Genomic DNA, 144,179 nt, shown 5'->3' with positions numbered 1-144,179 from the left:
CGGACATCGCCGGTGGACGCAGGTTCAGGGTCGCTTAAGAAGTGCATTTATCTTCAGAAGTGCATTTTAATCTTCGCCCGCACGAGAAAGGCCAGAGCGGGTCGACGTGACATCATCTGCTACGTGCCCCAAACTGTCGACGTCGGGGCTCCCGTGACGAAGCCGACGCGCTGGCTGTGGTTGGCGCGCGCTGCTCGGGCGTGTGTACACGTCATGGTTTTGGGACTGACGTCATGCTGCCCGGGCCTGTGGGGACGGCGAAGACCTCGGCCGGTCTGGGCGAGCGTGCGCTCGCTCGCGCGCGCTTCCAGAGAGGCAGCGATACGGCAAGAATGGTGACGCCATGTGATACATGCTGTCATGGCGGCCGCTCGGCGTTTTTTTGTCGAAACCGAAACTGGCACGAATAAACAACGCCGTAAATGAATGTTTACGCTGCGCTCGACCGCCTAATCTGTCATTCTATGACTAGTGGGCTGGTAGGCACGCATAGCAGCGAAAAAAACGTAACATAAAAATTTCGTGTCAGTACTCCTTTAAAATTCAAGAATGTATGTGATTTTGTCTCTTCCGCGGGGAAGACCCCATACTACCAAAAGAAAAAAAAAAAGACTTCAAACTCCGATCAATTGAATAATGCCTGTCAACTAATCGGATTAATTTTTCAAATCGATTCCCAGCCCATGGTAGGGCCGATGCTAGCCATGCTAGGGCCGATTAGCCTAGCCACAACCAGCGCATATCGAATTTTGACACGAATCGTCAGATCATATGCTCGTCGATAGGCTGATGTAAATGCCCAATTAAAATGCCTCTCGCTCTGCGTCCGTATTTATTCATCGCGATCGGATGGGCGGCGAGGACGCTCTCGCTGACGACGGTGCGTTTCGACTTGCGGCGTGCGACAACACCGCGCCCTCCCGCTTGAATTTGGCGCGGCGGCGGCAACGGGGCGCATGCGCAGAGAGCAGTGGGGGTGAGATCAAGTGCGAAAAACCGTTCCCTTTCAACGCAAGCAGTGCGAGTGGCATGGATGATTCTTCTGTGTTCTCAATCCCCCATGTGACGACGAAGGGCGGTGAGATAAGAGACACAATACGGCTTGTCAATGCGAAGGTAAAGAAGTGGTGCAAGCGTACCCAGAAAGGGTACGTCATTGACCTGAGCAGGGGTTGGCTGGAAACAATGTTGGAAAAGGATGGCCTATACAGCCCAGAGGGAGCAACCTTTGTTGCCTCGAAGATTGCTCAAGCAACATACCGTTTTTTAATTCAACGGCCACAGAGCGGCCGCCAGCGGAAGCCGGCGGAACCGAGGTTCGAGACGACGCGGATCCAACAGGCACCGAACAACGGGGCCACGAGGCTAATGAACATGTGCGCCACCACTCCGCTCCCAGTGCCAGTTCAGTCACCAGCACAGGGGACGCCGCCGCTGCAACTACTTCAGACATCCCCCACCGCAGGAAGGACTACCACGGGGACCAAACGCTGGAGCGCTGACGGCGCAACCATAAAACATCTTGTGGATGTCCATTCAATGTAACTTCCCTGATATCCAATGTGCAGAGGATATTCGTGAACGCCCACGTCATGTCCACAGGATATTCAGGCGATGTCCCTATTGCCTCGGAATAGACATCCACAAATACTTTCGTCTGGATATCCACAGGATGTCCTTAAAATTCATGGAAACTTTCTGTGGACATTTCACAGATATCCGGACGACATCATATAATGTCCATTTGATACCATGTTGAGGTATTCTCAGGACCTTATGTATTATATAACTATTTACATATTATTATTAGTGACATGAAACCATCCCCAATTTTTATTGCAAAGAGAAATGGTATTTATTTCAAAATCTTTTCAATATCCACCAGAGGAACCTTGCTGGAAGTCCAAGACCTAGAAAACATTAAAAAATAAAAACAGCACCAGTTAAACACTTGTTAAATAGCTATTATTGAAACAGCTGCTTACACCATCTGCCCATTGAAAGAGTGACAGGTTAAAAGAAAATTGCAATCAACCGGGCGGGTCAAATACTTTACATACAAATTCACCATCAACAGGCGTGCATATATGAATCGTTTCTTAACTGTGCAGCTAAAATTATACAACAGAAAAAACACAGCAAAGATTTCGGCTTTTGAATAAAAACAGTGCCAAAATGTGATTCAACTTGAAGCCGTGAAAACTTAAGCAAAGAATAAATTTTAAATGTAATAAACCCACAGAAGATTTTAAATAAAAATCATCATGAAGTTAAACAGAACACCAGAGAAAATAGGAGCTGCCGAATACCTAAGAAACAGCCCGGAAAAGCAAAGGCAAATTTAGTCTACTATACTGCATGCTAAAATATTACGCGAAAGAAGGCACGTGCTTGGATTCGTGTTCACGTGTTCTGTAAATTTGCTTCTGAGAAGTTGGGCCACCAGTTGAAATCGTGTGTTTGATCCAGAAAGCTTGTTTCTTCAGCAGAAAGAACGGCAGCAAACTTCGCAGCAGCGGCGGCAGAATATACATTTGAAGAAAGGGAAAGGAACGAAATGCTAGGTACCCTTCTTGGAATGGCAGAATCTGGAGAAAACGCTAGTTGTCCTGCAAGAAAATGTCGTATAAAACTTGGTTAGCTTCAGCTTATTGCTGACATTATGATAGTTTCTTACCTGCTACTTGAGACGTTGATCAAGGGGCTGGGATGAAGTTTTTGTGATGTATTCACTGGCAGTCTCAGAAGGAAAACTGGAAGAAAATACCAAGCAGTAATTTGGAGTCGCGAGTAGCATCACAATCGCAAAGAAGAAATACCTTGAACAGAGATTGAAGTATACGGCCGGGTCCTTGAAGTGAAGCCGATCGGTGATATGAGAACCGTGTAGTGCAGCCGAACACCAACCGTCGATTTCCCGTCTCTTGAGACGCGAAGCAAAGAGCGAGTGAGCGACCGAAAAGCGCGGGAACCACGGGAACCCAGCGCTCCCCATCGGAGAGGGCGTGGATGGTTTCCTCCGTTCCTCCTCCTCCGCCGCAGCTTTTGTCAGACGATACGCCAAGCAAGTACGGAGAAGTGGCGCTCGGGGAGGGCGAATGCACGGCACTTGCTTCGCGCCCTCTCCGAGGACCCCGGAATACAAACACCCCCTCCTCGCCCACTCCATAGCAAGTGGAAAAAACGCGGCCGTGCTTTCTCGCGCAAACCCTGCCGCAGCCCAAAACGAAGAATCTGACGCCCCGCGCGCGCCGGCTGCTGCGCGCCGGCCCCCCGAGCACGGCTTTTGAAGCTCCTTTCATGGCGGCCGAGCTCGTGTGGGCCATTCAAAATGCAAAAAGGAAAAGTGCGCTCGGGGCTGACGGCATCACATACCAGGCTATCAGAAACGTAGCGGAGAGGCAGCGCTCGCGCCATCTTGACTTTGCAACTTCCACTGGTCTTCCGGCACTCTCCCTGCTCAATTTGGCTTCCAACTTTTCTCTCCCATCCTAAAAAAGAACAAATCTCCCAAACTTTTCTCCTCTTTTCGTTCTATTTCACTCACGAGCGCTGCCTCCAAAATTATCGAATCCATGGCGCTCGCACGCCTCGAATTACCAGTATGCGCGAATCTGCAACTTGAACCCTGAGCAGCAGACGGGTTTTTGCCGCCAGCGCAGTGCCATGGATTCAATTGCTGACCTTGTCTCTGCACTAGAAAACGCGAAGGCTACCAAAAACCGTGGCCTTTGTCGTCCTTTTGGACATTCGCAAAGCCTTCGACTGCTTACCCCACGAGGCTATTCACGATGCAGGAAAACGCTGCAAAATTACGCGGCCGTAACCCTCATCTCCCCCGACGTTACAAGACTGGACGAGGCCCGCCACTCCATCGCGCAAGAACTAAACAAACAACACCCAGACGCGTGGGTTGCATCATGCAATGCACCTGCTCGCATCCAAAGCATCAAATTTGGGTGACAAGAGTCCTGCCTACTGAGCGGGCTCCATACTGGTTCCGTACTGCAGGCTGCGTACCAGTGCTCGGAGAAAATGAGAAATGAGAAAATCAACAGTCCCGCTTGTTCTTCATCCACATAAATCAAGCAGCCTAAAATATAGAATTTAATTCTCAAATCAAACAAAAAAGGCAACCAGATTTCGCTCGAATTCGAAATCAAATAACTACCCGCTCTTCATTTAAAATATCAGTTAGAAACAGGCCAGAAAATATTTCAAAGCTTAAAGAAAGACGAAATGAGGGGTGATTTGAACTAAGACACTTTGTGTGGCTGGGGCCCCATATGTACACCGCGTTATGAATGCGAATTCTCAGTGTAAGGAAAAATGTAAATTTGTGGACATCCTAGCAATATCGCGTAATTATGTTATACTAACACACCTGCAGTGATATCACAGGGATGTCCGCAAGCAGATGATCTTGGGTGAAACATTGTACGGACATCACATGAATGTCTTGAAATGACATTGGATATTGTGACCATTTATGGATATCATATGGACTTTCGTGGTTTGCTGGGGCTCTTCGCGCACTGCCTCCGCCTCAGTTGATGCCACCGTAGGTCCATATGCCAAAGTCTTTCTGGAGCCCTACAGCCCCAGTGGTAAGCAATGGGGTGGAAGAAATGAAGCAGCCAAGCCCCGAGGCCACAGCCACAGCCACAGCCACAGCCACAGCCACAGCCACAGGCCACAGCCGAGGCCACAGCTTCCATCCAGAGGGAGCCGTGGGAGTCGGCACTGTGCTGCTGATGCTACCGAATTCACTGCCACTACCACACACCACCCAATCGCACCAGCCATTCTCTCATCATCCGATGAGACATCCGATGTCATCTCCAGTGTCAGCTGGACATTACCAAGTAACGCAACTGCAGGTCCCATCCACCGCCCAAAAGGTGCGCGTGTACCCCCGACATCCGCACGGGCCGCACCCGGCACCTGAAGTGGCAGCGCGGGGACTAATCCCTCCGCCGATATGGAACCCGCAGCCTGATACCCCAGCGATGTACATCGGCACCCCGATAATACGACTTTCAAGGGACGGCGAGAAAGCGTCGTATGATCGGGGTGTCGTACGACCTGGGTGCGGGTAAAAGCCAGCCTGGTAGATGGTCTCCGCGATAGGTGGGCTAAGAAGTTATTTAAACTACTATAATTAACGTGTTCACTCGTGATTTGCGAACCCTTAGCCGAAATTACAAGTTAAAAAAGGAACGCTTATGCTGTTCCCCCCACCCCTCCATGACATCCATCTAGCCCGCCGAAGCTTGTACGCAGTGCTGGCAGTGAGGTCACAGACCTGACGTCTGCCCGAAGCCAACGACCAGGTGCCACAAATGCGGTATTGCCAATCCCAGTGAGGGACATCCGCGCAAGCCGAAGTGCATCGTGTGCGGAGGAGCCCACCTCACGGGATCCACAGCATGCCCGTACCGCTTCAAGCCACGTCGCCCCCTACGGCCGCCGCCAGAAACAACGTGGGGTGGAGAGGAGAAAGGAGGAACTCCGCCGAGCACTCAAAACCACCAAGAGTGGCCCGCCCTGCCAGCACGCTGCTCTCCCACAACCCAGACCCCGGCAAGAAGAAGAACCCCTTCGAGGTCGCAATCGAAGCACAAGTCGAGATCCTCATCGGCCAGACGCGCCAAAGCCAACGCCAGCCAGAAACGATAGGGCACGTTTTTCTGCATTGTTGGGCTGCAGTATTTTTGTGGTATGTCCTCCAGAGGACCCTTCATAAAGATTTCCCGCTGAGCCCCCATGGCATACACTTTCTAGCGGTAGAAGACGAGGAGGGGGCACCCTTGGACCTCGCTATGTTGGTGGCCTTGCATAGCATATGGCGCTCGCGCATGGCCTGGCTCCACGGTGATGTGGACGCCCGCCCTACGCGGCAATGTTTTCGTGAGTCCATATCCCAGTACGTAGAAGTGCAGAAGTGCAAGGCATGCGCTCCTGAGTGGCTCGCAAGGATAGAACCCTTGACTACACTTAAGGAATTTTAGGGAGACATCAGCCTTCATAAATTGGTGGCTTGTCGCTCGAGTTGCTCATGTAAGTAAGTTTGTTTTGTGTTTCTGTGTTGTGTCGAAAACCGGCATTAAAGAAAAAAAAAAGCCAACGCCCCGAGGTGGGGGCCGACCACGTCACAGAAAACCACCGATAACGGAAAATCGGTAAGCTTCAATGGCGGGGTCTCCCACTCCTGCGCCTCGTACCCACCCCCTCAAACCCCTGTCAAAGAACTACTAACTGAGCTAGCTAACATTATAGCGGAAATGGCTGCCCTTAGAAGAGAAAACAATGATCTAAAGCAAGAACTTCTTAAACTCCGCACTCAAAACGCAGCAAGCTCGCAGACAAATTCCACAGACCAAGAATCTACCTCCCCCGCACCCAAAAATCGAGCGATTTCGGTAGCCTCCGTACGAAGCCCAAACCCAGTAGAAGAATCCCCTCAACAGCAAGAACTACAGGATTTCCTGCTCAATATAATCCAAACGTCAGTGAATATAATCCCAGCACCAGTGAATATAATCCAGGCGCCAACCAATATAATCCAGGCGCCAACCAATATAATCCACGACCCACGCAGTGTACAACACATGACAGCGCTTTGTAATTTAGTTGGCAACGACTACAAATCCGGGCGCAGTGTATTTTCATCCATGTTAGATGAACTAGGTTACATGATCAGCTTAAGCAGACGACATAAGAACTCCGCAATAAAACAGTCACGTGACTATCCAGCATTCTCGCCTAATTACTACACTGAATCCGAGGATGGTGTCACGGGTATGAATGATCGCATTTAAATTGCTCACTTATTCGAAATTTTAGGGGAAACTGCCATAATGCCTAAATCTCGAAAACCAATACGGGCCCGAACGTGGGACAGACAGGTGGCGCTGCTGGCGCCATTCAACAGCGCCACCCGCGGAAGAAAATCGCAAAAATGGTCGGGACATGCCATGCCCTGGCGTGTACGCGTGGAGAACGCATGTTTCCGTGCTGTTTACAGGGGCACGGCCGCTCGATGGAAACTAGGTCCGGCCTGCTCATTCACGCGCCGGCAATGGGCGGCGGCGTGAGAGCGGAGTTGTCAGTTGCCGCCGCTACTTTCGGCGGGGGCGCCACGCATCGGTGACAGCTCCCGCGGCGGTCGCTTCGGGGCGCCTACGGAATACCGACGGTCATCGTTCCTTCAAACGTTGTTCACTCGCGTTGTAACATGCGTATCTGGAAAATAATAACACCACAATTTACGGCAAAGACATGCCTTCAACATCTAAGAATTTCATCTGTTTGACGGCGGTAAGTAATTCTTGCTCGCGGTTTAAAAGGACGAAAGCGATGCGACCGCTCCCGCGACCCAGTTCCCGCGATGTTCGGGAATATGACTGTAGATGTTACAATGCCAATTCGGTTTGAACACTGCAGCCCGTTTGTGCTGGAAAATAAAATTCTGTTAAGCTGCCATTCACCATATGCTAATTGAAGGACAATGGTAAAACGGCCGTGTTTTAACATGGCCAAGCACAGGCTCAGCAGCACCAGGGCTGTCTCATGTTTGAATAAAGGCACGGTAATTTTGCCCCGAACTACGTGTCCCCAAATGCGGAGAAATAGTTGGCCACATCACTTAGTAAACCAGTTATTTAGTCATTAAACAGGGACGTAAAATGCTGAGATGCGCTGCGAACCTGGTTGTTTTGCTAGAGAAACACCTGCGTGCTATCGGTAATGTGTTTGTGGTTTGCTTTCTTCTTTCCGTATTTCGTTTGAATCGTGGTTTGATTTCGCATGTGCGATCGAGTGTCCCGTATGTGTGAAATTTGTTGTGTGAAGTCTGAAATGCCGCTTGGGTGTGTATTCAAAGATGTAATAAAAACTGCGTGCGAGTGAGAACTTGTGTATTTCTGCGCGATTCTATGTCGTCTAGCATTTGCACTGCTTGTCGTGTTTCACGTTGAACAGCAACGAATTAGCTCAGCTTCCAGTTTTAGTAATCCGTACCTGTTAACTTCAGGAGAACAGCAACGAATTAGCTCAGCTTCCAGTGTTAGTAATCCGTACATGTTAACTTCAGGAGAGTGGAACCGGAATAACCCGGGCAAGCAACACGGTTGGAACACGGCCCCTCGATGGGATCCATCGAGTAGCCGTGGTCGGAAGGATTAATGCGGCTTGCACCATCGCGCGTGGGCGACGGGCGAGGTCATGAAAGCGAAGCTTACGGTTGCCGCTTGTACTCGCAGTGGGGCGCCACGTATGAGCGCAGACTACGGTTTGGGCGCGAAAAGCAGCAGTGGCGGGAGTGTTGAAGCTCGCGTGAGCGCTTTGAGCTTTTCGTTTCGCATACTTCCGCGCATTGCGCGCTTAATATAACGTACTAGTGTGCTTCAGGCTATGAAATGCCTTAGTACTGCTGCATGCCGCGCTGCAAGTCGAATTCCTCGAAAACCTCGGACGTCTGCTACCACGAGTTTCCGGCCAAAGAGCAACTCCGTGACGCCTGGCTGCACAACATCTCCCGTCAAGGTATCGACAAGGGCAGCCAATGGAAACCAAGCTCCCGATCAGTCGTTTGCTCGCCGAACTTGAAAGAGGATGACTACAAGGTAGGATTGAAGCGAAAGTTCTTGCTACCAACAGCTGTGCCGACAAGATTCCCGTCGTACCCAACGTACATGCAGCCGGGAAGCCCGAAAAGAAGGAGGGCGCTTGTTCGGCCGCCGCTCGAGGCGTGTGCGCCGTCATCTCAAGCAAGCAATGAAGAGCAAGTGAGCACAATGGTTGCATAAAATTAAACGATTGAACGTTCAATTCTGGACCTAACTGGGAATGAAGAAAGAGATCAACCGCAGTCACCGGCAGACGAAGACACAATCCTGTACGCTCTCACGGACATGCTATCATGCGGCCAACGTAATTTTGAGACTCGAGAATGCCAGACTTGGTTCGATCTGGCAGGCTTTTTCGATAACACCAAGAGAAATGCCCGCCGCCTTAAAATGAAAGAAAACAGACTAAACGAAAAACTACAAAAACTGAAAAAACGCTGCGACGAATTTCGCGAACAAGTGAAGAAGTTCGGGGAGGACCGCGCTGTACAGGCAGTTCGACACAGCAGACAAATTTGTAAGCTCCTTTCAGACACCGTATTCCCACACCTCGCAGACTGTCCGCTGATGTGGTGCGCCATCAACAGGGACCCGTACCACTGTCATGAGCTGTGCGAAATGGTCTTGAAAAAGCTATTGAGGCTGCTTCTTGCCACCTGGGCTGGCGAGGTTAATAGCTCTGTGGAGAATTCACTGAAGCTTTCGCGAAAACATTTCTCGCCAAAGGTTTTCCGCTTGTAAAGCTGATGGCCGGTGAGCCATAGGCGAAGAGGACTTACATATTTTCTGACAAACCCAATAAATCCCCCTTTAAATGGTGTATTAAATTTATCCTTGATGTCCCAGCGATTTAATTTCAATTACCTTTCAACTGTATATTACTTTTTGCAACTAGTGTAAATCAAAGAACGACTGCCACAGTTTTACCCCATTCCAACTGCATCCTTTCCGAGTTTTGGTTCCCATGTAAATAGTGCTCTTGTTGCAATAATTCAGTTCATAGTTGCGTTCACCGTGTCCACTTTATTCGTGTGTCCTCCATAATTTTGTGTACCCTGTAACATAACGCGCAGTCTAACAATATTTCCAAAAGAAATGGGCCAAGGGACCCTGAAAGGTATTAAGATTATTCCAGTTCCCTTTGAAAACGCAGTTAAATCAAGGTGTGAAAATATCCAGTCACATTTGTCAAACGCGCATTGAGAAATGGGCGTGTACGGCGCAGCATAAAACGTTTACGTAATTTTTACGTACGCGCAAGTTATAACGTCTTTTGTTATAAATAAATGCGGTTACTCAGACTAGCTTGCCACGCCAAATATTATTCCTGAAAGCCTTGGGAAAGTCTTTAGAAAGAAATCCGCCTATTGCGCTCGACTTTGTCAATGCGCCACATGATAATGTCGCATGCGGCGCGCTAAAAGGACAACAAATTTAGCGCTGTGCCTACTTCTGAAATAATAGTTAGTACGTGACGCCTATATTGTGAGTTTCCCCTCACGTATCACCGCATATTATTATAAATTATATAGATGCTGACTTCTGCCGTCGGTGCAGTCATGAACAACTTACACCGCATTGAAACCGTGACCGCGGCCGGCAGCCGCCGCTCTTCTTTCACCGATGATTAGCGCCACGACTGACGCTGCGGCGGAAAGGGAAACTAACGCCGTCACCGGCGGAGAGGCGCGTTCGGCAGGCCGGACCTAGTTTCCATCGAGCGGCCGTGACAGGGGCGACCTGACGTTACCGCGATGATAATAGTCCTACGAAACTCACATTTTTTTGTCAGAAATTAGGCCCGGGCGACACGCGTTTGGTTTAATTAATTACCTAATATAGGTACTTGATTCATTATTCGTTAATCATTGATTTGGTTAAAAGTCAAATTGAAGTACCCAGGGCTTGCGAGGTGCCAAATTAATGGTCTCGATAAGGGGAATCATGTGGGAAAAACTAAAAATTGTTTCCTGCTTATAGTCATGAGATAGTCACGTGAGTGATAGATTGGGTTAAATGTCAGAGTAATGCCACAAGGGCTTGTGAGGTATCAAATTAAAGGTCTCCATAAGCGGTATCACGTGGGACAAATAAAAAATAGCTTCCCGGTTGCAGTCATGAGAGAGTCGCGTGAGCACTAGATTGGGTTAAAAGTCAAAGTGATGGCATTAGGGCTTGTGAGATATCAAATTAAAGGTGTCGATGAGATTAATACTGCGCGAGAATTAAAAATTGCTACCTGGTTAAAGCCATGAGATAGTCACGTGAGTCATAGATTGGCTTAAGTCAAAGATATGTCACTATGGCTTGTGAGGTATCAAATTAAAGTGCTCGCTGAGCGGAATCACGGTGCAGAAATTAAAAATTGCTTCCTGGTTATAGGCATGAGATAGTCACGTAATTCACAAATTGGGTTAAAATTTAATATGACGTCACGAGGGCTTCTGAGGTATCAAATTAAAGGTCTCGATGAGGGGAATCACGTGGGACAATTTAAAAATTTTTTCCTAGTTATAGTCATGATAATAGTCACGTGATTCACAAAATTGGTTAAAACTCAAAGTGACGCCACTAGGGCTTGTGAGGAATCAAATTAAAGGTCGCGATGTGGTGAAAGACGTAGTACAAATTAATGTCGCGTCCTGGTTATAGTCATGAGATAGTCACGTGAGTCATAGGTTACATTAAAAGTCAATGTGATGCCACTAGGGCTTGTTTGGTATCAAATTAAAGGTCTCGATGAGGGGAGTCACGTGGGACAAATTAAAAACTGCTTCCCGGTTATAGTCATGAGATAGTCACGTAAGTCATAGATTGGGTTTAAAGTGATCTTGATGCCGCTAGGGCTTGTGAGGTATCAAAGTAAAGGCCTCGGTGAGGAGAATCGCGTGGGACAATTTAAAAATTGCTTCCTGGTTATAGTTGATTGATTGATTGTGGGGTTTAACGCGCCGACGCAACGCAGGCGATGAGGCGCGCCGTAGTGGAGGGCTCCGGATTAATTTTGACCACCTGGGGATCTTTATCGTGCGCCGAAATCTCGTACACACGGGCGTTTTTGCTTTTCGCCTCCATCAGAAAAGCGGCCGCCGCGGCCGGGAATCGAACCCGCGACCTCGTGCTCAGCAGCGCAACGCCTTAGCCACTGAGCTACCGCGGCGGGTTTCCTGGTTATAGTCATGAGACGGTCCCGTGAGTCATAGATTACAATTAAGGTCAATATGAGGCCACTAGGGCTTGTTGGGTATGAAAATAAATGTCTTGATGAGGGGAATCATGTGGAACAAATTAAAAATTGCTTGCTGGTTATAGTCATGGGATAGTTACGTGAGTCATATATTGGGTTAAATGTCAATGTGACGCCGCTAGGCCTTGTCAGGTATAAAATTAAAGGTCTCGATGAGGGGAGCCACGTGTGACAAATTAAAAATTGCTTCCTGGTTATCGTCGTGAGATAGTTACGTGAGTCATAAATGGGGTTAAATGTCATTTTGACGCCGCTAGGGCTTGTCAGGTATAAAATTAAAGGTCTCGATGAGGGGAGTCATGTGGGACAAAAAAATTTCTTCGTGGTTACAGTCATGAGATAGTCATGTAAGTCATAGATTGGGTTAAAAGTAAATGTGAGGCCACTAGGGCTTGTGGGGTATCGAAATAAAGGTATCGATGAGGGGAAACACGTGGCAAAAATTAGAAATTGATTTTTGGGATAGTTACGCGAGTCATAGATTGAAGTCATGAGATAGTTACGTGAAGTCATGAAGTCATGAGATAGTTACGTGAGTCATATATTGGGTTAAAAGTCAAAGTTATGTCACTATGGCTTGTGAGGTATCAAATTAAAGGTCTCAATGAGGGGAGTCACGTAAGACAAATAAAAATAGCTTCCTGGTTAGTCCTGAGATAGTCACGTGAGTCATAGATTACGTTACAAGTCAATGTGATGCCACTAGTGGTTGTGAGGTATCAAATAAAGGTCGCAATGAGGTGAGTCACGTGTGACAAATAAAAAATTGCTTCCTGGTTGTCGTCGTGAGATAGTTACGTGAGTCGTAAATTGGGTTAAATGTCAAAGTGATGCCGCTAAGGCTTGTGAGGTATGAAATAAATGTCTCGATGAGAGAATGACGTGGGACAAATTAAATATTGCTTCCTGGTTATCGTCGTGAAATAGTTACGTGAGTCATAAATTGGGTTGAATGTCAAAGTGACGCCGCTAAGGCTTGTGAGGTATCAAACAAATGTCTCGATGAGAGAATCACGTGGGACAAATTAAATATTCTTTCCTGTTTATAGGCATGAGATAGCCTCGTGAGTCATACATTGGGTTAAAAGTCAAAGTGATGCCTTGGAGCTTGTTGTCGCCCTCCCGAATGTAAAAAGAAAGTTACAGATGCGAAAAAGAGGCCGATAGGGTGTTGAAAAATTGTTAATTGGATTTCTTATGATGTCCCGTGACTCCTACGGATGATTAATCGCTCACGTGACTTACCATGACGGTTATTTTTCACGATTAAAAGCATCGTAGGTATCAAATGATCGCCGTTCATTTGCTTATTTGTGGTAAGTGCAAAAAAATTCTCTTTGAAAACATTATTCCCAGAGATGTCGCATGATTTCTATGCGTCATGATTTAGTCACGCGGCCCACCATGAGGTTAATTGCATCACGAGTATTGGCATCATGGGTGTGAAACGAACACTGTTGAATTGCTTTTTTACGTGATGCGCTAAAACTTCTTGTCATACTGAACATGTCTCCTTTTGATGGCGCATGACTCCTATAGATCATAAATTGGTGACGTAACTTACTGTGAGGTTTATTACAAGATGATTATTGGCATCGTGGGTGTCTTATAAACGCTGTTTAATTCCTTGTATTCGAGATGTGTACGAGAATCTTGTCATGGTGAATATGATTCCTTATGATGACGCATGACTCCAATGGATCACGAATTAGTCACGTGACTTACTATGTGGCGTATTACATCGCGAGTACTGGCATAATGGGTGTCAAATAAACGCGGTTGAATGTCATTTGAACCAAATGTCATTTGACTCAAATGGGTTGCTTCAAATGCCATTCAGAAGCCGCCGTGCTACACTACATATTTCGATGGCATTTGAAAGCTTTCACAACTGTTCGCTGTGCTGTAGTGGCGCTGTTGTTGCCCCGTTCCGTTTTCGTACACTAATACAACAATCAAACTTAGGAGCAGTCCGAGGCAGTAAAATGATATCAAATTAGAAGAGACACCAGTTTTGACTCTAAATATGGCTGTCTTGCGTTGTTCTCAATTGTTTGTTCTTTGCAACTGACCCACTGGTTTTGAGAGTATGAAAATTAAATATGTTGATTTCGTATTTTAAGTAAATAAACAGTGAACAAAGTTTCACAAACAACAATATTTTGTTTGTTTTACGTACGGAAGTATTATATTTTTTATTGCCGATCGAAGACGCTGCGTCCGAGAGTGCTGGAAATGGCATTTGAAATCTTAAATGTCTCTCTCGGTGCTCATTTGGCTGAAATGTCATTTGAGCCAAATGGCATTTAAAAACCTAGTGTAGCAGCACAACTTGGCATTTGAGCCAAATGACATTTGGTTCAAATCACATTTAGACCCCAGTGTAGCAGGGGTATAACATCCTTTATAGAACCTGCAGTGCCAACAAACGTTCACGCAGTGTGGTTGGCTGGTGACGCCATTCGGTTGCAGGTAATTCATCGATGCATGTCATCGGTGGCCTCCCTGATGCCGCAAAACACTGTGTGACTGGCGTTATAAACTGCTTCGCCTTTGACAAAGCACCTTCGTAGTCTCATCGGCACGGGAAAAGATGGTCTGAAGAGACACTAATGGGCCCGGATCGGCTTTTTCCTCCAGACGCGCGCGCTTACGCGACGTCCCGATCATCGTCCTGTGCTCCATTTTGGATAGCGTTTTGGATACCCCGTCGCGCCACCTATAATCGCTGGAAAGTGCGAATAACGGCGACGGAGCCGCTGAAATGGCCACATTAGGCCCGTCCTTTTCTCCGAATTCGCTCAAGTGAGCTCGAGTCATATGAATAGGTCGTTTAACAGGTGAGCTCAAGTCATTCAACATTATCCAGTTTCACTGTCTGAAGCCAGACAAACCCCATAATTACGCCACTTTGTTGCATAAATGTTATTACTTGGTAAAATTCCCTGCGAGGTTATATAAAGCTTAATGGGGATTTCAAAGTGCCTGTTCTTTCTTGACAGCGCTGAGCCAGTGTACTTGCTGACAGTTCTTCTGGAGGAGCCGATAATACCCACTCAATTTTCCAGCATGGTGGCTGATAGCCTAACAGGTCACATAGCTGGTTGTAGCAGCTAATGGCAGCTAATCGACAACTCATAGTGTCGCTAGGGCTGGGTCAGTGGGTGTCAATTGAAAACTTTATTTCGATTAGTCGGCTTCCTTTTATTGATGAGTTACCCATTAATCGGGTGTGTTCATTTCGAGGCATAGGGCCTGAAAAGATTAACGGTTAAGTTTTTCTTTGATTTTTGTTTTCATTGTCATGCTGTCGATGCTTCTGAATACAGATCATTTTAGACTATCAATAATAATTCATCCAGTTGCGGAGGCCAACAAGCTTGTTGACATTTTCCGGCCGCAAAGAGGTTTTTTGCTTGTTATAGCTACCCTTGGAAGTACTTTCACTTCTGAGTCAGCGCTGTATTTGTGTCCTTCTTACTCTCAGCGTGTTTGCGTCTTTTCGCGCTGTTTTCACGCACAACTTCGCCCAAGCTTCCGACCATCGACAGACAATTCATTAGGTGCAAAAACACGCGACACGGAAAGCTCCAAAGAAGCTCACAGTGACGCCTAAACATATGTGCGTCCCCACTGTCCAGCGCTGTTATCGGAAAGCGTATCTCAACTTTTCGGTTGGAGACGAGGTTCGACGCAGGCGGTCTCTTTTGAGGACATATCAGAGCACCCGTCCGAGAACGGGATGGAGGAGCTCCAAGAGTCTTTTGAGAAACATCTTGGGGGCGAGGGTTCGGTCAGCACACAATGGGGCCGAACAATCTGCTTACGGACCTTGAGAATGCGCAAACAGCCGCCGGCGCCGACCGCTTTTTCATGTGGGCTGTGCAATGCGGGAGCATGTGGTTTCTCTATGGAGGACGAACCGCCGAAAAGCATTTCCTGCTCGGAGCTTCATGGCGTGCACAGCGCGGAGTCCCCCTTCGGCGGCCAAACACGATCTGGACAAAAGCAACGCGGCAGTCGAGGGTGACGGCCGCTAATATGAGGGGAAGAGTGGTACGTGAAACGTAAAACAGCAGATAACAAAAAAAAAAAAACGCCGCTTCACACGCACCGTTGAAGGCGGCAGGCCTATCTCTCTTGGCTCACTAGACTTCAATAAATTGCCTGATTAAAAAGTACTCGCGAGTCCGCGACTAAAGCATTAATTTATTACTCGGGAGCTTAATCGACCAATAGCCCACCCCTAGTTTTGGCATATAATTATACACAGAGAATAACAGTTTTTTTTTTTCATCCGCATGAAGCTTCTGGCAGTACTTGTATGACAATGTGATACATTTGACCATGATCAAAACTAAAAGAAATTTTGTCTCCATTTATAATGGTAGAATCTGGTCAATATTCCGTCAGAGCCGAATTTTATCCCTTAAAACAACGTGATCAACAGAAGTTAAGTTCTGGCGTGCATTTATTCTACATACATGTATTTACATTAACCTGCCTTACTGTTTGTTTCACAAAAATTCCCACACAGGCTCCACCTAGTCTGTTTCATCACACACGACTGGTGATGCCGCAAGAAAATTGAATAAGGCAATTATATTCGTTTTTATTGCTTTGGCGTTTTCTTTTTTAATAAGAGAACGTAAAAAGAATGGCATATTTCTATTCAGTCTACTGTGTTCTGTGATCTACCGGAACATGCCCACTTGCGTTCGCACTTTGTTGACTCGTTGACGTACTATAATATCACGTACATTGGTGATAAAAAACTGCATGATGTTCAATCTATTTATTTTTCGATAAAAATATTTTGGAGGTGTCTTAGGCTAAACGTTATTATAAACCAGTTTGATTAAACCCCGTGACCCCATCGCAAAACAGTGTCTTCAGGAACGAAAACCCAAATCACACAGTACCTGGCATTGGTACAAGCGTCGACATATCTAATTTTGACGATAATTTTATATACAGCTCCTTGTGCACAGGGGTAAACATATCTGAAGTTATTTTGTGGAAAAAAATTTATCTTCCTAAAAAAAAATCGTCAAAGTCGGCAGAGAGGCTCGCGGAAAATTTGTAACTTCTGCCACAGCAAAACAAAAACGACTGCAGCTCTATAGCCCTAGTTACTTTTACATGAAGACTTTGCACACTCCCAAATGATTTAACTTATTCGTGTTTGGCGTCCAGAACGAGTTTCTAAAAAAATCCTAAATTAAGTTTTTTTAATTTGCCAAATGTAGGGCCTTTTCCCCCTGCATCTAAACAAGCTAGGTAGTTGAAATTTTTTGGTGTTATTCTTCTGCTCTTGTTCAATTTCAGAAAAAGCATTCCACTGCAGCTAGGCAACGCATTTTGGTTTCTTTTGAAATCCAATTAAACAAAAGGCCAGCTTCGATTTCTTTTTGAAACTTTTAGAAATTAAAGCCAAGGTTGCTCTTTATCATCCACATCAAGAAACAGGATGCAATAATTTCGTTTTTGGTTTTTGCAGAAAGCGTCAAATATGGCCTTATTAGCAGTATTGGGGTAACATACTCAAGTGGTTGCAAGAAGCTTATGACCGCAATGTCGGGAGAGAAATGACCGTTACACAGAGAAAATAATAAAAAAAATACATTGCGGTGAGCATGCTTTGTTAAAATTGGGCGTGTATCAAGTACATTGCACCTAAATCTCATGTGAAGCTCCGGCTTCCGAGCCCATGCTTGGTATATATATTCCTCGACTGATTGCGGCTGAAGCACGCAATTGGAGACGTGGCCTATTTAAGGCCGCTGTGCTTTAAATGATTGCTGTAATATTTAGGGTGAACTTAACGGAGCCACAGAGTGATACAAAAATGTATCTAATGAACCAAGACTGCAAATTATGCTTTTGTTCGAACTATATGCGTTACAGTTTCGGAAACAGCACCCGTAGGCTGTTCACTGAAAATCTGAATCCACACGAAATGGTTCTCGAGGATCTCTGTGGCACCATGTGCCACTTCTGAGCACTTAGCACCGAGGAGGCCGTCCGTCATTACTGTCATTTACTTGAGCATGAAGCAGGAGTGGCTAATGGAAGGTTAGCGGCAACCAAAGAGTTTTAGATGCAAACACTCCCAGGTTGGCAACTGTTTAGTGACCTTAAATACGGGCCAAGATGTACATGCTGTTCAGTCGGCTGAACGGGATCTTTTGTTCCCGTGTCCAGATCTTTCACGCTACGGAAGCTCCTTCTTGACGCAATTTTTTTCTTATGCTCTCTTCAATAATCAGCACAAAGCACGTGCTCCTCACTACTGTTGGGCTATTGGAACTTCTGGGGCTCGTCGATGTGCGTGAATCGCCGAAGGCGATGATCACGCAGAAACCGTTCCGATCTGGGGCGTTTTTAGATGCGACTGCATCTCATTCACTCGCCTTGTCCATGCAGCGTCGTCGGCGTTGTTGTCGTCCGCCCCTCCCCCATTCTCCTCGCCGCGCGAGCTGCGCGAGCTGCCGCTCACCCCCTCTCCTCTCCGATGCCCCTCTCTCGCGAGGGGCATTGGATTGGATTCGAATGGCTTGGCTTGGCTTGGCTTGGATTGGATTGGATTGGATTTGGATTGGATTGGATTGAAGTGGATTGTGTTGCGTCATAGCCGCGGCAGACGCACTGGCGCCGGCGCATGTGCAGTACTCTCTCTTCCGCGGTCTCCTCTCCTTCGGGCGCGCTGCGCATTTAACCGGTGTGCCGCTCTCCGGCGGCCTTTCGGTCGACGGTTTCTCTCCGCTTGCGCTTGAACCCCCCTCAGCGTCGCATCACACCAGGGTTCCCGCGAGGGGAGGTGGGCGTAATTTTTGCTCTGCTTTTTTCAAGCTGCCTCCTTTTATCGCTCACGGCGGCTAAGTTCATGGTTATATGTTCTGTTTGATACTTTTTATGTTGCTGGGAATCATGAGATCATATTGTACTAAAACTAGACAGGAAGTTCAACCGCCGTCCGTCAGTACTTATTTATTTCCGCCGGAACACTTCCGCCGATGCTACAAGTTAGCCTCAGCTCGGGCATAGTCTATGCTCCCCGGTGGCTCCCGAGAGGCCCGGTGTACATGCGAGTGGGCCTACACAACGCGCACAGAAAAACAGTGAGCAGTGCATGAAGAGACGCATCCAGAAGAGCGAGTGCGCTAGCTTGAACGATCCACTTCGGGTGCCTTTCTACAACCTGTTAAAATGCAGCGTACTTTAGTCACGCTTAATTTCAACAATGCCGCTCACTGCAATGTTTGCTTAAAGATTTTCTTATTGTAACGACCAGTTAATGACCTACATTGCGTTCATAAGCTTCTTACAAACCACTTGATTACGTCACAGCAATACTGCTAACAAGGCCATATTTGGCGCTTTGTTGCTGTAGAAAACAATTGCAACATGTTTTTGATGAAGATGATGGAGAGCGTCCTTAGCTTTATTTTGTGAAAATTTGAAAAAAATCGAAGATAGTTTTTTTTAATTGGCTTCAAAAAATAAACCAAAACGCGTTACCTAGCTGCAGTAGAGTGCTTTTTTAAAATTGAAGTCTTGACCACATAAACTAAAATTGGCGCGAAGATTGAACAAGAACAGAGGAATAACTCTAAAAAATTTGAACTACCTAGTTTTTTAGATGCAGAGGGAAAAGAAAAAAACCCACATTTGGCCATTTTTCAAAAAAAAATTCTAATTCAAAAATTTTTATTAAAAAAATATTCGCTCCACACGCCAAACACGAACATACGTTATATCATTTGAGAGTGTGCAAAGTCTTCATATAGAAATAACTATAGGGCGCGAGCTGGGGTAGTTTTTGTTTTGCAGTGGTAGAAGTTTCAAATTTTCCGCTAGCCGCTCAATGCGCCAGTTACCCGAGCTGACATTTTTTTAGGAAAGGAAAGTTTTTCGCACAAAAAAACTTCAGATATGTTTACCCCTGTGCACAAGGAGCTATATATAATTTTTTTTGTCTAAATTAAAGCTGTCGGCCAGACACGCCTGTACCATCTCTTGTGAAAAAAAAAAAAAAACTGTCGAAGTTGTTTGCCTCCCATAATGTAAAAAATGACATGTGTGCGCCCACCCATGCACGCACAAGAACAAGCAGAACTGAAACCACATGTGAGCGCCGAAATGCAAGTGCGGAAGAAAAGCTGGATGCCTTCAAGCAAGAACAAAGGCGGAGAAGAAAAATCGGTACCAGATGAGCGCGTCAACTTGCAGAGCGTGCGTGCAACGCCGAACGTACGAGGGCGTGCGTGAAAAAAAAAAGGCAGAAAAATGTAACGGAACCCGCAGCAAAAAAAGAAAAAAAAAAACACGCGATATCACACGTGACGTACGTTTAGTGTCCACGTGATGTCTTTCGCTCTTGCACTTCTTCGCCGTAGTGCAGAGATGCATTTATAAGTGCGGCGTGGCCTCCTTGTGCTCGAGCTGTGCCTTCCTCATACGAGCATCGACTACTACAACAGTAGCTGCCTCGAAGAGGCATTATGAGCAGGAACTCTTCCAGCCACCCCTCAGTGTCCCGCAAGTGACAAGCGCAGTTTTTCCTAAAGTGTCCAAGGTAAGCGCTCCACTTTGCCATCAATCCCAGTGGTGTTGTTTGGGCGTAAGGTCTTGCTCGTGAATGAAAATCTAGGTGCATGTTTGATCTTCTTTTCCACATCTAAGTCAATGTACGTACGCTCGATTGCCACATTGCTTTTGTTGTATTTAGACTTGAGTGGACAAAACATTCTGGTTCTTAATCTAGAGACGAAGCAAAGAATAATTCAAGCGTTTCGTGCTTTAGCGCTCAGCGAATTGTCACACGCAAACCTTAGGGCCCACTCGTGCACTGTGAGAAGACAGACGGTCAGCGTGTATGTACACCAATTTTGCGGAACGGGGAGCATAGAATATTTGTTCATGAACTGGGCAAAGAAATAACCCACTTCAGAGTTTTTATGCTTCCACGGAAGAATGAAATTTGCGAATTGCTCCGTATGAACATTTTCTTAGATAGACGAACGTTGCTAAAGTTGGCCGAGGCGCATGGGCAGGTAGCATGGGAGGGGGGTCCACCTTGTCGCGTTGTAAGCATTTTTACAGTTCGACAACAAATTTGCAGGGAAAATATTGGTGAATCTGGACATTACAATCATCAGGTAATGATATAAAAAGTTTAAGCAAATTTCAAGCCACCGTTTGTCCACCTGATCAGAACTCACCCCGTATAAACCCCGATTAATCGACACCCTTGCAATTACGGCGAGTGTCGCTGTTCCTAATTGTAGAAATAGTGCGAGGGACAAACGCTATGATGAGCGTACCACCCTCATCAGCGCCATAACAATGGCGCTCACCTAATAGGGACTGTCGGTGCGACCGGGTCGAAAAGCGTATCGATGTTATTTTTCATTATTTCTATGATTATTAGTAAAATATTTTTATCTTTTCTTTTTTAACCAACTCATTTGAATAAACAATCAATGAACTTAGTAAGGTGTGCCGAATAATCGGTTTAAAATTTTTTAACCGACGCCCAGCCCTATCTGTTCGATTCCATAAGAAAAGGTTTATAGACTTTCTCACGACCGCAGTCAATATGTTGGGAGCCTTGCACGCTTTATAGAGACTCAATACGGGGTCCAATAAATTGAGTACTGTGTTTTCGCAATGAAGAGTTTATTGAGTTCATGACAACCACAGTCGATAAACCTTGAGCTTTAACTGACATTTTATTAACAATATGGAAACACAACAGGGAGTTTATAAAAACTCAACCTTCATTTTCGAGAGCGATGGTAGTCTTTTGTTAAAGGAACCGGAAATATCGGGATTATTTGTTAGTGTTAAATCTTTAATGTTGGCGATGCTCGATGCGTGACGCGTGGATTAGCAACAAGTTGAGATAGTGAAAAATAAAGAAATAATTATAGAAGAAACGCATGGGTTCACTTTATACTAGAGAAACCAGTTTATACTAGAGAAATAATGTCTCCAGATATGATCAGAATATAGATAGAGAAACGTGTACGTATTTCATACGGATCTCGATTAAATTCGAAAGAAAATAAACTATTCATATTGGGAAGACAGTAGATGACACCAATGAATACATCGATTGATAAGTATATTATAGAAATTCATACACATTCGAGGGAGGAACTAATCGTTACTGGCATTGTTACCAAATCAACTTTTATAAACAAGAGTGAACGATCTCCTGTAAGGTTTGCTCTATAGCATCAAAGATTGAAACCCGTTTCGCTGACAAAAATAGTGTTATGTGAAATAATATCAGAGCCGTGTTTTTATTTCTGCTGCTAATGAGGCCGAGCACATTCACTGATATAGCCTTATGAGACATATTATTACTCTTAACAGGATGATCAGCCAGCACTGACTGCAACCGGACCATCACCGTGCACAGCACGCACACCCGAAGACGGTTCACCTGACAGAGAAGATGAAAGCGCAACGCCAACATATCCACGAGGCACGAGCACATGTTATAATTCTGATTTGGAGCCCCAACAGAAGTCATCAGACTACAAGCTCTCCGGACGCGGTAAGGAAGACCCAACAAAATGCTCTTCTTACAGTAAATTTCCCTGGATTGAGTGGACTACAGAGGTGTACAAGTGCAAGGAATGTAGCGTGGCATTCAAGAAAGGCCCATTGATGACCGAGCTGATTTCGCTGGCGTCTTCAAAAAAGCTAGGCGACAAGGCCTCCAAACATGCAAACAGTAACCAACACAAAACGGCTCTTGAAGCATCGCAGTGCCTATCCGGAGACACTATAGAATCAATGCTAATAACCCAGTCACAAAAACAAGCCGAGCAGAATACTGGCTGCACGAAGAACCACATGAAGCTCGCCTACTATCTCTTCAAATCGGAAATTCCACACACGACTTCTAACTGGCCTGACGACTAGGTCAGCGGCATCTGTGGATGGATCTGGTGATTTCTTGAGAACATTGGCTACAAAGCCCCAGAACGCCCATTTACTGTCATCATCTTCAATTACAGGATTTCTGGATGCCTTCGGAGAAGCCGTATCAGCACACATAGCAAGCAAACTTAGCGAAGATCAGCCGTACTCTAGCTGTATGTGCGGATGAAGGCACGGACGTGAACGGGCGTGCGGTTCTCAGCACTTTCATTCGACACATAAGTGCTTGTCACGAAAGTTTCCAAGTGGAAGAGACATTTATTTCAGCCGTATCCCTTGAGACGACTAAAGCTGAAGACATAACAAATACGCTCATTGGCGAGTTAAGAAAAGTCGGCTTGAAGCCAGAAAACATCTCCGCTGTCTCTTTTGATGGGGGTGCAAATTTCAGCGGAAACGTGAGCGGCGTGCGAGCGCGACTCAAAGAATATGCACCTGATTTGCTTTTCGTGCACTGCCGAAGCCACCTCCTCCAGCTTGCTCTCGTGCATAGTCGCAGGCAGACGCCCTCTATAAAAACAGTACTGAGTGCGCTGAATAAATTGTACAGTATACCTTTAGGGGAAGCCACAAGCGACTGACGATTTTGAAGAACGCTCAACTAGCGATGGAAGGGTTGTCCCATAAGCTTGTTCAGCCTGGAGAAACACGATGGCTTTCTTATGAGGGCAGTGTGAAAGTAGTGGTTGAGCACTACTCTTCTATTTATAGCGCATTAGAGCACGTATACATGGACGCCGGAGACTATTCTTCTGACGCCGGGGGACTCCTTCTCTTGTTCCGAAACAAGTCCACCGTTTTCATATTGGTCTTATTGTCTCGACTTCTAGGGCCTCTTGCTCGTCTGAGCAAGTGCTTGCAATCATCGAAGGGTAACCTAAGTGAGGCCATGAAATTGGTGCGTGCAGTAATGTCATCCCTTGAAGGAATCCGTGTAGAAGATGTAAGGATGGAGGCTCAGAATCTTGTCGAAGAAATTCAAGAAAACCAACTCAGAATGGATGATGACGAAACCATCAGCGACGCGGATCTTCTAAAAATTGGATCAAGTTACCAGACTAAAATCCTGGAGAACATGCGTGCAAGGTTTTGCGACCAGTTTCAAGAGTTGGCATTATTCCACGACATCTTTCATGCAAAGCAGGAAACTCCTGATTTTAGGCGTGTCTCTCAATTGTGCGGAACATCAAGCAGGGCATGGTAACCGAATTTACAGACGATATCCCGGAGAACTGGCCTCGCAGCAAGCTCTATTAAGGCTTGCGTGCGAGGTCGAGAGGAAGACAATGTTCCCTGCTTTGGCATCAGCTGCAACGAGAATACTGCTTCTTCCCGTGGGAACGGCTGCCGTCGAACGAAGCTTTTGACCATGAACAGAATCCTACCATCAGATAGATGTCGCGTGACACCGGCCCATGTTGACGCGCTGATGAAGATTTCTATTAAAGGTCCAAGTATCCCCAGTATTAGGAACGCAACAGACGAAGAAAGGGGGGGATACTTGGACTTTCTAGACAGTGCGTACATTATGCGGGCCAAGAAACCGCGTAAGTCACTGTAAACGTGCGAGGTGACGCGGTGTAACTGTACAGTTTGTGTGCTCCAATTTAATCTCTTTAACATTAATATTTTGTGAATGTGACAACTACTGTTGGCCTATTAGTCACAGTGTACATACAATTTGTGTTCATTGTTACATTTTGCCTGTGTTGCTTAGATATATTGGCTCCATTTCTGTTGTACTTATTTTTTTCTTGTGCCATATGATATTGCACTAAGTTTGAAAACGTGTGAACTTTGTTCCATCAAGACCTGTAGATAAAAAACTTGCCTCACCTTGTTCTGTATATAAAGAAGGAATAAACAAGAATAAATTTTGTGCAACGAAATGAAAATTATACTGTTCCTTACGTTCTTGAAATTTTCAAACGTGGTGACAGCATGCTATGGGTTTTTAAATGTAGTATTGCATGATTCATCCTCCAAAACGAGGCCCACATTTTGACCCTCTATGCAGCCTTCCTTCGTGCCTTCCTGTCGCAAACTTCACCGTACACAACCAAATAAACCAACATATCGAGGCCAACCCAAAGATAGGGGTTTACGTAGTAATTATGACTTAAAGGATACAGAAATTGATGCTTACAATAGAAAAAAAAAAACAGCACAGAAACGAGCTTTCAAACTAACAGACGAAGATTCTGGTTTGTACGCTGGCAAGCGTCGTAATGCAAACGCCAACTCAAGTTCGTACTTTGTCTGCAATATCCAATCAGATTGTTTCAACACAGGGCAGTTATAGATTTTTTTGAAGAGTACTGGACTAGACGCCAGATCTTAGGCCAACCATAGTGCTGCACGATTATTGTGTATACGCGTCACTTCCGTATTTCCATCATCATGTACAGCTCATCACTTCGCCCCATTTTCCCCCCCGTATAAGCTGCGAGCCAGAGCACACCATACCGACCTCTTTCTCTCATCCAATAAATTATCTTTACCTATATCTACAATATGCTTGCTTAACAGTTATTTAGTTTACTTCTCGTAATTAGTAGCTTTTCTGTCACCATTACTCTACAAAAAAAACGTTAAGCCTTAATCAAATAAAACAACCGGTAAGCGCAAACCCCGTATACACACACGCATTCGCATACTGTATATAACACAGAAATAAGGGTTGGCAGTCGAGAAAACCTCGGAAAGCAAAGGGGAGGATGTGGTAGATCATTGAAACAGATTAAGAATTTGGCGCTGGCTACCACCCCCAAGCACAGGAAACAAACATACCTAACATAAATACCCCAGAAAGTGAATGGGAAAATCGCCCCGCCGGTAGCGTAGTGGTTATCGCACCAGACCGGTATTCTGGAGGTCGTGGGTTCGGATCCCACCTGGCGGGCATTTTTTCTTCACTTTCTTTCTTTCTTTCCAAATTCTTAATCTGTTTCAATGATCTACCACATCCTCCCCTTTGCTTTCCGAGGTTTTCTCGACTGCCAACCCTTATTTCTGTGTTATTTTCAACGAGCCCCTCATTTCCTATTCTGATTCGCTACATGCATAGCGAGGGCCTCTGTTCTGGCAGTCTTGTTGCCAAAGGGAGCTTAAGAGGGTTCAAAGCTGGTCGACCATTCTGGACATGTCGTAGACACTCGAGTCACGACCCGGGGGTTAAAAAGAAGGTCCCCTTCACCCCGATTAGTCCGAATGGCGCTGGCTACCACCCCCAAGCACAGGAAACAAACATACCTAACATAAATACCCCAGAAAGTGAATGGAAAATCGCCCCGCCGGTAGCGTAGTGGTTATCGCACCAGACCGGTATTCTGGAGGTCGTGGGTTCGGATCCCACCTGGCGGGCATTTTTTCTTCACTTTCTTTCTTTCTTTCCAAATTCTTAATCTGTTTCAATGATCTACCACATCCTCCCCTTTGCTTTCCGAGGTTTTCTCGACTGCCAACCCTTATTTCTGTGTTATTTTCAACGAGCCCCTCATTTCCTATTCTGATTCGCTACATGCATAGCGAGGACCTCTGTTCTGGCAGTCTTGTTGCCAAAGGGAGCTTAAGAGGGTTCAAAGCTGGTCGACCACTCTGGACATGTCGTAGACACTCGAGTCACGACCCGGGGGTTAAAAAGAAGGTCCCCTTCACCCCGATTAGTCCGAATGGCGCTGGCTACCACCCCCAAGCACAGGAAACAAACATACCTAACATAAATACCCCAGAAAGTGAATGGGAAAATCGCCCCGCCGGTAGCGTAGTGGTTATCGCACCAGACCGGTATTCTGGAGGTCGTGGGTTCGGATCCCACCTGGCGGGCATTTTTTCTTCACTTTCTTTCTTTCTTTCCAAATTCTTAATCTGTTTCAATGATCTACCACATCCTCCCCTTTGCTTTCCGAGGTTTTCTCGACTGCCAACCCTTATTTCTGTGTTATTTTCAACGAGCCCCTCATTTCCTATTCTGATTCGCTATATATATATATATATATATATATATATATATATATATATATACAGAAAGAAACGCCGGCAGTCTACAACACCAAAGAGGGCATAGGGGAAAGGTTAGAATATTTTTTACCGTTAGTGACGTTAAATTATTATTTTTATTAATTACGTGAGAAAGAAAGAAAGAAAGAAAAACACGCGCCCAGAGTGGGGACCGAACCCACGCCTTTCGATTAGATCTCGAATGCCTTACCAATTCGGCTATCTGGGCGACTGTGTTCTGCTTCACTTTCTGGGGTATTTATATTCACTACAACTGTATCTGACGCTTGAGGGTGGTAGCCAGCGCCACTCAGACTACACGGGGAGAAGGGGCCCTTCTTTTCTACCCCCGGGGCGTGACGAGAACGTCTACAGCCTGTCATAAGCGGGTAACTGGCGGGAAGCCCTCTTATGCTACCTTGGCAAAGACCTATATATATATATATATATATATATATATATATATATATATATATATATATATATATATATATATATATATATATATATATATATATATATATATATATATATATATATATATATATATATATATATATATATATATATATATATATATATATAACCACACGGTCCGCACCCCTCCGCGTTTTGGTAACACCCCCCCAAAATCGAAATTCTGGACAAATCCCTGAGTTCAGGGCGCTCCGGCAAATCACCAGTAAACATGGCGACGAACGCGGAAGAACGCAGTGCATTAAGGACATAAACGCTCGGACACAACCATTAATTGCAGACATAAAAGCAGCCACGAAAGACCTAGACCCTAAATCTCTTCTGATATGGTAGACTCCCGCCTCAACCACCTTTGGGAGGCATACCGAGGGATCTAAAAATGATGACGTAGAAACAAGAGCAACAGGTAACTGCGGCTGAAACTGGCCAGACTGGAAACGGAGACTGGAACGCACGCGATCACTCTCGCGCGCAACCAGTGGAGCCAGATTTGCGACGAGATGAAAGGAAACCTTGGAATGAAGAAGACATGGCAGCTGCTCAGACACCTCCTCGATCCAGATCAGAACAAGACAGAACAGAAACACCGCATATCTAAAGTCCTCCACTCATACTCAGGATCCCACGACAAACTCACGGCAAAAATCCGAGGAAAGCGGGCTTGACCTGCTCCCCGGTCAAGTCTGAGCTACTATGCATTCCCCCGAGCCACAAAAAACAACTCAGATCTAACATCAAAGTTCACATCGAAGGGAGAGAGATTCCAGAAGTCACTTCCCTCAAAGTCCTTGGGCTTCAGATACAATAATCAAGACCTAATAACAACTTCCTCAAGACGATAGAACGGCATGTAAACCAAACTACTAGTCTCCTAAAGAGGGTCACCAGTAAGCACTCAGGTCTCACCAAGTGGGACAGGGTCCGCCTCCTCCAAGTGTTCATCGTGAGCCGAATAGTTTATTCCATTCCATACCTTAAGCTGACAACGGCAGAAATGGACACAATAGACGCCCTCATTAAACGCGCCTACAAGGCGGCGCTACGCCTCCCCCCCGGCACGTCAACTGCTAGACTGGAAGGGTTGGGCTTTCAGAGTAATGCCAGCGAACTTGTCGAAGCGCACTTGATGGGACAATACGAACAACTCGCTCGCAGCCCCAGAGGAAGGCACATCCTCTAAAACCTAAGGATAGGACACTACACCCTGCATCAGGATGCAACAACTATTCCCCATAATATCCACGCTAACATCATAACCAAACCACTCCCCCGCATCATGAATCCCACCTACGACGCTGATCGGAGGGAACAACGAGCCCGCGACCTGCACAAGAGTAAAAAGGGCCCATCTCCCCGCGAGTGGGACTCGAGTAAATGCGTCGCATAGGGGGTGGGTGTATTGCGTTAACGTTTAGTGTTTGGGGAGTTGGTGGTAGTGAATGCGTTATATCAGCAGCTTCTTGACGTAGTTTGAATGAGTCAAGGATATAAGGCGCGTTCGTAGCCTTTCATTCTGTGTCGGTTTTGTGGCGCAGTGGGAAGAGCACCATGTACCTCGCGTTCCGCCCACAGGGTCGCGGGATCGAAAACAGGCGCCGGTAAGTATTATTTTTTTATATAGTGTAGGTGGAGGGGTGCGGACCTGTTGTTGAGAGCGAGGAGGGCAGCGTGATGCGGGAGAGGAGGAGTAGGGGAGAGGGCGCACCTGGAACGGCTGTTGCGGACGCCGAGGCAGCCGACAACGCCGGGTGACATCGTGAGTTAAAGAAATGTTCTGCATTTAAAAATTACACCATCTTCCCGTGGGGAACCCTGATGAGGATGCGAAGCATCGTGGCGGTTCCGTGTGGTTCCATTGTGTTGCCGTTATGTTGAGTGATCTGGTTTCTACTAGCGCCAGAGGGAATTCCGCGTCCGGGTCCACACCAGTGGCAAAGGCACGCAAGTGCTGTACACACTAAACTTTTTTACACCCTTTTGGGCCGAAAAGGGTGTAAAAGTCTTGTCCCATGGCTAACACCCTTAAAAGGTGTTTTGGCAAAAAAAGGTGTATGGATGAAAAAAGGGTGATGAGCTCAACACCTTTAAAAAAGGGTGTTGAGGATTCTCAACACCCTAAAAAAAGGGTGTGGAGTCTCACACCCTTTTTTTGAGGTGATGGCATGCGCAGAGGCAATGTCAAACGGCGGAGCGCGCAGCATTCAACACAAACAGCCAATACGTACAAGTTACAGTTGGAACACGGGATGCAAGCGGTACAGGGAGTGCATACTTACTTAGCATTACATGTGCTGTTCTTGCTTTTATACCCAGCAGAGGAAAGCCCCCAGATGGAGTCGGTGGGCTTGTCGCAAAAAACTGATATTTTAGCGCTAATTTTGTAAGTATGGATTTTACTACGAGAATATACAAATCAACACGTGGATTTGCAAAAACTTTTTAATTACGCGGTAGTTTTTCTGATCCGTAACTTAAAGAATTTTATTAAATATCATACAAATCTTCCCTGCCACCTCAACACCCTTCAAAAAGGGTGTTCATTATTTCAACACCATTTTTCCCAGAAGGGTGTAAAGCTACAAATTAGGGTGTTCGAAACTAAAAAACAGGGCGTAAAGAAAAAAAGGGTGTGAGAAAAGACCGCCAACGAAGAAAAAATGTGGAGAGACCTCCAATTTTGGAGGCATTTTGTACATGTTTACACGGGTGGACTGAACATTCTCTACAAGCGGGCGGGGGGGGGGGGGGTGTGCCTCACGATGTTTACAGCAATATGAATTGGCATAATTTATTACCAGTGAAGCTCTTTAAGCTTCAGGAGGTAGTTTCGGCAACATTAGCAAAAACATACAAAGAAAAAACTGGGGCGCCTGTAAAGGGTGCACCACCGCAGATAGGGTATTATGACAGTGAAGTCGGCTTTCGAGCTTGTTAGAGTGTGAGCACACGGGGCGTGTGCGTATCCGCACCTCTTACTGTACCATTTCAAAGGTACTAGTCTTTTTTGGATTCTAAAAGGTAAAAAAATTCGGGCAGCTTGCAATAGTGGTGCAAGACTGGAGAAACAGCAACGCTGGGGGCCGACCTACCTTGTTTCGCTCTTGGATCTCCTGGAAATGGGGAGGGGGGAGGGGGAGGCGGGCACACTGGAACAGCCTTGTAAAATCTGGTTAAATTTGGCCTCATCCCTGAGCGGTCATCCTGGCTTAGCAAGAACATTGTAAACCTTAGCAAACATAACAAAACCTAGCAACACCGGAAGAAACTAGGTCGACCCCCAGCTCCGCTGTTCTTTTTTTGCAACTGAACACCTATTTCACACCGTTTCAACAACCTACAGAAAGCCAAGCGTGTTGCAGTTCGTAAACATCCTTTTCGCCACACGACTACAGTCTTCTTAATTTTGAAGGTTCAAATTGGTGTTTCACGTGCCAAAGCTAAACTTGGGGCATGAGGTGCACCCAATAAGGAAACGAGCGATCATTGCATAAGAGCAATTATTTTTTTTGTTGCGTTTGGAAATTTCTTGCGAGTAGAGGAGTATATGAGGGGATGTATTCTTCTTTACAGTGCTATTATGCATCCGAACATAGCCTTATTCAATGAACAGCTGAACACCTTTTCCACACCCTTTCAACACCCTAAGAAAAACCAAGGGTGTTGAAGTTGATCAACACCCTTATTTTCAAACAAAAAGGGCGTAGAGCTTGAAAAAGGGTGTTGAGACTCAAGAAAAAGGGCGTAAAGGCCTCCCAACACCCTTTTTCCACCTATGCTACGCCCTTTTTGGCTAAAAGGGTGTAAAAAAGTTTAGTGTGAGTGTTACGGTGAGTAGGCGGTGGTTCTCGAGGCGCCGAAACTCGTCCATCATGTTCTTGTCAATGTTGTCTCTGTGGTAGAATCGGTAGTCTCCGTCAGCTTTGGTGAGGTAAAGGTTGTTGACATTGGTGCACCGGCTGAGAGCAATGTGCACGCCCTCCTCTTCGCAGCTTTGTTGTTGTTGTTGTTGCGCCTTTAGGTATGGCACATACCCAATCAGGGGATCGGCCAATCAACAGAGGATGGTTAAAATGAATGGAATTCTTATCTAATCACGAGACGTTTAGGAAATATAATTTAGACCGGTTGGAAAAATGTTTGAGAAAAAAAGAAAAATAGAAATCCTGAAAAATCAAAGCGAGGGTGACCAATCGCAATGATAAAGAGAATCGTTTTGAATTTTCAATGTAGCGCAGGAGGGCAGAGCATACATCCCGGCGGCAGAACCCCGTTTCGGATGCCCCGAACGATAGAATAGCCGGCACTGTTAGGGATATCCCCAAACTGTAAAGCGGCACCTCCAGGGACTGACGTCTCAGTCGGGAAAAACGTCGGCATGTCAAAAGGTAGTGATCGACAGACTCGTCTTCGTTGCAATAGCTGCACAGAGCTGTTGGCGCCAGATGAGACCTGTGCAAATACGTATTTAACTTGGGTACTCGACAACGTAAGGCTGTAATAACCACCTCTAAGTTGCGTGAAGGGCACCATTCAGGTTTCCATGAGAATTTAAGATGATTAAAATCCCTTAATGATAATAAAACCGATTCTTGCTGTACTTGGAGTTTCAGCATCCTACGGTACCTAGCTGCTGTTATTAAAGGTGTCGGCTCTACGACGTCTACTACAGGCCCAGAAAGTGCTACCCTTGCTAGAGAGTCGGCAGGAACCCAAAGAAGGTGAATTTCAGTGAAGTGAGGTGGCAGGAGTGACCAAAACGTCCGGAAAAGGGGAGTGTCTTTAGGGGAAGAAAGGGCTAGGCATACAGAAAAAGAATCGGAAATTATCATTGGAGATGTAATTGACACATCCAGCTTTCGTAGCGCCAGGACAATTGCCAGGAATTCCGCAAAGAATATGGGGATAAAATCACGCAGATGAACCGAAAAGGTCCAGTTAAGGGAAAGGGAAAATATTCCGATGCCGGATTTTTCTTTTCGTTGAGAGGCATCTGTATAAATTATAGCACCTGGCTGCATAGAGGCCAAATAATCTTATAGAAGACGATTGAGCATCCGGGCTGGTAAAAGTTTAGCATTTTTGGGGAAAATGTTCCGGAAATTGATAGAAAGAGGTGAACTCCTGACAGTATATGGAATAATCTCATTTATTGCTACACCCAGTGGAGAAAGGAAGCTCTGTATCAAAGTGCTTTGTGGACATAAGGACCTGGGCCATTGGTGCACCATAAACGCACTTGGTTCTGCAATAAAGATATACTGCTCCCTGTTCACCTCACAGCTATAAGCTCTCAGAAAAGTTTCAACAGTCAGAATCCGGAACCTATTAAGCAGAGGAGGAACGCGCGCTTCCAAGTAAACTACTGCATTTTCTGCATTCTTAGGCAACCCTAAACAGCAGCGAAGAGCCTGGCGCTCCAGAATAACCAGACGATGAAGCTTATACGCGGCGCACCCAGAGAATAACACGTACCCAAACTCTAAAATGGGGCGAACGTACATTCTGTAATCATAAGAAGAGTCTCTCTGCGCATGCCCTTCTTTCTATGACTGAGACTTCTCAACATCCCAACAGCACGTGCACCTTTGGCCTCAATGAGGGCTATATGTGGGGTCCAGTCAAGTTCACTGGTGTAAATAATCCCGAGGTACTTTAAAGAAGGAACCTGAGGAATTATGCACTGTCGGTAACTGAGAGTAATGTTAACAGGACCTGAGATTGGAAAAACTAATAAGGAACATTTGTTCACATTCATAGACAAATACTGTCCAGCCAGGAGGCAATAATGTTCAGATAAGACTGCAATAATTTGTAAAGAGATTGAATGTCAGGTGCTGATGCAAAAAACGCAATATCGTCAGCATAAACATATGTAGAAACACCAGAAACCACCGGAATAGCGCTTACAAGGATGTTAAAAAGAACAGGGGAAAGGACCGCCCCTTGCGGTACGCCCCTAGACTGGCCGCTGTAAGGAGGTAACATTAAATTTTACACAACTGAACTGCCTGTCTCTCAGAAATTCACAAATCCAAGCTATGATATACCTTTGGAAGTTTAAGACTTGTAACCGGGACAACAACACAGGGTATTCGACGCTATCAAAAGCTTTTGCTACATCTAGGGTTACTAGGGCCGAAAACTGGCTAGTGCGACGGGCTAGTTTAATCCGGCTTTCAAGGTCCATATGCACACTCCAAATCGAACACCCAGGGCGGAAACCAATTTGACTTGGGCTAAAGATTCTAGAACTGGACACCAATTGCATTATGCGCTGCTGCAAAATCCGCTCGATTAATTTAACCACATTAGATGTCAACGCAATAGGCCTGACGTTTTCAATCAAGAGGCCCTGACCAGCATTCTTAAGTACCGGAAGTATTTTGGCGAGATGCCAGACATCGGGGATCCGTGCATGTCGAATAGAATAATTGATCATGTTAAGTAAATGATTGGGAGCCTCGTCAAATAATAACTTCAGCATTTCAGTTGTAATGCCATCTGGGCCAGGAGCTGCAGCAGTCAATTTAGTCATGAGGTCAGCGAGCTCTGATAGCGTTACCTCTATGAAGTCGTCTACCATGTCTGGCGGAGTAAATGACATCGCTAAGGAAGACGAAAAATGAGCTTGAAGCCCATCAGCTATCGACTCTAGGGACTCTGAGAGTTCACCTGAAGATAGCACCACAGAGTCTGTATTATCTGGAGAGGGTACTGCTTTCCGCGATCGAAGAAAGCGAAAAAGCGCACGCTCATTGTTAGGCTTGGAGAGATACAGAGATCGATCTGTGTCATAAGTCTGTTTAGCATTAGAAACAGCGCGTTTGAATACCGCTGAAAAATATTTGTAGTTGCACCAGTTAAGCGGGGATTGGTTATGGCAAAGTTTCTTCCAGGCCGACTTTCTACGTCTAAAGCTGCGCGAACATTCTTCGTCCCACCAGGGACTCGGCAAACCTGACTTCTTCGACTTCACTTCAAATAATGACGACTGAGCTGAAGAGGAAAGGGCGGAACAAAGGCCTGTCGCACATTCAGCTTCAGTTTGTGGGACCAGAGAGGACAGGGACTCCTTCAGAGAGGTTTGAAACCTTTTATAGTTAACAAAAGAACGGCTCTGGCGGTTAACGAAACGGATGGGACACCCAATGTCAAAAACTATTGGGATGTGGTCACTACTCGACCCGCCATCAACGGTCGACCAAGAAGGCACTGAAACACCTCGAGAAGATATAGTTAAATCCAAAACAGATTGCGTTTGTCCCTTATGGTAGATTGGAGAATTCGAATTTATGCATGTTAAGTTGTTATCTGTAATCCAATCCAACAAGCGATTACCGCAAGAATCCGTCCGGAAGCCCCAAGTAACGTGGTGGGAATTAAAGTCTCCTGCAAAGATAATGGGAGGTACAGCTGAAGCAATAGCCAAATCAAGTGGTTCGGAATCAACGACGCCACTAGGAAAGTACACGTTGGCCAATGAGAAGGGGAGGCAACCAGGTAGCTTTAATTCCAGCACTAAAATTTCACAGTCGGGGCGTTGAAGTTGGAAAGACACCTTCGCGGTGTGGGCAAACTTTGTAGATATCAAACTTAACAGACCGCCACCTCGGGTTGGCCTGTCTAGTCGAAAAGTGCGGTAATTATAAAGTCCAAATTTTTGGTTGCTACTAAGCCAGGTTTCATGTAGCAAAATTACGTCTGGGGAAAATTGGGAGCACAAACAAAGTAAATCCGCAAAGCCTGCCGAAACGGAGCGACAATTCCACTGAATAACTTTTAGAACCCCTATGATTCGGAGAGACCGGCTGCAGCAACTGCAGCTTGTAATATCTGATTCTTGGGCTTTGAAACAGATTTACCTTTCTTGGATTTAGCTTTTGGCTGCACTTCCAGGGTTTCGGTACTAGGTGATCCGGAACGTTTACTAGACTGAAGAACAGTCTCCATAGGCCAAGCCTGAAGCTCCATGTCCGAGTCTGAAGAGGGCGAAAGGGGAGGCAAATACTCGTTGTCGGCCGTAGGACCACGAACAGACGAAGTACCAGCCTCAGCGTAAGTAGGATGTTCCGATCCACGCACCGAAGTAGCGAGAGTGGACGAGACTTTAACAGAATCCGGGGCAAGATTAGCTGCTGAGAGCAGCGGACCTTCAGGGGCGGTGGAAACTTGCTGGACCACTTGGGGAGAGGAGGTACACAAAAGGGGAGCGGGCTGCAAATGTGGCGCCAGCACTCGATTATGGTGGAAGTTAACTGGGTGATTACTGAAGAGACACCCTTCTCAACAGCCGCTGCTACAACGGAAGGAAAAGCTGAGTCAGCGAAAGAAGACTGTTGGAGCTTGGCAACGGCTTGTTCAACCACTGCAACAATGGTATTCACTACGGCTGCATCAGCAAGTGATGGAGAGTGTTTGGCCGTAACTCCAGCATAACCATGTGTCCTTTCTTTGACAATTGTAACAGCATCCCCGCGCGAGCAGCGACGCTTACCCATGACCTCGACAACTTGGACTTCTTGAGCTCTCGCAGGGCAATTAGAATAGTCAGCATTTGGCTTCTTGGGCAGTACATAGCTCGACAGAATGGCTCTCACCGCATGCGCGACACCGGGGAGACGATTTGCATGCCTTGGATGTGTAACCAAAACGCCAACAGTTGTGGCACTGAAGAGGCCGGGGAGAGAGAGGTTCCACACGGTAAATGAGTGGCCATACTTTAATCTCCGATGGACATTGCGTCCCAACAAATGTAGCAATGACAGATTCTGTTGGCACCCTGTTTTTCTCTACAACACGGCTGCAACGGTAAACTGAGGTGACTCCCGCTACCGAAAACTGCTCTAGTACCTCCTGAGGTGTCATTTGAACATAAACACCACGAACGATGCCCTTCACGCAAGCAAGGTGAGGGGGGATAAATGCACTCACCTGAACAGAGGTAAACATTGTACATTTCAAGAGGTCAGTGACACAGGTCTCGTCTGACGATCGGCACAAGACGCCACCTTTGCCAAACGGGCGAACCTCCGTAATGTGCTCGAACTTCTCAGTAGCCGCTCGAAGTGCCGCCTGTAGAGCCCGCGGGTTTTTCAGCCGGATGAATCCGCCACTTACTGGCACCAAGGCCACAGGGATGCTGCCCACCCCACTGCGCTTTAGGGCTTCCAATTGCATGTCCTGCGGACGAATCGAGGCCGCCCAGGGGGAACTCCCCCGGCCAGGAGACTCAAAAGACATCCAGGCGCGGAAACCAGCAACCTGGAAGAAAAGAAAAGACCAAAAGAATGGCGAGAAACAACCGCTAATCCACCTGAAGGTTGGCCGATCACCTGAACCAGGAAAGCGAAAAACCAAGAAGCTTAGAAGCAAGCGACCACGCAGACAGACACGTCCGCTTTGTTGTTGTTGTTGTTGTTGTTCCTTTGAATATTGGCGCATACCCAATCAGGGGATCGGCCAAACATCAGTCGTTAATTCGAATGAGATTCAAAGGAAATTAGAAAATTAGAATGATTCAAAGAAAAATATAAAAATTTGGAAGCTTTTCTTGTGTTGGAGGAATTGAGTTTGGAATTTGGTTAATATTGAAACAAAAAAAAGGAAATAAGTAAATAAATAATTAAATAAAGAAAAATAAGAAGAGGAGGAAGAAGAAGGAGGGAGAGGAGGAGAATAAAAAAAAAAAAAATTAGAAATGGATGCTTGTGGAGGGCTCAGGTGAGGATCCAGAACAAGATACGAATTAGGTTGTAAATCTTTTGGAATTTTCAATGAAGCGCAGAAGAGCAGAACAAACATCCCGGCGGCAATATCCCGTTTCTGAAGCCCCAAATGATAAAAGAGCCGGCACTGATAATACAAACCCCAGGCGATGAAGCGGCACTTCAAGGAGCTGACGTCTGAGGCTTGAAAATCGCCGACATGACAAAAGGAAATGGTCGACAGACTCTTCTTCATTACAGTAACTGCACATGGCAGTCTGCGCCAGACGAGACCTGTGGAGGTATCTGTTCAACTGGGGCACACGACATCGAAGGCTCGTTACAATCGCCTCCAGGTCGCGTGAGGGGCACCAATTCGGATTCCAGGAGAATTTTAGATGAGAAAAATCTCGCATTGACAATAAGACTGATTCGTGCTGCCCTTGAAGCTTCAACAATCTACGGAATCTTACGGCGGCTAATAAAGGCGTTGTCTCAATGACATCGACAACAGGCCCGGAGAGTGCTATCCTTGCCAGTGAATCTGCGGTTTCATTAAAGGTGATTCCCGCATGCCCAGGGACCCAAAGAAGGTCAATTTCAGTAATATGAAGTGGTAGAAGGGATCGAAACGTCCGTAGAAGAGGTGAGTCTTTCGGAGAAGAAAGGGCTAAACCTACGGATAGGGAATCTGTAATTATAAGTGGAGACGACACCGATATGTCAAGCTTTCGTATTGCCAAGACAATTGCCAAGAATTCCGCATAGAATATAGGGACAAAATCCACCAGACGAACCGAAAAGTACCAATTTAAGGAAGGGGAAACTATACCTATTCCGGATTTTTCATCTCGTTGAGAAGCATCTGTATATATGATAGTACCTTGCTGAATTGAGGCCAAATGATCTTGTAGGATACTATTGAGCAGTCTGGCAGGTAGCATTTTAGCATTTTGGGGAAAGATGTTCCGGAAGTTGACCATTATCGTATGACCCCTATCAAGAGATGGAAGTACGTTATTGAGCGCAACCCCTAATGGAGACACCAAGCTTTGTGCTAGAGTAACTTGTGGTCGATAGGACCTGGGCCACTGGGCCGCCAAAAACACAGCTGGTTCATCTACAAAGATAAATTGTGTCCTGTTAACCCCCGCGCCATAGGCTCTCAGGAAAGTATCCACAGTAAGTATTCTAAATCGGTGTATCAGAGGAGGAACTCGGGCTTCCAAATAAAGTAACGCATTAGATGCATTTTTAGGTAGCCCTAAACAGGAGCGAAGAGCCTGGCGTTCCAGGAGAACTAGGCGATGGAGCTTATACGTAGCAGCACCCGAGAATAGAACACACCCGAACTCTAAAATAGGCCGCACGTACATACGGTATATCATCAGAAGAGATTCACGGCGCATTCCCCTTTTTCTATGGCTGAGGCGCCTCAACATGCCAACAGCACGTGCTCCTTTAGTAGCTATACGCTCTATATGTGGACTCCAGTCAAGTTGGCTGGTGTATACTACCCCAAGGTATTTTAAAGAATCAACCTGGGGTATGATGTGCTGACGGTAACAGAGAGTGATATTAAAGGAAAAAGTGGACTGAAAAGCTAGCACAGAGCATTTGCTGGCATTTATTGTGAGAGAGATGCTATCTAACCAGGAACCTAAAGAATTCAGATATGACTGCATTAATACATACAGTTCGTGTATGTCAGAAGCTGACGCGAAAAACGCGATATCGTCGGCATAAACATAAGTCTGGACACCCGAAACCACAGGGACCGAGCTTAACAGGATATTAAAAAGAACCGGCGAAAGGACAGCTCCCTGTGGTACACCTCTTTTCTGTGAGTGCCGAGAGGAACAAATGTTACCCCTCACACACCAGAACTGCCTGTCCTTTAGGAATTCACGCAGCCATGCTATAATGTATCTAGGGAAATTTAATTTCTGCAAGCGAGACATTAACACAGGGTACTCCACGCTGTCGTATGCTTTTGCTATATCCAAGGTCACTAGAGCCGCAACCTGTTTATATCGACGGGCAAGTTTTATACGACTTTCAAGGTCGATGTGGGCACTCCAAATAGAACAACCTGGGCGAAATCCAATTTGACTTGGGCTGAGGATATTATACTCAGACAAAAATTCCATAATTCGGTGAAGTAAAATCCGCTCAATTAGTTTTACTACGTTCGAAGTCAGAGAGATAGGCCTGATATTATCAATAGCGAGGCCCTGACCAACAGTCTTCGGTATAGGAAGTATTTTAGCTATCCGCCACACATCGGGAATCCATGCATTCCTGAGAGAATAATTAATCATACTCAGCATGTCATCCGGTGCATGATCGTATAGTAGTTTTAACATTTCAGTAGTAATGTGATCCGGACCAGGGGCCGCTGCTGGCATTTTTGACATAGCATCAAAAAGCTCTGCATGCGTAATTTCTGTGAAGTCCTCTACCACTATAGGTGGAGGAGGCGAGGTAGCTAGAGCAGACGAAAAACGAATTTGCAGACCCCTAGCAATCAACTCTAGAGACTCGGAGATTTCATTGGAAGATAACACTATAGAAGAGTCTAAATTATCAGATTGGGGAACCGCTTTCCTAGACCGAAGAAATCGAAAAAGGGCCCGCTTATTAGTGGGTTCAGAAAGAATTGAGCAGCGGTGACAGTCATAGGCCTGTTTGGCATTAGAAACTGCTCGTTTGAACATCGCGGAATGATACTTATAATTGCTCCAGTTCAGCGGGCAATGGTTATAGCAAAGCTTCTTCCAGGCTGCCTTCCTGCGTCTAAAGTTGCGTGTACATTCTTCATTCCACCAGGGGCTAGGTGACACAGCTCGCTGAGACCGTACTTCAAATAACGAGGACTGCGCCGAAGTGGTTAGGGCAGCACAAAGACCCGTCGCCCGTTCAGTTGTGTCTTCTGCAGGCAGAGAAGATACGGCCTCCTTCAGAGAGATTTGGAATTTCTTATAATCTACAAAAGTGCAACTTCGCCGGACGAGAGAGCGAACAGGGCACTGAATCTCAAACAATATTGGAATGTGGTCACTGCTAATCCCGCTGTCAACAGTAGACCATGAAGAAACTTTAACACCCCTAGAACAAATAGTTAAATCTAAAACAGATCGAGTTATTCCCTGTATGTAAGTAGGAGAACCTGAATTTATACATGCCAAATTGTTGTCCGTAATCCAATCTAACAAGCGAAGACCGCAGGAATCCGTTCGGTAGCCCCAAGAAATATGATGGGAATTAAAGTCTCCCGCAACAACGACGGGAGGTACAGCCGCAGCAAGAGCGAGATCTAGGGGTTCCGAATCAATAACCCCAAGTGGAAAGTAAACGTTCGCCAAAGAGAAAGGAAGACAGCCAGGGAGTCTGATTTCCAATACCAAAATTTCACAATCTGATCTTCGAAGCTGGAAGGATACTTTGGCCTTATGAGCGAATTTTGATGAAACTAGAATCAAAAGGCCTCCCCCTCGTGAAAGTCTGTCTAGTCTGAACGTGTGGTAATTACATAAGCTAAAGCTTTGGTTGCTATTGAGCCAGGTTTCCTGAAGCAAAATTAGATCTGGATTGAACTGGGAGCTCAGACAAAGCAAGTCCGCGAATCCGGCTGTAACAGATCTGCAGTTCCATTGGAGTACTTTAAGGGACCCTATGACTCGGGGAGACCAGCCGCTGCAACTGCAGCGTCTAATATGCTTTCTTTAATCACTGTTCGCGGTTTATTTTTCTTGTTCTTTGGTTTCGGTTGAGTATCTAGGGGCCCAGTACCTGGGGAGCCCGATCGTTTACTGGAGTGAGAGATTGAACCCAGAGGCCAACTTTGAAATTCCATGTCCGAATCTGAAGTGGGGGAAGCCGGAGGTAAGCACTCCGAGCCAGTTTTGGGATAAGACGAGGAGCCTGCATCTGAACAAGGAAGCTGCGCGGGTTCATCTCTTGGAGGCGTGACAACCGGTACTTCGCTAGCGGAGCTGGGGGCAGAACACTCTGCTGGCGGTAACGAAATGTCCGCAATAGAGGACACCTGTGGAATGCTATTTGGAGGAGAGTTGTAAGTGGCCGGAGCCAGCGGCAGGAATGGCGCCATCTGAGCCACTACTGTCCGGGACACACACTCCGTGATGCTAGCTGTTAACTGAGACACCACTGAGGACACCACTTTCTCTACAGCCGCTGCTATAAGCGAAGCAAAAGCTGGATCAGCTAGCGAAGGCTGTTGAACCTTGGACACCGCTTTTTCAACTGCCGCACCGATGGCGTTCAACACAGCGGGCTCGGTCAGCGATGAAGTTTGTTTGGCGGCTATTCCAGCGTAGCCATGCGCCCTTTCTTTAAAAATGCCGAACGCTTCCTTCCGTGAGCAGCGGCGCTTTTCTATGATATCAAGCACTTGGGCTTCTTGAGCCCTCACAGGACAATTGGAGTAATCTGCTGGATGACCAGCGCCGCACAAACAGCATTTGACGTTCTCAGAGGAGCACGAGTCGGCAGAATGGTTGTCACCGCACGAACGACAGCGGGTAGACGATTTGCACGCCTTTGCAGTGTGGCCAAAACGCCAGCAACTGAGACACTGAAGAGGCCGAGGAGAGAGGCGCTCGACTCGGTAAACCAGAGGCCAAGCTTTAATCTCAGTGGGGCATGAGGAGCCCACAAATGTGGCGATCACGGACTCTGTTGGGACCCTGTTGCTCTCCACAACGCGGCTGCAACGGTACACTGATGTCACTCCTGCCGCCGCAAACTCTTCGAGAATCTCGTGCGGAGTCATCTGGACATCGACACCGCGAATAATGCCCTTCACGCATGCCAAGTGGGGGGGAACAAATGCACTCACCTGGTGAGAAGCGAATGTTGTGCATTTGAGGAGGTCTGCCACACAGGTCTCATCTGATGACTTACAGAGGATGCCGCCCTTTCCAAACGGCCGAACCTCGGATATTTGTTCAAACCTCTCGGTAACAGCCCGAAGCGCCGCCTGCACGATCCGGGGGTTCTTTAACCGGATGGCTCCGCCGCTCACTGGGACCAGAGCTACCGGGATGCAAGTCACTCCACTGCGCTTTATAGTCTCCACCGGCAAGTCCTGAGGTCGAATGGAGGCCGCCCAGGGGGAACTCCCCCAGCCCGGCGAGTCACGAGACATCCCTGCGCAGCTAAGTGCACCTGGAAGGCAACACAGAGAAGCGACAAACGACCAAAGAAACAAAAACCGCCTGACGGTTGGCCGATCACCTGCAGCGCCAAACCTCTAGGGCGAAACTACGTCCTAGCAAGCAACCACGCTGGCAGACACGTCAGATGTAACGATGAGTGCTCTTGTCTTCTTCTTGTTCTTCTTCGTCTTCTCGTTCTTCTTCTTCTTCGGCGGTTCCCCTACGGGAAGATGACGACGGTGGTTGAACGCGAACCTATCTCGTGATGGATTTTTTGGCTTGCCAATCCCTAGGGGCATCCTGACACAATCAGCATCAGAGGCGCTGCGGACGGGGCTGGTTGAGCTGAAAGGCGCGTGGCGCTTCCCGCCACAGCTTTCCCACGGGAAATTCAGCATCCCCCTCTAAAGTTTTCAGTTCGTCGTTTCCGTTGACGTTCAGCTTCGCGTGCCTTCGTTGTATCAGTAGCTTCTTGACGTAGTTTGAATGAGTCAAGGACATAAGGCGCGTTCGTAGCACTTGCTCCTGTCCCGGATTTGTAGCGTAGTGGGAAGAGCGCCGCGTACCTCCCGTTGCGGCCAGAGAGTCGTGGGATCGAAACCGGGCGCCGCTAATTAGCTATTTCTTTTTTATAGTGTAGTATCGCGGAGCTGTGGGTGTAAGGAGGAGAGTTGCGCATGCGCAATGAGCGTGTGGACGGCGCCGCCATCAACGATGCAGGACCAGGCGAGCCTAAGAAATGTTCGGCATTAAAAAAAAAAAAACGACCCACTAGTAGTGTATACGTAGATGCAGCGGAGTACAGGCACCACGAGGCCTTCACCGCAATCGCTGTTTGCAATTACCCCAAAACAAACACCATTGATGTCATTACAGTCCGGACGCCCATCCCAGAACGGGCGGAAGAGGCGGCGATAGCGCTGGCCCTTTCACTCAACCCTACCCCCGCAACAATCATTACAGATTCTAAAACCGCTCTCCAAAATTTTGCCGCCTGACGCATATCCCCAACGGCGCTCAAAATTTTGCTCAGGAACCCCCCTCAGCCCCCGTACAACTGATCTGGACCCCCGCGCATTCCGGGCTCGAGGTAAACGAGGCGGCCTATGACCTAGCCCGAGGACTTACCATCCGGGCTGGGCCGAGCCCGTATCCCTGTCCCTACCGCGGAGCCAGGTCCGCGCGGGACCGTCTGATCGGTTACCACGACACCACGACCTACTTACCTTCTCTCCCGCCGAATCTACCCTCAGCCAGCAAATTCTCTCCCATTAAAACAAAGTCACGTCTGGCGCCAACTCCAGACGGCAGTCTTCCCCAATCCGGCCATTATGACGCATATCCACCCCAGCCTTTACCCAACCTCGGCGTGCCCCTTATGTGGCGACCATGCCAACCTGGCCCACATCTGGGCATGCCCCGAGGACCCTTTCCCTGAAATCCCTTCTGAGGAGAGGTGGGAGGCCTTGCTTCGCAGCCCCGACCCGGACCTACAGGTACGCCTGGTCAAGAGGGCGGCAGAGGTCGTCGAAAGGCACCGGCCTACGGTCACCACGAGCTCGCCCACCTAACTCAAGGAGAAGACATCCTGGTGGATGGACGTTCAGCCCTTACCCGCCGCCAACACAAGGACTTCAATTCTCCTTGGTCGCTTCCTCAGCCAATAAAAGTCTCTCTCTCTCTCTCTCTCTCTCTCTCTCTCTCTCTCTCTCTCTCTCTCTCTCTCTCTCTCTCTCTCTCTCTCTCTCTCTCTCTCTCTCTCTCTCTCTCTCTCGGGTGACCATGGCCCGCTAATGGCCAAAGCGCGCCTCCGACCTCTCTCGGAAGCCGCGCGCACCCCGGTTGTTAACTCTATGCGCTCGCTCATTCGGGAGAGCTGCGCGTTCAGTCCCCTTGACTTTCTTACACCATAGATAAGACACACCGGTCCCGCAGTGGTAACCAAGCACCAGTATCTTATCGTTCTTATTTTGGATTACATTATTGGGCCTCGCCCAAACGGGCAAGGCCTCACAAAAATTGAGGGTGAAAGCCAATATCAACGCGAAAACGGCGAAAACCGGCGAAAACCGGCGAAAACGGCGAAAACGGCGAAAACCGAAACGGACGGCAAACGCGAAAAAACGGAGCGTAGGCATAATCTTCATCGCGTGAGGGGCCCCTCACCACGACCGGTTAACTTTGACCGGTGGCACGTTTGACAGCATGAAGAATCCTCGGCAGAAACACGACTCAACTTGTATTAATCACTATATAATTCGCATGCCTATCGCATGCATGCAACTGTCCGTAAATTGGTACTTTATGCAAATGCGCTCTTTTTGACGAAAGAATCAGTCTGAGGCGTATAGTCCGAAGCCGAGGATACCAGCGCAGCTCGAGCCAGGCTGCCTCCGGGCGACCTCTTCGTCTTCGCTTAGGCTTGCCTTGCGCGACCCACTGATGCGGCACGTACCCATATATGAAGTGTACGATGGATTGACCACCAGGTGATCCAGTGCATTGCCACTGGAAATGTCAAGAGTGCCCTGACATGACCCCCTCCGGCGGAGAAGCGCCGTCGCGGTGCACATTGAAAATGAGGCTCAGGGTGGGGCCGTCAGGGTGGGACGAGTTGAGCTGCTGGGTCCAGTGACGGTGAGAAGGAAGAGACGGGAACAACCATTTCCTCGATGCGACGCACGCACCTTGAATACACGTTTAATCGGCTGAATCTCCCTTTATCTTTAACCGTTATTCTTTCCCTGGGTGCTTCCGTCATAGGATATTGCCACAGAGATGTCGTGATCGCCTTTCATTCCTTTGTTGCGGCGACAGGCCGGATGCCCTGCTAGATAGCTATGCCTTCATTCGCAAGTTTTTTTTTTCCTGACAATCCTGTTCTATCCAAAGACTTTTTTTCTACTCTCAATGTTTTTTCTCGTACTTCTTTTTTCTCTCTCTAAAATAAACCGGGTCATAGCCTAATTATTACGGGCAGCTTCTTTGCCAATCCCCCGCGTGGGTACGCGCCATGACATAAGGAACCAACCAACCAACCAACCAATCTCGCAGGTCGCAGGTGTGACCATACGCTTGGTCCGATAGGGGCCTTTGAAACGAGGCAGAAGTTTCTCGGAGAGCCCAATGCGGCGGCAAGGGGTGCTGACGAGAACCAAGGAGCCGGGGGTACGGTGTTGCTCGTCATAGCGGTGTTTCTGAGAGGATTGGGAAGCTGAGAGCTTCGCGCGGGCAACATGGCGGGCCACATCAGCGTGAGCGACAGCATCGCGAGCATATTCGGTAGCCAGAGGGGTCGCATCAGGAAGTAGGGTATCTAAGGGAAGAGTGGGTTCACGGCCGTAGAGGAGAAAGAACGGTGAATAGCCAGCGGTGTCACGGCGGGATGAGTTTATATACGAATGTAACATACGGCATAGTGACGTGCGAATCCAGATGGTCAGCGGAAACGCACGTCGCGAGCATGTCGGTGATGGTCTTGTTAAGCCTTTTCATCCAGCCATTAGTCTGGGGATGGTAGGCGGTGGTCAGCTTGTGCTTCGTGTGGCAAGAGCGGAGGAGGTCGTAACAACCCGAGACAGAAAGTACCGGCCATGGTCGGTAAGGAGCTGACGGGGAGCACCGTGTTGTAGGATGACGTTGTGAAGCAAGAAATCAGCAATGTCGGTGACACAACTGGTGGGAAGAGCACGCGTAATAGCGTAGCGGGTGGCGTAATCGGTCGCATCAGCGATCCAGCGATTTCCCGAACGAGGGAGAGAAAAAGGGCCGAACAGGTCCAAACCAACCCGAAAGAAAGGTTCGGATGGAATCTCTATCGGTTGGAACAGTCCGGCTGGGCCCAAGGAAGGCGTTTTCCAGCGCTGGCACTGGTCACATGCCGTTACGTAGCGGCGGACTGATCGGTAAAGTCCGAGCCAATAAAATCGCTTATACGTACACGGTCGTAAGTTCCAGCGACGCCAAGGGGGCCAGCCGTCAGCTCGTCGTGCAGCTGATGGAGGATGTCAGATCGGAGGTGTTAAGGAACAACGGGAAGCTCGTCAGGGCCGTCTGCATGAAAGTTCTGGCGGAACAGCACGCCGCCGCGGAGCAAAAATGCGTTCAAGGCAGGGTCTGACGGCATGGGGGTGAGACGGGCAATGATCGACTGCAATGATTGGTCGTGGCGCTGGTGGTCGGTGATGTTGAGGAAGCCAGTTTTTGCTAGGACACAAAAGTCAGGGTCGTTGTCAGTTGCATCAGGTTGGTCGACCGGTTGACGCGACAGACAGTCGGCGTCGCTGTGGAGCCTGCCAGACTTATAGGCCACAGAGTGGTCAAAATCCTGAAGGCGTAAATAAAGCCCAGCGACCAAGATAAACTGTAATATCTTTCAAGGAAGCAAGCCAGCATAGGGTACCGCAGAAAAAGGCCTTCCGTTGAATACGGGGGGAATTTGTTCACGGCCCATACAAGAGCTAGGCATTCGCGCTCGGTGATCGAATAGTTCCGCAAGGAAGGCGACAAATGGCGACTGGCATACGCTATCACTCGTTCGAGACCGGCGTGTTTCTCTGAACCAGTACAGCACTAATGCCGTGTCCACTCGTGTCCGTGTGAACTCCGGCCGGAGCGGAAGCGTCAAAGTGCGCCAGAATAGGTGGATTAGTGAGATGGTTGACGAGAGTTGATAAAGCGGAAACTTGCTCAGGGCCCCTTATCGTGCCTAAGCAGATCCGTGAGGGGCCTGGCAATTTCAGCGAAGTTTTTACGAAGCGGCGAAAGTAGGAGCAGAGCCCCACAAAGCTTCGAACGTCTTTCACCGATCGAGGAATAGAGAAGTCTTGAACGGCCCGTATTTTTTTCTGGATCAGCTTGGACTCCGGTAGCATCGACGATGTGCCTAAGGATATTTATTTGACGGCAACCGAAGTGGCACTTTGCCGAATTCAGCTGAAGTCTAGCACTGTAAAAAACTGCCAGGATTTCGGATAGGCGATGCAAGTGTGTCTCAATCGTGGGGGAAAAGACGATAACGTCATCCAGATAGCATAAGCACGTCGTCCATTTAAATTCATGAAGAACACAGTCCATCATCCTTTCGAATGTGGCTGGTGCATTGTAGAGACCAAACGGCATGACCTTGAATTGGTGCAGTGCATCTGGTGTTACAAAAGCGGTCTTTTCGTTATCCATGGCATCGACTAATTTGCCAGTACCCTGACCTCAGGTCAATGGATGAGAAATACGACGCGCCATGCAAGCAATCCAAGGCGTCGTCAATTCGAGGAAGTGGATGAACGTCCTATTTGGTTATTTTCTGTAATCAACACAGAATCGCCATGAGCCGTCTTTCTTTTTGACCAGCACGACTGATGACGCCCATGGACTAGAGGAGGGCGCAATAACGTCTTTCAACAACATATCCTCTACTTCCTACTGAATGACGGTGTGTTCGGCGTGGGAGACACGATAAGGACGTCGGCGGACACGGGTCGCATCACCAATGTTTATCAGATGTGCCACATGGGAAGTCTGGCCCAAAGGACGGTTGTCCAAGTCGAAAATGTCCCGATATGGGAGCTAGAAGAGAACGTTGCTGACGGGCTTCCGGAGGCGAAAGGTCCGCGCTATCATGGCCATAAAATCACTGGTAGTTCGTGAAATGTCCTGTTGGCTGTCCGTAGAGGATTCAGAGGCGTCAGTTGTCCCCACGGAAACTTCGCATTCAGCCAAGGGGATCAGTGTAGCAAGCGACATTCAACGGGGAAGGACTTGGGTGGAGAAACCGAAGTTCACAAAAAAAAATTGCCGCGCACCTCCCCGAAGGGAATCGTGCAGAAATGCGAATGCATTGGGTGCACCGATGAGTGTGTTGCGAGTAATGGCGTAATTAATGACGAGAGTGTGAACGTAATCATTTATTCATCAGCACCTGTTTGTGTTATCGTTGTACCTGACGGCCACAATCACTGCCTTGTGATCGCTAAAGTGCACGGTCAAAGGGTCTTTGAGAAGCATACGCGCGTCACAGTTTCGCGTAAAGACCAGATCAGTGCAACTCCCGTGAATGGTAGTGGGGCACGTGTCGAAGCCGGCAGAAAGACAATGCATAGAGTGCCTGGTCTGCATATACTCGACCAGCCACTCGCGACTCTTCTTGCGCACGTCAACGTTGAAGTCGCCAACCAAGACTATGGGGTCAGAGGGTTTGGAGCGCACGCGCATACTTTCCATAGCCGCGTCCAGCTGCGCGGCAACGGCGTCTCCAGCGAGGTTGGGCGCGAGGTACACGGTCACCACAAAGACTCCGTCTCCGGTGTAGGCAAGGGTGCACAAGTCCTTGTACGGAGACGTGTCTCGAACGGGAGACGTGGCAACGGCGTGCGATATCAAGTTCCCATACACGTTAGACACGAGACTAACACCGCAGTACTCGCCGTCCTTGCCGCTTCGAGCAAACTAGTACAGCCCGCTTCAAGCGCATGCGTTCGGCATTGAGCGCGGAGAGATAACACCTGCGGGCGCACGCCGACGGAGCACGACAACCCCCGACTAAGAAATGCATTCGCATTTACGACGACGACGACGACGAAGGCAGACCTACGAGGCGCGCGCTCACGTGCGCTTGCGCTGGAGGAATGCAGGCGCACGCCGCTCGATGGACGCAAGACAACCCCCGACTAATAAATGCATTCGCATTTAAAATGAGAGGCCTTTTAGAGGCGAAGCATCTCATGGTCGGGGCTATCCCGCCCTTGTTGTTGCGCCGTCCACACCCCTACTGCGCGTGCTCGGCTTGCTGACCGCCTTGTGGTGTCTTACCCTTTAATGACTCCTGGAGCGACAGTGTTGCCGGTGTCTACCTTGGCCGGCACTTGACGAGCACAGTTCCCCTTTAAGGGCTCGTGGAGCGTCAGTGTTGCTGGGGTCTTCCTGGGCCTTCATGAGACGAGCACGCTTCCCCTATAAGGGCTCTTGGAGCGACAGTGTTGCCGGTGTCTTCCTGGGCCGGCACGAGACGAGCACGCTTCGCGCGCCTTCGACGTTTCATCGTCGTCGGCGGCGGCGTGCGTCGGCGAGTCTCGGCGGGCCGTGATTACAAGCAGCCCACAACCATCCGGGAAACGTGCATCGACCTCATCTTCAGCAACTTTAGGGTTCATCCACTTCCTGTTCTTTTATATTTCTTATCGGCATTACCTGCTATAGCCCAGCTGGTGCAGGGTTGTTGCCGTTTTAAATGCAGAGCATTTCAGTAACTCACGATGTCACCCGTGTTGACGTCCGTAGTCCGCACCGTCGTTGTCCCTACTATATAAAAAAATACTATCCGGCGCCCGGTTTCGATCCCTCGACCCTGCGGGCGGAACGCAATGTACATGGTGCTCTACCCACTGCGCCACAAAGCCGACACAGAATGGGACGCTACGAACGCGCCTTATATCGTTGACTCATTCAAATTACTGCTGACGAGCGCTCTCTCGTCAACAGTTGCCACAAGTGCAACAACATTAACGTAACGCAAACTACTTAACGTCGTGCGCCCCCGGTAATGCTCTGCATTTGATCGTGCCCCTCGCGAGGGGGATGTTTCACTGCGTCTTCTCTCGGTCGCGGGACCCGTGGCGCCATCTGGCGGAGGCGCGGCACAACTCGTAGCACTTTGAAAAGATGCGGCGCCAGCCAGCTGTGTGTGTGCGTGCCGTACTTGTACAAATGGCGAGTGCATTGGCTGTCTACAGAGCAAAGCATTCGTGCAAGTAAGCCGTTGCAGTCAGTCAGTCAGTCAGTCAGTCAGTCAGTCAGTTAGTTAGTTAGTTAGTTAACAACTCCGCAAGCATTTGCGTTTCTTGCTTTGTAATCAAAGCGAAACACGCAAGAATGACGAAATTTTTTACTTAGGTTGTTTTTATTTTTGTAGGGAACAATAATTTTTTCCCTTTTTTCCACTACAACAGCACTTGGATTTACCTTTCACAGACCATAAGACGGTCATAATCAAAGCGGAACGACAACCACAGCTCCACGTCACCTACGTTGAACATAAAGAGACAAACTCATACCACGTACAACGTCTCTCTCTCTCTCTCTCTCTCTCTCTCTCTCTCTCTCTCTCTCTCTCTCTCTCTCTTTAATGCCTCTCCACTCTAATACCCCCCTCCTCCTATAAAATTACACCATCTTCCCGTAGGGGAACCCTGAGTATGCGAAACAGCCATGGGGTCAACGCAATTTCGAATTTCGTAGTTAAGGTAAGTGAAAAGTGTTGTAATTACCATGGAAACCAAACGGTAAATATAACGGTAGCGACGTACCTCAACCTAACTGAAACGGCGAACTGAAAACTAATGGGCACTTGAATCGACTCTATGGCTGCTTCGCATACTACTCAGGGTTCCCCTACGGGAAGATGGCGTAATTTTTTGTACTATCTTGAACTCAAAGTTAGCGTGCGATTTCGGCGATGAACAGACAGTGGAAAAAGACAATCCAGTCGTTGGTGCGCAAACCAACAGTTTCGGGTTTCTAACGTGTGGTTTGTCTTTTCCCACCGACCCTGGTTCTCGTTCAAGTGTGAAGCACGTGCAAAATTCAAATTACGATGCTATGTCCCCACACGCTCCGGCCGCAATTTCAAGCGTTTCATTGTTGTTCCTTTTATGTAGGAACCCGTAACATTGCGCAAGGCTGACCGAGCCGGTGGCGTACTGTACTCGGTGCAGTCGGGGATGTCTGAGGTGGAGTGAGTGAGTGAGTGAGTGAGTGAAACACTTTATTAAGGACGAGAGACCATGAGGCCCTGTGGGGAAGTGAGGGTGTCTGGAACGTAAGTATGCGTGTGTTTGATGAGTGTGATGCGTGTGTTTGACGCATCAGAGCTCTATAGCTGTTCGTGCAGTGAAGTTGCATTATGGCTGGGAGTATGAATGGGAAATGTCGCTTCTGTAGTGAAAGCGTAAGGATATCGCGGCAAAAAACGCCGCGAAATTGTCAGCCAAAATAGTAAGAAAAGGGAGAGAGAGAGAGAGATGATGGAACAAGTGATGCGCCAGTATCATAGCGTCCGAGGGGCTGTGAAGGTTACGCGGCATTTTGGGCACGTTACAAGGAGGCACCAGGAACAACTAAAAGTGTACATTGAAAGTGAAGGGAAGAAGCTGCATACGTAACAAATGTGGCAGTGCATAAGGCCCTGGAAAACTCGAAAGCGCACAAATAACGGGTACAGACAGGTGGGACAAACACAAGCACTTACTCGCAACTGCCATTTTATTGAAAAACAAAAAGTTTATACACGAAAAAAATGATAGATTAGGGAACCATGGTGTCGATTAGCGCGTGCTCCTGGCAGTGTAGAGTGATAGACGATTTGCTGACACACTTGTTACTATGTTCATTGATAAAGAAGGCCTCATCCTTAACTCTCTGATCATTATGCCTGTACAACACCACAGTCTCATCGAACAAAAAGTGACACCCACACTTTTTATAATGTGCAGGAAGATTTGTGCTCGTAGAATTTGTTATCGTGGAGACATGCTCTCTCAGACGGATGTTTAGACAGCGTCCTCTCTGGCCCACATACACAGACTTACATGACAACGGAATTCTGTAAACCATGCCAATCCTACAAAGAACTAGAGGCTGGGCATGGTTAACACCGCACTCAGACGATCCTTGTTATTAAAAAATGCGGCAAAGATTACCCACTGTTGCTTTTGCAGAAAACAACACACAGGACGATGCGCTGTGTGTTCTTTTTCTTGTATAGTGGGTTGTCCTGTGGGGTGTTATTCCGCGTCGCCGTCTTTTCACATTTTGTTTTCCAAATACATATTACCAGCTCACCCAACTTTCAGTTGTGCTGACACAGCATTCAGTCCTGTTCCTGCAGCATCTGCATAAGAGAGCTTCCAGTGGGAAAAAAAAGTGCTTGGACCTGGCCCCTACGATGTGGGTCTGGAGGGAAAGCCTTGGTCTACATCCTTTCCGAGTACCCATGGAAAGCAGGTGAATGCCCCCAGAAGTGGTTCTTTTTGTGTAACCCTCAAAATTAGCAGCAGACAGACTGCGTCTGCTGTCAGGCCACCCTGGTAGTGTGCCAACCAAATATGTAGCTGTCACCTAGTTACTGATAAGAAGACCTAACAAAAAATCAACTACTATTATGTGGAAATGACAACAAAAGGGGAACGTAAAGGTTCCCAAAATCTAGTCCAATGCCAAGTTTCCAGCCCAGTAGCGAAGACCAGTTTTTTTATTGGGACGGTTTGCTGCACTGCAGTTGTGCTCTCTAGAGCTTTACTGATGCAGGTAATCTATGACCTTCCGTAGCATACAACCATTTATTTATTTATTTATTATCATACTCTCAAAGCCCGGAGGCATTACAGAGAGGAGGGGTGATTGTTACAAACAAATTCATTGACAACATTTTTAAAGTTAGTGGCGTCGGTGATAGCAGTAATGGAGGCAGGGAGATGGTTCCAGTCATTCGTTGTTCGTGGTAAAAATGAATCAAAATGAACATTCGTGCGAGAGGCAGGAACTTCAACCTTGAAACGATGATCTGTGCGCGATGAAATGTATAATGGCGGGGACATTAGCTCGTTCCTGAGGACCTCATTAGGGTAATAAATCCTTTGAAAAAGACACAAGCGAACGTATGTACGACGTAATTCTAGGTTAGACAATCCAAGTGTTAGTTTCATCGCCGAAACACTTGCATGACGAGAATAATTACAAAGAATAAAACGAGCCGCTCGCTTTTGGATTGATTCAAGATTACGTTTGAGATATACAGCAGAAGAGTCAAAAATAGGGCATGCATATTCCAGCTTAGGCCTCACTAAGGATTTATACAAAAGCAACTTGTCGTTGTTAGATGAAGGTGTGCATTTTCTGTGTAATTTTGCACATCCATGCAAATTCAAATTGCTTCGACTGTGGTGGAATGGAGCAATGGGATAGACGTCAGCTTCATAAAATGAGGGACCCAGGTTCGGTTAAGATCACGGGAAGCGTGTTAATGTTTTTTCACTTCACCCACGGGTCTCATCATCATCGGAAAAAGTTGGCTTTCCTGCGGTGCATTTTGGGTGGACTACAGACACATCAGGGAGAGGCTGGAAGCTTCCCCTTAGTAAATGAAACTGTACCAAGTACAGTATGTGTGTGAAGCTTAAGCATTGCACATAATCCAAGCCAGTGAGGAGTGGCTACAGGTTAAATCCTTGTCAAGAAAGATCACATAAAGTTCAATTCGGATCACTCAGCTTGTAAAACTTGTCAAGTCTAAGCTTGACATTTTACTTTACTAGTCTTTCATACTCAGCTGAGGAATGGCGGACATATGGGGGCAACAACTGGCAGAAAGGGCCACTAGCATGCAGTTCATGTGTCTATGTAAATAAAAGTACTGGTATTAAATTTTTGTGTTACATTTTTCTGATTGCTATGGGTGCCTACCAGCCCAGGAATCATAAAATGAAACATTAGATGGTCGACCGCGGTATAAATATTTATTTTGAGCCTTGTTTATCCGTGTCAGTTTTGGCTTTGACAAAACAAGCACCAAGGTGGCCGCCATAAGAGAATGGCGCTCCTGTGGTCAGTCTGGACGCGCGCTACAGTAAGCGAACATGCTCAGGCTGGGCGTGGTTGCATGTGCCTAGGCCGCATCATATGAGTCCCAAAACTGTGGCATGACACACGAGGAAGTGCAGCGTGCGCCACCAGCAGCTAGTGTGTTGGCTAAGTGACTGGAGCCCTGATGTCGGCAGTTTGGGGTGAAGCGTGTGGCGAGGCACTCCATGCGTATTGCTTATGCCAGTGTTGAAAGGGTATTCATTCTGAGCTTTCTCGTGCATGGAAAGATTAAAATTTATTTAAATATGTTATACTGAATGGTTGTAATTAAAATATTTATATACAAAGGTCACTTTTTGTGTAGTCATCTCAGTTTTGATATTTCGTGTCAGTACTCTTTTAAAGGGACACTGAAGTGATATGTAAACATTGCGGGATTACTAGCGCAAATTGTAGTCCGGAGGCCATGTTTCTACCACTCTGGGCGCGTTTACGCGATTTTATTTAGTAGAAAAATTAATTCGAAAATGCTGTCCTCCTCTCTTTACGCTCGCCCATTTTATGTGGCATTTTCCTGTGACTTCGGGAGGAGCCGAGCTCGCAATTGGCTGCGCTACTGCACGGCTCCCCGGCCTTCAGACAGAGTCAGTCGGCCCAGCGTTTCGTCCGCCGTCCGCCGACGGGTCGTCGCAATTTGTTTTCTCAGTTGAAACGAAGCCAGGACACGTTTGTGAATGGAAGAATGTGCCTTTCTTTACTTGGTTAGTTTTTACGCTGCATCTAGCTCCAAGTCAAGGTCCCTTCACACAAGCGCTGCACAAGCGCACATGGGACGCTTCGCTGACTGATACGCCAGTAGGAAAATATAAGGCCTCTTGAAGGCGGTAGAAGAGTCAACGAAGTCAATATAGGTACTAAGGAAATAAAATTAACTGATATTTTTACCTACCGTACAGCGTGAAACTAGGGTGCGGGAAGTACTTGTTTGCGCTGGGCGAACAAGCACAGCGGTCAGCAGCACGACTACGCATCTGCGAACGCTTTTCCGTCTAAGAAATGCAATTGCTAGAGTGAGATATTGTGTCAACTTGGGGGACGCTTACTGCATGAGCGCAATGCAACAAATAGTCACCTAAGCTGCTCGAAATGCTAAAACGAAATAAAAGTGTAAACTGGTTATACATTATATACCTTCTATTTCCAGACCCAGCTGCGCTGGTCCATTGCCGAGTGGTGTGGAGCGCTAGGTATGTGAATGCGAGAGTTTTGCAAGTCACGAGTTCGTAGCCCCCAGGGTACATTCTTTTTTTTTATAAGTTGACTTTTTCATTTTCGGCCGATGTTTTCCATACTGAGTTCACCTTTTGTGGGCCGCATCGATCACTGCTCCACGAACTAGTTCGCAGAAAGCGCGCAGGCACGCTAGCGAGTTCTCGTTTGCGTGCTGTTGCCATAAGCACGGACTACTTGCGGGCAGTGGGCACAGGCCAGAATCAACAGACCCTTGGCCCTGGTGCGAACACGCTTTTTACGATACAGGCATGAGTGAGGCAAGCTCCAAATATGGGGGAAAAGCGCATGGCATTTCAGCGTCTACGGGGACGCGGAGGGTGTTCCTGCACTGCGTAGGCCTCGGCTAGTGAATGCTACGATTGTAAGCCGTTCTGGGAGGCTTATCTTATGCATTTTACAGCCGACAACATGGCAGAAGCGCGGTACGATGATTACTGAGATATTGAGAATGCCCATCCAACGACGCCATCGGATGTGTTTTACAGAACCGAAACTGAAATCGAAACTTGTTTGATTGCTAACCTTGGGCATCGTCCAATCATGGTGCCCCCTCCTCCCAACGTCACAGCCTTTAGTTGGTGCGGCCGCCGCAAACCGCGCATTGTAGTTTTTCTTCTTTCGCGCTTTGTAAAATAATTACCGATTTGTCAACCGGATAAACGATGAAAAGTGTGCTAATTTGATCTAGTCTACGCAGTGCAAGCAAAAACGGGAGCTTGAAAAATTCACTTCAGTGTCCCTTTAAGTAGAGCCTAATATACATGTTAAAAACATTTAATAGTGGTGTTACTCCTTAAGGTATTTTTTACCTGTTTTAAGCTGACTTGCTTTGCGTTTGTAGTTAAGAGAGACTGTAACCACCCATTTCAGGTCATCAGTATTTCTAAGCCATTCTTCAAGACATTTTTTGATATGCAGTTCTCGCAAATGTCGAGGACACCTAACTGAACTTAGTCGTGATTAGTGCATTATCGTGCAAAGGTCAAGCATTCTCCACCCTTGCACTCACCTGGCGGAGATCATCCTTACACCAGAAAAGGGTTTTGTCTTGCTGAATCTTTGCCACTTAGGGCCCCTATAGAACTTGCTGCCCACACAGGAGTGCTCTGCAGCCGAATCAGCCTTAGGTGTCACAGGAGTGAGAGTAAGAACTTTAAAATAGTGTTAAAAAAGCCCTATACAATAGCTTTCTTTTTTTGGAATGTGTTCACAGGTCGACCAATCTCATGGCAACTGTAGGATGTGACTTTATTGTAGAGGGGAAAAATCAGAAAAAGAGAGACGAGCAAGTAAGTCATCGTTGCACGGCAGCTTCTGCAACACCCAAGTTGAGCTGCCTGCAATTTACGTGCAAACAAAATTGTATGCAAGATGTTTAAAGTTTTATTGCCCGGTTCAAAGAGACTGCTGGTATACAGAATTTTGTGGAAAGCTGGAGTTGGCTGTGTTTTTATTTGTGTTAGGGGTTTTTGTGGGAATGTGCCATTTTATTTTTTTATCAATTTTTAACTGCTACAGGAACATTAATTTGTAGATTCAGTTGTTCCATCTAATGTTCTATATTATTTATTCACGATACACTTATTGCCCCACGGGCATTAATGAGGGTCCTGGTACATGAGCAGATTAAACAAAGAATAATAACATGAGAATCCTGCCACGCGCGTACAAGAAAAATTAAATACTAGAAAACATACACGCATGCTATAATCGTGTACTGTGTTTAAGCTATTTGGTCATTTGAATTTTTAATGAGAGGCTTCTAAGAAAATAACTGTGGTGCTTGACCAGCTTTCAAAATGGTATTTCTTCTTTACTTTTCAGTGACAGAAGTCTCAACAAGCATTTAGTCGCACCTACAACGTTTGTGCTGAGCACCTCTGATACCTGTCATCTTCTATGGCTGGGAAACTGGAAATAAATTAAACTAAAAACTGTCTCCTTCCTTTGGTATATTCATTTTACATATTTAAAACAAAATAGTGCAGGAACGTGGAAATAATATGGGGGACAATATACGAGATCTTGCACGTCATCATCCCCTGGTCACTTATCTGGTATTAGCTGCCAGGTAGTCAACATTCACAACCATTTCAAGTTGCACTTCTCAAGCTGAAAAGTTATATTTGTCCGAGGAACAATTCAAAGGTCATTACAAGAGGACGTGATAAAGATTGAGATGCAACACTGCAGGTTCTCTTACAACACAATGTTTTAGTAATTTTGCATGTTTTTATACTGGCTTTCACATCTGCTCTTGAAGCCTGTAAGCTGGAAGCAATCTAATGCTTGGTACACATTGGTTACTACAAAGGGCTAGTGTCATAGCAATCAAGCATCCTGCAATAACACAAACTTACTGCAATAACACAAACACAAAATAACTCGTTTTACGTATAATCGTTATAAAAGGTCTGATTATCCTACTGAACTAATGAACGCAAATGGAATTAGCTCCTTAGAATCTCGGAGAAAGCTTGCTAGGCTAAAATTTCTTTTTCATCTTTGGCATCAGGACTTAAAGCTCGACTCCTCTACCTACCTTCAGCCTTCAACCACTAGACCCACACGACATCACCATTCATGTAGGTTAACTCCCATTTTTGCACGTACAGAGAAGTTTAAACATTCCTTCTTTCCAAGAGCCATAATAGATTGGAATGCCCTCCCCAGCCACATATTTCTTTCAAATGATGTACCCCGGTCAATTGAAAACTTCCTTAACATGTAAAATTTCAGCTGTCTTGTGTTCTCCCCATTTCAGTTGCTTGTTGTATGGCGTTATAAATGGTCTTCTTTTTTTTCAGTTCTTCATGTTTTAAATGCAGAGCATTTCAGCAACCCACGATGCCACCCGCGTTGACGTCCGTAGTCCGCATCGCTCCCCCTACACTATATAAAAAAATAATACTTACCGGCGCCAGGTTTCGATCCCACGACTCTGCGGGCGGAACGCAAGGTACATGGTTCTCTACCAACTGCGCCACAAAGCCGACACAGAACAGAAGGTTACGACACGCCTTATATCCTTGACTCATTCAACCGTCGGCCACAGGTGCGCCCTCTCCCCCGCGTCCTCATCGCCTTCTCTCCGCTCGCAACACCCTCTCTCGCCGCGTTGGGTTCGCGCTGAGCAACAGCCGATTCGCGCGCAAGAACAGATGGGGGCGCTCGCGTCGCGCTCTCTCGCCGCGGTCGGTTCGCGCTTAAACTACATATGTCGTTCGCGCGCGCTCCGGTCGCTAATATCTGTGGCGTGATCGTGTCGTCAACATCACGCGTTCGTGTGGTTGCGCGATTTCGGCGCTATAACACTCTCTCGCGAGGGGCATTGGATTGGATTGGCTTAGATTGGCTTGGCTTGGTTTGGATTTGGATTGGATTAAAGTGGATTGTGTTGGATTGTGTTGCGTCATAGCCGCGCCACGTTGCGTCATAGCCGCTCCACGTTGCGTCATAGCCGCGGCAGGGAGTTCACGGCACGTTTCACCATCGACTTCATCGACAATGTCTACGCTGGAAGACAACAATTACAACAACAACAACCAATACGTAATCCATACGACTTGCAGGCGCGCCCCCCGCGGAAATGCTCTGCATTTGATCGTGTCCCTCGCGAGGGGGATGTTTTTTTTATGTATGCCTTGTATGCCAAATCTCGACTTTACTATACCCCATGCTTTTTCCCCTTGCGCTGCTTTTATTAGTTATTCTTTACTTTTTGCTTGCAATGTTAATGTGTATCAGAATATTGTATCTGTACCCCACTCCTGCTTGGGCCTCAAAAAGGCCTGCAGTATTTTGTAAATAAAAAACTTGGTTAGATATTCTATCGCCAATGTGCATTTTGGAATGACCAGATCTGAAAAATGTCTTGAAGGGGGAATATCTTATCTTACGTTTTCTTTTAGTTTAAAAGTGGCACACTGCGCAAGTAAAACTGCAATTGCGATTATTCCGCCGTACACGCGTGCGCTTCTAGGAGATCTCGCAGCTCTGCACGGAATTTTTCTTTGATTTTCTCATCGCTCTTAAAAGAAGCAAGAAACTTAAGCGCAGATATAATTCAGTGCCGGAGAAAACGTCCTCCGAGTTTGATGACTGGTTGGTGCGGCAGCAGTAATATTAGGGCCACATGGAGGGATGAAAATGTTGAAGTTTATAAGAATAAACGAACCAGCGCAGGACAAACTCGTGGCAATGCCATAGACACGGTTAGGCAGGCACGCTCCGCATTCGTAAAACAAATATTGTCAGGCCAGACACACGTCAAAACTGAAATAATTACAAAAGTAAGCCTCGGTTCCCGCCGTTTCTTGCGTCGTCTGCTGCAAGACGCCGGCAATCAACTTCTTACAGGGAATTCCCCAGAAGGCGACGCGCGAGGCTACAACAAGCTTCCTCGATTCAACAACAAATTCCCGAAATGTCTCCAACTTTTGTCCCCAACTGACGGTAGTTTCAGAAGACAATAAAAACGTGGAATATTTTCCTCCTTTTAGCCGCATGCCCTATGCGCCACTCCCAGCGCACGCAGCCTAGGCAGCGTAGCTGGGCCTCGTACCTAGCTTCTGTCTGGGTGGTGAGGCGCGCGTTTCTGGCACCGTGTAAGTTGCTTTCTTCTCCGGGGGGGGGGGGGGTGTTGTCTGTCGTCATACCGGTTTCCAGGCCGGTTTTTCCTTCTTTGTCGCCCGCGGCAGCTTCCTCGCTGGGTCGCTTGGGATCGTGGTTGGCTCTCCCGTCCGAGGCCATGTTGGCAAGCGTGTACCGCAAGCTCCGTGCCGCGTCGCGTAGGAGATCGTCCCGTACGTGCCTCTGCTGCGAGGTCAGCAAGGGAATGTCGCTCTCCCCGTCCAAGGTCTCGCTCGCTTCCGTGCACCTCCGTGACTTCGGGAAGCCACGAAGCGTCGTCGACGCAAGTACGGCCGCATGGGACTGCTGCAGCTCCTTGGCGGGGAAACGGTGGGGGCTGCGACTGCGGAGTCGGCCAGTCATCACGTGCCCGAATGGAGAGGAACCGTCGCACATGACGATGGGCCAGTGCCCCGGCTAGGGCTAGCCGAGCTGGCGATGCCGGACCAGCACGGCACAGAAGCGGGCTCGCGCGCAGCTCCCAGTCCATATAGGGTTGCCACCTTCCCGGTTTTTGACCGGCCCGACCGGTTTTTTAGACAGCCGGCTGGTTGCCGCCCGTACCTCAATCCGGCCGTCATTGGCCGCTTTTTTGGCAATCGTATCGCGATTATTAGTTTTTGTGCGTATTATAAGCGTTAATTCAGCAACTACGACGATAAATGTGTGTCGACAAGCTGCGCAAAGACACGCGAGAAGAGAAAATACGCAGGCGAGCGCTGCTCCCCGAGATGCAGAAGTGGAGGAACAACACAGCGAAATGCCGCCGTCGTGGTTCAGTTGCAAAGAAAAGTGCTGCATTAACGACCCGGCCTGCAAATCCTCTGTTGACTTCGATTCCAAGACCCAGTTTAATAGATGTTCAGGTTGACGGGGTTTGTGTTAGTGCTTTAGTCGACACAGCGCACATATTTCGGTTATGAGTTCGAGCCTTCGCCGCACTCTTAGGAAGGTTATGACGCTCGCGATAAGCCGTGCCGTACGAGTCGCCGACGCGTTGCCGCGCGCGTCGTAATTGCCGGAACTTACATCCCTATCTTGTTCACCGTCTTGGACACCTGCCCTTAAAGGAGCCATGAAGACAAAACCCAAGTTTGGTTCAAAGATTGCGTCGTTAGAATCGATTGATTGATTGATTGTGGGGTTTAACGCGCCGACGCAACGGAGGCGATGAGGCGCGCCGTAGTGGAGGGCTCCGGATTAATTTTGACCACCTGGGGATCTTTATCGTGCGCCGAAAATCTCGTACACACGGGCGTTTTTGCTTTTCGCCTCCATCAGAAAAGCGGCCGCCGCGGCCGGGAATCGAACCCGCGACCGCGTCGTTAGAATCACACTGATACCACTTTTAACGTAAACTTCGACCAAGCAAGCTATATAATTAGGAAAAAAGAGAATGGCCATGCGACCCACTCGCTCATTTCCCGCAACAGAACCTATGATGTCATTCCAGCCAGCTCTGCGATTGGCGGAGGCCGCGCGTCGCTCGATGAGGCGGTGGTCGCACTTGCGATGAGCGATGATGGGACTGCGTGCAGCGCAGCTGCTTCCCGACTTGTACGACCTCTTTGGTGCGTCAACCATTCGCAGTCAAAGAAAATTATGTTACACGAGCGCGACAAAAGCAAGTATAAATCAAACTAAAACACATGCTACTATACTGGAACAATGCCGAAAGCATTGCGGTTTGTGGGAGGAGCAGAAAATAACAAACTGAAGAAGGCTCTTTTCAACATATTATTGCACGAAGAAATGCACACGCTTGCTTTCACGCCACAACACCCGTATCACGGCCGACAAATTTCGCTTCTTTTCACAGGCGCAAATTTCTGACGCCTCCGAACTCTACGCGTGTTTAACAGTCGCCGATAGAGGTACGAAGAGGCTGTAAGTAAACCTGCTGTCTCGCTACGATGATTACTTGCTTTTACAATCCATACACTTTTCTCCACACTGATGAGTTCCACGCTATTCGTTGATTACTGCACGCGTACGCTGAAGCCACTGACCAAAGAACCGAAGCCCACGGGAAGTTGCTTGCCGGCCCGACCCGGCGGGTACAGCGATTGCGGGCCAAGCGCTGGCGAGCGAGCCCAGTGGCGGCGGCTCGCCCGCCCGCCGCCGTTTGCATTGCCGGATGTAAACAAACGTTTCGTTTCCGGCTACGTCAGCCTACTCCGCGGCCAGGATTGGCTATCCGGTTTTGCTAGGCCATTGCGGGACGAGGGTATTCGGTCCGAGAGCGACCTGCTCCGCCGTCGCAAAAGCGAAGGAAAGCGACGGCCGGCTCATCGCTTCGCGACGTCGCGCACGCGACGTCGCAAATGCGCCGCCGCTGAAATACGCCGCAGGACTTTTATGTCTTGAGCTTCGCACAGTACCCCTTGATGACATCACGACCATTTACCGGCTTTATATATATATAAGTGGTTCAAGAGAAAAGGAAAGGAAATGCACTGGGGATATTATTGAGCCCAGCTGGGGCTCACCTGCATACAACCCAGTGCGGGGGGGAGGGGGAGGAGGGGGGATGAAAGATTAGAGGAGAAAAAGGGGTCATGAAAGAGATGGGTAAGCTAGGAAATTAAAACGTGGAGCCTCTACTTAAAGCTAAGCGAAGCAGCAGCAGCAATGGCGCGGACAGCAGACGGCCGTCTACAGGCGCTTGTTGAGACCGGCGGTCTCCATGTAGGTGAGCAGGTAACGGAAGACCTCGCGGCGAGTTCCGGCGGGGCCCGTCGGGAACAGTAGACTCTCGAGGTGCTGGTAGGGCAGCCCAAGCCGCTGAAGCGAAGTCTGCAGCACTCCTCGGTGTGCTGCAAACTCCGGGCAGGAGCATAGCAGGTGCTCCAGAGTCTCGGGCTCGGGACAGTGGGCACAGGAGGGGCAGGAGCAGCGGCCTTGGTGGTGCAGTCTGGCTGCCACGTCACAGCAGTTGAGCCGCAGTCGGAGCAGCAGGATGCGGTCGTCCCTGCTCAGACGCCCCGGGAGGACCCGAGGGGCCTGGCCGCTCACCACACGGCGGTCTGGGTGCATGGTGAGGGCCACTCGGGTCAGCTGCTGCCGTGCGGCGTCGTACGCTGTGACGTCCCGGGAGACGGGAGTGTCCTGCTGGTGGGCGCCCTTGGCCAGGGCGTCAGCCTCCTCGTTGCCCGGGATGCCCATGTGGGATGGCAGCCACTGCAGTTGGACATGGCAGCCGCCAGAGGCCACTGCATGTAGTTTGGCCGCCAGCGACGTCTCCACGTACCCGGAGGAGCTGGACGGCTGGTCTGCCTCTCGTAGACTTACCGGCTTTGCGGCGCCGAACATGCTCGATTAGCTCCCAAGGTCATGACCTACGTGCCTTTATCGTCGTGCCCGCCAGTCCTTGTCTTGCCCGTCACCGATATACTCCTTGAACGTAACGTGACCTTTCCTTATGCTGTCGTGACTGTCGCGAACAACGAAAAAAATTACACCATCTTCCCGTAGGGGAACCTTGAGTAGTATGCCAAGCAGCAAGGGGGTCGATTCAACTGCCCATTAGTTTTCAGTTCGTCGTTTCCGTTAGGTTGAGGTACGTAGCAACCATTATATTTACCGTTTGGTTTCCATGGTAACTACCACACTTTTCACTTACCTGAACTACGAAATGGGAAATTGCGTTGACCCCATGGCTGTTTCACATACTACTCAGGGTTCCCCTACGGGAAGATGGTGTAATTTTATTGGAGGGGGTGGGGGGTATTAGAGTGAAGAGGCATTGAAGAGAGAGAGAGACTTTCTACGTGGTAAGTCTTTGTGTTTATTTAACCATTATCATCATCATATTCAACGTAGATGACGTCAAGCTGTGGTTGGCATTCCGCTTTGATTATGACCGTCTGGTCTGTGAAATGTAAAGTCAAGCGCTGTTGTAGTGGATGAATCCTAAAGTTGTTGAAGATGAGGTCGATGCACGTTCCCCGGGTGGTTGTGGGCTGCTTGTAATCACGGCCCGCCGAGACTCGCCGACGCACGCCACTGCCGACGACGATGAAACGTCGAAGGCGCGTGAACCGTGCTCGTATCGTGCCGGCCCAGGAAGACACCGGCAACACTGTCGCTCCAAAAGCCCTTAAAGGGGAAGCGTGCTCGTCTCGTGCCGGCGCAGGAGGACACCGGCAAAATTGTCGCTCCAGGAGCCATTAGAGGGTAAGACACCACCGGGCGTTCAGCAAGCCGATCATGCACAGTAGGGACGGCGCAACAACAAAGGAGGGACATAGCCCCAACTGTGAGATGCTTCGCATCTAAAAAGCCTCCCGTTTTTGAACTTCGGTTTCTCCACCCAAGTCCTTCCCCGTTGAATGTCGCTTGCTACACTGGTCCCCTTGGCTGAATGCGAAGTTTCCGTGATGACAGCTGACGTCTCTGAATCCTCTACGGACAGCTGTCATGTATCAAGGGCACCCTCCGAGAGGGGATGCATGAAAACCCCCCAAAAACGAGGAAAAAGAACAAATGAACGGACATTTGAAGTGCGCGCCAGGAGCGCGCCAATCAGCAAGCGCCAGCGCCCACGGACTGAGGCATCATGGGCAAACATGACAGCGCACTGGTCATCCAATCGGAGAACGCCGCGCAGGGGACCAGGGGCGTGATGGCCATATATGGACATAGGAAAGGCAAATAGCCAATGAGAGTGCGCCACGGGAAAGCCCAAAGGGGATAAAGCGGTCGCAGAAAGAGAACGGGGGAGGCAAGACACCGGGAGGCAGACAACCAGGAGGCGGCCGCAGCACGTGAGCTTCACGGAACGAGCCAGGGGACGAGGCCAGGCTATCGACCATGCCATCCCAGCTTGGGCTGGAGTGGGCCGACTTCGCATCGGTACCGTCATCCTAGGCGCACCACGAACCTGTGTCTTCGTGGCCCCAGCGGCAGCGGTCGGGAACCAGCGGCCAACGTCCACGCTCCGTCGACGTTCGTCTCGACCGCCCCGAAAGGCTACGTTTGTGCCGAGACTACCTGGGACCTGGGGCGGCAGCGGCTACCAAGGGGAAGCCATTGAGGAAGCACGCCACCCAAGTAATGACCGCGCGTGTCGAACGCTGGCATCAAGGACCTCCACTGGGAGCGGCTACCAGGGGGTAGCCACAAAGGAAACAAGTCAGGACGCGCGGAGCCCACGCCGTCCAACGAGTGACCGCGCGCATCGAACGCCGGCACGGACGAAGCAAGACGAGGACGGCTACCACCGATTCGTGGCCACGCAAGGGTGCGACACGTCAGCGCTGACGACCGGGGTAGGCCAGTCCAATAAGGACGCTGTCATAGGACACAACTAGGGAGTTGTGGTTTAGTGAGATCACCTAGAGGGTGATAGAATTGGTTGAGTCGGACGAACTGTGTAGAACTTTATTGTAAAGACTTTTGAGTTTAGAGTTGCATTGAATGTTGGGATTGTTAGTCAGAAATGTGAGTGCTTATCGTTTGTGTGTAGTTTAATTATTGAGTGCTTAGTTTTAGGGGTTTTCGAGTGTTCATTAAATGTGCGTCTTGCCAAACACGTCAACGGTTTTCCTGCGTCCATTTCTCTGAGCTGGTAAAGACAACCTAACCATCGGCTCACGTGACAACAGCCAACGGGGCATTTCACGAACTACCAGTTATTTTATGGCCATGATAGCGTCGGACCTTTCGCCTCCGGAAGCCCGTCAGCAACGTTCTCTTCTAGCTCTCATATCGGGACATTTTCGACTTGGACAACCGTCCTTTCGGCCAGACTTCCCATTTGGCACATCTCATAAACACTGGTGATGCGACCCATACCCGCCGACGTCCATATCGTGTCTCCCACGCCGAACACACCGTCATTCAGTAGGAAGTAGAGGAGATGTTGTTGAAAGACGTTATTGCGCCCTTCTCTAGTCCATGGACGTCCCCAGTCGTGCTGGTCAAAAAGAAAGACGGCTCATGGCGATTCTGTGTTGATTACAGACATTTAAGCAAAATAACCAAAAAGGACATTCATCAACTTCCTCGAATTGACGACGCCCTCGATTGCTTGCATGGCGCGTCGTATTTCTCGGATCAGGCCGAGGAGCTGACCATTGCGCTGGTGCTTGTGAACCCGAAGGGCTCTACAGTGATTAGTGATTAGCGAACGGCGATTATGAACTACGCTACAGACAACGTGTCCCCCAGCGCAGTGAGGGTGTGCGGGGCCCTGCAATCCAGGCGGCTGCCGATGACGGTGAATTGGTTCCCGGCACACGTCGGCCCGGTCAGCACGGGCGAGAACCGCAACGAGGAGGCGGACCGAGCGGCGCGCGCGCTCACCAGTCGCGGCGTAAGCTCGGACCCCCGACCTATGGGAATGGACGACGACGAGGTGATACCGCTCACCTCGTACAAATACACTCTGGAATGGTATCGGGATAGCAGGCGGGTGTTTCCGCCGCCCCATCATAAGCTCACCAGGCAAGAAGCGGTAACGCTGCGACAGCTACAAGCGCACGCAGTTTGGACACCAGCGATAGCCAAGCCCGTATGCCCGAAAGTGTATCCCAGTGACGTGTGTGCGGTGTGTGAGAAGGACAGAGCCACGATGGCTCACATCCTGTGGAACTGTAACGTGAAAGAAGGTACTACAGAGACGTTACCACCGCACCTGGCGGATGCGGTAGTTAGCAAGGACTACGACGCCCAGCGTAAGGCCGTCCAGCAAGTGTTGGAAGCGCTCGAGCGTCAGCGGCCCAAAGCACTGTCCTCGGAGGCTGCGTGCAAATAGGTATAGCTGATGGCAAGGGACCGTCCAGCGCGACGTTAGGCCGCGTCATTCTGCCGGACAAATAAAGACGTTTTCTCTCTCTCTCACCACGAAAAGACCGCCTTTGCAACACCAGACGGGCTGTACCAATTTAAGGTCATGCCGTTTGGTCTCTGCAATGCGCCAGCCACATTCGAAAGGATGATGGACTCTGTTCTCCATGGATTTAAATGGACGACATGCTTATGCTATCTGCATGACGTTATCGTCTTTTCCCCCACGATCAAGACACACTTGCATCGCCTATACGAAATCCTGGCAGTTTTTCGCAGTGCTGGACTTCAGCTATACATTCGGCAAAGTGCCACTTCTGTTGCCGTCAAATAAAGATCCTTAGGCAACTCGTCGACGCTACCGGAGTCCAACCTGATCCAGAAAAATACGGGCAGTTAAAGACTTCTCTGTTCCTCCGTCGGTGAAAGACGTTCGAATCTTTGTGGGGCTTCGTCAAAACCTTCGCTGAAACCCAGGCCCCTCACGGATTTAATCACGATAACCCGTTTTCCTGGGGCCCTGGGCAAGCTTCCGTTTTTTCAATTTTCGTTAACCATCTCACTCATTCACCTACTCTGGCGCACTTTGACACTTCCGGACGCGAGCGGCCACGGCATAGGTGCTGTACTGGTTCAGAAAGACGCCGGTTTCGAAGGAGTGATAGCATTTGCCAGTCGCCTTTTGTCACCTTCCGAGCGGAACTATTTGATCACCAAGAGCGAATGCCTAGCTCGTGTATAGGCCGTGAATAATTTCCGCCCATATTTATACGGAAGTCGTTTTTCTGCGGTAACTGACCACCATGCCATATATGCAGGCTTGCTTCCTTGAAAGATCCCACAGGTCGTCTTGGTCGCTGGGCTTTACGCCTTCAGGAGCTTGACTACTCCGTGGCCTACAAGTCTGGCAGGCTCCACAGCGACGCCGACTGCATGTCGCGTCAACCAGTCGACCAAACTGATACAGCTTACAACGAGCCCGATTCTTGTGTGCTTGCAATACCTGACTTTCTGACCATGCCGTCAGACCCAGCAATGAACGCGTTTTTGCTCAGCGACGGCGTGCTGCACCGCCGGAACTTTCGCGCAGACGGCCCTGACGAGCTTCTCGTTGTTCCTGAACACCTCCTATCTGACATCATCCATCAGCTGCACGACGAGCCGACGGCTGGCCACCTTGGCGTCGCTCGAACGTACGACCGTGTACGTAAGCGATTTTATTGGCCCGGACTTTACCGATTAGACCGCCGCTACGTAACGGCATGTGACCTGTGCCGGCGTTGGAAAACCCCTTCCTTGTGCCCAGCCAGACTTCTCCAACCGATAGAGATTCCTCCCGAAACTTTCTTTGGTGTTGGTTCGGACCTGCTCGGCCCTTTTCCTCACGCTCGACCGGAATATCGCTGGATCGCTGTTGCGACAGATTACGCGACCCGCTACACTATTACGCGTGCTCTCCCCACCAGTTGTGCCACGGTCGTGGCTGATTTCTTGCCTCACAACGTCATCCTAGAACATGGTGCTCCCCGTCAGTTCCTTACCGACCGTGGCCGGTGCTTCCTGTCTCGGGTTGTTACGGCCTCCTCCGCTCTTGCCACACGAAGCACAAGCTGACCACCACCTACCATCCCCAGACTAATGGCTGGACGCAAAGGCTTAACAGACCATCACCGACATGCTCGCGATGTACGTTTCCGCGGACCATCTATATTGGGACGTCACTTTGCGGTATGTTACATTCGCATATAACTCATCCCGCCATAACACCGCCGGCTATTCACCGTTCTTTCCTCTCTACTTCCGTGAACGCACTCTTCCCTTAGATACCCTACTTCCTGATGCGACACCTCTGGCAGGCTCACGATGCTGTCGCTCACGCTGATGCGGCCCGCCAGGTTTCCCGTGCCAAGCTCTCGGCTTCCCAGTCTTCTGAGAAACACCGATATGACGAGCAACACCGCACCACCCACTTTACGTCTGGGGCCTTGGTTCTTGTCAGCAACCCTTACCGCCGCATTGGGCTCTCCGTGAAACTGTTGCCTCGTTTCAAAGGCCCTTATCGGATCAAGCGTATGGTCACACCCGGGACCTACGAAATTGTTACCGTCCCATCCTCCTCACCGCCACTGGACCTAGCAGCTCAACTCGTTTACGTCGGCCGCCTCAAGCCGTATTACTAGCGGCCCCACCTGTTCCCTGAGCCTCATTTTCAACGTGCACCGAGACGGCGCTTCTCCACCGGAGGTGGTCATGTCACGGCACTCTTGACATTTCCCGTGGCAATGCACTGGATCACCTGGTGGCCAATCCATCGTACACTTCATATATGGGTACGTGCCACATCAGTGGGTCGCGCAAGGAAAGCCTAAGCGGAGACGAAGAGGTCGCCCAGAAGCAGACTCGCTCGAGCTGCGCTGGTATGCTCGGCTTTGGACTGTACGCCTGCGACTGACTCTTTGAGAATAGATTGCTTTTATGCACAGTGTGTAAATCGGCCGAATCTGCCTCGTAACAACAGCTTTTAATGGAAGAAATATGCGCGGCTACCTTTTAGCGCAGCATATTCAGAGCAATAACCAAAACCTCAGTCACTTGTAGTCATCATGTTGATTTCTCTCTAGAGAGCGCCTCCAATAAATGGCATTCCGTGACAAATAAACTTGTGTTCTGTATTTTTTCAGCGATATTCAACATTTCTATACCCCCACCCCCGCCTCGAAGGGCCGGTATTCTTTTTTCGGGGGAAGGCGGCAACCCTAAGTCCACACATCGTGCGCGAGAAGCGATGACAGGAGGACGAGGAGGAGGGCGGTCACCCCTCGCGGCGGTGACCCCGCTTGTGCCCGGTAAAGCGCCAAGGCCACTGCATCGCGAGAAAAAGTGCTGCCCGCTATCCGCAAAGTTGAGCGGTTGAGCTTCGCCGCCGAACTTCACGCAGTGACGACACGAATCTTCGAGGTTAAGGCATGTGCGCTCACTCGTAAAATGGAAGACGTTACGCAAAGCAGAAGGCGAGCGGTAGCAGACGACACGCTTCATACGCTCCCACTGATGACGTCATGAAAGTCCCTCTTCCTTGCCATTGGACTCTCGGCATCGCAGCGTTCAATGTTCCCGCATTCCGGTTCAATATTGCAAAATGTCAAAAAGAGCACATCTACATAAAGAACCAATTTACAGACAGTGACATGCAAATATAGGCATGCCAATTATATAGGAATTAATACAAATTGATCGTGTTTCTGCCGAGGATTCTTGTTAGAGTCAAACGTGCAACCGGTGAATGTTAACCGGTCGTGGTGAGGGGCCCCCCATTGCGATAAAGTTTATTTGTACGCTCTGGTATTTTGCTCAGCCTGATGTGGTTCGCGCGACTCACACGTCGCGCAAATTTTTGTGAGGCCTTGCCCAAATGGGGCGAGGCCCAAAAATGTATTCCAAAATAAGAACGATAACATACTGGTACTTGGTTACAACTGCGGGATCGATGTGTCTTATCCATGGTGTTAAGTAGTTAAGGTAACTGAACACGCAGCTTTCGCGAAGGGGCGGGCGCATCGAGTTACCGACTGGGGTGCGCGCGCTGCGGGCCATTAGTGGGCCGTGGTCACCGCAAGTTTCTCCTCTCGCGCGCCGGTCGTGGTGCATTCTTAGGTGTCGTGTTTTAAACTGGTCAGCGCATATGTCTTCTGACATTTGGAAGAAAGTACTTTGTACCGCGTTGTAATACCGGTAACAAGTCATGGCAGCAAAGTTTTAGATGCGAAGCATCTCATGGTCGGGGCTATGTCCCTCCCGTCGTTGTCGTTGTTGTTGCGCCGTCCATTCCCCCACTGCGCATGCTCGGCTTGCTGAACGGCCGGTACGTTCTATGGCTCCTGGAGCGACAGTATTGCCGGTGTCTTTATGGGCCGGCACGAGACGAGCACGCTTCCCCTTTGAGGCTCCTGGAGCGACAGTGTTGCCGGTGTCTTCCTGGGCCAGCACGAGACGAGCACGCTTCACGCGCCTTCGACGTTTCATCATCGTCGGCAGCGGCGTGCATCGGCGAGTCTCGGCGGGCCGCGATTACAAGGAGCCCACAACCATCTCGGGAACGTGCATCGACCTCATATTCAGCAACTTTAGGGTTCATCCAATACAACAGCGCATGCCTTTACATTTCACAGACCATAAGGCGGTCATAATCAAAGCGGAAAGCCAACCACAGCTCGACGTCACATACGTTGAACATGATGATGATAATGCTTAAATAAAGACAAACTCATACAACGTACAGCGTCTCTCTCTCTCTCTCTCTCTCCCTCTCTTTAATACCTCTCCTCTCTAATACCCCCACTCCCCTCCAATAAAATTACACCATCTTCCCGTAGGGGAACCCTGAGTAGTATGCGAAACAGCCATGGGGTCAATGCAATTTCCCATTTCGTAGTTTCGGTAAGTGAAAAGGGGGGGGGCAGTTACCATGGAAACCAAACGGTAAATATAACGGTAGCTACGTACCTCAACCTAACGGACACGACGAACTGAAAACTAATGGGCACTTGAATCGACCCCTTTGCTGCTTCGCATACTACTCAGGGTTCCCCCACGGGAAGATGGTGTAATTTTTTTCGTTATTCGCGACAGTCACTACTGCATAAGAAAAGGTCACGTTGCGTTCAAGGAGTGTATCGGTCACGGGCAAGACAAGGACTGGCGGGCACGTAGATCATGGCCTTAGGAGCTAATCGAGCATGTCCGGCGCCGCAAAGCCGGGAAGTGGTCGTGATGTCATCAAGGGGTGCTGTGCGAAGCTCAAGACATAAAAGTCCTGCGGCGTATTTCGGCGGCGGCGCATTTGCGACGTACCGTGCGCGACGTCGCGAAGCGATGAGCCGGCTATCGCTTTTCTTCGCTTTGCGACGGCGGAGCAGGTCGCTTTCGGACCGAATACTCTCGTCCCGCAATGGCCTCGCAAAAGCGGATAGCCAATCATGGCCGCGGAGTAGGCTGACGTAGCCGGAAACAAAACGTTTGTTTACATCCGGCAATACAAACGGCGGCGGGCGGGCGAGCCGCCGCCACTGGGATCGCTCGCTACCGCTTGGCCCGCAATCGCTGTACCCGCCGGGTCGGGCCGGCAAGCAACTTCCCGTGCGCTTCGGTTCTTTGGTCAGTGGCTTCAGCGTACGCGTGCAGTAATCAACGAATAGCATGGAGCTTATCAGTGTGGCGAAAAGTGTATGGATTGTAAAAGCAAGTAATCATCGTAGCGAGACGGGTGGTTGACTTGCAGCCTCTTCGTACTTCTATCGGCGAGTGGTAAATGTGGAGAAAGGGACGAGCCGCGGAGACCCCTCCCGATGATGCCTTTAATCGAACACACTTCTCATCATGATAGTTGGGCACGAGAGAAGGATATCAACTTATTTCACATCCTCCTCCCCCGCGCGACAGTGAGTATGGTTCGTGTCCAAGAAATTGTTCAGTCCATTGAAAGCTAATTTCATGTCCGAGTGGGCCAAAAGAGTTCAACACATGTAAGCTTCCACCTCCACCGATGGTAAGAATGTCTTGGATTTGGTGGGCCCAAGAACCGAGACACTAGAGCGCATAGATGCACTTTTCTAAGACTAGTTGAGCTGCTTTTGCATGTCTTCGTGGCGGGTATTTCTTTCCGTGTGGACGAGGCATCATTTTTCTTTGTTGCAGACTGATGTGCGTGGGTCTCATTTGCGTTGCGGCTCTCTTCAAAGCGCACGATACGGTTTGTTGTGTTCCGTACTGTTCCAGTTCTGCGTTTTGAGTCGTGCTTCACTGTGCATCTTCTTGCAAGAAAAAGAAGATGCTTCCTTCGGGTTCCCAACGTCAGCTGGCGGCAGTAATTCCCTTTAAACTGTGGCAAATTATGAGCGCCCTTATTGGGGTCCGTTGTCCTTGAACGATTCATTTTAGCAGTGCCGTCTTTCTTTCGCACGCACTGTTTTCTCACTGCCTTACGTTTGAGCAATGAAGGACTAAGTACGTCAGGTTGAAACGAAGATATACTCTTCCTTTCGCCAGGAAAATCAGTGTCAAACATCGCCGGATCCATACTTTTGCCCTCTCCATCATTGGTTTCTTGGAGCGCTGTTTCTATATTAAAAGAATGCTTCTCCTGGGGTATCTTAGGAGTCAGGTCATCGGTCTTCAAGTCGTTGATGGCTTCCTTTGTTTGCACAAGTCCAGTTCTGGTATAAATCATTGCTTTTCGCTTCATGAACGTAGTTGTAGTTGTCTCTCCCTCGCTTCCAGTTTCTTCGGGTGAATTCACAAGACCGTTGGCTTCCATTGGGGTAATATCTTGGAAATTCCTGTTCAGTTCTTGTCGTTCGTCATCATTTCCCGCTCCATGAGTTTGATTTGCATATGAAGTTTTGCTACTTTCCAAATATCTGGTCTGATTATCCCGGCGTTCTCGGCGTTCGGGCGAACTCGTTCTTTGACAGAAGCAATTAGGCTTTCACGAGCTTTCTTTGTTTCAACTATTTTAAGTTCAATCTTGGATTTTGCGATAAAAACTAGGCAGTCAAAGTTGAATGCGTCTTCATACTCGGCCTCCAGATTATCAATGTCTACACAATATTCCACTTCTCGGTAAATCTGGCGCAGTTCGTCGTGATGTACTGTTAACTTAGTAGCAAGCTCACTCAACTCACACTAATTGATGGTCTTGTCACTGAGAGGAGGTCTTCAACTTGGCCGACGATTGTCGTGATTTCTAGTCGGACGATGCGCCGCCTTTCGAGATGGGCCTCCATGGTCCGGTCTAGAATCGCGTCCATTGTAAGAGCTAGCGACCGGGCTCAGAAGGCAGAAGTCGGCGTCGTCTCCGCGTCGGTGTTGTCTCCTCTCACGGACATCTCGTGCTGTGTCGGGGAGATATCTCTTGTGGCTGGGTTCGTTCAACCTCCTTCTTCTAAGGCTGCCCCGCTGTTCTCCGAGTTGGAGGCTTCCTGTGCGGCTTCATTCCCAATCTCCAGAGGTAAGAAGGCGGTCAAACAGAAGCGAAATACGCTTGCTGTAGCTCACCTCTGGAGGTCCCTTCTCCCGGGTTTCACGGCACCAAAATATGTGGAGAAAGGGACGAGCCGCGAAGACCCCTTCCGATGATGCCTTTAATCGAACACACTTCTCATCATAATAGTGGGGCACGAGAGAAGGATATCCACTTATTTCACAACAGTAAACACACGTAGAGTTCGTAGGCGTCAGAACTTTGTGCCTGTGAAAAGAAGCGAAATTTGTGGGCCGTGATGCCAATGTTGTGGCTTGAAAGCAAGCGTGTGTATTTCTTCGTGCAATAATACCTTAAAAAGAGCCTTCTTGAGTTTATTTTATGCTCCTCCTGCAACCCGGAATGCTTTCGGAATTGTTCCAGGTTAGTAGCATGTGTTTTAGTTTGATTTCTACCTGCTTTTGTCGCGCTCGTGTAGCATAATTTTCTTTGAATGCGAATGGTTGACGCACCAAGCAGGTCGTCGAAGTCGGGAAGCAGCTGCGCTGCAGGCAATCTCATCATCTCTCATCGCAAGTGCGAACACCGCCTTATAACGTCATCGCGCGTCGCGCGCCGTCGCGCGACGAGGCAAATCGCCAGTGTTAGTGATCCTTAAACGATCCATGAAGACAAAATACAAGTTTGTTTTATTCGAAAAATTTCGTGTATTACAGTGCCCCCAGCGCTTGTCCGGATGCAAACGATGCTTTATTCACTGAGAAATTATTCAATTTAAGTTAAAATTTTGATTTTCTCGCTAAATCGTGCGTTCTCCTGGTCTGAAAGACATCACAGGAACCGACCGCTCTGCAGCCTTGCCGTACGGCAAGGCTGCAGAGAATACGGCAAGAACAGTGGAGAATCCAAAACAGCCAAGGTAACCAAGAAAGAGGCAAGACAAATTGAAACAAATAAATGGAGGGAAAAAATGGAAGCTAAAACGTCGTTAGAGATGTACAGGTCCGAGAAATTGAACATCAGAAAAGAAAATTTCTATGATAACTCACAGGGCAGCGCTTTGCTTTTTGAGGCTAGAGCAGGTTGCCTGCGAACTAAAAACTTTGTGGGGAAGTATTCACAAAATGATGGGGTATGCGTGGTCTGCTGAAAAGACAGAAAATATGTGGCACATAGTGTTAGAATGTGAGGGTATCCATCCAAATCTACATGAAGGAAATATTCGGCTTCCAGAAGCGCTAGGATTTAAAGGGACCCTGCAACAGTCTTCGTGCAGTACAAGTAAACCTGCGCGACGTTTAGATGAGACTTCCAGGAACACCCGAGCCAAATATTACACGTGCACGTGAAGCGGTAAGCGCGCAAATCACGGTGAAAGACGCGGAAAAACCAACCGCGCTCTCTTCAATTCTCCTCATTATGCACCCCTGACATGGCCTCTGCGACGTCGATCGGGCCATGGCTGTCCTGGCTGTCCTATTGGCTGTCGCTGGTCAACTTCACGGCTAAATTCTGGCATTTCCTGTGACGATCAGCCGTCGTCGGCGCTGTGTATGAACCTCTTCTATGTCTGAACCTGTCCGCATGCTTTTGGTGTTTCTTTTGTTTTGAGTGCGCGCGGAGTTTGAGTGACGAACTAAATATTCCACTTTCAACGAGCCCACTCGACAACAAATGTTTATTGCTCCAAAAACACCCTACCAGCCTGAGCGCTTGCTTGCGAGCAGGCCACCATGCCTGCTTTTTTGTGGCACCAGACCGGAAATAGACCCGTCCACGTTGCGGGGAAAAGGACGGAGCTTCCCGGCCTGTGGTATATCGAAGGCCGCCGAACAGAACGCCGCGCGCCGCCCCCCTCTCCGGGAGAGAGCGCGCAGCTTTCGTCGCGTTGTCCGCGGTTGAGTTGAGAGGGAACATTTATGCGCGATTTTTCATCGCGCGTAGTTTCTGCGATAGTGAACGGATTTTCATAGTTCTTGCGGGAGGAGATTGCTGGGACAATATACTTTACCCCAAAATACATTCCGAGTAGTCAATGGTAAGTGTTGCAGGGTCCCTTTAAGGGTATCACAGAGGAAGTTAACTTCAAGGCTGTCGAGGGGTCGAAAAGAAGATTAGAATGCTGGTGGATGAAGAGCAGAGAGGGAAATATTGCCTAAGGCAGTTACCACCTGTAACAGGAAAAAAAAGTATTTTGTGCCTAATAAGCTTTTTGTGCCTGCCCTAAGCAGCGCTAGTATTAAACCAAGTGTGTAAAATATAGGTATATTAGTCCTTTTTGGTAAGATGACATGTCATCACCCCGATACAAAGGGGAAACCAATTGAAATCATCATCATGATCACCTTAGACGGGGAGTGCGACATTCCCTTGCTGACCTCGCAGCAGAGGCACGTACGGGACGATCTCCTACGCGACGCGGCACGGAGCTTGCGGTACACGCTTGAGCGGGATTCACACGACGGAGAAACCCTCTCACGGAGGCGGACGGATATGTGACGTCAACAGCGCGTGACCGGATTATCCGGCCTGGCGGCGCATCCACACGTGCGGAGCTACGCGGAGTGACTAGCAGACGACGGCGCCGAGGAACAGGTTCCATTCCCCGCCGAGGGAAACCGCCGTCGAGCGAAAACATGCGGAGGCATTTTCTTGCGCGGAGCCACAGCGGGCTATCCCCACCGAGGGGCGGAGCCTAAAACAGGTCACGTGAGCGGGTCCCGCGGGCCAGAAAGAGATGGTTTCTCCGTCGTGTGAATCCCGCTCCATGGCCTCGGACGGGAGAGCCAACCACGATCCCAAGCGACCCAGCGAGGAAGCTGCCGCGGGCGACAAAAAAGGAGAAACCGGCTCGGAAGCGGTATGGCGGACGACGTTCCGTAACATTTCGGGCGACCCTCGGTATGTACCCCCTTGTGGGGCTAGTTACCCCAGTCGTTCGACAAGCGGGTAGAGATGGTATCGCGGGTTGACCGTTTTGTGTCCTTTGGGACAATTTTGTATGTTTGACTTTACTGTATAGTCTTTTTGTTGAGTGTGTCGTGCAGCGTGCATCTGCTCCGCACGCAAATAGAGTGTTGGTGTAGGAATGAAAGGTTTTATTTTCGTTCCCCTGAGGAGATTTGTGCATTGAGTTCTCCCTGTTTAAGACTAGTGTTGGAGTGCAAGCGAGACTTGAGCAGCGGTGTGCGTGGACTCACACCGTGGAGTGTGAGTTGTGTGGCGCGTGAACTTGCGCAGTGCAGTCGACTGAAAGTGCTCTGCACGTGAGCGCGTGCTCAAATCCGTGAGTGCGCGTTTCAACGATTCATTGGTGCTGTGCGACCCGGAGAGACACTGACTCGGCACGAACTTTTTTGTTGGTTTTCCTTATTGCCTGTATAGAGCAGTGTGCATGTGTGGTGGCCTATTGTTTGTGTGGGTTAGAATATTATGGTATAATATTCTTTAGGAGGGGGCAAGTGTCACAAACTGCAGGCCAGACCCTCCATTTTTTTTATATTCGGACGGCCGACATGACGGCTTCCCGGTCGGAGTCGGCCATTTTGCGCCTCGCAGAGTAATTCGGGGTCCCCCCTTCGGCTTTGTGCTCACCTCCTTTGTTTCGCCCTGCCTGCTACAAGGACAATGCGAGCTGCCGCATTCCAGCGTGCACGTTCGTAGGGTGACGTCACGATCGCTAGCTCGGACGCGCGCAGACGATCGAGGCGAGTTGCCGAGGGCCCCGAGAGGGGCAAAAGAGGAACAATGGGAAGACGTCAGAGCAGGACTTCAGCGGTCGGCGAAGGTTATTTAAGGGAGCGCACGCGATCGCTTGTGGCAGTCGGCTGGAGGGTCCCGGGGGTGTAGCAGAAGCACATCGGTAGGCCCGCGACGGAGCGGTCCACGCCTCGGCTCAGCGCTCGAGGTCGCCTGTCGCCGCGGGTCCCATGGCCGATCAGCTTCTGCACCCCGGAGCCCTGAAACACGTGAGCTGCTGCCCGGCGAGGCCGTCTCCACCTCGTCGTGACTTTCTGCCGTTGAACCGGCGGGTTCTCCTTGCCTCGTAGAGACTTTCTCTTCCCGCGCTCCCTCCTTCGTAATTGTTTGTTGTATCGGATTAAGATATCCGCCTTCGGTTTTTTTTTCTAGCGTCACTTGTAGCTAACGAGCTGAGAGTTTTTTTTTGTGGCTTGTTTGTAGCAGTGTTGTTGGTGAGGGTAATGATTTTGAGGACATTTCGAGTGTCGTGTACGGCTTGCAGAGCTGTTAAATGGTTTCTTATAGTGAGTGCTGTTATCGGGGTTAACGATGTTTGTCCCATAGAGTGTTTCGCGTGTTGCGAGTATTTTTTTGTGTAGTTGCGTTACTGAGGTGTAACAAGTGTCTGCCTCTAGAGTGTTTCGCGTGTCGCGTACAGCTGTCTGAGTTAGTGCGCGCGTGCCCTTAGTGTACGGCCGATTAGTGCCTGCGCGCACGAGGCCGATGGCAGTGTGAAGGTTTTTTTTTTTCTCTTCTTGTGTCGGGTGTTGCCCTGTAGTCTTTTTTGTTTGTGCAGTAAATCTATACAGTTCAAAACGTAGTCGAGCATCTCCGTTGGGATTTCATTCACCCCAGCAATCTCTGCACACGTGAAAACTCACGGGCCGGCCACCCTGCTAAAATATAAATAACTGTTGTCTCGCGCCCTTTTTTGGTATTTGCAAGCGGACGCAATTACGCGGGGGAGGAGTTTGTGACACTACCAAAGTCGGCAGGAGGATACGCGCGTCCCTACAGGCGGCCCTCGATGCAGTGGTGCACCACCTGACGAGCAAAGAACTTCGACTCTCCGAGTCCAAAACGGAGGCCATCGCAATTCATCGGCGCCCAGCCCAAGCCCGACGCACTGCGTCTCAACGGCAGACCCCTACCCTGGTGACGCAAAATCGTCTACCTCGGCCTGGCCGTCGACAAAACCCTCTCATGGAAGACTGCTGTTGGGGCACAACTTAACCAGATGACCCTCGCCGTTAGGGGTATCAACCAGCTCCTGGCACAGGATAGAGGTTGCTCGCACCAGCGGCCGCTCCGGATCTTCAGAGCCAGCGCTGTCTCGCGGGTTCTTACTCCCCCTGATGAACCTCGGGGACGCTCAGTGGAAGACCCTGGAGCTGGCTCATCGAAAGGCCCTTCGGCGCTGCATCGGCCGCCCTAGAGACTCCCCAGTGACCAGCACCCTGGCGGAAACCGGAAGCTGGCCCATCCAGCTGCTCGCCACGCAGACAGCGCTGCAGCATGTGGAGTGCCTCCATCGAGCACCTGGAGGTGACCACCTCCTGGCCAGGCTTCGCTCGAGAGGCCAATCCCGCACGGGCAGCATGGCCGCTCTATTTGAGGACTATGTTGAATTCCCTCAGAAGGCGTGCCTTCTGCCCCCGCCGCCACCTGCAGCCGTACCCCTAGACGTGACAATCACGCTGCCAGGAGTTAAGTCCCGGGCGAGACTGCCAAAGGTCGGGATTCACCGGGAAGCTGCTGCCCTCATAGATCTGGAACCACCGGGACAACTCCTGGTATACACAGATGGCTCGGTTCTTCCAAGTGAGGGCCGAGGTGCTGCTGCCTGCACTGCCCCGGCCAGAGGAGCCCTCCGGCAATGCCGGCTGCCGTTCCCCACCAGCTCCACAGCCGCAGAGCTGGCAGGCCTACACTTAGCCACGGACATTCAGCTGGGAGATCCACCACCAGCGGCCACCATCTTCTGCGACTCCCGGACGGCGCTACTTCGCCTGAGGGAGGCATATGCACCACGGGGGCGAGGTGGCCACCTCGAGATGTCCCTAGTTGCCAGGCTGCGTGACCTGCAGGGACAAGGCTGCAACCCCCGACTGCAGTGGCTTCCTAGCCACGTTGGTATACCGGGGAACGAGGCTGCAGACGATTTAGCGAAAGCAGCCCACCACTCCCCAATGGCCCCAGTTTCCGCGTCCCTGGTGCGCTATGATGTTGCCAGGGGCGTCATCAGGCGAGAGGTGGCCGCCCGCCACCCCTGCAAACGAGTGGCCACTGGTGAGGCCCCACGGCTCCTTCCCACCAGATCCCAAACAGGGCGGTCCCTCCTTTTCCGGCGCCGCACCAGCTGCTACAGCACAGCAGCACGCCTCCGCAGGAAGGGTCGCAAGGACACACCCACCTGTGCCCGCTGCTCCGACCCCGAGACATTGGATCACGTCCTCTGCTCCTGCCCTGCGTACGCTAGTGCACGGAACAAACTAGTGTCTGGGTACCGGTGGCTCGTGCTACCCTCAAACACTGCAGATGACATCCTGCGCCCTCGGGGGCCCTTCATGCTGCACCGAGAGGCGTTCAGGTTGCTCCTCTCGTGCCTCAACGAATCGGGCCTCAACACCCGCCCATGAACGGTCAAAGCAAGACCCCACCCACAATCCACTCCCTTCTAGTGACTGCGAGTGTATGTAAACAGTATGTAAATAACCTGCGTGTCTATGCGTATAGTCTGTACATAGCCTTTTAATAACCTGTTATCATATTTAAGTTTTCATTGCCCTTTCACTGCCTTTTTTTTCTTCAATGTCCTTTTCTTCCCCGGCGAGACGTGTGCCCTCTTTCGAGAAGCAAAACTTCGTCTTGTAAATATTTTCAGTTTAATAAACACTGTCTCTCTCTCGCTCTCTCGGGTGCAAGCGGGGTGAGCGCCGCGGTTGGTAGCAGTGCCACGTTGACTACTGCGCGCAGCCGGCGGCCGCATTGTTCGCACACCGAAGTAGCTGGTGCAACGGAGGAGGCTCGGCGGGTGCCAGTGCGTGCACATCGAACCAGCACGTGGGATTTTCAGAAGCGTTCGTTCGGGCCGGTGGGCGTCGGCTTCGATTCGGGAGCGCTGGAAATCCGTTCATCGGATGCACGCCGTAGTCGTTTCGCGATGTAGTAGTAGTAGTTGTTGTAGTAAATGTTGATTAGAGCAGAGGAGAAGCGAAGTGGGTGGCGGTGAAGCGCCCCCAGCCCCGAATGCCTCCTCACCGGGCCGACTCGATGATCATGATGATGATGCTTACCGGCTTCCCCTTTGTGGCGGTGCACAGCGACCTAGGGCCACTAGATCAGTTTAGCTTGTTTAGTGGCTCTACAACGACCTTAATAGCAGCGCCACTATACTATCACCTCACCAAAAAAAAAACACCTTTATGGAGTTTTTGTGCTAGTCTGCCATCTTTGTTCGCATGTCTTCGCAGACTGTTCTCTGCTCTTTTCCCATGAACATTCTAACCCTCTTTTACTAACCTCTGCTGATGTCCAAGCGAAACCAGGCCCCTCTTGTGGGCTGGATCCGTTTTGGTCAGTTGTATCCCACTGCCCCAGGGTAGGAGAAGGAGTGGGTTAGGGCAGTCGGGACAGGACAATACTGGGTGGAACGGGGTGAGTGGGGTGTCGCAGTGTTGGCATTGGCGGGGTTAGATAGTCGGTGCGATCTGGTCGAGGATGCCGTGAGTGTAGTTGGGAAGCGGCGATACACGATGGCTTTGTTAGTGGTAAAACCGAAAGCCGAGCCTGGTCGGCATTTATATTGCGGGAGACAGAATTCTTGGTTTCCGGCTTGGGGGCTCTACGATTTGCCTTCCGAGAAATTTTTCGACTTCAACTTGACATCGCTTTCCGAGAAATTTTTAGACTGCAACTTGACATTGTTTTTTTTTTCTAACTCGACGGAAATGTCACCAATATATTTTTTTTGTTGTTTTTCTTTAACACTCTGACTTGCCGAAGCCTACACATGCTGATACGTTTGTTTCGAAGTGTTCAAGTTATTTCATTGCCTGTTGGTTTTTCGTTATATAAATTTTTACTATGCTTTCGTGTCGACCGTTCTACAACAGTATAGGTAAGCGTTGGAGCATGCACTTCGATGCATTCTTTTAAATTCCGAAATAATAACGATTACCCTGCAAAACACCGGCCATTTTGTCGTTCATCAGTGATGCGAGACTGCCGCATCTACGGCCTTGCCGCTGACTTCGACCAGGTCGTTTGTTAACAACACTACCGAAGATGCAGCAAAGCTGCATCTTTGGACACACTTCTGCTGCTGAAATGCCGTTGCGCGCGTCATCTTTGATTCGCATTCGGAGCGACGTCAGTTGCGGGCACTGCAGAGCAGGGAGGGCAAGCTAAGCCTCCCAGAGTTGACCGACTAAAACGCATAAACGACAAATTGGCAGCGCCAAAGGACCGTCGCAGTGTCAACAAGTGTCACGTATTGCGAACAGATCATGGTCATGATCATGCATCGGCGGCTCGGAACAATATGAGAAAAGAGTGCCGATACTCTGTACCCCCATCTCGTGACACCATCCGAGTGCAAGCGACAAGCCCGCCGAGACGACGAGCAAGCTTTCATACCCTCCTCAATCAAGAGGTTCACAACAGCTTGGCTGGACATCAATTTCACGGGGCGGGAAGGCGACCACTTTTTTTCAGTTGCTTCCATTTTATGTTGCACAAATAAATTCGCTCGATAGAAGCGAAATGGGGTGCGGATTGGTAGCATTTTTGTCTCGCTGTTTGGAAGAACGGCGACCAATATGGCGTTCCGCGTGCAAGAAAGGGCCGAAGCAGAGGAGGAAGAAGCTGGCAGCGAGGGCCGTGGAGCGCTCTCTCGACCGAGATCTGCCGTGGGGCGTCGCCTGTACGCGTGACACGCTCCTTCCCGCAGGCTACTAGACCTCGAGGTGAAGGGCGGCGGACATGGGAAGCCCCGGTGAAGGGGAGGAGCAGGACGGGCTGGCGTCCAACAGCTCTGAGGCATCCATGACGCTCTACTTCACCGCCGTCCTCTCGCACATGCCGCACCTGCTCTTCAGAAAGGTACACTATGCACTATTACCCGAGTTGGTTGCACATACATGACTGTTCCTAGCGTCACTAAATAAGCTACGCTTAAGGGTACCGCTGCTTCGTGCACCGGGAAGCGTCTGGGGGCCATTTTGTTTCTGCGCTGCAGTGTTGCCATCTCTCCCAACGAAACCGCCGCCGCTTGTGACGGGCAGAGCGCGACCGGCCGCTCTAGCGTCCGCGCAGCAGAGAGAGAGAGAGAGAGAGAGAGAGAGAGAGAGAGAGAGAGAGAGAGAGAGAGAGAGAGAGAGAGAGAGAGAGAGAGAGGGGGGGGGGGCGCCCAGATACAAAATGGCTGTGCCCATATGTAAACAAATATCACGTGGTGCCGACCGACCAATGAAAATCCTGGCGGCACATAACAATGAGAGAAAAGAGTGCCGATACCCTAAAAGCCTTTATTTAGTGACGCTAGCTGTTCCGAAAAACAGCCTTGCATGCATTGACGAAACGGAGGAAAGGGCCGCGCTATGCCCGGAGCGGTGGCGACGCGAGAAGCAGTGAAAAGAATGTCAGAGGAGAACTACACTACAGAACTTTTTGTGGCTCGTGAACTCGAAACCAATAATGGGGAGTTGAACACCTGCGACGCCTCGCTTCCGCCTCGCGTTCCCATATATGACCTTGTAATGTTGCCGCGTGAGATGCTTTCCTTTGGGTCATTCAATGCCAAACGTACAAACCGTAATTTCTACCATCACTGATTCCGTCAGTAAAAATCGGGCTGTGCCTCATCCCACGGCAGTTTCCAGAAAAGCTGGCTGGCCCAAAATTTGCTTAATAATATTACGTCCCAACGTAACATAACCTCACCGAACCTAGTGTAACCTAACCGATCGCGTCATAACCTACCCAAACCCAGCCCAACTGCAACAAACCTAATCTAACTCAGCACAGCGACACAGAACACAACCTATATTAAACGTAATTCAACCAATTCTAGTAGTACTGTGCGTCGATCTCCTGATATGATATAGTAAAAACCAGAGTAAAAAAGGCATGAACAAAATCACGGTGAGTGAAAAGTTGTGAAAACTTAAAAAAAAACAACAAAAAAAACATAACATTGCCAGACACGAACCTGAGCCTTCCGGCTTATAGCCAAGTACGAACCACACCACTACAGGGGCAGCTGCGAAAACGTTTTTTTAGGGAATATTTACCTCATAGAATATCTGCATGGCATGCTTAGCAAATAAGAAGTGACTGCCGTGAGAAATTTCTGATGGTAATTCTCACGGTTTCCGGGATAATAGACTCTACCTAAAAATTGTATCATCCTTGCATGACCCACAATGCTCCCTCAAAGTTTTTTTGTCCGAAATTTCATTGTTTTTTTGTAGCAGCTCATTTATGTCCAAGGTTTGAAGCTGAGTTAGGTCTGTCAAAAAATTCGTAAAATAGTCACTTCTTTTTGAATCGCTACCATTTTTTGTGCCCATCATGTTGAGGCCGTGGATTGCCCTATGCCGCATTTTATAATATTTTTTGCTTTTGCTTGCTCTAGTTACGCCCTTCAGGAAATACAAGATGCTCCGCATTTTCAATGCATTTTAGCAAATACAGGCGCACTCTCTCAGCCAACATAAGCATCTTTTCCTTAATATCACCAGTGTGAACAATTCGTAAAAAAATATACTGGCACTGAAAAAAGGAGAAATGTGTGAGAAAACATTTGTCAAATTAGGGAAAATCTCCTGTCCGGCCAATATTCACCCCTAAATGCTCATTTTAGTGCTCGTAGTAAAAATATCGAGTACAAGGCATTCATTAGTACAAATGATGGTCGTTTATTTCAGAAAGCTTAATCTGAACAGTTTTTGTTTTAGCAGAGAAAAAAATTCATGAATTTGTACCACCGACACTTTACCACGTCGTTCCACAGAGCGTCTTCTCTGCACAGCATGCGCCTGCCTTCATGAAAGACGCGCGAGCCAGCGGCTTTGCGCTGCAAAAATACCTTTCCCTGCAATTGTATTTCGCAGGGACAAGCTCACCTGCTTTTCACGTTTATAATATCCGCCGCATGCAATCCTTTGTTATATTTAGATTAATGTAGTTCTTTACATCTATGTTTTTTTGCTTCCATGTTTCTTTAGCATATTTGTACGCCATTTGCATATTTCTTTAAATTTTAGCTCTCCTTGTGTAGACAAAACAGGAAATTGCAAGCAGTCACTGTGGTTCTGCCAGAATTCTCGAAACATATGAATAATTTTTTATGAATAATTTTTTTCCCTTGTTGACAGTACTCAGGTTTCGAGAATTCGTCCGCAATGTGTAACGCATATTGGTAACGGGTAATAGTTACGCATTTGTTATACATATTTTAAATCCCCTGAAAAGACATACAGAGGAGGTCGAATAGCAATCTCAGACACCCCCGAGCAAAATTTCTGGGTACGCCCCTGGACAAACCGATATCTTTGCCTAAAACGCGAGAGGCTCGGCTGGATTGGCTGTGGGGGCTTCTTCTTCCTTCTAAGCCGCCATCTTCCTTGGAAGCAAGCCGCTGCTTTCCTCTAAGCAGAAGTATACGAGGACTGAAGAAGGCATTATACAAATAATACACAGTTAAACCTGGATGTAACGAACCTCTACGTGACGAATTCCTGGACTTAGCGAAGTTTTAACACGACCGTGTTTTATGCCCGGATACACAAAGATTGCACCGACGTCATATCCGTCACGGAAATGACGCCAGTACAACGGAGCAAGCGGCCTGCAAAGGGTGCAACCCTGCTCACAGGGTCTTCTTGCGGGGAAGCAACCTTTAGCACTAGAGAGTACGTTATACTTAGGGTTGTTCGCTTTCGGGTTTTATTTTTTAACACGAAAGTGTTTTATGCCGGTACACGCCAAGATTTTGCTGACGTCATATGCGTCACGGAAATGACGCCAGTACACCTTTGCCGAAGAGACCCGACGTCGCTCGCCAAGCACACCCACAAGACAGCCGCTGACCCGCAAATCATGCACAGCTGCAGATTTCGTTGCACATTTCACCTTCGTGTTCTACCGATTTCTATGAGAGAAAAAAACCAAGGTTTTTTTTTCAATTCGCCATTGCCACCCCATTGAAGCCCATGTGCTGCGACCCCTATGTAACGAAGGCGTACAAGAGTTAACTTTGATGTAACGAATTCACTACGCTCATCAATCATTGTTTTTTGTACTTTCTCTAAAAAAATCGAATGGAAAAAATCACTAATTTAGCGAATTACGCCCGCAATGCGAACTACCGTGCGTTTCCACGTGTAAGTTCGGGGTCGGCTATATAGCCTGCCTATCGGTGTGTATTCGCGCGTCTCCGCTGCTATCGGTGGTGTCGTCTCGTCAGTGGTGAGTTCTGCGGCCGGAAAACGAGAAGCTTTGTCTTTTCAAGTCAAGCTCGCAATTTTAGATGCCCTCTCCGCCCGTGAAAAACATGTACGTCGCCGCCCGGTACAGTATCTCAGCTAGCGCCCTCTCAACAATTCTGAGTGCGGGAAAGAGCATAGAGTTCGCGAAAGGGCGCCCTTTCAGCGTGAGTTCGGTGCTTAGAACGCATGAGGCTCAGAAAAGTGTCAAAACGCAAAAGTGATACTTATCACGTTTGTGGATACCGGGGTATGTGACCTCTCTTCTTTGAAGCGCCGTATATTGCCGAAGTTTGCACGAAAGCAGCAGGCGCGAATAGCGCAGTTCTTCATTGTGCAATAAATCCTTGAAGGTTGATTTTACATTCACTAATGTCTAGCTGTTGCTTTTGTTTCTGCTTCAGCGAAAAATTGCGAATTTGTGTCAACTTCGTTATATCCAGGTTTAACTGTATATACATTATTTTGCGGTTGATTTCGTCTTCCGCTGACGAGTGTCATATATATACACACACGGTGAATAGTTATTAGTGGCTCATATGTCACTCCTCGAGTTTAGTTTAGTGAGGAGAACACAGCTCTGCTGTGACACCAGACTTGCACCGCAGTGCAAGCTGGCTTTGATTTTTATATGCATGTATTTCTGTATTGGGTCTTCTGTGCTTTTCTGGCTAATTGTATAATACTTGATACAATAAGTGAAGTTTTAATGTCCAGTGAAATAGCTACCTTGAATAGTCTGTCTTCTTCCTTCCAACTGGTTATCGTTCAGCGAACGGCCAATGGCTGCCGGTCATAAGCGCTAACGACTAACTTACGAACAGCCACAAAAGAAAGTTGCAGGGGACATCTACGCTTGTGTGGCTTAAGGTGCGGGCGCGAAAGCGCCATTATCACTTTTTTCCCTACGATTGTTCTGCTGCAGGTGAGCGTTGACGATGTGCGACCTCAAAGCAACAATGTTAGGCCTAACCACCCTCCCTGTGCTACACGAGCAGTCTTGCTATAGTTCGACCTTTCATAACCATTCTTTTTCCGCCAACCACATCCCTATTGGAACGTCAAACTAGCCAATTGGAACGTTAAACTGGCGAGTGCCCGCATTCGCAACCAATGGGAACTTTTATTTATTTGTTTGTTTATTTTTTACAAACCGCAGCCCAAGAGAGCTATCGCAAGAGTGGGTCAGGTACAATGCCTTAGGACGAAACAAGGTGAACTTACAAACCGCGTTACACAAAAATGTACGGCTCTCAATTTCGTACACAAATTCATCAAAGGAGAGAGAGCGGCTTGAGCCGGGGAGAGAATTCCGTTTCTATATTGTATTGGGAAATATACTGTACTTGAAAATATTAGTTCGAGAAAAATACGGGGTAACGTTGAGGGGTGACAAGGTTAGCGGGGATGACGTGATGGTGATCAGAAAGGCGAGAGTGTGAGTTGATAACACGATAACGAAACTTCACTGATTCGGTATTACTACGCGCAGCTATACGTGTTAATCCTAAGCAGTCAAAGTGCATTATTGGTGGAAAATTCTGAATCAAAGCGACGTCAGATGAAGCGAACGGCTTTGCGCTCAAGTTGTGGGTGGCTACGTGGACGTGGGGGCGGCGTGTTTTTCCGCCACCTTATAATGCATGAGCGGGGCTCACGCCTCGAAAAGCTCGCTCTGAACTTGTAGCTCCGGCTTTGAATTAGCTCGAGTTGAGCTCTACGCGACAGGTTATGTGAAACAGCTGCTTGCGTTAGTCGTATACACGTGCGTGTATACTCTGATCGTCCTGCGGCGCTTAATTCATGAAAGGCAATTAAGTGCATTATGGGGGGGGGGGGGGGGTGAGTACATTTTTAGTGATTACATTATTTAGTGAGTACATTATTATTCGCCAGCGTGCGCACCTGTCGTATGAGCGTGCTGTTATAATCTAATAACTAATAAATTCCAATACATCTCTGGCACTACTTAGGCGGCACTGTTCTTGCCAAGCAAGCCTTGCAAAGTCCAAACAATTTGTGCGCTGTGCCCCATAACTGCATCACATTCACTTCCGGAATGAGATCCAGCATCCCGTACTTTTTCTATTTACGTTTTTATGTTTAGGCACCTCTTTTTTTAACAGACAATCATGTTAGAGGCAATTTACTTTCCGGAAATTTAAGAACGAAAGAGTTCTAAGTTGCATGGCCTTGCGTTCCGTTTCTTCCTCTCCCTCTCGCAGAAAGGGACTGTGGCCCTCAAGTTCGGGTCCATGTATTTGACGGTCCCCTCTGTCAAGGTGAGCACTGGTTTTTTTCTTTCACCGACACCGCCGGCCCTCTGTCTGTGTATGTTTTAAAGCGGACGAAATCAGTTCTGGGCCTTTAAAAAGTGCAACGCGCAAGAATGTGACACAAGGTGGCTTAATTGGATCCGACAGACGGGACACAAAACAAAACAAAGAAAACGTGAAGAGCGGTTGACCTGTTTTCTATTTTTTTTTTTTGAGTGCCGTCTGTCGGGCTGCCCTTAAACAGATCTGAATAGATGCCGACTTTTCCAGCTATAGGAACTTCCAGTTTTATAATACATACCGTTGCGTGGATACTAGTTATGCCGAGCAATCTCCGGTTTGAGCTGTACACGACGTTTCGGTGGTGTCGGCGATCGGTCCCTCTCATTTCTACAATCTCCCAGTAAGGGGTACGTTCTGTATTTTGTGGTCAGTTGTTGTCTCTAATACCCCTGCTACACTGGGATCCAAATGTCATTTGAACCAAATGTCATTTGACTCAAATGGGTTGCTTCAAATGCCATTCAGAATCCGCCGTGCTACACTACAATTTTGATGTCATTTGAAGGCTTTCACAACTGTTCGCTGTGCTGTAGTGGCGTTGTTCTCACCCCGTTCCATTTTCGTACAATAATACAACAATCAAACTTAGGAGCAGTCCGAGGCAGTAAAATGATATCAAATTAGAAGAGACACCAGTTTTCACTCTAAATATGGCTGTCTTGCGTTGTTTTTGTAACTGACCCACTGGTTTTGAGAGTATGAAAATTAAATATGTTGATTTCGTATTTTAAGTAAATAAACAGTGAACAAAGTTTCACAAACAACAATATTTTGTTTGTTTTACGTACGGAAGTATTATATTTTTTATTGCCGATCGAAGACTCTGCGTCCGAGAGTGCTGGAAATGGCATTTGAAATCTTAAATGTCTCTCTCGGTGCTCATTTGGCTCAAATGTCATTTGAGCCAAATGGCATTTAAAAACCTAGTGTAGCAGCAGAACTTGGCATTTGAGCCAAATGACATTTGGTTCAAATGACATTTAGACCTCAGTGTAACACGTTAAAAGCGTGTTCCAACGCGCTCGTGCGCCTGGGTCAGTCAACGATCTTCACTGAGACCCGACCCGTTGCCTCTCCTCTCCCGGCCGTTAAGCGCCACACCAATAAGAGGTGCCTCATCGTCCGGCCGTCTACGCCTGCGTTTTTTATGACACAACAATACTGTCAAAAGCCAGAAGTATTTAAAGGGACCCTGTAACACTTTATCCAACTTTTTTTTAAAATCTTAAATGCTTACAGCATGGAGTCACCCAACACACCCAGTAGTTAGATTAGGGTGTCGCAAAGTTCCTCAGCCAAAAATCACTGCTCTATGTCCATCAGATAACTTGGAAACTCGCTCAAAGAATTTTTTCTCTTTTTCCCGGTATTTGCATTCTTGGACGGGCAGAATTACGTCACTCAGGCCATGTAGCGGCTGTTGGCCGCTTTGCCTTCACTTGCAGCAATGAACACTTCTCGATAGCAACTTTAAAAATCAAGCCACAAAAACAAAGCAGAAACGGGAGGAGTATCTGGTGCGACGAGCAAATCACGCAGTGCCGCTCCGGGCTGGCGATAACAATAGGTTTCACAGTGCTTCCAGACGCGGAGGAAAGAGTAGAAGCGTTTGTCCAAAGTGTTGCAGGGTCCCTTTAAATAAAACGAAAGCCTTATATGTCCCACCAAACGCTAAAAGTGACAGTCGTCGTCATCGTCGTCAGCGTCAGCCTGAATGGTTCTAAAAGTCACGTGGCCTCAGTGGCGGCAGCTGCGCAGTGGAGGAGCGCGGAGGTGCTCCGGGGCCGTTGCTCGGTCTTCAGATTTCTAAGCTTAAGCAGTGTTAAGTGTATCTGTCGAATTTTTCTTTATGCGCCACGTGCCTTGCACTTTTGTTTTTGCAACCTTCCGCTGCGCGTCTCAGCTGCTGCCGCGTTGGCCACCGCAGGTGATGCTCGTGTTCGCCAAGCAGGACGCGCAGTACAACGCCCTCAACTGGGCCGCCGACAAGATGCATTACGAGTGCGTCGTTGCCTCGAGCGCCGACGAGGCCGTTCAGGGCTACCTCAACAGCCAACCGCACCTGGTCTTCATCGACGCCAGGAGCAAGACCGGCATAGACCCCGTCACGATGTGCAGGTAGGTCCTTCGCTTGTCCTACCCCAATCCCGTGTTAAAGGGAATTGCCCCTCGCTTCATAACTGCACCGTAAACTGCGACTCGGCAATGGTGTCAAGACTGTCGCGTGGCACGCACGCACGCACGCACACACACACACACACACACGCACGCACGCACACACACACACACACACACACACACACACACACACACACACACACACACACACACACACACACACACACACACACACACACACACACGCACACGCACACGCACACACACACACAGAGACACGCACGCGTACACGCACACCATGCACACACACACGCACGCACGCATGCATGCAAAGACACACACACACGCACACAAGAACGTACACACGAACGCACACACACGCGCGCACACACACACGCACACACACACACGCACACACGCGCACGCACACACACACGCACGAGCATGTGCAGGCAGACACACGCGCACGTGCACGCACATTAAAAAAAAACACGGAAAAGTCCGAGGTAATGTCGAATCGGCACGCCAAGGAACATCACTTCCAGGTAGGAAATGAGGTCTTGGAAACAGTCGCTGAATCTTGGGCAAGTCATAACTGCTGATGCAAACCATGAACGGGAAATCATCCGCAGAATAAGCTTGGGGTGGGCTGCATTTGGTAAGAAATCCGATATCCTCACTGGTAAGCTTCCCCGTCACTCTAAAAGCTCGTCTTTGAATAATCCGTTCTTCCAGTAATGACTCATGGGGCAGAAACTTGAGGTCTCACCAAACGACTTGAAACCAAACTTAGATCGGCCCAACGGGCCATTCAACGTCGAATGCTAGGAGTCACGTTGAGGGACAGGAAAACCGAAGGCCGAAAACAGGAAGAACGAGGTGGAGGACATTCTACTTCAAATTAAGCGAAGGAAATGGGCATGAGCCGATCATGTAATGCGAATGAGGGCCAACAGGTGGACCGTCCGTTTGACAGGCTGGCTGCTGATAGACCAAAAACGCACTAGGGGTCGGCCGAGAAATCGTTGGCGATATGAGCTACGAAAATTTCGGGGAAAAACATCGACTCAGCTGGCACTCGCTATGCGTTGCTGGAAATCTTTGGGAGAGGCTTTCGTCCTGCAGTGGACACAAACAGGCTTATGATTATGTATATATATATATATATATATATATATATATATATATATATATATATATATATATATATATATATATATATATATATATATATATATATAGCGAGGTCCTCTGTTCTGGCAGAAGAGGGTTCAACGCTGGTTGACCACTCTCGACATGTCGTAGACACTGGAGTCACGGCGCGGGGATTAAAAAGAAGGTCCCCTTCAGCCCGAGAAGTCAGAGTGGCGCTGGCTGCCACCCCCAAGCACAGGAACAAAATTACATTGACATAAATTCCCCAGAAAGCGGGGGAGAAAATCGACCGCCGGTAGCGTAGTGGTTATCGCATCAGACCGGTATTCTGCAGGTCGTGGGTTCGGATCCCACCTGGCGGGCATTTTTTCTTCGCTTTCTTTCTTTCTTTCTTTCTTTCCACATTCTTTATCTGTTTCAATGCCCTACCACAACCTCCCCTTTGCTTTCCGAGGTTTTCTTGACTGCCAACCCTTATTAACTGTCTATATATATATATATATATATATAATACAGAAATAAGGGTTGGCAGTCAAGAAAACCTCGGAATGCAAACGGGAGGTTGTGGTGGGTCATAGAAACAGATGAAGAATTTTTTGAGTCAGAAAGAAATTGGTGAAAAAATGCCCGCCGGGTGGGATCCGAATCCACGACCTCCAGAATAGCGGTCTGGTGCGATAACCACTACGCTACCGGCGGGGCTGTTTCCCCAGCAATTTCTCGGGTATTTATGTTAAGGCATTTTTTGTTTCCTGTTCTTGGGGGTGGTAACCAGCGCCACTCTGACTACATGGGGTGAAGGGGACCTTCTTTTTAACCCCCGGGCCGTGACTCGAGTGCCTACGACATGTCGAGAATGGTCGACCAGCGTTGAACCCTCTTAAGCTACCTTTGGCACCAAGACTGCCAATACAGAGGCCCTCGCTAAACATGTAACGAATCAGAAATGGGAAATGAGGGGCTCGGTGAAATAAGACAGTTAATAAGGGTTGGCAGTCAAGAAAACATCGGAAAGCAAAGGGGAGGTTGCGTTGGGTCATAGAAACAGATGAAGAATTTTTTGAGTCAGAAAGAAATTGGTGAAAAAATGCCCGCCGGGTGGGATCCGAACCCACGACCTCCAAAAATGCCCGCCGGGATTCTACCTGGCGGGCATTTTTTCACCAATTTCTTTCTGACTCAAAAAATTAATCTGTTTCTATGACCTACTACAACCTCCCCTTTGCTTTCCGAGGTTTTCTTGACTGCCAACCCTTATTAACTGTCTTATTTCACCGAGCCCCTCATTTCCCATTTCTGATTCACTATATATATATATATATATATATATATATATTATATATATATCAATATATCAGGGTGTCGAACCGGAACCGAACCCAACCGAAAACCGGAACTGAACCGGTATTTTTGCCGGGACTGAACCCGAACCCGAACCGTTATTTTTTGAGCCCGCTGAACCCGAACCGGAACTGAACCGAAAAAAGAATAACGGTTACCGGTTCATGCCGAAACGGTTCGACCCTGCATTGTTGATATTGCACAGTCAATGCAATTCGGGCCTTTTTTCTTTTCACGTACCATCAAGTTCGTGCCCCCTCGCGCACTTTCCCCTCCAGACAATTGAACACTATCATGCTTTGTAACAACCGGGGAAATGAATGAGCACCAATGTAGCAATGGTCTGTAGCTGCTGGAAGCGCGAGCGTAGTGCAAGGTGACCAAACGAAATGTCATTCTCGGCAGCTTGCATCGGATATAAAACGACTTTGCCCTTCCATAGCTGCGACTTTATTGGAGCAATCAGGCTGCAGGAGTGCTCCACTGCGCAACAGCGAAAGCCCACACCCGATGTGTGCAAACTTTTTGCATTTCATAATTGGTTTAAAAGGTCCGACACCTGCAAATTGTTAATACTTGACAAGTGTGATCGCAGGAGCTGCTCAATGGCTAAGCCGTTTGCTGCTGACCACAAGTGGCCTCGATCTCCCTTCCCCACGACCGTTTTTCTGAAGTAGATGGGAATCGAGAACGTCCGTGTATGGCGATTTGGATCCACGTTTAATGTCACCAGCTGGTTAAAATAAGTCTGCCGGCCTGCAACATAAGCTGCGCCTCGGAGCACAGATATACCACGGGGCATCAAATGCGCCATTTTATTCTAAATGTGTTTACACGGAAAACAACAAAAAAGAAAAGGCGAATCACATTGTTTTAAAATATTAAGCAAAAAGTAAGTAAAACCTCATAAGTAAAAAAGCGCCAAAACGTGGATATTGCTCTATACTTTTCTTTGCTTTGTCTTTCACAACCAAACGTGTCATCAAGGCGAAGGAAGTGAGTTCTGTGGTCAGTTTTTGAGGACAGTACCTTGGAAAAGTTTCGTTTTTTACAGATACAAATAATAACAGATATGTCAGACAATGCTGTTAAGGTGCGCACATAATCTCTTGGCAAGAAACTGCAGCCCTTGACCTGGCCTTGGAAACATGAACAGTAATAAAGCAGATGACTCGTGCAGAAAGGCACGCAAGTACCTCACATTCTCCCATTCGCTCAGCGATCATCTTTTCTGGTTGTTCTGCAGTTTTGTCTGTTTCAGATCTGCTTCTTTTTTCAAAGGTGCATTTTTAGTGACTGCCCAACTCGCTGCATTACTTCTACTGCAACTTATTCCGGAGGGGAGTACTGCTGTGGACGAATTAAAGAGTGTCTACCCCAAAAAGTCCCATCTCATGCTCCGCGCGCCAAATTTGCCTTTCATTTTGTAATAGCATAATCTGGTATAAGATTCCGCAATGTAGCACACGGAATGATGGCCGGGGGTCAGGCGGTACGATGAGATACTGATTGCAATGCACACATCCGGTATAGCTATCGCAAAAGGAATTGCAGGGGTCAAAGCAATAATGCAGTGACTGAGCGTTTACTAAAGCTTACTTTTAAGAAAAGTGTGGCTAACACATTCGATAAGGTGACAGCTAACAAATTATTCAGGGTGACCAAATATACTAATTCATTCATAGTATTTATTTTCCTGTGGCAGGATTTTTCTGTTTTGTTACAAGTACAAAAAAATGTGCGCTATTGGCATTAGGCGCTGGTATTTGAACGCGCCATACGCAGGCCTAAATTTCAGGCTTCAAGGTTAGCGTGATGGGCGATTCCATAGCGGCGATTGCGAATTCAACAAAAAAGAAAAGGGCAGAAAATATACCCCACCGTCATATCTCTTGGCGATGGCTTTATGAATAGTCGCTAGGACAGCATAAAGTCTGGGCGAGAAAGTAGGTGGTAAATAGTCGCCACTTCAGCTGTTTTTCTAATATCTCGTGATTGTTTAAAGTTTGCTTTGCAATTGTGCCACTGCCCTTGGGGATCAGCAGAATTTTGAATTTTTGTTTGTGTTTTGATATGACTGTCGTTTTAAAATACTAAATGTTTTTTCTAATTGCAGCAATAATTCAACTCATCAAACCGGTTCGCGAACCGTTTCAAGCTGCCGTACCGGTTCGCGAACCGGTTTGGGACGTGATTTTGTCGAACCGGAACTGAACCGGAACGAAGTTATTTCATCCGAACCCGAACCGTAACCGAACCGGTATTTTTTTCGGTTCGACACCCTGATATATATATATATATAGTGTGTGTGTGTGTGTGTGTGTGTGTGTGTGTGTGTGTGTTGTGTGTGTGTTGTGTGTGTGTGTGTGTGTGTGTGTGTGTGTGTGTGCGTGTGTGTGCGTGTGTGTGTGTGTGTGTGTGTGTGTGTGTGCGTGCGTGTGTGTGTGTGCGTGTGTGTTTGTGTAAGGTGCACTTATGAGGCCAGTGCCCAGGCGTGCAGGCTGCGCGTGAGAACCCACCACTCTGTCTGGTGGCTAAACACTGTGGACTCTACGCAGCAGCCGTCGCCAATTCGTCACGGCACGTATGGGCGCCGGATAGTCCGGCCGACGGAATTCCGCTGGGATGATCCCCCATTCAGAACGCAGTCGGTGTCGAAGAAGTTGTAAGACCCACTGATAAGGTCAGTGGCCAAGGGCCCGGGCCGCGCGTGAGAACTCGCCACTCTGTCTGGCGACGTAGCACCGCCAACACTGCAGAGGAGTCGACGCCAATTTGTCACGGCACGCACGGGAGACGGATTGTCTGGCCGACCGAATACCACGGGGATAAAGCGCTGGACACATGTACGACCTGTGCACGCGATTCGCATGCGTCTGATCGTTACGATTGATCGTTAGGACCTGTTTTGGCGTCGTTGGCTGGTCGGAGGAGGCTCACGACGAGCGACTGGCAAGCCAGATGCAGTCGTACCATCGTTGCGATGGTCGTGAGGTCACAGCCAATGAGAGCCCGCTGAGCCCCAGCCGCCTGCAACCGGCTTGCGTTGCTCGGGTGTTGGGAACTTTAGGCTTAGAATCCTGGTGGATATTTGATCGCCGCTATCTGTGAAACTGCGAATGACAATCCGTAACACAACTTTTCACCGCACTATAATCCCCTTTCTCGCATGTGAAACTTTATTTCAGCTATAACGGCCGTTTGAGCGATCGGTGACCAATACATCTGCGTAGCCTGTTTCGATGCTGTCGCGCAGGTATCGCCATCTCTCGGCCGCTCGGCGCCCCGCGCGCTTGCATCGCGGCAGATATCGGATCGCCGCTTTTAAAATAAGCCCTGGCAACAATCCCTAGCATAATTTTTCACCACACTAACACCTACTTTCTCGCATTTGGAACTTCATTTTAGCGATCAGATTGATTCATAAGAGCAGCGACACGCGGTTGCTACCGTGGTCTGCGCCGGTTCGAGCCGCTGAGTGTGCCGAGCTGGCAGGCATGGCCGGCGTGTGCGCGGACTGTTTCCGAAGGCAGAAAACGCTTCACGATTGCCTGCTTTATCCATTTCTTGAGGACAAACGCGCGGAATCTACAAATTCAGCTTAGCGATCGTCGTAGTTGACCATGGAGCAAAAACAGTGGGCGGAGCGACGCCGACGACGCATCGTATGCGCGCATCGGGTCATGTGTCTCAAATTCACACGTACGACTAGTCGTGGCGACAGTCGTAACGATCAGTCGCATGCAAGTCGTGTGTACCAATAGTACATGTGTCCAGCGCTTAATCCCCCATTGAAAACGCAGACGGCGCCGCCGGGCTCCGAGAATCGTCGGCGTGGTGCGCCTGGGAGGTGTAATTGCCAACGTCGGAGCGTGCGCCGCGCGAGCCTCCATTGTTAATGCGCTCCGATCGGCACAGTGCACTGTCGCCGCCTTTCGCCCTCACTCCGCGGGGTCGCGCTTGCTTGCTGGTCCGCCAGCGGGCCGTTGACCCAAAGATGGTGGCGCCTGGCACTCCCTGCCGCGTGTACGAATGCTACAGGGGCGTTCCCGAGAGAGCGTGGGCTCGAGGTGTTATAAGGCCGAACTTGGCCGTTAGAAATCGTTCTTGTCTGAGCGCTGAGCTGGGCAGTTCCCGGCGGGACAAGGAGTCTCAACCATTAAAGCTAGGTTGGGATTTGTGAGCCCCCTAGGCTAGAGGTTAAGATCGCGTCGGAAGTTAAGGGTACAGCGCCGTACCGGGCAACTAGACAGATCCTGCGGCGAGATAGGGTCTCGGCCGTCGTTTCTCGAACGGTTTGTGTACGCCCCGAGGATAGGAGAGTTAGACGAAGTTGAGGAGCTCGGGTGATTTTTGCGCACTCGGAGCTAGCGTCTAGCTGAAGTTTGAAGTTTCCCTTTTACTACTCATGTACCCAGTTTTCCTACTGTAAATAGCTGTATATAAACTCTTTGTTTCACTTAATCAACCCCAACGCCTCGAGTTCGTCAATTCGACCGCCGCCTCCAAGAACTTCAACACCATCGCCCTGTCAGCAGCCTGCCAAATCAACCGGAGCCCGGGCGATTGGGTTCCTGATCGACGCCGGACTTCGGGGAAACGAACCACGACCATCTTTACTTATATATATATATATATATATATATATATATATATATATATATATATATATATATAAAGGAAATGAGGGGCTCATTGAGGAAATACAGAAAGATAGATCGGCAGTCTACAACGCCAAAGGAGGCATAGGGGTGTGGTTAGGCTCTTTTTTTTACTACGGTTAATGAAGTTAACATTTTTTTAAATATACGGAAGAAAGAAAGAAAGAAGAACACGCGCCCAGAGTGGGGACTGAACCCACACCTTTCGATTAGATCTCGAATGCCTTCGAAGGCATTCGAAATTTGGAAAGACAGAAAGAAAGCGGAGAAAAAATGCCCGCCGGGTGGTATCCGAACCCACGACCTCCATAATACGCGTCTGGTGCGATGACTACTACGCTACCGGCGGGGCTAATTTCCCCTCCACTTTCTGGGGTATTTATGTTAGGGTATTTTTGTTGCCTGAGCTTGGGGGTGGTATCCAGCGCCACTCGAACTATCCGGGGGGAAGTGGACTTTCTTTTTAACCCCCGGGCCGTGACTCGAGTGTCTACCACATGTCGAGAGTGGTCGACCAGCGTTAAACCCTCTTAAGCTCCCTATGGCACCAAGGTTGCCAGAACCGAGGCCCTCGCTATACATGTAGCGAATCAGATTGGGAAATGAGGGGCTCGTTGAATTAAGACAGAAATGAAGTGTTTGCAGTCAAGAAAACCTCGGACAGCAAGGGGGAGAATGTGGTAGGTCATTGAAACACATAAGGAATTTGGAAAGACAGAAAGAAAGTGGAGGAAAAATGCCCGACGGTAGCGTAGTGGTCATCGCACGAGACCAGTATTCTGGAGGTCGTGGGTTCGGATCCCACCCGGCGGGCATTTCTTCTTCACTTTTTTTCTCCACTCCAGCAAGCCGCCTGTAAGGGGTGCACACTTGCACACAGGGTCTTCTTGTGGGGAAGAAGCCTTTAGTACTAAAGTACGTTATACTTATCGTTGTTCGTTTTCGGATTTTATATTTTAGCACGAAAGTGTCTTATGCCGGGGTAGAGCAGGATTTCACTGACGTTATACCGTCACGAAAATGACGCCAGTACACCTTTACCAAAGCGACGCGTCGGCAGGACGTCGTTCGCCAAGCACACCCACAAGACAGTCGCCGACCCACAAATCATACTCATTTCGCTGCAGATTTCGCTGCACATGTCCTTTTCGTGTTCTACTGATTCGTATGACAAAGGAATCAACCACAGTTTTTTTTTTTTACTTTCACTTTACCCCCGTGATCGTCGTCATAGTCCAAGAAGGTTGCCCTTTTTGCAGTGGGTTTCGAGGTGGACTACAGACGCCATCACTAAGACATGGAAAGCTTCGCGTTAAGGTGGGAGCGGAAACTAACCGCAGCCGACCATTGTTTTCCTTTTCGCGTCGCTCGCGGGAACTAAACTCTGGTGCTAGTGCCCCTGCATCGAGATGCTTGTAAATGAACTTCTTATGGCGGCCGGAATCACGCCTTAGTACCATTACAAAGATTGAAAAATTAATTGCACATAAAGAAAGAGAAGGGATACCACGCTAACGTTCAACTAGTTTTAAGTGCGGAGCGCTTTAGGGGCCCGGATTGTTTTCGCACCTCACCCGGCGTCATTCACCCAGAACAGAGGCTTAGAAAAGATCACCGCTTTCCCCTGGTCGGGATCGAACGTGGGTCCCTCGCGTTACAAAGCCTATGTCAATCCCACTGAGCCACAGAGACACGCGTTCCTTGTATGCGAAGTGTTGGGGGTGATTTTTGCGCTGCGCCGTTGCCACGGAGGCTGCCGTTGCTATGGAGATTGTCGCAAATAAGTACACGATAATGTAACATGAGTAAAAATTTCCCCGCATTTCCCCGAGGGGAAGAATGTGAAAGTGCGAATGCATGAGTTGAATTTGCGCGGTTCGGTAATGTTCGCGAAAGAGAGATCACACACACAACTACAAAGAAACAAAGATGCATTTATTCACAGACACCTATTTGTGTTGTCGTTGTACTTGATTGCTAGAGCGGATCTCAGCTTTGAAATTTCGTGTCAGTACTCCTTTAAGCGGGTGCATTAGCCCTTCTCACGCCCGATTCCTGGCCAATCCCCCACGTGGGTATGTGCCATGTCAGCGGCCACGCAGCGCGCGCCCATCTCCCCCCGTTGCCAAGGAAGACGAGGAGATTCCTGGCCAATCCCCCACGTGGGTATGTGCCATGTCAGCGGCCAGGCAGCGCGCGCCCATCTCCCCCCGTTGCCAAGGAAGACGAGGAGCGCGCGCACCCGCAGCTGTTGCTATGTGGACGGACGGCGGTCGCCGGAATTCAGGGTCGCTTGTAAAGTGCACACTTAAAAAAATCTACCACCCCTTCGTCTATAACGAAGACGATGGTTAAACGTGAAGCTTTCTAGTGATGGATTCCTTCGTTGGTCAATCCCACACTGCGAGTATGTGCTACTCTGAAGGAACGCCCCACTTTTCTAGAATACCCACAGCAACTCTCAGGTGTGCGCCCATAGGCCTAACGTTTGGGTTTGGGGTCTACGGCTCGAATCGGTACCTGCTGCTTGGCGTACTCGCGTCGACCGTGTCAAAATGAAGCAATAGGATAGACGCCGAGTACATAACGCGAGGAACCCCGAATCGATTCTGGCCACAGGAAGCGTTTCTTTCTTTTACTTCACGCACGATAATTCATAATCAACGTCAGAGAACGTTGGCATTCCTGCAGTGCGTATTAGCGTAAAACGGCATCAGTGAGGGCACTAAAGCTCAGCTTCAAAATAATTGACACATTAATTACCCCAGATTAATGAAAACCAAACCCAGTGTCTTTTGCTAGGCTTTTTCAGGGCTGCTGCGCCATCTCTTACTATTTCGGTATCAACGCAATGCTGATACTGAAACCAGTATAGAGAAGGCTTCACAATTCCTCTGGCGAATCGGATTCGCTGCTCCGCAGTTGACAGCTTTCACGTCGAGTGGAACTGCTTTAATTTTTTATCATGTCCGCACTCTCACCGACGATGCCGACGTGTTTAGGCCATGTGAAGAATTGTCGACTCCTTGCCTGTTAGACTCAGGGATGAAACACTCACGCAATCACTTTTCTACCAATAAAATGTGCCTTAATTATATCTCTAACATTCTGCTATTTGCGTCTCGCTCGGACCGCACATGACTGAAACAATGGCACGCAGCCGCAGTCGTGGCATTCAGTCGTGGTAGGCATCGTCCGCCTTGGCTGTCGTCTTAATTAACGACCGGTAAGAGGAGACACAGACTAGGAGCTAGCAGCCACTGGAAAGGTCATTTGTCTGTTCACGGCTGCATTACAACTGTTACTTTAGCCATGTAAAGCTTCGCTTTAAAAAGAGCTTTTGCGCAGTTTCTAGTGCCGGTTTCCAACTGTACCCGCCTCGTGTGCCTTGCTCCCACAGAACCCTGCGAGGATTCCGGGGCAGCCAGTTCTCGTGCTTCGTCGCTGTCGTGAAAAAAGCGTGAGTACAACCACATTATCTCCAGTGAGCAGTGCTCCAATCGTCACAATGCAAACGAAGGCACGATGGACGACGGAATGTCACCTCCCTTCTTTTTTCTGCATTGTGAACATTTCTTTCAATGCAGTACCAACCAGAGACGTAAGCGGCTGAAAAGAGCATTTAAAATTTCTGAGGAAAAATAACGCCCATCTTCCCGCGAGGGAACCCTGGTGTGATGCGACGCATCGGGGGGTTCAATTGGTGTTTCCGTTGGGTTGATTCTCTAAATCGGGTGAAACGTGTTGTGACGCGAAGTCGAACGAGAGCGAGCGCTAGCTGAACCACCGCAGCGCGCTACCCGCTTTATAATCACAGCGCTTGAAGGAGAGGAGACAGCGGAGGAGAGTCGCGCATGTGCGCACTTGCGCGACGGGAGCGGAGCAAAGCGAGCGAAGCGCGCGCACGCAGCTGTTGTTTATGATAATGAGACGGAGTGAGAGTGTTGCGCACAGCTGTCGGAGAGAAGAGCGGAGGAGAGTCGCGCATGCGCAGGTGGCGTGCGGACGCCGCCGACGCCGACGCAGGAGGGACATGCCTCAGAGCAAGAGATGCGTCGCATCTAAAAAACCGTTTTTGTTGAACCAAGATCAAATTTAAAAAAAAAAACACGAAAGTAGCTTCCCTGCGGAATTTTGTGGTAATGCGACTCTCGCTGGACGTAGGTAATTCCCGTCCAACATAACAGAATACAGAGCCTACAAAAAAAATTTCCACAAGAAAGGAATCTGCGAGTCATCCAAGCACTTCGATCCGTCCATGTAGCGGCAAGGAATTTTATTTAACTAACCTCCGAGTCCCTCGTCTGTCGCGCACAGCATATTCCTCATTTTTTCTTTGGCATGTGAAGATAACTGATTGTGGCTTCGCAATATGCTCGCGGGAGATCTCGTCCAAAAACTTTTGTATACGTGAAATGTCCTGAAGGCTTTGTCCGCTACGCAGCTTAGCATTGATGCGCCAAATGAAAATTAATCGGACACGTGTTGATGCAAATGTCTTGACTCTTTGATGCGAAATCTATGTGTGGTGGGAATTGGTCCTGGATTCTGAAAGCGGAAGCTCTGCTGGTGCTTTTGCGATGCAGGTATATAGCAATTATGTTTTTTTTTTAATCTTAACGAAATGAACGTGCAAGGGTTTTTGACAGCTCCGTGCGCAATCGTCTTTCTTGTATGTTTATTTTTTTATTTTTCCGAAATAAACTGGGAAAAAGCTTGTTATTTTTCACGACCTTCAACATCGCACGAAAGTTTTCATCCCCAGTACCAACTAGCCCAAACTTTAACTTTCGTAGCCCATATGCATTGCTCCGGCGCGTTAAACTTCCAAATTTGAAGCAATTAAAGTTTGTGGCATAGAGAACAGCTTTCCGACATTACTTACACGCATTCTCGCAACTTAACAGCACTGTGACGTTACGTTACGCCAAAGTGACGTCACGATAATGATTGATTGATTGATTGATTGATTGATTGATTGATTGATTGATTGATTGATTGATTGATTGTAGGGTTTAACGCGCCCACGCAACGCAGGGGATGAGGCGCGCCTAGTGGAGGGCTCCGGATTAATTTTGACCACGAGGGAATCTTTACCGTGCGCCGAAATCTCGTACACACGAGCATTTTTGCTTTTCGCCTCCATCAGAAAAGCGACCGCCGCGGCCGGGAATCGAACCCGCGTCCTCGTGCCTTGCAGCACAACGCCTTAGCCACTGGCCACCGCGGCGGGCACGCCACGATAGTGGTCTGATGTGCATGGCGGTGGCGTGCCCGATGGTGCTGCCCTTTCCTTGTAAAAGCGCGGCCTTTTAACCCGAAAGTGATTTATTTCCGGATCCACGATGATTTCGCTGACGTCATATCCGTCACGGAAGTGACGCCAGTACAGTGAAGCAGGCGGCCTGTAAAGGGTGCACCCCTGCACAGCACAAAGGGTCTTCTTGCGGGGAAGCAACCTTTAGTACTAAAGAGTACGTTATTCTTAGGGTTGTTCGCTTTCGGGTTTTATATATCAACACGAAAGCGTTTTCGGCCGCGATACCCCCAGATTTCACTGACGCCGTATCCGTCACGGAAATGACGCCAGTACGCCTTTACCGAGGCGACCCATCAGCAGGACGTCGCCCGCCAAGTACACCCACAAGACAGCCGCCGACCCGCAAATCATGCTCAGCTGCAGACTTCGCTGCACATTTCACATTCGCGTTTGACTGATTCCTATGACAGAGGAATCAACCACAGTTTTTATTTTTTGAACTTAGTAGTCAGTGGCGGTACAAATGGGTCGGATTAGGTAAGCGCAGCAAACCGCATTCAGTCAAACAGATATTTGCTGCAAACATGATCTCCTTTTATTTTGGGGGCTCGGGCTTTCGGCGTCTCATGCCGTCGTATTCTAATGTGGTCACGGTACTAAAACACCGGGACACTCGTTTTTTAACGACTCGCGCTACAGCGTAACGCGCCCTAAAAGTGTATAATGGAAAAAAACCGGTACTAAATAAACTAACATGATTTAAAGATTTGTGCGCTCCCTGCCCGCTTCAGCAATCTTCAAGCACCAGCAGAAGCTGTTTGCAGACGGGCTATAATTTGTGTTGCACTCAAATACCCACCGGCTCTTGACGCTAGGCCTGATCGGGCATAATCGGTAGAAGCAAGAAAAGGCATTCTTACCTGGTGCCGGTGCCTCGTTGATCACGAAGGCCGAACCTCAGACAGGATGACCTCGGGCGTAGCATCGTAGGCGTCGTATTTCTACGCGAGAGCTTGCGCCGCAAGGTCACTGTACCAATGGGATCGGAGAGCGCGTGCTTCTGGTTGATTTTTTCTTGTTTGCTCGTCGCGTACGAGAAAAGAACCCGCCGCGGTGGCTCAGTGGCTAAGGCGTTGCGCTGCTGAGAACGAGGTCGGGGGTCCGATTCCCGGCCGCGGCGGCCGCTTTTCTGATGGAGGCGTAAAGCAAAAACGCCCGTGTGTACGATATTTCGGCACACGATAAAGATCAGGTCGTCAAAATTAATCCGGAGCCTCCACTGCGGCGCGCCTCATCGCCTGCGTTGCGTCGGCGCGTTAAACCCCACAATCGAATCGAATTGCATACGAGAAAAGAGGAGGAGTCGCAGTGCTGCGCGGGTGCGCACACAATTGTGTACATACCTGCGCAGCACTGTGACTCAATCTTTTTTTGCATCCCTCGACGCGTTCATGCTCTAACCTTACAACATTTTTGGTGGGTGATTTTAATTGTGTTACCGACCCTTAGCATGATGTGCGGGGACGTAGGCAAGGTCGATCCTATAGCGGTGCCCGGGAGTCAAAGAACCTGATTGGTCAATTCCATCTCTCCGATGTGTGGGTGCAGCTCCACGGCGACAGGTTTGTCGCTACTTGGGAAAGGGGACAATCTGGCAGTCGGCTAGATAAGTTTTATTTTCCACCCGAGTTGAGCTGCTACGTGGAATGCTGTGCCGCTCTCTCCTTTCCAACGGGGGCTCGTCGCGTGTCTTGGCAACTGTGCGCTCCGCCACCAGATGTGGCGAATGGACGAGTGTGTTCTAACCGACAGGGACAGTTCAGCAGCCCTAAATGCTTCGTTGACTGCTCTGTGCGAGTTCAGTTCTCTGCCTTGGGATGAGTTGAAGGACCACTGGCGCGTGCTTTTAGTAAAGGAGGGTCGTGCGAGCAAGGCGCGCACCACGGCCGCGTTTAACGACACGTTGCGGAGGCTTCGCATCGTACAGAGAGTGGGTACCTTAACCTTCGCGATGCGGGACTATGTCAACCTGCTGAAAATGCACCATGAGTCCGTCTTACGAGTGGCGAGCCGTGCGCAGACCTTGGGCAGACCCGTCTCGGACCCCTCAGTACTCAGGCATATTAGCTGGCTCGCTTGGCAAGGGTGGGTTAGCTACTGTACCAGAGATTATACACTCGCTGACGGGTCGGTTAGCACGAGAGCTGAAGATATAGCCAAGGTCTTCATGGGACATTTCGCCACCCTTTCCTCGACTGAGAACGCGTCGTGGGGGTGCAGGGGATTTTGAGGATAAGCTTAGTGCGTTTTGTGGGGCGCTGCCGTGTGCGCCAGATCACCTTGTTGATTCGCTGTGTGCTTCGGTGAATGCTGACGAGCTCTGCGAGTGTGTCAAAAAATTGAATGGTGCATCGGCGCCTGGGCCTGACGCGATTCCTGCTGCGTTTTACAAGAGGTTTTTCCCGGCCATTCAGGGTGCGCTCCTCGGCATGGTGAACTGCGTTCTTCAGCATGGAGTAAGGCCAGAATCCCTCCAAGAGGGTCGCGTAATATTGATTGCGAAGCCAAGCCACGAGGGGATCCTACGCAGCCCCAAGCGTATCGACCAATCACACTCCTCGACCCTGACTATAGTAAAATGGATGCTACGATCTTATAAGATCGTAGCATCCATTTTGTCCAGACGCAGCAGTGCCGTTTTGCCCGATATTATCAGCCAAGCGCAAACGTGCAGCGTGCCAGATCGCAGGATTTTCTAGTACCTGGCATTGACGCGCGATTTATTCAGCTATGCGACGAAGATTGGCACCTCTGGATGCTTCTTCTCCCTAGATCAAGCGAAAGCCTTCGACAGAGTGGAACATCGGTATTTGGCAGGAGTTTTGCGTCAGTACGGCTTTCCGCTAGACTTTGTAACAATGCTTGAGCCGCTCTACTCAAACGTGAGCGTTGTACTCCTTGTCAACGGACTATTAAGTAGTCCGTTGTCTGTCACCCGTGGGATAAGGCGGGGCTGCTCCTTGTCGCCTCTGCTTTTTGTCATTTGTCTAGACCCGCTGCTCCGCCGTATCGATGGAAATACCGCCATTCGCGGCTTCCCGTTGCCAGGCATAGGCCAAGTCAGGGTGTCTGCGTATGCGGACGATGTGTCCCTGTCCATTCCGGACGAGGACAGCTACCAAGCGTTTATGCGGCTATTTTATGAGTACGGTGAGCTGTCTGGAGCTCGACTGAACAGGAGCAAAAGTATGGCGGTGCGCTTCAGCACATTTGCATCTGGCCTGGGCGGCGACGTAGAATGGGTTACGGGTGTTCGAGTACTTGGTGTGGTTTTCCATTCCTCGTGTGAAGTGGCGCGTAGTACGTGGACGTGGCTCCTCGCGACAGGAGAGCAGCGTCTTGGGGTTGCATCAAAGTTCATACTTTCCCTCGCAGAGCGAAGCTACATAATTAAGTTGCCCGTCTCGGCGGCGCTATTTTATGTAGCACGCGTAGCGAAACCGCCGCGCCATTTTACCCGTCAGCTCGCCACGAAGTTTAGGTCGTTCTTTTGGGCGGGCAAGACAGAAACAATGTCGCGTGCCCTCTTGAGACTGGCCAAGTCAATGGGTGGTTTCAGCCTGGCTTGCTTGCAATCCATGTATAGCGTGCTGGTTGTACGCGCAGTGTTCCACCTTGTGGACTCAACTGAATACCCAGAGAGGGCGCTGCTGCAGTACTTTCTGGGAACTTCCCGCTCAATGTTTTATGACGAACACATTGCCTGTCCCTCTTTTGAGCAGTCACCGCCATTTTATGCCTGTGTTGTCAAAACACTGAGAAACGTCCAGTGTACCTTGCCAGGCTTAAATTTTAGAAAAAGTACGGCAAGCGAATTGTGCGAAAAATTGGCAATATACCAGTTTGATGATCAGCTTATAGCAAGGTCACGCGGCATCCGTTGGCATGAGCTGACTTCGGCGGCACTTCCGTCTGATGTTCGGGATTTCGGATGGTTGCGTGGCTGGGCAGTTCTTCCAACGTGTGACCGTCTGGCGAGGTTCGGCGTGGTGCGTCCGTCAAGGTGCCCGCACTGCGAGCGGGCACACTGAAACATTGGAACATGCCTTGTTTCAGTGTCGTGTAGCGGTAATGTTTTAGACTATGTTAAGCAGATTGTTCGGTCTTACACTTAGAATGAGCACACGTTCAATTGAAGTGTTGGTGAACTTCCTGATGTGTGCAGGTGCTTTTGTATTGTGGCGAAATTGTACATGGTGCCGCGTGCGTTCGCGCCCGACCGCAATGGGCGATGTTTCCAGTGCTTTGGCGTGTGCGGTCGTTCCTTCTGAGTCACTTAGAAAATGAGTTGGCAGCTCTAGGTGAAGAAGCCTTCCTGTTACACTGGTCCACGCGCTTCCTAGTGGTCGGGAACAACATCCTGAGCATCACTATTGCACCGTATTAAGTTTCACCTAGTTTCTGAACTCTTTCTGTGAACCCCTGTGAACGTTTTGTGTACTGATTTTTTGGAGTAGCTTGTTTCACCACCACAGACATTTTTCGCGTAAAGTGTTGACTGCCCGGAGTACTTGGAAACTGATTGGTCGCTGCGCTCTGATGTGTGGTTTTGTAACAGTCTCTTTTCACCCACGCCTCCAGAGCAGGCGTTGCACTGCGCTCGAGTTGACCCCGGCCACTACCCCAAACGAGGAAAGATGGGGCATGCAAAGTGCTTAAAGGAGCCATGAAGACAAAATACAAGTTGGGTTTATTAGAAAGACTGCTTAGTCCCGATAACAATGATGCCAATATCATCGCAATCTTCGAACAAATAACGGAGATATCGAAGAAAACGTGCGCAGCAGTAGCGACCCCCTAGCCAATTTCCCGCAACTTTTCTATGACGTCACGGAACCTTTTTTGTGCGATTGGCGGCCGCCTAACTGACCTGTCGCGACGACACATGACTGGACGTCTGTAATGGGGCCTCTAGTTCCATTTGGCCGCATCACTTGAATGCTAATGTGCAGTTAACGCACTGAAAATTATTTTTTATTGTTGGCCCGTATGACGTCATTCTTGCTCATAACACGTCACCGTGGCGCAAAATTTGAAAGTTTTTAAATACTTCTAGCTTTTTTTTTTTCGTTAAAAAACATCTTTTGTGGCTGTAATGGAGCTGAGTGAGATACTGAATCCTAGTTCTTTCAAATTACACCAAGTTGTATTTTCTCTTCATGGCTCCTTTAAGTCTGATTCAACGCAAGAGAGGGCACCACCGCCTCAGAAAGCGCGCGATTCCTTCTCTCACCGTCGCTTCTCCGGTGCCCAATCAGCGCACGCCGTGTGGCGAGAGCGAGACAATTTTTGAAAACACCGATACACTGCAGGCTTCGCTTCTCCCCAGGTTTCACGTTAGTGGAGATGGCCCAGGATTTCATTACGAGCTCTAGCGCACCGCAGTAAAACTGTGTTACCCACCTCTTCTGCTCTGAATATCCCTCATCGCAGGTTGGCCGAAAAGGAGGACGGGGCTGTCATTCCACTGCTGAAGTGCGGCTACAACAGGGTAAGTGCAACGGTAGCTTAATCTTGATCATTTTAGGGTTTAGGGAGCGCAAAAAAAAAAAAATCGGCCGCGTATTTGCTGCCTTCGCTGCAAATGCCGTCAAAAGATGAGTCTTCTGCCTCCCCTGCCATATAACTGCTTCTCCGTATCACTTCTCTATATCTTAATTGAATGTACAGGATTTGAGGACGCGAGACGCCGACACTTTTTTGATATTCTTACGCGAGACGCCGACACTTTTTTGATATTTTTAGATATGCTATACCGCTACACCCACCGCTATTCCTTTCAGCCCTGATTTTTTCATTTCAAGCAAAACAATGTATTCTGTGTGTTTTCCTAAAGTTTAGGTTCCCATAAGCCCACAAACAAAAAATAGAGCTTAAAGTGCATATGTTACCATAATAATTAAGGAGGCAATTAATTAGGACAACCGGCAGTTCAAAATTTTGTGTTGCACAGAGAAATCACTTTTGCATATTTTCCTAAAACTTATGACTACATGAACCTACAAACAAAAAATGAGCTCTTTATAAGTGCACGCAAATATAGATATGCAAGCTTGGGAAGAAAACTCAGACCCCCACTTTTTCAGCCTCAATGTCGCAATTTCGTCTTCAACGGAGCTTCTTCTTTTTTGTAGCATCAAGTTCCACTAAAATGAAACAACAGTGATATATATCGCAATATGCATCATTGAAGAACAATTCCCTAGAAAACTAGCAGTTTTGGTTTCGTTCTCTATGCGCTAGAGGAACGTTTAGGTAATGGCGTCAATTGACACCACCAGGGCCGAAAGGGCTATAGCGATGGGTGTAGACGTATAGCTAAATCGCTATAGCTAAAAATATATGTTTAGCAGATGAATTTGTTTCCCCAAAATCGGCTTCCAACTTGCTTTGGAGGTATTGAATTTTTAAAGCTTAGTACCGGGACATTTACATACATTTCTTGATAACACGTGGGGCATGTATAAGGCTTCTGGTTCTTTTTACGCCCTGTTATTGACGCCATAATTTCATCATGACCATTTTCACGTTTTAGGCTGAGGGCAATTCGCACCCCCATAACAATCTGTTTTTACCTTTCTCACAATCACAATTGTATTCTACTGACTGAAAGACCACTCACTTTGACCTGGCCTTCTTTGGCCTCGATGCGCTTGCCCCGTCAACACATACATATTACCAGACAGACAGACAGATCTGTGAAATCTCCGGCTGGGTATGCGTAAGTCATCATCATCATAAAGAACACCCGTGTAATTACAGTTATCCCATTTCTGGCAGGCGTGGCCCCGCTCTCGCTTCCGTCGTTGTTCCGCTACATTAACAATCCCCAGACGGTCAAAATTAATCGGGAGCCCTCCACTACTGCGCTTATCATCGCCCAGCTAGGTGCATTCAGTGCGTTAAACCCCCGAAATAAATAAAAAAGAATTATTTCTTGAGTTTATTTGTTTCGCGCTGTTTATTACTTTAATAATGTGCACGCCAGTAGTGTTGTGCAATGCCACAACCGGCATTGCTTAAATCAGAAACTGCTGCGCATATTAGACGGCTGTAATGTGCAAGGCTCGGTGGTGTGCCCAGCCGCATAAACGCAGCTGTTACCTACAACCCCTGCCATCAGCTACTTTCATTCGATATTGCTGGTTTGGACTAAAGCCGACGCTTTCGCGATGTACATCAAAGTTCAAGGAGAGTTCTGCGGCAACGTAGATTACGACCCTCAATCCCCTTTTCTCGCAGTGGTTCACGGAGACGTTTTCGCGTGGCGCGTGTCTGAACGAGATGATCGAGCTGGAGCACAATGACCTGATCACCCTGTGGAAGCTGAGGGCCTCCGAAGCGCTCTTCTCTGCCTTGCACTTTGCGCGTGACGGCGTCATCATCACCGGCACCCAGCATGACATACAGGTGGGCGCTTCTTCTGACCACGTTACCCGGCCGCAGGACCATTCCTCGAAGGGCAATTCGTTAACTGAAGCAATGTGTGAAGCCTCTTTCTTTGTGTCCCGCCTTGAACACTGTTTTTGTTTTTAGGGGACAATTCGTTGCAGGGTAACTCGAGTAGTACGACATTTCGTCGAGATGACTATTCGTCACCTGGACGAATGGGTTAAAAAAAACTGAGAACTGGGCCCGTTGGCACTGGTTCATTCCACTACGGCGCGAAAGAATAGACTGAAGCAAAGAAACAACACGTCACAGAGCACAGAATAATGACATGTTTTTACTGAGCAAGAAGCAATTTATAAGAAAGTCAATCTTTCGCGCCTGCGCACAATGAACGCCTCGTACTTCGAAAAAAAGGAAAAATTATGCAAACGTCATTCATCATGCTTCGACGCAAGTGCATTACGAGACATCGTTACTCCTCTTTTCCAAAAGCAAACAGAGCTGTCTCGCTGTTATCTGGGGTGGTCAGAACAGCGCGTACCGTACTGTAGCAGTGGGAAGCCTGTCTATCAACGACACAGAGATATAGACTGCTGAGCGAACAAAGAGGAGTGTCCGTGAAAAAAACGGCCGTGGGCGCCGAGCGTGCAGGGAACCGCGGTTACTGTACACTTCAATGAAGAGCGCCGAAGCTGCACAGGATGCACAGAGGACGAGATTACGGAGAGGTGGTTAGCGTACAGCCACGTTAAGGCCGGCGTGGCAATCGTCCTCGTGCTTGTTCAGGGTACGGACTCTGTCGACTTTATCGTCTCTCAGTTGTTTTAGAAGATGGGCGGGCCGACCGATGCCAATGCTTATCGTCGCGCTCGTCGAGCTAATCAACAGCGTAAACGACACCAAGCTCAACGCGCGTCCATTTACCCGAAGTGGTGGGTAAACTACGAGGGAAAGTGGCGCTGAAAGGGGACCATAAAGAAAGGAAAGAAGGAGTGCAAGAAGTAAATTAAAAATATAATAAAACACAAATAAACATAAACAATAACTAAAAGGAAGGAAAAAAGAAAGATAAACAAGGATAACCAGCGGTGCTACCCAGCTAGAGCGTCACAACTGATAATCATCTTAGTAAAGCAACCTTCCATTTTTTATATCGTTCTACATAACGACTGTGTCATATTATGGCGATCCAAGACGTACAGAACACCGAACTAGCAGACTGCTCAGAGCAAAGCTGGCGACAGCCTACGCTTCGTAGCTCAGTTAGGCAGCTAAACTTTTCTTTTCCAAGACAAGTGCTTCTCCGCACACTTCACGAGGCAGGCAGGCTACATTCAATACGCTCTTCTTCCAGCAAATGCGGTAGCGCCAATTCCTTGAGAGACCACAACAAATCATAGCACGCCCTATCTGCGCGAGGGTATTATAGCGATAGCTCTACTACGCCGTCTCTCAAGGTCAATCATTGTGTCGCAATGGCCTTGAGCTGCCGTAGAGCAAGTGTGGCAGGTGTGACACCACCCCACGCGATCTGCTGCGCTCGCTCGGAGCCTCGCCGTTTCTGTACCACGTGACCAGGCGAGAATTTAAGGGCTGCTTCGACAGCCCTTGGTTGCTCGGTCCCGCCACGAAGGCGCGTCGTAGCCGGAGCGCAAGTGTGGCAGGTGTGACCTAGCTTTCATGAAACATTGAGCGCAGATATAGTCAAACAGACGTTTCGCTCTTCATGGCTATCGTTTTGCGGGTGTTAAAGCTGCCCCGTTGTTCCATCTCCCTCGATCCCGTCCCGCTGCGTGCAGTTCATGAACCGGGCGGCGGAGAAGCTGGTGGGCCACTCGGTGGAGGATATGCTCGGTGCGGACGCCCAGGAGCTGCACCGCACGGACTCGCTCAAGTCGGACGTGGCCGCCAGCATCCAGGCGCAGCTCAAGAAGGGCAAGGAGTGGGAGGGCACGCTCTTCCACAGGAGGAGCTCCGGAGAGTGCATCCCCATGTGGAGCAGGATCGCCCCCGTGGAAATTCACACTGGGTACGCTACGTTAGCCCTTTGGGGAAGGCTTCCCGGAAGGGAAAATCTGGCGTCCACCTTAAATGCAGCTTTGCGGCTATACAAAGGAAAACTATACAACTTTTTCCGAAACTTCGCGGCTGCAAGAAATATAGTTCTTGCAATGGAATAAAAAAAGTGCTGTTGTTGAAAGGGGTTTAAGCCACGTTTGTCGAGCCATAGCTGGGTTCTCGCGCAGTGCAAGTGCACACATTTGCAACGTAAGACAAAACGCAGATGCTGCTCGATGCAGGCTCGACGGCGCAGTAAAAATCCTGTATCAATTTCAGGTGGCACCCTCACCCTTTCCTCATATCCCCTACTCTTTGGAAGTAACAGCGATTAGACTCTTTCACTCCGCAACCGCACGATGGGCTGGCTTGACCTTCGCAGAGCTTGAAGGTCATATAGACGGAACGAGGCGTTTTCCGGTTGTTTGCCTGGAGCAATGAGATTTTGCTTCTAAAATTTCTCCGATCCTGGATCAGGCAATATATTATTCAACTGCGAAGTTTCTTTACCAAAATGTATAGCTTTCGTTTCCAGCCAAGCTGAATTTCAGGTGAATCTGCTACGCTCCCCTGGCGCCCACTGGTTGACGGGCTCTCCCGAGTGATTATTTGTGCGTCTGTCTTCGTAGGGTTCCTGACCACGTGGTGTACATCAAGGAGTCTCCTTTCTTCATGGAGAAACCCTTCTCGCCTGATACTGGTGAGCTGCTTGATGTGCTTTGTCGCCTTGCTTGTGTGTTCGACGGCTTCTGCTGGTAGAGTTTTGATTCTGTAACGAGAAATGGAATAGGCACTTGCGAAGAACTGCGGCAATGGCTAGCAGCTTCTCTAAAAAAGAAATAAGAGCAGCTGCGAAGTTGCTACCGTTTGTTCCTAATAATTGCTTTGTACAACACTGACCAAGGCCTTAAATCATTGCTGACTAGCGCTTTAGAAACTTGACTCGTCGCTGTGGCTCGGTCGTTAAAGGAGCATTGACACCAATTTTCGGCGTTAATATTATTGCACAGTTCGCTTCCTTCACTCAACAGAATACCCTGGCTGAAATGTGAGCCGCCTGCGACGCGAAGAACATAGTTCAATTGGATCTCATTTATCGCGCCGACGGAGCAGCGCGCGGAGCGGCACTCAGCAAATGGACATCAGCGTGACATCACCCCGTGAAGCCAAAATAAGTGACGCGACAGCGCTCGTCAAAAACTCGTGACGTCACTTCACGCGCGCGGCCCCACGAGCGGCGAGCGGGCGCAACGCCCTCTCAAGCGGGAACCGGTGACGTCCGCACAAAGCGGTGAGGTCAGGCCGGGATTCCGTCATATGCGCCTTTCGGGATGAAAGCGTGGGAATTTGAAACAAACGATTTTCAGGCCGTTAAATGTAATTAACTATCGCGCGCTGAAGTATTTGAAGTGGTTTTTCAGGTTCGCCAGACCATTAAGCATCAATAAAACCAATAAAAGTGTAACAAAATTTTCGTATCAGTACTCCTTTAAGGCGTTGTGCTGGCCTGCTGAGTCCAAAGACGGAGTATCGTTGCTGGCTGCAATGGCCACTTTTTTTAGATGAATCCGAAAAGCGAGAGCGCCCGTTTGTCGAGATTTCGGCGCACGTTAATATCCCCAGGTGGTCTAACAATCTGGAGCCCTCCACTACGGCACGCCTCATACCCCAGGTGGAGCTTCGGCGCAGCTCCATAATCAGGATTTCTTTTGTTAATAGATACAGGCTTGTAGAGAGTAGAGAGGTCTTAGCGTAGTTCGACTATATCTTATGTCCGTGGAGTTTAAAATGGGCGAAGGTGTATCGCTCTAAGCAAGCAAAAATATTTTTGTACTCTGCGATTTCTGTATAGTTTCAATTTCAGAGTAAAAAAAGCACCTTTTTTTGCTATACCAGCATCCGCGTCCACGGAGGAAATTGTAGCATGTATTTGTGGTCATTCAAGAACAAACGAAGGAACGTGCGTGGTGTTACAACATTTAAAGCCTCTCTATCACGTGCGCGGCCGGCGGTATGTAGCAGTATGAAGCGGCTTTGGACTGAGGATCTTTGACTCTATAAAAATACCGCTGCACAATAAGGGCGTATTGAAAATTTCGCGTATTGAATGGCGTATTTATTTAAAACTCTTGCGTATTTGTGTTTCACCTCAAATATATATACTCAATATTTTATTTTCGCTGAACAATGTTGACAAGCAGGTCGCGGGTTCGATTCCCGGCCGCGGCGGCCGCTTTTCTGATGGAGGCGAAAAGCAAAAACGCCCGTGTGTACGAGATTTCGGCGCATGTTAAAGATCCCCAGGTGGTCAAAATTAATCCGGAGCCCTCCACTACGGCGCGCCTCATCGCCTGCGTTGCGTCGGCGCGTTAAACCCTACAGTCAATCAATCAATGTTGACAAGCACTAAGAATGCTACCAGAATTGGAAGAAGAGGAAGAAACTTTATTTGCAGTGCGCAATTAAGGGGTGGGTGCTCTGGGCGCAGCCGAGTGGTAGCTTTTGCAGCACCTTCCACCGGGGGTTTTCTGGAAGAGGGGAAGGGGGTGGAAATGTTTTGTCTATATAAACGTCTCAATTATTTAAAGCAAATTATTTCATCTTTCGTCCGGACGGCTGAATAGACAAACGGAAGGATGGATGAACGGACGTTTGGCAGGCAGCCTGGAAGGTGGGGGGGAGGGGGAGCAGGTGGGTAGACAGACGGACAGACAGGGGGCAGCAGGCAGACAGGCTACAATTTTTGTGTTTAAGTGTAGCCCCTGGAAGGCTTCACCTTACAAATATGGAAGGCTCTCCAAAATATGCTTCGTGAATGAGGCTTCACAAAACCAGGCTTTTGAAATTTTGAGTGAAACCGGGAAAAAAAAGTAGAGTAATTGTACTTTCACACTACAGAAAAGTAGACGGCAGCCTTGCCAGGGTAAGCCTTGTTCGAGCACGCGAAAAAAGAGACAGTAGGCTCGCTCTTTAACCTGGCAATAGCGCCACTCTTTCTAGAGCGACCTTCTTTTTTTCGTTCACGTTTTTAGATTTGCTCGCCTTTACGCGCAACCCGAGCATGCGAAGCTCCCGGAAAGCGTCGTGTGATGTCCGCTCCTTGTGCAGCGATGGTGAGTACGTGGCGCCCTCTATGCCGTTCCCCTCGCACGCATTGCCTTCTTTTGCCCCCGATCTCCAAAGCGAGAATTCCCCAGCTGTTACGCTGACTTTACAAATCTTTGGCACTATTTCGGCATTTCTTTATGTGTATGTTGAACGTTTTTTGGGGGATTTCGGTTTTTAAGGGATGTATTTTCTGATTTTGTCAGACTTTTAGTGGAACTTCTTTCTATTTTTCATTTCTTGTTTTTTAGAATTATCTTCAACGAATTATCGGCACTCACGTTATTAGGCAGTTTTAGCATATCTGTACCGTGTTTGCTTTACCGTTTACCGTCTGAGTGCGCAGCGCGAGAGTTACCGCTAACGGTAACTTACCGGCACAGGCTTCACCGTCGCCAGCGGCTTCCGGCAACACGGTAAACGGTAACGCAAACACTGTAACGATATGCTAAAACTGCCTTTTATAATGACTACTGGCGTTTTTGGCCAAATCCGCATTCTTGTTAATGCAAGGCGCTATGGGGTTTTTCACCACTATTTGCGGTTTCTTATCGGTATTTTTGCGAACATTTCAATTACTTTTCTTATTTTTTCCCCTTATAAAATTCTGGTCGATCAATTATGTCCATTATTGTTATTATAACCATTACATTTGTTTTCTTGCCACTTCTACATTTTTGTAGAAATGTCAGGTGTACACGGTTTTTGTCGTTCTCGCCGTTTTTAATTACACTTTCGGACGTGTTTTTGCGGGTTTTTTTGTTTATTCTTGGTTTTTGGATGGAGATCTATACGACGCATATTTTTCCTTTTGTCAGGTAATATTAGTGCGCAGCACCTTGACGCTTGATACTGTAGTTTGACGGCGGCGTCTTCGTCGTTACCGAGCGAACGAAGGGAGAACCGAAGACCGAAAGAAAATGGAGGAGTGTGGAGAAAGTGTGAGGGGGAGGGTGGTACGCAGAAGCGCTGCGAGACGCTCGTTGGCTACGCATGGCGAAAGTATACGGGGGAGGCAGTAAGACATGCTGGGCGGTACCGACGCGGTGCGAGATGATGCGATAGCTGCGCGTGCCAATGTGCGCTCGAAGATGAGACGCAGTTTGCTGTGTCTACGCAAGACGCAGATTGCGATCACTTCCTGAGACGCAGTTCACGCGGTCGACACAGAGGCTTACTATCGATGATGTTTAGGCGGGAGGTTCAAACACGATTTGCAACAACATCCTCGGTTGCAGCGACGCTCTGCGAGATAACGGCAGAGTATCGCGTGCGGCCGTGCATTCGCTGGTCACGCGATCAATTCTAGAGACGCAGCAGCCATGAGCCGTGACCAAGAAGACTGTAATTCACGCTGCGCACAAATTTCGCATTAGGGAGTATAGTAATCGGCAGCCATTTTAAATGTTTTTATTTTGCTTATTTTGTCTTTAAAAATTCTGCTCGAGCAATTATCTTCATTTACGTTATTATAGCTATTACAGGTATTACTTCCGCCAAATCTGCATTTTTCTCAGAATGAAGGACGTTACGCGGTTTCTCGCAATTCTCGCCGATTTTAAATGCAGAGCATTTGTTAGTCGCACGATGTCCGGCGTCGGCGTCGGCGCCTCCACACGCTCACTGCGCATGCGCGTCGCGGCGAGGTGATAGCGAACACTCTCTCGCGAGGGGCATTGCATTGGATTCGATTGGATTGGCTTGGATTTGGATTGGATTAAAGTGGATTGTGTTGGATTGTGTTGCGTCATAGCCGCGGCAGACGCGCTGGGGCCGGCGCATGTGCAGTACTCTCTCTTCCGCGGTTTCCTCTCCTTCGGGCGCGCTGCGCATATAACCGGTGTGCCGTTCTCCGGCGAATCAACATCCGCGCTTGGCTCAAACACCTAGAGTCCACACCGCTTTACAAGTACGCCAACGTCGTCATCGACTGGGACCGGCTTACGCAGTCCCCTCAACGTATATAAGCGGCGGAGCGCGCGTTCGGAATTCAGTCAAGGGCGTCTTTGCTTGGCTTTCGCTTGACGTGACGCTTTGCTTGACTCGAGTAGATGCGACGCATTTACTCGAGTTCCCCCTGTGGGAAGATGCGGGCGGGGTTTTTTTTTTCGTATTTTTCACAGCTTTTCACGGTCTTTTTTTGTTTATTCTTGGGTTTGGGGGGAGATGTATGAGTTGCACATTTTTAATTTTATTATTCTTGGGTTTGGGGGGAGATGTATGAGTTGCACATTTTTAATTTTATTGGACCATTTTGGGAATTTTTTTTTGAAATTCTGCTCCACTAATTACCTCCATTTACGCTATTATAACGACCACAGGTGTTACTTCCGCCAAATGTGCATTTCTGTAGAAATGAAGGGCGTTAAACGGTCCTGGATGGGGGGGTACTCGGAAAAGAATGCTACGCATTAAAATTCTCGCCTCCGAACCGCACACCACTTACCTTTAGAGCTAATGGAAACAACCACGTTTCAGTGATCGTACCTTCGCATACTGTTTTATTTCCGCGAAAAGCGGCAATCTCACACGCATGTACTTGACTGAGCTTGCAGGCTATTTTCCCAATCCCCTGCAGTGTCAATAGCAGTAAACTTCTTCTATTGCTTAAGTTACCTTGGTAACTGCAATCGCTCGCCCGAGTGTGCGCAAGGTATCTCAAATCCAAACAGGGATACCGCAGAAACCTGACTAAAATTCCTGTCGTACGACAAAAAACTTTGTTGTGACAACAGAAGTCCTGTTGGTGGTTACAACACACATTTCTGTCGTAATGCCAAAGTGAATTTTCTCAACGAGTAGCCACAATGGAACTGCCATTTACGCTACTCTTCTCAATGATCAATAACATTCAAACCATGTGCAACTACTGATGGAACATCAGGATCACGACAAGACGACGGAACATCAAAATCAGGAAAGGAATGCAACATAAAACAGAACACCAGAAGCATGACACAAGAATACTACAAGACGACAGTACGACACGCAAAAAAATAGACAAACTACAGAACTTTTTCTTGTCATTTTCGACTGGGAGGGGTGCGTTCTGCTCGAGGCATACGCAGGATCTAATTCGGGGCGAGGGAGGTAGAAACGGAGAGGAAGAACGTTAAAAAAGGAAGCTAGCCAAATACCTAACGAAATACTTAAACAAGGAATCCATTCAAGCCTCAAAGTACAAAACTTCGAGATGCCTTGAGTGTATTGTACAACCCCTCCCGACGCTTTTAGTCTTTTTTCATTTGTTTTTTACAATTTGACAACTTTTAGTGTTTTTTTTTCATTTAGTCATTTCTGTTTGCCTGCAGTTGGAGTGTACAGACGGCAATCCTTCGCGAAGTTCCACGCAATGACCTTGGAAGCCCCCATAACAAAGGTGAGCCTCTCAAACATCGACTGGCGGCAGTTAGTAAAATGGGCCAAATTTAGTACTTTAGCCTGGAGACGTGATCGACTGCCAATGCAGCTTCTACTGTGAGTCTGGCGCTACGGTTTTTCAGTACTTCCACGTTTCAGGCTTGGGTATTGTTGCTAAAATTCAAAATGCACGTCGTCCACGCTTCCGCAACAACTCAGTGACTTTCTTTTGCTTTTGTGTTTGCTTCTATACGCCCTGATTTTGCCGTTAAAGCAGAGCCTTGGGCTACGAAGAATGCTGCCATTTTCTCTTTTGCTGAACCGGCCGTCGCGTTGCGGAATTTTAACCTCGGACAATCCAAGACCGAGCCAGCCATTAGTTGCATTTTGTAACAGCGAGTAACCATTTATCGCCTCGTCTATTTCCGGTTCTTTAAAGCAAAAGCTTTCTTAGTGGGACCTATGGCGTCCAGTGAAAAACTGATGCATTTACCCGTAGACCGCTTGGTCGACCTAAAAGCTCTGATAAGACATTTGGACACACGTGAAACCGGGCTTCCATCCCGGGTTAAAATATATTTTTCTAGCTGGATTAATGAACCAGAAATTTCTTCTGGCTAGAAATAGGCAGCATTTCTAGCTAGAAATACATTTTCTAGCTAGTTTCTAGCTGGATTGAGATTTAGTTCCGGCTGGCAGCTGGGAGTTATTCCCAGGCAGCACAGGACTGTTCGGCCTAAAACAGGCCGGTGTACTTTGGCCGGTGATTTTCTGTCCGGCCGTTTTCCGGCAGCCATGTTCGGCCCATGTCCAAATGTGGGCCTTTTGGCCGTATACGGCCGTACTCCCATGGCTGTCCAACGGCCAGTGTCCGTCGGCCAGTCGACCGGCTTACGGTCATACGGCCAGATTCCAGCCGTAGGGCTCCGGCCATTCCAAAGCCCCCCGTGTACGGCCGAAGTACGGCAGCCGGATTACAGCCGAGATGCGGTCGTCGGACTCCAGCCGGACTAAAGCTACCGGAAATACGGCCGTGCTACGGGCATTGGAGTTCAGCCACAGTACGTTAACTGTACTGAGGCCGGTCACTGCATGTCGCGCAAGCAGATGACTCATTCGCGCAGTGCGGAAGCAGCACAAACCCAGCATTTTGGGTCCAATGCAGCCCCACATCAAAGTGAGCTCGCGCGCAACCACCAGCCGTCAAGATTTCCGCGAAGCCTTGCTTAATTACCAGCCTCAGTTGACAGCAAAATTCATTTATTAAACAGTGCTCACAAATTGTCGTTCCTTTAATTGCTGTGCCTCTTTTGCTGCCGAACACAGAAAACATTCAGTTCTTTGTAGAGCTTCAATAGATGTATTGTCCAGGTCCTGATATCCTCTGTGGGACGGCTTACCTGTAATAAACGGGGAAAGAGGAGGGGCGGTGGGGGGGGGGGGGGGGGCGCATACTTTAGTGGGTTGAATTTCAGAGAGATAAATTACGCCGCTTTTAGCCAATTTCTTTTAGGGCATGATTCCGGAACACTTTCATGCTATGACTACATAAACTATTTTTATAACAGTTGCTTGACCAATTTTGCTGTATATAAAACCGGCGTGAATGCCTTTACGAAGCGTTTTGGTTCTCAACAAAACACTCAGGAGCATTTAATATAACTCCTTCACAAAAAAGTATGTCCAGTTTTTGCTCATTTTTCTTGCAAAGACATTTTCTACTCGATCAACTTTTCTGATGATCTTGCGCAGGGCTGATCCTAAGAAGGAGCGAACAGGTACTTTCATTTTCAATCTATTTTAGTGTTGTTTTCATGAGTATAGGTCCACACCAATTAATAGTCCAAAAGAACTTAATTTACTTCTAATGTCATACTACGTTCAAAAAATTCTAGACGCGTTGCGAAAGACGCCCTGCTTCAGGTGGCTGCAGTTGTATCCCTATGTGTTCACGCAAGGAAAGGCGTAAATTTAGAGTTACATAATTTGTTTCAAACCAATAACATAGCAATGGCAGCTTGCATACAGGAAACCTTGCATACTGCAACGAATAGGGCAATAAATATTTTATTGGTCAAGGTTGAATCCGTAGGGTTCTCAACCCGTCGGAGGCAAACTTGCGCCTCTGGAAGTTTATTTATTTATTTATTTATTATTTACAGTAAAAGCTCGTTAATTCGACACCCGTTAATTCGGAAATTCGGATAATTCGGACGGCTCTATTGGTCCCGGCCAAAGCGCATGTTATTCTATGGGACACCTTCGTTATTTCGTCAGAATTCGGCCCCGCACCGCTTAATTCGCACAAATGCCGACAGCTGCCGCTGCACAAAAGTGTGGTAAATTAGCAGCCCTGGAACCACTGGGGTGAAACAGAAACCTGAGAGGCATCGCCATCGTCATCAACCACGATTTTGACGAAGAGTCATGCGAGGAGGTGCAGCCGCGACCTCATCGCACCTCACGAGAAGTCTCGGAGGTGCTTTTGATACTGGAGGACGTTTACCTGAGCAGTTCCGACAGTTTGTGTGCTGTTGGCCAATTAGAAGAGTTAAGAAAGATTGTGATGTCAGCCGAAATCTGCGCGAAAAAGCACACGACTATTACAAAATACTTCAGCAAACAAATGTATGCTTCTCCAACGTGATTCTAATAGTGTTTTTCCTATTCATTCATTAATTCGGCATTTGGATAATTCGGACATTTTTCCCGGTCCCGTGAGATCCGAATTAACGAGCTTTTACTTATTTATTTATTTATTTTTATTCATTTATTTTTTATTCATTTAAAAGTATTTATTTATTTATTTTTATTCATTTATTTTTTATTCATTTAAAAGTATTTATTTATTTATTTTTATTCATTTATTTATTCATTGTTTTATTTATTTATTTATTTATTTATTTATTTATTTATTTATTTATTTATTTATTTATTTATTTATTTGATGCCTGCTTGCCTTTGCATGCATTACAGAAGGGAGATACATAACACTAAGCATTAAATATGAGACAAAATAACAAAATAATTCTACAAAGCGCGCTGAAAATCGTCATTATAAACAGTTAATGCAATCATACGTGGAAGATAATTACACTGCAGTATTGATGTAAAATAAAATGAACCGCGCAAGGCGTCACCTTTAAAGGAAAGTTAATAATTTGCTTTAAACTAGCGGTAGTTTGCGATATGTAGAATGGCGCTTGGACATACTTCTCCCCTTCTACTCCAGTTTTCGAATGATAGATATTATGAAAAAAGTTCAACCTGTGGTTTCGTCTGTGATCTTTCACGTCCTGCCATTTCAGTTTACTTTTACTTTCTCTCATGCTAAGTTGAGCGTGACAATTACCTAATACGAATCGCACTGACATATTCTGTATGTTTTCGAGCGTATCAACCAGCTCTTTGGTGTAGGGATCCACGAAAACACATGCGTACTCCAAGATTGAGCGCACATGAGTGAAATACGGTTGTTCTTTTCAGTTAGATGGAGGTTTACTGAAATTTCGTCTCAGAAAGCCAAAAACATATGCAGCCGTACCTTTTATGGTGTGAACCTGCCTATTTAACCTCTAACCACTCCCTAAATAAACTCCTAGGTATTTATATTCCTCGGGCGTTGTCACAGCAGCATAGTTTACGGTATACGTATTCAATTGGAATGAAGGTTTTCTTGTAAAGGTGCCACGTTAACACACTGTTTAACATCCAAAAACTTTTCTGAATCAGCACACCAGGATGTTATTAAATTCGAATAAACCTGCAGGTATACGGAATCACGTTCATTCGCTATAGTCCGGTAAACTACACAGTATTTGAACAAAGCTATAGGGCCAATAGTAATAACAATGCAAAAACCGATTCATTCAGTTCATATGATGAAATGTACTACGCAGAAGGGGATATGAAACACCATCATTTGCTTTTTTGCAGTCCAAGAATATACAGTCAACCACTTTAAGCTTATCTATTGCAAGAGCCAAATCGTGCGTGAACTCAACAATCTGCGTTGAGCAAGAAAATCCTGACAAAATCCGTGTTCGCTAGGATGATGGCGATTATGTTTAACCAAATGAGTCATATACCAAGAGTAGCTAAGCTGACCTTCAAACATCGGAACTAAATTAACAGCTAGGCTTCGTCAGTGACAAGGCTCTGTTGTTATCGCAAATTTAAAATAGTGTTTTTTTTTTCTAAATAGGCAGTCGTAAAATCCCATGAAGTAACATAGTGCAGGGCATGAAGTTGATCCGACCAATGCGCGAGCGAGTCTCTTCTACGTTTATCACCAACAACATAGTGCAACATTGCTTGTCGCAGTTTAATTGTACGCAGAATAACTTGCGCTTTTGCTCGCACTTGCCTTTCTTTGGTGGGGAGTCCTTAACATGGTTGCGTTTTAGCTCCTGCGTGGTGGCCGCTTGCTCGACGCCCTTGTAGGCCAGTTATTCTGGTGAACCATCTCCATCTCGGATCGGACATCTCTGCCGGGTCGATGTCTCCAATGCTCTCCATTTCTTGGGGGGGCGAATAGCCTCGAGCTGATGCGTCGACGAAGGCAGCGGCAGAGGCGTCGTAGCGGCGATGACTGGCGAGGCTTAGCTCACCCGTCGGTGTGGCAGTCTTCTTGTGGCAATAAATGACATTTCGATGGCCTAAAAGGTTTCCTGCTAATGTCCAGTGAGTCCTTGCACCTTGCCCGTTCACCGAGAACACTCATTACTGTTTGAAAAACGATGTTCGTTCATTTAAAACGTAGAAACACGGAGCGGATGAAAAACGCGTCCCCGTCGTTCGGCTCCCTAACGGCTTTTTCTGCCCCCAGGAAAAAACCGGTCGGTCTCCTTCCAAACACGTCTGTGCATGAATTCTCGGCGCCAAGGCACGTGCCGTTGTTCGGCTGTGTGCCGTTTGCCGAAAAAATGACGTATAACCAGATACCTTACGTAGGCCGGTCTCCTCTTGAACACCGGTTGCCAAATATTCGGTGGCCATTCGCTTGCCGTAATTCGGCTGAGGACAGCTAACCGAATGAAAAACGTATATTCTGGGGCCGTACGTCGGCCGGTATCCTTCATAACACTGGTTGCCCGAAGAAAAGGAATATTCTACCGCCGGACGCGCGGTTCACCGTTGAAACAACGAATGCACGGCAGCCGCGCTCCGGCCGGTCTCCTTTCGAACACCAACTGCCGCAAGAATCCGCATATTCTGTGACCGGTCGCTAGCCGTGCTTCGGCCTGTTACCCCTACCCGAAGAAAAAACGGATGCCCTAAGGCCGTACTTCGGCCGTTCTCTTTCTCAACATCGGCAACCGTAAGAGAACTGAACGTCTCTGAACGTCTCTGAACGCTGCCGTGTACGGACGCACAACGGCAGCCGGTTAGCTGCCGTTGTGCGTCCGTACACGGGCGGACGGAAAAATACCGAAGCGCTGGTTGCCGAATGTTGGCCGTTCAACGCATGATCAGTGGCTGCCAGAACCTGGATGCTGGCCGGACATGCCAGAAAGCGGCCATAGACGGGCCGGTCTTGGGGCACACTTTCTGTGCCGTCCGGGATATTACTTCCAGCTAGCATTTGTCCCTCCAGTTGGAAGAAAAAACCAGCAAGCTGGAAATGACCGTCTCTAGCTAGACTAATAATTTTTCTAGCTAGAAGCTGTCGATTCCAGCTAGAATCTATAAATCTAGTCCGAAATCAAGCTGCAAATTATGGGGTTTTGCTAGAAATCCTCTTTCCATTTTCACAGGGATTGTATCAACACGGTTACCAGAAAATCACAAGAAGTAACGGTTCTAGATAAGACAATACACGCATCCAACATGAAGGAGGAGTGCATCAATGGCATGGCTGTTGTCTCATTTCCTTGCCAAACGTCATTTCGTGCTCACCACGGAATCTAGGCATCCCAATTTTGCCTCGGCCTTAAATATTATTTTTTATTTCTTGTGGCGACATTGCGAGACGTGGAGATGCTCTTTAGTTTTTTTTTTGCCGCAACGGCTGTCAGGATTTATTACAGGCGGTACTTTTTCCCGGCTTGTGTGTGTGTGCCCTCGCGTGTGCGAGGTGGGCCCTAACACGACCAGGTACGCAGGTGATCAACATGCTGGTGTCGGCGCAAGAGAGCAGCACGACCGTCGTGGCTCAGGCCCTGGACCGTGCCATCGACATCCTGCGCTCAACCGAGCTCTACAACCCGCAGCTGGGCGTCGGACGGGGCAGGTCCGAGGACCAGATGACCTCCGACCTGGTCACGGGACTCATCAGCGTGCGTATTGATTCCGTCTTACGTTTACTTAAATGCGAGCAAGAGCAGGACAAAAGAAAAAGGCGCAGCTTGCACAGGTGGCGCATGGCTGGAGAAACGGCGGAGCTGTCAGCCCCACTTAGCGTCCTCTTGGCTCGCTAGTTTATGCGTAGTTATACTTTGAGACTTGTCCAAATATTAATTCTGCGTGGTTATGCTTCGAGTCTCTTCGCAAAGTTTACTGCAAGGTGCTGTCGTGCGAACCCCAAAGAGCAATGAACACTCTGTCAATAGTATGTATACAATGCACGCGAGCTCGTAACTCCGAATCTTCTGAAATTCGCTGACGTTTCGCCGCAAATTGACCGGCGCGATATTCGGGGTTGGAACGAAGTCGCCACATCCTTTCTCAAGTAGTTGTGTGGCGGCTTTCGCCCTTCCTCCTCTTCGGGAGCGATGCTTTTCTTGTGTCGCCCCGCCCCACTCTCTTCTTTCGTCGGAGACACGGCTGTTGCCCCTCACGTGTATTTTCGAACTAGCCCCTGAAAGTTCTCCATGACTGGCAGGCCCGCATCGTTTTGTCCACAGGCTTTCACATCTCTCCCAAAGTCGACCGCCTTAGCCCGCGCTAGAACCGGCGGCGATCGACTTCGTGAACTCGCCGCCTGTAGCGTAAACTGTTCAGCGTTTTCTACTTGAGGCGCGAACGCAGGGGAACTGGCGAGGAGAAGAGCACGCAAAAATATCACGCCACGAACGCTGGGCACAGTGTTCTCGAAGGTCCAGCGATGCCGTAGCGAGCGATGACACTGGACCAGGCTCAAGCCTAAACAGCTCCACTGTGTAGGAGAAAGCGAGGGAGATAGATATCAGTGCTTCTATTTTACAGCGAAGCTGTATATGAGTAAGGTTGCGCGTATTTTTCTGCTATGTCAAGAAAAACGCACTTGCCCTCCCTTTGAGGAAGAAGGCGCCCTAAGACAGCCTTGGATTTTTCGTGGGTTCGTATCATATTTCAAGCGGCCTGTCGGTCGTGACAGCGCTGTCATGGGACACACAGGGATGTTCGTCCTCCTTACGAAATGGGCTCGAGCGCAGCACACCCTCGAACGCATCGAGAAAACATTTTTTTCGTTCATGTCGCTTAACATGAAGTTGTCCAATTTCGGGATGTACATCGGCTTGGCTTCCAAGCACTTTCTTTCTTGTGGCAAAGCCAACCTTTTCGCGAACGCTTAGCAGAAACCGTTGATACACTCGTTTCATCAAACCTTCCCAAAAATTATTGATAAAACTCACAGATCTGAGTCATTGGTTGACCACTAAGGGTCTATATCATTACGAAGAGTTTTATTACTTTCATGGTGAGGCAGTTCACTGTGAAGTAGCGAAGGTTGTGGAATGCCCGTCTGGCATCAATACAGGGGCTTCTGAGAGAAGGAAACGGAACGCCCATGTTTTTCCTTTATGATAAAGTTCGAGACCTGTATAGTTTTATTAAATAATCACAGTCCTAGTAACTGCAACTATGGAATGGTGAATTACGAAGTAATTGCTTCGTAATATAATTTTAAAGGAAATGTTAATAAAGTGTTTGCAATAGAGGCACAAGAAACTCCTTGTGTAGAGAAAAATTAAGATATCAAGCAAGGTGTGTTAAGACGTCCCCAAGACGTCGTAGTGTTTGCATCAAGTATTTTGTTCTCATATGAACATCTTGAATACGTTTGCAAATAAACTTCTTGGCACTGCTTGTAGAATACGTTTACAACAATTCTTATCGTAGAAGTAGCTGTTTCGGGATGTTTCAAGCTGTTTTAAGACGTCTTCAAGACGACTTCGTTTCATGGGAAATATCTGTGCATTCTCAAGCCATGGGTGTTATGCGTATTGTCTACAGCTTCGCTTTTCGAACACCTTCATAAAGTCAAATAGCTCCAGTTCCTTGTGTCGACCTAGCTGTAAAGGCTGTTTATAAAGGGACTTAACTGTTAATTTTCAACCGCTGTAGTTATTGCAAATGTTTTCATAATGTGTAATTGAAAGCCGTAGATACAAACAGACAACTTCAACTCATTATAGCAGCTTTCAGCATGTAGCTCGCCACCAGCACGCAAAGTACGCGTTATCAACTATTTCCTCCGAAAAGCGTCGGTGTTTCGGCCGAACCAGTAACTAAATCGTTTTTTGTGAATTTAAGGCAACTGAACATTTTCCGCTCGCATGATTTTTGGATTCGCCGTCGGACGGTATAACCGATAATCAGTAGAAGAAAGCCACCAACGGAACATGCTAAAGTTATTTGTAGAGAATTCTGTGCATATCTGTAAAGAACCGTTAGCGCTGGTAAAGAATCTGTAAAGAATCAGCGCTTTTCCTGCCATCTCTTCCTTGTGTGCCGTCGTCTTTGTGCGCTGTTAACCCCTTTATGATGCCCCACCAACTATGCCACCAAGCCATCCTTGTTAATAAAGCTTTTTAAATGCTTTCAAAACGCCCCCAAGGTATTTTTAGAAAATTTCGTTCGGATTTTAAGGAACCGTAAGAAAGCTTTCAAATTGGTTTCAAAACGTACGTACCTGCTTCCCAGCCCAACGTCTTGTGCTGCTCTCAGGGCATGGGGTAGCTGACCCATTCCCTCCTCATTCTCATTTTATGTGACCAGCGGCGCTAATATTTCCTAGCGCCACTCGTCCCAAAAGGGCCGCGATAGTTGAGAGGACATCCTGAACGGATTTCTCAGTTTTGTCCCGTTCCACGTCCGTTTCAAAGTGTCCGCTTAGAGTGGGCCCAGATTGGCTGAACGCCGACGCCCCAGATGCAACGTAGAACAAGGAAGGCAAGGCGTCGGTTTCCACGCATGCCATTGGTGAGCGGCCCTGCAACCGGAACTACGTCATGATTGAAACTGACGCGGAATGGGCATTTCTGAAACGGACACAACTCGGAATTCCGTCCTGCTTCTTACGTCCTCTTCGTCTCTCGCTTGCAGACGGGACAGAAACCGACGGGTGTCCGGCGGCTGTCCCACGAGACGACGCTGATGAAAGGTATGGGGAAAGTTGCTGATGAAAGGCCCGGTGTCGCTGGCGCGCGTTTTGAGGCGAACCCCGCAGCTGAGCTTACGTGTTCGTTGTGTGCGCGGACGGACGCAGTGAACGTGGTGAACGCGACGGCGCCCCCGGGCATGCTACCCAGCCTGTCCAACGCGCCGTCCAAGATCAAGGACCTGCTCGAGGGTGACACCAGGTGGGAGTTCGACATCATCGAACTCGAGACGCTCACAGTCCGCCGGTGAGTATGGCGCCCCTACCTCCGCCTTACATCGTTGACGTGGCGTTACTTTTGCGCTATAGAGAAAGGCACGGCGCATTTTATTTATTTTATTGTTTAACACTGCAAGTTAATAGTCCCCAAATTTAAACACGCACGCGTGCGAACGCACAAGCAAACCTTACGTACGTACAACAGACTGTAGACGATGAGTCAATAAATGGTGGTATTAAATAAACAAAAGGCCAATCCGCATCCTGTCACATGCCTTCGCCGTCGCTGCATGCACATCGCAGCACTTGCCGCTTTGAAGCGAAACAATGCACCAGAAAAGTAAATAAATGGTACAAGAGGGTGTTACATTAGCGAAGGCGTCCCCGTACCGAGCTTTGTCGCTTCCGTCATGAAGGGGCAGCGTAATGAACGATCGGTGAGTAGGAGAGCTGGCTTGGTGTTAACCAGAAAACCGAGGGTTGAAGGGTGTCGAGGGCAAAACTTAATTGTTTGAAAGCATGGCGAATGATGAACAGCGACCATCCAGGAACGGCATGGCAGTCAACGGGCAAAACGACGCTCTCAGTTCGGCTCGTAATGCCGAATGATACGAATCACCGAAATGGCAGTATTTATAGCCATGTGGTAACTAACAGCCTTTCCAGTGCTTTGCGCACTGCGCGAACAAAGTACGAACAGAAGAACATTCTTTCCAATTCCCGTGATAGCCGGCGCACGTTGAGTCGGAGAATGAGGGGAGAGGAGATTTCCAGTCTGTTCGCAGAGTCGAGTCTCAACGCGACCCTGCTGGAACCAGTTTGCTCGATATTTCGCAACTGCCGCGGGCATGGATCACCGCCAACGAGGTCCTGTGCGGATGATACACATCCTGCTTATCCTAAGCTGCAACTAAGGAAACGTAACCGCACTACACCAAACTTGTAGTACGCGCGCACAGGGTAGTGGCACGCTAAATCGTAACAAGGGCAAGCAAAGAAGTTGCACAGGAAAAGGTGATGTACATACCAAAACACAAGCAGATATCTATTTAAACGCTCGGTTCAAGACGCTCTACAGGTAACCGGTCTTCTACTCATGCGTCGTTCCATTCATCGATTGTTAGTGAACTGAATAACAATTTAAACAAATCGGTCCGGGCAAAAAACGGGGTGAGAGATAATGCGTAACTGTTTTTGTGGGTTAGCAAAAAGTGAGGAAGGGTCGTCATCATCGTCGCCCTTCTGTGCACGCAGGCCACTGGTGTGGTTGGGGCTGTCGCTCTTCTCGAAGCTGGGCGTGCACACCAGCCTGGAGTGCGACGACGCCACGATCCGCAGCTGGCTGCAGCTGGTCGAGTCGCACTACCTCGACAATCCGTACCACAACTCAACGCACGCCGGCGACGTCATGCAGGCCACCGCCTACTTCCTGCTCAAGCTGCGCAAAAAGGCTAGTTAGGAATCGCGCCGTCTGTTCGGAAGAAAGGGAATTTAAATTTCCCGCGGAATAAGAAATTCTTCAAACGCAGCACAGACGTCTAACATGCTTCGTGTAAGAATGGGAGCAACACCTGGTTCCCGCAAAAAAAAAAAAATAGTCCGTTTGTTGTAAACGAGGTCTTTTGGAGAGGCAACTGATTTCGTTATAAGCAATAGTTCGTTAAAAGCGGGTGAAACATGCTCTCTATGCAGTAAGCGCGGACAATGAAGCTCTTCCACTAAGCAAGATCCCAAATATTAAGCGATTTCATTATATTGAAAATTTAGTGTACACGCATCACGAAATTCCCTTCCAACATGTCTAGATCCCCCCCTTAATGGCAACCGCGGCGTCATGGCGGCTAGGGAGCTGTCAAACCAACGACGTCGACATGGTGTTGACTCCTTGGCGCGTATCCTGTGTTTTAGTGTAAGCGGAATACAAAAACGTCTGCCAGTGCGTGTTTAATAGTCTCTGGTTGTATAAACTTCTCGGACGCATCACCCACGGCGTACCGAATGTATCGAAGCCGGCACCTGTACTTTAGCGCTGACGCCTCGTTTACGCGCTCCCACCATTTCCGTCCTCAGGATATATTCGACCCGCTGGACGAGGCCATATGCATGGTGTCGGCTGCCGTCCACGACATCGACCATCCCGGGAAATCGAGCCCGTTCCTCTGCAACTCCGACAACGAGTTGGCCATACTCTACAACGACAAGTGGGTTCACCTTTCCTCTTGTGGAAGCACCGTATCCGCCTTGATTGTGCGTAGTACGCAAGACGGGAAAGTTCTCCGCACTTGGTAACATGCATCGTGTCTCGGTCTTTAATTTCAAGTTAAACTAGACATCCTGTTGCATTTATACTGATTAATGATGCTGATTTACATGATCAGCTTGTCATGAAAACCGAGTTAGCTTACTAAAGGTTCCATCACAGTAGAGACTATCGCACGTTCGAGACGATGGCACCAACTTGGCTGATCGTTTTCTCATTGCGTATCAAGCCTTCCACGCTAGAGCAGTCATATTCGATGGATCAAACACTCAAACTGTCGCATGCTCCTTCGAACTCAGTAACACCTGAAGCCGCACACATTCGGAGGCGCATCTTAATTAAGCCACACAAGCACAGATTATCATGTCTAATATTTTCGGGGTGGAAGTGTACGCTCTGTAAGCGTCATGACAGGCCGGTCTTCGGCCAAATGTCGCGCCATCCATCGTTTCGCAGACAGAGGTCGTGGCAGGCCACGGGGGATTAGAAATTATTTAGAAATTCCCGTCGTGCGAGTAAACGCTATTTATGGGTATCAATTCTAAGTAGCACACATATCGGTTCGTCTCTGCTCAATCTAGGCCATCCACCCTTTATTGAGAGCCTGGCGCAATATGCGGCAATATTTTATTTAAGTATGACGCAATGTCGCGCTCAGTGTCAGTTATGGTGGAAGAGGCGCTTTATTGCGACACTGTGGCGGCCCCCGGCAGCAAACTCGTCAAAGCTTTATGACCCTGTAAAGCGTGCTCCACCTTGCGCACAGCTGCGTGAGGTGCAGCTTTCTTGCGGCAATCTGGCAGCGAAAGGGAAAGTATGACAGCTATTCCCGGCACCCGTTACGGATATTGAAAGCCCCTCCTCCTCGTATTGCATACAACTAAGTGCCTTTCTTCCGAAGTTCCATTGCAGAGTAGGCCCGTTTTTGTAAACTCGTACGAACTGAAACCAGGGTTTTACATTTAGTATCGCACGCAAAGTATCGCACATATTTTTACATTTTTATATTTTTATTAAACAAATATGTTGGCCAAGTTGGTGCATTATGATTGAAAAAAATAAAGCGCGACTTAGACAGCGACAGTAAAGAAGGACGACGGGGCAAGCGGGACAAGGTTTTTATACTTAGTATAGCAGGCATAAATGTCATCGGGAGTGTGTCGTAGTTGAAAGAAAAAGGAATAATTCAAGGTACATTGCTGGTACTTCAAGAATACGTTAGCACATCGCCCCTCTACCTGACGAACTCGACGCTCGGCCCGACGCGTGCGCCTTCCTCCGGCTTCGGAAGTCCGCAATGTAGCGCTTCTCGCACGTCCCTCGTACAGCGCGCCAACCGGGACTAGCGCTCTGGCCGTCTCAGCGTTCATGTTCTCTCGCTTTAGCGGACGCATTGGCTGCCGGTTGCTCCGTTTGTTGCGGACCAGCATCGGCATTTTGTCGCACTCATTCCCATTTCGTCCGTGTTGCCGCAGACTCAATTTTACAGCGCGTACAGGAGGCGGCGGGAGTCACAAGACCCGTCGAGGTAGAAGCAGCAGACGAGCCGCGCTTCGCCTTGTCGTCTCCATGGCTATGTCTCTAGTGTTACGAAGGCAGCTCTCTCCACTCTATCGTGATGTGCTACTCCATCGCTCACTCTGTTGACAGAGCGATTCGAAAATTTTCAGAGCGCCGGAAAAATTTCCCCGACACGCCCCACCTGCTCCTCACAAAATAAGTGTGCTATGACCTACACCAAGATCGATCACTGGATGGTGCCTAGATACTCATGCGCGCAAGATCTAGTGATGTCAGATGACGTGCACTAAAACACGCAGTCTCTCCGCTCTCCCGTAGGAGTCGATGCGAGTAGGCGCCGGCGTCCTTCTGTGATAATGCGCAGGTCCGTGCTGGAGAGCCACCACGCGGCGTTCGCCTTCAAGCTGACGCTGTCGGACGAGAAGGTGAACATCTTCCAGAAGCTGGAGCGCGAGGTGTACCGATCGGTGCGCACCTCCATCATCGACATGGTCCTCGCCACCGAGATGACCAGGCACTTCGAGCACCTGACCAAGTTCCTCGGCATGTTCAATAATAAGCAGAACCCGGAGGACGATCCCGAGCCCGAGGTGCGGCCGCAGACAGCGCGGAAGAAAAAACGCGTCCACATTTCTAACGCGTAGCGTTAAGATCCCCGCGTCGCAGGAAATGTGGCGTCGTAGGCGTCGCTGACCGTGAGCGCACAATAGGCGTGAATGAGTTATCCCACAGCGCCACATTGCGGCGCCCAATAGGAACTCCGGACCTCAACAGATAGCATGAGGGGAAGCGGAAATTTTTCACCCCTCCTGAGCTCCCTTGTGACTCAGGAGCATGACATGCAAATGATAACGCAGTGTGAAGGGGGCCCGATAACGATACTGCGTTTCACTCGCAGAGGGGAAGCTTAAAGGTTATCAAATATTTCTTTCACTAGTGAAGTACGCGTATGGTCGGCTAAAGATTCGTCGATATATGCTTTAGTTTTCCCCTCACATTTATATTCTAACAGCTGTTTTCAAGTATCCACTTCATTCAAGAAAGGCATCGATCGGTTGGAATCTGATATGAGAATGTCGTATTCCAAGATGAGAGTTCATGTGACGGTTCCATGTGACGTCCCTTTTCGCAATGTTAAAAAGTAAAGAATGCCCTTTAGGAACGCGTCCGGCTTTAAATAAATTGCCAATTGTTGTTCTGCACTGAAAAACTCGGAGAGGCTATCAAGCGTAGCGCGGTGGACTGTTCCGGATTCATTTAAGCCAACCGAAGACCTCTGACGGGCTCCGAAATGTTAGACTATGTGAGTCACTTTATAATTCATTTTGATTTGTCTCGCTTTTCCATCTGAACCTGGACGTTCTATGTGGGTTACAGAGAGGGTCATAAAAGGAAATGGCAAGGAGACCCCAGACAATACTGAAGGCGGGATTGCCAAACAAGGTAAAAAATGCCGCAGCCAACCATGTTTATAATATTTGGCACAGCGCGGTAGACGAGAAGAATGAAAGGCTAAGAATGTTTTTGCAGACGTGTACCGCCAATATGCCGCGTTGCGCTGCAAAATGAACGACGCAAATTCGTCCAAACCGCTAGACATCCTAAACTGTGCGTGAGGGTGCTGAGCTTCACCCCACTTCACACGTCTTCCCGCGTAAGACAAGAAACCTCTGTTCGCGGCAGCAGAGCGGTTCAGCTTCAAAGCAACAGCTGCATACACCTGGCAGCATGCAGTGGAGTACGGTTAGCGGAGGCGAGATCGGTCGGTACAGTCGCTGTCCGAGCACTCTTTGAGGGCGCAGTCTTGGCGCACGGGGACCGCTCTGCGCAGGCGCACACGGACAGCGGCGGCCTCCGCTCTGTCGAGAGCATCCTGCAGATCAAGCGCATGCTCATCAAGTGCGCCGACGTCTCCAACCCGGCCAGGCCCATCGCGATCTGCATCCAGTGGGCGCACCGCATCGCCGAGGAGTACTGCGCACAGGTAAAGGCAGGACCACGACGGGAACTGTTCACGCCTTCATACAGTATTTCCCGTTTAATCAAGGTGAAAGATTCCTTAAATGGGACAGATGGCGTCCTGTCTAAAAACGAACTCATTTCCCCATAGACCAGTTTTTAGACCGAAAGGCTCCGATAAGAGCTCTTGGCGCACGGTTGCTTGAAACCGGGCATCCATGGTGTCAAAAAAACGGTTACATGAAAATCGCGAAAAAGGAACGGTTGTAGATAAGACAGTACACGCATCCACCATGAAGAGGGAGCACAATAGTGTACCCTTATCTCATAAATCACGCATCGGCTTACGTTTAGATCGTTCGTAGATACGTTTACTCAGTGCGGGAAAAATCGTCGCATGGGTTCATTCTTCGTTTTGCGATTTGGGTCTTTGAAGGTTCCACGATCGATCGGACGTACTTTCAGCGCAGGTTGGACGCGGCTTTCGGCAATGTTTTGAAGCAAGTTTGCCGCGGTTTTAGTGGCAGAAAACTTTCGCCCTCCACTGAAATTTTTTTAGGAACGGGTGGTAAAACTGTAACATACAGAGCGCTTTTTTTTTTTTTGAAGTCGTGGTGAATATAGAGCAGTGTTACCACTAAGGTCACTCTATAGCCCCCCCCCCCCCCCCCAAACCCCACCAAGGGAATGCCAATAAACAAAATCATCATCATCATCATCATCACATCACGCGCGAAGTTCCGGGTAGCACGATGCCTGCGATGTTTGGTTTCTCCTGATTAATTCTATCACAGCCTGCTACGGGATTTTCCTGCCTCTTTAATGCTCACTTATTTGTCGCTATGTGGCACGCCACTGTGTCGCCTTCTATATGTACCACAACTGACGCTTTTCAACTTGAATGGTGGCTGGGCGCGATGAGAAGAACTATCTTCAGCGCTGAATGACTAAAATTACAGATGTGAACACTACCCTCTGCGTCCAGAAAACTGGAGGTAGAATAGTGATCACATCTGTAATTTTCGTCATTCTCCGCTGAAGGGAGTTTTTTTTTTTCTTTCTTCGACAGGGCCAGCGTTAAAGTAGCGAAAAGAAACAACCAAAAGACAAAAAGGCTAGCGAGAGAAGTGCGTATCAAAAATGACCCCCAGCGCTTAACACCGTACGTAATCAGCTTGCCGTAGCAAGTGTGAAAAGAAACCAAGCCAGGAGACATGAAAGTGCACACTCGCGCTACCTGATGTCTCCACATCAGGATTGCAGCGTCAATCGACGAGACGATGTGTGCTGTAACTCTTCCCGTGCCCCGTCTTACCTTGTCGCCGGTTTCACAGCGAAGGGGTCGAAAATAAGTCACAGCACCTTTATTTAGATAGGAGGGAGACCGAGGGTGAAAAAAAAAATTAAAGCCGTTCCACGCAATGTGAAAGCTATCGGAAATGCAGAGCAGTGATTCACCATAATGGGCTGTAGCGCCGTTACCCGCTCACTGCTACCACCAAACGCATTTCAAATTTCCCTCCTTCGCAGGGCTCGCGCGCCCCCTGCCTGAAACTGGAGTTCTATTCTTTTTGTGCTTGCTTTTCCTCGCGCACGTGCCGGCCTTGCACTTTCACTTTTTTTTTCACTTGCTATCGTAAAAACCAACCCAACGACCGTTCCTTACTAAATGAACGTGGCCGCTGCCGGTTAGTTACGTACATTTTGCCTCAAATATACCTGCAGTTTTCTTTGGGCTAAACAACGAGAAGATGTGTGACAAGCGCCAGCGGTTCACGAGTTTCGAATGCTTATGACTATATAGACCGCTTGGGTTTCGAAGCCACTGGGTTACGCCGCGATGACGGAACGCCGTGTCGCTTACTTGGGTCGAGCGAGCGAGTAACGACGACAAGGCGAGCCCCTAAAATGCTCTGCACTTAAAAGAACTCCCGAATGAGAATTATGGAATGAGTGCTTATAAACAGCTCTCCTATTAACGATGATGATGATGATGATGATGATTGCTATTGGTCTCCCCTTTGAAGCGGGGTGATGACATGTCATCTTACCAAAAAGGACTAATATAACCATGTTTTACACTCATGGTTTAATACTAGCGCTGCTTAGAGCGCGCACAAAAAGCTTATTAGGCACAATATACTTTCCTGTTACAAGTGGCAATATTCCAGGCAATATTCTCCTCTCTGCTTTTCGTCTACCAGCATTCTAATCTTCTTTTCTTCGCCTCGAAAGCCTTTGAAGTTAGATTCCTCTGTGGTACACTTAAATCCTAGGGCTTCTGGAAGCCGAATATTCCCTTCATGTAGATTTGGATGGATACCCTCACATTCTAACACTATGTGCCGCATAGTTTCTATTTCTTTTCCGCAGACCATGCATGCCCCATCATTTTGTGAATACTTCCCCACAAAACTCTTATTTCGCAGGCAACCTGCTCTAGCCTCAAAAGCAAAGCACTGCCCTGGGAATTATCGTAGAAATTTTCCTTTTTGATGTTCAATTTCTCAGCTCTGTACATCTCTAACGACGTTCTAGTTTCCATTTTTTCCCCTCCATTTATTCGTTTCCATCTGCCTTGCTTCTTTTTTGGTTACCTTGGCTGTTTTGGATTCTCCACTGTTCTTGCCGTATTTCATCGTTAGCCTTAACCACTGCGTGTCCACGCTTATCAAAGATAGGTACCTAAAACCCTTAGCTGCCCACCTTCGTTGATCCATCGCCCTCAACCTCATCTCAAAGCATATTTTACTCTGTGCTTCGCTAACTTCAAACGACGCCCAGCCCATATCTCCGTGAACTGCTTCGTTAGTTGTTTTTCCATGCGCGCCTAAGGCCAAACGTCCTACCGTTCTCTGGTTTACTTAAAGGCCTGATAGAACGTGTGATTTTAAGCAGAGTACAGCATTCGCAAGCGTGAGACCCGGAACCATTACTCCTTTCCACATTCCTCTTACTACTTCATATTTGTTATACCCCACAGAGCTCTATGCTTCATTATAGCTGCATTTCGCTTTCCCTTAACCTTAAGTTGCTCCTCGTGAGTTCTTAAGTAGTTATCCCCTTCGTATATCCACACTCCCAAATATTTATATTCCTTCACTCTAGGTAATTCGCCTTGCTGGATAGACACTACGTCAGTGGTAGCGTCATTGAAAACCATTATTCCTGATTTTTCTGCACTGAAATTTAACCTGAAGTCGGTGGCTTCCTGACCGCTAATATTTATAAGCCGCTGCATATTGGTTTGGTTATCAGCTAAAAGAACAATGTCGTCTGCGTATAACATTCCCGGAATATGCTGTTGTACCACTTCGCCTTGCAGCATATGGGTTAGGCTAAACCGTACTTGACTTTCTTCCAGTTTCTTTTCAAACCCTGCCATGTAAAGCATGAACAGTATTGGGCTCAAAGGGCATCCCTGTTTCAGTCCCCGATGGATGTTGACCTGCTGGGCGCATTTCTGTCCTTCCCAAGTAGGGTGCACTCTATTGTCTTTATAGATTGCTATAAGGAACTGTACTAACTCGTCATCTAATCCCTGGAGTTTCAGCATTCTCCACAGCCGTTATTTGTTTACGTTGTCATATGCCCCTTTAATGTCTAAGAACGTAATCCATAGTGGTCTATTCTGTGCTTTCGCAATTTCAATGCATTGCGTTATCACGAACAAATTGTCATCCAGTCGCCTGTCTTGTCTAAATCCATTCTGCAGTTCCCCAAGTATTTCATTTTCTTCCATCCATGCTTGAATTTCTGATTTTATCGCCTGCATTACGAATCTATACACCACTGACGTTACTGTGAGTTGTCTGTGTGAATAAATACTGGCTTTGTCTCCTCTGCCTTTATATATTAAATTCATTCTACTTTCTAGCCAGTCCTCTGGTTTTTTTTTTGTTTCTACCGCCTTATCTATTGCCCTCATAAACGATTCCCTACTTTTAGGTCCAAGCAGGTTTATCATTTGCATTGGTATTCCGTCCGGGCCAACTGCTGTCTGGAGGGAAATCTTTTGCTCTGCTTTTTTCAAATCAAGGTTGCTCACACTTGATTCCCTTTCCGCAGTCTTCTGTGGCGCTGATGCTATCGGTGCAGGTTTCCCTACCACTATTGCCCTAAACTTCTCACTAATCACTCGATGAATATGCGCCAACGCGTTCTCTCGTTCTGAATGTTTCCTCTCTTCATCAATCAGGAATTTTTGATGGTTATCGTTTTTTGAGCTTAGTAAGTTTACATGGTTCCAAAACTTCTTGGATGCGCTTTTGTCCTTCTTCCGTATTTGTGCCATCCATTGTTCGCTTTTCTGCTTGATCTTTGCTTGCACCATTCTCTGCACTTCTAGTCTTTTCCCACGGTAGATATCCCATTTCTTCTTCACTACCTCCGCTTCCATACCAGTTCTTTTTGCTTCTCTATGTTCTCTCGACGCCTTTCTTCGCTGGTCAATAGCCTCTTTTATTTCCTTATTCCACCAGCTTCTCGGCTTTCTCTTCCCTTTCCATCGGTTTCGTTGCTTTGCTTCATTCATCTTACCCTTTATGAACGCAATCATTTCGTCGTAATCTCAGTTTTTGTCTGGGTATTTATTGATTTCATCTTCCAATCTATCAGCGATGATCTTTAACTGCTCATTGTTCAAATTAGTTCCTCCTATTGTACCTATTTCTACATTTGTCCGGGTTGCGCCTCCAAACTGCAAGCTAAGCCGTTTGTGGTCGCTTCCTAAGCTGTCTGTTCCATTTTCATCTATCCTCATTTCCCGCAGCCTTTCGTATACTGTCTCGAATACTAAACTGTAGTCCATGCTGGACTGTCTGTTACCGCTTTCCCACGTTACTTGTCCGTCACAATTGCTTTCCGTGTTTACTATTACTAGCTGGTTTTCTTGACATAGATCTCTCACTAGAGAACAGTTGTGGTCCGTGTATCCATCCAAACCTTCTATATGGGCATTCATGTCTCCAACTATGATTATTTCGCCCGAATCTTTGAACTCGTTTATATCTCTTCTCAAAAAGTTTACCATTTCCTCATTTTCCTCCCTAGCACTACTTCCGGTCCACAGATACACCACTCCTAAGCATGTATTTTTCCCCTCTATGGTGCCTCTAACCCATAGATGCTCTTTACAGCTTTCATGCACTATCTGCCAGTCGGTCCCTTGTTTAATGACCATGCCAACACCTCCCCCTTTCTTCATTCCTGTGGTTCTGTTGCAACCTTCCCAGACATAAGTGGCTATGACAGGTGGGGCTTCTAGGTCTCGGAGGTGATTCTCGGCTAAAGCGTACACGTCTATTCCTTCCCGTTCAAGTTCCTTCCCGTTCAACCGAACCACTGTAAAGTCGACTTCACTGCCACACGCACGCGCATTGCTGCGAAGACGCGCGTTGCTGCGAAGACATTGCTGCCATATAGGGAGTCTAAAACCGGAGGAGGAAGCTCGACGTTTATTTCCTTGAATGCATCCATAAAACCCCATGTGTGCCGAACAACGAGTTGCTTGAAAATAGGCTTGACCACTGTGCACAAATGCATCGCTGGGAAGGAATTTTTAGGGCGAAATGTAATAAGTCTGATATCAAAGTGTGTCGTGCCAGCGACATTGATTATTACCATCTTTGTATGTGGTGAAATCGGTTCACATGGACGCACAGACGGACAGACGGATGTCATCACCGAGTCCCCACGTATAAATAGTTACGCATTTCACAGAAATATTGCGCTTTCGACCACGGGGACATTGTCACTCTTTCTCTGCTTCGCAGACGGATGAGGAGAAGCGGATGGGACTGCCAGTGCTGATGCCGGCCTTCGACCGCGCCACCTGCAACATCGCGAACTCGCAGGCAGGCTTCATCAGCTTCTTCGTGCGCGACATGTTCCAGGCGTGGTCAGGCAAGTGGCCCCCCGCCTACTAGCTCTGCCTGTACACACCGCCTGTATGCTCGTTTCGTGTATCGAAGAGACGCTTTTATGCGGGGGGAAAGGGAACACAAACTCGCATACATAAAATGAGGGATCTATCTTGCGTGTTATCCTGCAGTGCTGAATGGACGGGCAGGATAAGCCTGTCTCGGATAAGTTTGTGTGTAAAGAGAGCTGTCAGCCATTGAAATTCAGTCCGGAGGCAGGAACAGCAGAATTAGTCAGCCAATCAGTGTCTCCTTAACAAGGCGAAAAGACTATCAAGAAGGCCGGCTAGTCACCGAAGGCCGTGCAGGTGACGGACAAGCAGAGAAAAAGCACAACAGAGAGGTTGGCCTGACGCTAAAACGAGTTGATACTGCTGGTGTTGAGAATGTATAAGTGTGGAGATAGCGCAGTGGTAGCCCTTTGGGCTTCTGCTGTAGAGACCGCATTTCAAATCTCACCATATCATTTACATATATCGGCGACTATTTTTTTACCGAGGTTTTTGCAGAATGGGGCACTCAAGGCTTTCGCCTCAAAAACTACGGGGGTAGCTGAGCGTCCTTTTACGATATGAGAATGCTCAAGGGCCACTTTTAGCCGAATTGCGTCGCTGAGTTTTGTGCTGCTAAATTTACTGTTGCTGTGCATAATCGTCGTGAAGCACGCACGAACTCAATTGGTCGTCATGAGTATAGGTTGCACAGCCGAAAAAAGCCAGCTTTAAAGAAACTAAAATTTATAACGATCCCCTTTAGGCTTGGCTTCATGACTTCACGCAAATACACTGCTGTTTCGAAGCCTTTCTTCGGGGGAAATATACGTAGGCTTTGTCAAAATACGTAGGCTACGGTAGGGCCTTCTCATGAATCACCCGCCATAATTTTTCTGATATGTTCCGTCCACGCTTTCTGCCGACAGCTTCCGGCCGTGCTGTTTGGTTACGCGCCTATCTGGGGTCGCCGCGTTTTTCTTCCAACTGATCTAAGTAACTCCCGTGAATCATGCTCCCACATTTGTAAAGCGTAACGTTAAGTGTCACCCTCCCTCCCTCCGTGTTGCACGAAAGGCAGCGTCGTCGGTTGCGTTGACCGTTAGCGAAATATCGAAGTAAGCACTGCCCCGGAGTCGTAATGCGCTGCCACAACAGATGGCTTCGGGGCCGGATGCGGAAAGTTCTCGCCGCGCGAGGGAGCCGCTTGCCTCAAGAGCATGACAAGCGCATAATAAATGCGATGCGAATAGGGTCGATAACGGTGTCGCGTTCCACGCTTAAAGGCGATGCTTACCAAAACGCTTTCAAATTTTTAAGACTGTGCTTTCGCCCGAAAGGATGCAACTACGTTAACGACATCCACCAAAAGTATTTGGCTACTTCGTGCCTAATGCTACGATGTTGCCATTTTAACTGCATTGAAAAACTTGACATATGTAAGCGAGTAGATGCATAGATTTGTAGTGAGGAAGAAGATATGCTCCTTCCATTCAAGTAACTTTGCTTGCCTGGATACAAAAATTTGTGAGGAGGTTGCTTCTAATCCTAAACTGTCATGCTTTTTTCTATATTTAAACCAAGAAAGCGTGGCGTCGCTCTTTATTTCCTGCTTTGCTGTTATCTGAGGTGGTAGAACGGCGCTCTGAGGCAGCCCACCGAAAGTAGCAGAGATACAACGCAAGAATGATGGCACTTCAAAGTTTTGTCGGCTAATGAATACATTTATTTGTTCAATAATCCATCCACTAGCTATTTTACTACTGCTTTTTGCACCCTGTTGAAGCTGGTAAGCATACATTGATAACGAGGAAAAGGACAAGAACAGGATTATGCAGTTGTAGTTCGAGCACACATGAATAAGTAGGTTTGCTGACATCATTTAAAACGTCCTTTAACGTGCGACAACCGAGCGGCAAAGAAACCGTGTTTACTTGAATAAGCACTGCCAAACTGTTGCCCGGGTTGTGTGAATGCAGTGGTCGTAATTTGTCTCTTCCCCATCCCCCATCCCCGCTCCATTGCGCGCGCAGACTTCGGCGACTTCCCCGAGCTTGTGGACTACATCGAAAAGAACTTCATCTTCTGGAAGGACAAAGAAGCCGCATCTACGCAGCCGGGGAGCCGCTAACGCCTCTCTACCGGTTCACACACAGTTGAGAGACACTTTGTCATCTTTGTACAGGGGGAGGGGGGAGCAGTGAGCACGAGCGAGAAAGACACATGGGGGTTGCCGGTACTCAACGGGGGACGCAGCCAAGATGTGCGAACTGGTCGAGAGACTGGCGACAAGTGTGTGAGTGAGGGCCGTAGAGTGAGCCGACGGAGCGAGCTCGTCCACCGGCGACAAGACCCACGTGAAAGCATCGGGCGAGTGTGTGCACGAAGTTGGATCGCCGAAACCGGATTACGTGATGCCCCTTGTCGGAATCCACGTTCCATTCGTCGACGGACGATTCGAGGTCCTCAGAGGGATGCTCAGTGACGTGTGCGGTCAACAGGACGGGCTCAAGTCGCCGTGGATAAGACACGGCAGTGGCGACGCTTGCGACCTGGGAACGTTACGACGCAACAGAGTGGCGGCTGAAAAACTCTGACCAGACTGCGAGGAGACGTCTAAGAGAGACGTGCTTCTGCTTTGGTTAATGGCGTGCCCTTCCCCGCGGGACCCTGTCTTCTTTTCTTCTTTGCGTTTTTCCAGAGACTGCTTGTCCCCCTCGCTGCCCATGCTTAATTAACTCTCAAAGGGGAGACACAAAAGGTTGAGAAGAAAACTGGGAGGTAAACTCTGGGCTGATGTTCATCGCCCTACGCAACAGCCAACATAACCTACAGTAGATGTCTGAGGGCAATCATTCAGCTATTGCCCGCGAATTGCCGCCTCACTGGAATCCCCCCGTGCAGTTTTTCGCCTCATGTGCTTTGTTTGTGGCAGTGATTTTGAAATGCCACGAAACACTGGTGATTAAATTGTTTCGTTGATCGGAGATCAGGCAGAAGAGAGTTATTTCCACCCTGGGTGGCAGGTAAGTGGATTGTTCCATGACGCCTTCACTTCAGCAAGCCTGCGTTTGGGTAAGTGGTGGTTAAACCTTCCCGTTCATTGCACGGGTCTCCAAGAGAAGGCGAAAGAAAGTTACCGCCCGAGCAGCCGACTTACCTCCTTCTCACAGCACTGTTTTTGTAGCAAAGGGGTGGAGCTGTAGCTGAATTCCCGGATGTAACTGATCTGGTTTCCTAACCGTATGGAAGATCGAGGAAGAGTGGGAAGAATGGTAGCGTCTCAGAAAGGACGTACAATGTGGGAGGGTGATGGCAACAGAAGGGCAGGGCGAGGGGAGTTTTTCTGGTCGAAAAATACAGTGAAGCAAGAATATAAGTGGAAATTTCATTAAAGAACGGGTGTGGGACAAGAGGTGGACTACAAGCGGACTAAAATGCTGGCGATATCAGGAAGCTTTCTTCTTTTCTGAAGCTGCCGATAGTGTTTTTTCAAGCGGAAATTCAGGCGTGCTTGCATTTAAAATTAAATGCCGCACAAAACAATTTAAAATTTAGTGCCCTTCCACTCTCTGAAGGATGACAAAGCAGCACGCCCTCCACGGAGTGCACGAAACAAAACACGCTTGTTTGTAATTTACGACTGTACACACTTCCTAGCCAATGACCTGAATGAAATTTGCAACTGACCCGAGATTCATCCTAGCGGACAAACGTAGAGCTCTTTCCCTCCCGCGTCGTTGGCATCTAACCGTACCTGTGGTACACGAGCGTCAGCAAGGACATTTCAGTCGAATGACTTTCGAAATTTCAAATGCCATTCGAACTGGAAGGAGTTCCACCGATCTACACGACAATTCTCAAAGGCAGTTGAAAGATTCCGCTTTCGCCCGCCATGTTTTTGGTGTCGCCATTGCTGCCCCGTTTCGTTATTGAAAACAATTTAATTTTAAAGTTAAAATGAGCGAAAAACAGTTCTTGGTGATCAAATTTATTGATTGATTGATTGTAGGGTTTAACGCGCCGATGCAGCGCAGACGATGAGGCGCGCCGTAGTGGAGGGCTCCGGATTAATTTTGACCACCTGGGGATCTTTAACGTGCGCCGAAATCTCGTACACACGGGCGTTTTTGCTTTTCGCCTCCATCAGAAAAGCGACCGCCGCGGCCGGGAATCGAACCCGCGATTTCGTGCTCAGTAGCGCAACGCCTTAGCCACTGAGGCACCGCGGCGGGTCATCAAATTTATAAGAATCTACAAGCGTGCACAAAACATGTGCTGACACCCAGTTTTTTTTTTATTTTTTTTTACAGCGCCAGTGTTGAGGATCGTAGAGTGAGTGATTGAAAACAAAAAAAGTGAGATATTATGAAGGTTGTGCACTTTAAAGGGACACTCAAGTGATGTGTAAACATTGCAGGATTACTAGCGCAAATTGTAGTCCGGAGTCCCCAGGTCATGTTTCG

At 48.4% G+C, this 144,179-nt stretch overlaps 1 protein-coding gene and 1 non-coding gene across 2 annotated transcripts; one reads left to right on the top strand and one right to left on the bottom strand.

The window, feature by feature from the left end:
* The first annotated feature begins 82,184 nt into the window (after nt 1-82,184).
* Nucleotides 82,185-141,844, top strand: LOC144146394 (high affinity cAMP-specific and IBMX-insensitive 3',5'-cyclic phosphodiesterase 8B-like). The gene is made up of 19 exons (XM_077678349.1): nt 82,185-82,304; nt 87,916-87,972; nt 89,957-90,147; nt 100,705-100,764; nt 108,058-108,115; nt 109,867-110,034; nt 111,816-112,045; nt 112,704-112,774; nt 115,107-115,187; nt 118,491-118,558; nt 124,644-124,817; nt 127,789-127,846; nt 127,952-128,090; nt 129,317-129,512; nt 130,133-130,263; nt 132,208-132,433; nt 133,675-133,827; nt 139,577-139,706; nt 141,747-141,844. Exons 1-19 carry the CDS (start codon nt 82,185-82,187, stop codon nt 141,842-141,844), a joined length of 2,409 nt encoding a protein of 802 aa, XP_077534475.1.
* Trnas-gcu (transfer RNA serine (anticodon GCU)) lies at nt 91,929-92,001 on the bottom strand. Its single transcript has one exon. It is a non-coding gene; the product is annotated as a tRNA-Ser (tRNA).
* Nucleotides 141,845-144,179: the final 2,335 nt, after the last annotated feature.

Source organism: Haemaphysalis longicornis, unplaced genomic scaffold, assembly GCF_048455015.1.
Source record: "Haemaphysalis longicornis isolate Haplotype H1 unplaced genomic scaffold, Haemaphysalis longicornis Haplotype H1 scaffold_7, whole genome shotgun sequence".
Classification (NCBI taxonomy): domain Eukaryota; kingdom Metazoa; phylum Arthropoda; class Arachnida; order Ixodida; family Ixodidae; genus Haemaphysalis; species Haemaphysalis longicornis.
The sequence above is the reverse complement of the archived record's forward strand: the minus strand, read 5'-3'. Positions and strand labels throughout refer to the sequence as shown.

Excerpts from the sequence above, each read along its gene's own strand:
- LOC144146394 (XM_077678349.1), top strand. The coding sequence starts at position 82,185 with ATGGGAAGCCCCGGTGAAGGGGAGGAGCAGGACGGGCTGGCGTCCAAC. Across the intron at positions 100,765-108,057 it reads GTCGCTGTCGTGAAAAAAGC|GTTGGCCGAAAAGGAGGACG; the intron begins GTGAGTACAACC and ends CCCTCATCGCAG. Across the intron at positions 110,035-111,815 it reads GCACCCAGCATGACATACAG|TTCATGAACCGGGCGGCGGA; the intron begins GTGGGCGCTTCT and ends CGCTGCGTGCAG.